The sequence below is a fragment of the Phodopus roborovskii genome, unplaced genomic scaffold (assembly GCF_943737965.1).
Source record: "Phodopus roborovskii unplaced genomic scaffold, PHOROB, whole genome shotgun sequence".
Lineage (NCBI taxonomy): Eukaryota > Metazoa > Chordata > Mammalia > Rodentia > Cricetidae > Phodopus > Phodopus roborovskii.
The window spans coordinates 11,528,306-11,670,649 of NW_026125506.1; the positions used below are offsets into that span (position 1 = coordinate 11,528,306).

A 142,344-nucleotide genomic window follows, 5' to 3' on the forward strand; every position below is an offset into this window, starting at 1 on the left:
AACTGCCTTTTATCTTTTGGGGTACAGTGCTTTAGCCTGAACTTTGGGGTGACAAGCAACTGTATCTCCTGGTATCACTGAACGCTTGGGGAGTCCAGAGGCTCTTTGGAGCCTTTGCTGACATGGACTACAGGGGTTGTAGACACTATGGGCTGTCATCTTGAGTCATTCTCAGCTTCTCCCTAAGTTTCAGAGTCCCTAGCTTTTAAGGCAGGGAGCCCTGAAATCTACCAGGTCCCAGGTACCCCTGTGTGGTACTGGGGACACTAAGGAACATCCTGGCTGTACCATTCATATCCCTGCAGCCTGCTTCTGTAATAGTTTCTCACTTATCCTTTATAGACTTGCCCCTTTACCGGCTCTGTCCGATGGGTCACATGGAGTAGAACCAGCCTATGGAAATCCCTGTGACTGGATCAAAAGATGATGGAGGAGGATCTGCCCTGCTCTTGAGGCAGCCCATTGCTGTCTGAATTCTGGGTCTGCTGTGCATATCAAATGGTGCTCTGTTGGCCAAATCCAAGCCGGGAAACCCACACATGCAAAGCAGAGCTTCAAGGAGGAGCTCACACAATTCCGGGATCTTAGGATCTTGTTCCTTGAGCCCAGTGTCCTTCCATTGGTTTAAGTTTGAGCTGGGTTTCTAGCATTCACAACACAGCCCTGACAAACACAAGGAGAGCAGCAGCAACATGAAGTGTTTCTTCACCTTCCTAGAGCAGGGAAGGGGTCTGATTTAGCAAGGACAACTGCCTTTTTGCCCTTTAGATTTATTTGTTTAAATTTTGTTTTGTTTTGAAGACCGGTTTCTCTGCGTAACAGCTTTGGCTGTCCTGGAACTCACAGAGATCCATCAGCCTCTGCCTCCTAAGGGCTGAAATTAAAGCCCTGTGCCACCGCATCCAGCCCCTGAATCTGGCTATTTGTGGGTTTTAGAGATCTGAATTCTGACTCCTATGCTTGTTTAGCAAGTGCTTTACATAGTCACCTCCCTGCCTTCACCCCATTTAAGAACGTTTTACTGTGTGTGTGTGTGTGTGTGTGTGTGTGTGTGTGTGTGTGTGCGCGCACATGTGCTTGCATGGGCTACAGTGTGTGCATGAAGGTCAGAGGACAACTTTTGGGGGTTGTCCTTTTGTAATAGGTTCTGGGGAACAAACTTAAATTTCCAGGCGTCTAGGTTTTTTTTTTTTTTCCTTTCACCCAAGGTATCACTATGTAGCACAAGCTAGCCTCAAAAGCCCACAGTCTTTCTGCCTCAATAGGGGTCCAGGGTCGCAGTTGTGAACCTCCTGGCCCAATATGAGAGTGTTTAGTTTTTGGTTTTTTTGAGACAGGGTTTCTCTGTGTAACAGCTCTGGCTGGCCTCGAACTCACAGAGATCTGCCTGTTTCTGCCTCACACGTGCTGAGATTAAAGGTATGTGCCACCACCACCCAGCTTGTTTTGTTTTTGAGAGAGGGTTTTATAGATCCCAGGCTGCCCTTGAACTTGTTGTATCGTGGTAGATGGCCTTGAATTTCCCATCCACCTGTCACTCAACTCGAGTGCCCAGATTGCAGGTATTTATCACCAGGCCAGGCTTCTCATTTATTAGTATTCTAAAAGTGCTGCAGATGGCACACCTTGGGATAGACAATGTTCTCAGTCTTCCTCAGGAAAAGGTTTCCTGCCCCCTGTGTAGAGATGAGCCGGTTCTCAGCCATCAGGTCTCCCTCGCCTATAAATGCTCCTGGCCCCTGTCTTCCCAGAGCAGCTCACATGTGACTTACTGAGCAGCAGGGCAATCAAGTTGGGCCATGTCACCCAGTACAGTAGGTAAGTCTGTCCCCAGAGCTGGGTAAGAAATGTCCAAGTCCCCTGAATCTCTACTATTGACTTCTCTATCTAGCCCTCCCCCTAAAACTAACTTGCCCCTCAAGCTGTGTCTCTGCCTCTGTCATGGAAGGCCCAGCTCACTAGCGCCCCCTTCCTGCCTACAACAGGCATGCACAACCTCCTAGCTCTCCTTGCTTGAAGTGTGCCCACCACTGCAAAACACAGTGCCCAGTGTGTCCTCTAGGACAGCAGATCATGCTCAAATGGCCTGTCCATGGCCACTAGAAAATGCTGAGTCAGGGCATAGGTAGCAGTGTGTACCTGTAACCCCAGCTACTCAGGAAGCTGGCTTAAGGAGGATGGATACAGGGGAATCTGGACAGCCTAGTCAGATCCCATTCCAAATAGACAAAACACCTCTGAGGGCCAGCAACATAACTCAGCAGGGAGAGGTGCCTGTTGCCAAGCCTGAAGACCTGCAAGTTGTTCTCTAATCTCCATTTACATGCCAAGGTGTTTCCATGCACACACACACACACACACACACACACACACACACACACACACGCACGCACGCACGCACGCACGCACGCACGCGCGCGCACACACACACATACCACACACACACACCATAGTTTTTTTTTAAGTTAAAAAAAAAAAAAAGGGCCAGGGAGATGGCTCAGCAGTTAAGAGCATTGACTGCTCTTCCAGAGGTCCTGAATTCAATTTCCAACACCCACATGGCAGCTCACAACCATCTGTAATGAGATCTGGTGCCCTCTTCTGGCCTGCAAGGACACATGCAGACAGAACACTGTATATACAAAATAAATAAATAAATCTTAAAAAAAAAAAATCTGTTGGATGGTGTTGGCCCATGCAGAGGCAGGTGGATCTCTGTGAGTTCGAGGACAGCCTGGTCTACACAGCGAGTGCCAGGACAGGCTCCAAAGCTACACAGAGAAACCCTGTCACAAAACAAAACCAAAAACAACAACAACAAAAACAACAGACAAAACCAAGAAATAACAAAGAGACAAAGACATACAGACAATGCCAAAACACATAAGATAAAATAGAAATGATGGTGATAATAAGAAATGTAAAACATTTTTTAAAAAGTTAAAAACAAAACAAAATAAGACCTCTGAGCTGAGACTTGGATCCACACCACATTCCAGTCATCTAAACAAAACTAGTTCCCATCTTCAAATGTCAAGGCACTGAGCCAAAGGCGTCACAAATTCAAGACCAGCCTGGACTTGGAAGCAAGATCTGGATTCAAAGAGAAAAACAAAACAAAACAAAAAACACATGAATCCAAAATTTAAAATTCAACAGTGGCCCATCTGGATTTGAACCACGGACATCACTTGCTAACTCTCCTGCTTAAGTGATGAAGACAGCAATCCAACCTCTGTTTGTGACACCGATTTCTGTGTTGTGAGCACTCCCTGTGGCCCATTTCAAACTGCTAGTGGAAGGTCACTGAACTTGGGTGGAGGGGAAGAAGGACATATTTGAGGACACACAGGTACAGAGGGCATAATGGGAAAATGATCAGGGAGGGACAAGATGTGAACATTGAATACCTCTACTCTTTACCCTGTGTGTGTCACAGTGTACACATGGAGGTCGGAAGACAGCCTGCAGGACTGGCTTCCTTCCTTCCACCCCGTGGGCTCTGGGAATTAAACTTAGCTTATCAGGCTTGTCCACAGTGCCTCAACCCATTGAGCCACCTTGCTGGCCTCTATTGTCCTTGCTATCCCGTGTCCCCAGGTTTATAAAACTCTCCCGTGGTTTCATTTGAAAACTTTCAATTTTGTCAAGGTGGGATCCACTGTTGGCATCTGCTTCGCTGGGTCATCTTTACTGTGTCATTAACCTCCCTGTATTTGACTAGTGGGGACTCGCTGCTTTGAAACTTGGTTTTAAATGTAGTTTAAGTGATAGTACCTGAAAAAACGATCCACAGACCTTCTTAGGAGTCGACAGTGAACTCTGAGGGAGGAGACAATAGCAGTTGTCCCGTTTGGTTTCAGGGGTGGGAAGCCCCATGACTCGGGAGAGGTGTAGGAAAACCGGCTGGGAAGCCAATCCAGCCTGGGGCACATCAAAGGAATTTTCTCTCTGCTCTAACTAAACTCCTTTGACATCAGAGGCTCCATTGCTTGCATCAGCTGTGGGTGAAGTTACTCAAGAGCAACCATTGATCCCCTCCAGGCTAAACCTGTGTCCTTGCCATCCAGTGTCCCCAGGTTTGCAAAAACTCTATGGCTCCATTTGGAATGCTGACTTTGAGTTTTTTTCTGTCAAGGGCAATGGGGGAATTCACCATTGGCCTTTGATTTGCTGAATTGACTTTTAATACATCTCGTACCTTCTTTAACCTTCTTATTGTTCAAATATTTAGAGAGAGCTCTTAGTGGAAAATGTGTCTAGTGCTTTCTATAGAGTCTCATTGCCTTGCATTATTATTTTGAGACAGGAGCAGGTGTAACCCAGGCAGGCCTCAGACTGTATAGCTGATATTAGCCTGGAATTTCTTATATTTTTGGTCGTGAGCCTAGCCTTTAACGGCTGAGCCATCTCTCCATCCCTAGCCTGGAATTTCTGATATTCCTCTTTACACCTGTCAAGTTTCAGAGTTTACAGGTTGTGCCAGCTATACCCAGTTTATTCAGTGCTGGCATCACCCACCATGACTAGGACCTTCCCCATCAATCACTAATTAAGAAAATACCCTACATTTGGATCTTATGGAGGCATTTTCTCTATTGAGGCTCCTTCCTCTCTGATGCTCTCTAGCTTGTGTCAAGTTGACATCAAGCCAGTAGACCCTCTATATTTCTGGTGGTCTTGTTGCCTTAGGCTTTTTACACCGAGAGGGGTATGAAGGCCAGTAAACCTGCACTTGAATTCAAATGCCGTAAGAGCTAAGAGGGTGACAGAGAGGGCAGAGCCATTCGGGGCTGTGAGAGTTAGTTGTTTCTCATATGCTGCCAACAAAAGCAATAGCAGATCTCGACTGTGGGGACGTGGGCCAAGAGGGGCTCCAGAGATTTAAGAGAAGTTAGGAATCTGAATGCTCCTGTAAAAATCTGTTGATTAAACAGTTATATTGTATCCAGGCATAGTAACAGTTGCCTGTAATCCCAGAATTTGGGAAGCTGGTGGAAGCAGTATCTTGGGTTCAAGGCCACCCTGGGCTGCTGCATAAACTCTTGTTTCAAGTAAAACAAGTTGCATTGTTGGCAAAAAGCCATGGATAGTTAATACTGATGTCAGGGTCTACAGTAACCTAGGAGGTAAGCCTCCCTCATGCCTGTGAGGCATTGTCTAGATTATGCTGGCTTCTGGTGTATCTGAGAGGGATTACTTCGATTTGGGTGGCTGCGGTGAGGAGACCCACCCTGGATGTGGGCAGCACCATTCCATGGGCTGAGAAAACAAGTTGGACAGCAGGATTCATTGCCCTCTGCTTCTTGACAGCAGACAACAGTGTGAATTGCAGCTTTGTGGCTTCTGTTAGGAATTCTGTCACATCAAACAACAGGAGTAGCTAATGCACTCCTTTAAGAAAATTATCTGGGATAGACAAATCCACTGACTCGGTTTGCCAAAGCCTAACAGACAAGGAGAGGAGCTTACCCAGTGAGTGCAGTGTTTCCTTCAGGGATGTTGGGAAGAAGTGTTCTGGAGTTAGAGAGAGGTGGTGGCTGCACTACATTGCAAGTGTACTGGATGCCACGGAAGCTCTTACTTAAGTTATCTATTACTTAGAGACAGAGTCTCACTATGTAGCCCTGGCTGTCCTGAAACTCACTATGTAGACCAGGCTGGCCTCAAACTCACAGAGATCTGCCTGCCTCTGACTCCTGGGTGCTGGTGTTAATGGTACCATGCCTGGCCTGTACATTTTTAACTACTGGGAAATAAAACTATTTTTTACTGAAATTGACTAGACATGGAAAAGCACATATCAGCATGTGGCCCTGAAATGTACCAAACTGCACACACCCGCTTAATTCTCTCTTCGTCCTTCACACTCACTGGGTGTATGTGCATGTGTACACGTGTGTGTTTTAGACAAGCGGTCAATGTATAGAGAACTTGATTTTCTTCTTTTGAGAAATGAAGTTTGTTTAGAATAGAAATAATAAAAGTTAGTTTAGGAGATGAAAGAAAAAATATATAATTAAGAATAAAAAAGGAAAAACAACATTTAAAAATTGGTAACTTTTTTTGTGTGTTTGTTTTTGTTTTGTTTTCCTGAGACAGGGTTTCTCTGTGTAGACCTAGCTGTCTTGGAACTAGCTCTTGTAGAGCAGACTGGCCTTGAACTCACAGAGATCTATCTGCCTCTGCCTCCTGAGTGCTGGGTTGAAAGGCATGCACCACAACCACCTGGCAAAAACTGGTAATCTTTTATCATTCTTCATCCATAAACAACCAAAGACATTTTGGTCTTACCTACAGTTTTCTAAAAATGAGGGATATGTTATGTTGGGAAATTTAAGTACTTGTCCCTTACAGCTCTCTTCCTCTCCACCCAGCTGTAGAACTCCAGCTCTACAAGGTTGATCAAACAAGGTTGTTCTGGTGTGCAGTGCCCATGCCTTGACCCGGGTGTGGGTGGTGCATGATTTCCTCCTATGCTTAGCCCATCTTCTGGCTTGGGTATATAAGTCCATTACTCAGTAATAAAAGGCAGCAGCTTCCTCTTCAGTTCTCGTGGTGGTCTGTTAAGTGTTTCAATCCCAACACCCTCCGCCAAGCTCAGTGCTCTGGCCATACGTTATGCTTTTCTTTATATAATTTTTTTTATGTTTTTTTTTTGTTTTAAGATTTATTATTTATTTATTTATTATGTATACAGTGTTCTGCCTGCATGTATCCCCTGCAGGCCAGAAGAGGGCACCAGATCTCACTATAGATGGTTGTGAGCCACCATGTGGTTGCTGGGGATTGAACTCAGGACCTCAGGAAGAACAGTCAGTGCTCTTAACCTCTGAGCCATCTCCCCAGCCCTCTTTATATAATTTTTAGATATACTCTTTTTGCTTTTTGAGGTAGATACTCATGTAGCCCAGGCAGGTCCCAAACTCACTGCACAGTAAAGGATTGATTACCTTAAGCACCGGGCCCTCCTGCCTCCAATATCAGGAGATTATGGGACTCCTAGCGCTACCATTCCTATCTCTTTTTATATCTTTTCTCTCCATTGTTGTATCCATGTGTCTGTCAGTGTGTGTGTCTGTGTGCCTCTGTGTATATATGTTTTCATGTGTGGGCACACGTGTGAGAATTCACATGTGTGTGCATGTGGAAGCCTCAGGTTGGCATCAGGAAATCAGTCTGGATTTTCCATTTTATTCTTTGCAGCAAGGTCTCTCAATCAAACACCGAGTTTACCATACAGCTAGCCTTATGAGCCAGTTTGCTCTGGGGATCACCTGCCCTTCTCCCAGGGCTGGAATTATAGCTGTGTCACCTGCCTCATGGTTGCCTGACAAGTGTCTTAATTGTTGTGCCATCTCCCCAGCCCTGTTCACATTTCCTGATGCTTCACAACGGGAATTAAACTTCAATATAGTTTTTTTTTTTTTCCTTGGTGGTGGTGTGTTTTGAGACAGGGTTTCTCTGTGTGGCTCTGGCTGTTCTAGAACTCGTTCTGTTCTGTAGATGAGGATGGCCTCAAACTCAGAGAGATCTGCCTGGCTCTACCTCTGAGTGCTGGGATTAAAAGTGTGCACCACTGCTGTCCAGCTTCAAGGTAGTTTTTGATGGGGACATTTAAAATGATGGCACCTCCTTTAGTCCTTTAGGTTTAGGGTGGGGACAGCTCTCCAAGCTTGCTAACCCAGTGAGATTCCATCCTACCATGCTAACATGCTAACATTGAGAAAGCTCTGTGCAGTCAACTCCCTACTCCTTTTGTGTGAGTTCTGGGGACTGACCTCAGGTTGTCTGGCATTATGCAGCAAGCATTTTTATCTGCTGAGACATCTTGATGTTGCCTTCTCTTTGGAGACAGAAGCTGTCACCGAACCTGGGCTCTCCAGTTCAGCTAGGCTAGCTGGACAGAGAACATCTGTCTATCCCCCACCCACCCTTCTAGCTCTGGGATTACTGGTCAGCACCACCATGCTTTCGTGTGGCAAATGCTGTACTGACTGAGCCATTGCCTTAGCCTCCTTCCTTCCTTCCTCCCTTCCTTCCTCCCTTCCTCCCTTCCCCCTCCCTCACTCCCTCCCTCCCTTCATTTCTTCCTTTCTCTCTCTCTTTTCTTTTTTTCAAGACAGGGTTTCTCTGTGTAGTTCTGGCTGTCCTGGAACTTGCTCTGTAGACCAGCTTGACCTCAGCTCACAGAGATCCATTGGCTTCTGTCTCCTGAATTCAGGGAGTAAGGTGGACGGCACCAAGCTTGGCCATCTTGCTTTGTTCTTAGTCATCTCACTGCCCATCTTGTCCACTCTTGCTGCTCTCTCCTCACAAGCAATCCTCCATTATGCTTCTATGTCACAGGAATCCCATTGCCCCATCTTTACAATTTGTGTGTGTGTGTGTGTGTGTGTGTGTGTGTGTGTGTGTGTGTGTGTGTGTGTAGGCCAAGGGCTGAGGTCCAGTGTCTTTCTCCATCTTTCTCCATCATTGTCCACCTTATTTGGTGGTGGTGGGGAATCCTAGCTTCTTTATGGGCAGCAGGGGCCACAGGACTGAGCCAAGTGGCCAGGTCACCAGTACAGGTAACCAACCTGGATGCTGGCAGAGATCTCAGTCTCACATCCCACCATATTTTTTTTTTGAGACAGGGTCTCTTCACTGAGCCTGGATATCGATTTTGTCAGACTGGCTGGCTATCAAGTTCAGGGGATCCAATGGGCACTGTCTTCCCAGAACTGAGGCTATGAATACATGTTCCACAGCTGGCTTATCATGTGCACTGTGGTCCCTCCACCTCTCCTACACTGCTATCCCAACAGGCACTCAAATACCTAAAGGTAAATAAGGCTCTGTCCACAGTTTCTGAGAATCCAGGCCAAACACGTACATTCTGGGCAAACATTTACACACCACACCAAGTGGAAAGGGCAGAGAACAGCCCAGCTTTGGATCTGGGCACAAAGATTCTGGAAGGAGCTGATCAGCCAGGCCTGAGATGCTGTTCTGAGAAAGAGATGAGCAGGCACTAAGACCCTGGGTGCTAGACTGCTAGATGCTCAGTAGCTCTAGAATCCAATAGTATGAGGAGGAAAGAGGGAGGCTGAGGGCCTAAAAGTAAACAAGAAACCAGGAAGGCTGTAAAAGCCAAGAGTGCCAGAAAGTCACTGAAAGCTTTTAAGCAACATGGTAATAACGGTGCCCTTTAGAAATGTTATTCAGGCTGCTGGGGAGTGGGTTAATAGAAGTCAGCTGTTAGGCTGCAATTAGGGAAAATGCCCGACAGGAGTGGAGATGAAGGCGATGATGGATTTGAGAGCCACCCAGGCAGCAGAAAGGATGGGGCATTCATAGGATTCTTGATCACAGATACACTGATGTAACAGCGTAACAGTCATTTAGCCAATAGCCTTGGTTTTAGGAGGCCCTGATGGGACTCTTCTCCTTGACCCTGTTACTTGGAAACATTTCAAAGAAGAGTTGCCAGTTTCCATAGACATCCACATACCTTTCTCCCAATTTACATATTGTTATATCTGCTTCTTCACACCACCCTGTGGCTTTTCAACCTCAGCACCACTTGCAGGGTAGTAAGGAAATTCTCTTATGTAATTACAACATCATACTTTCCACCACCACACCTGGCTCCAAATAGCATTTTTTTTTTTTTTTGAGGCAAGCTTTCTCTCGCTCTCTCCCTCTTTCTCTTCCTTTCTCTTCTCTTCTTTCTTTCTTTCTTCCTTCCTTCCTTTCTTTCTTTCTTTCTTTTTTTTTTTTTTTTTTTTTTTTGAGATAGGGTTTCTCTGTGTAGCAGTCCAAGCTGTCCTGGAACTCCATCTGCCTCCAAGTTCTGGGACTAAAGATGTGTGCCACCACCCCCAGGCTGAAATGGTTTTCTTAGCTGTCAAATAAGGGCAACAATACACTTGGTTTCATTGGGTTGTCCAACTATCACATGTAAGGCATGTAGAACACTATTTGAGATCTCTTTGTTTTTCTCTCTTTCTCATCAGGGCCCTACCACGAAGTTAAACTCCCATCCCTTATAACTATTTAAAAATTTTTATTATATGTGTGTAGGCTGGTTTTTATGTTAACTTGACACAAGCTAGAGTTATCTGAAAGGAGGTTGGAACTTCAATTGAGAAAATGTCTCCTTAAGATCTAGCTGTAGGAGGGCTGAGAGATGGCTCAGTGGTTAAGAGCACTCAATAATAATATTATTATTATAAATATAAGAAATAATAATAAATAAATCTTTAAAAAATCCAAACTGAAGCCAGGCATTGGTGGCACATGTCTTTAAATCCCAGCACTCAGTAGGCAGAGGCAGGCAGATCTCTGTGAGTTCAGGGCCAGCCTGGTCTACAGAGTCAGTTCCAGGACAGGCTCCAAAGCCACAGAGAAACCCTGTCTTGAAAAACCAAAAAAAAAAAAAAAAAATCTGAAAGTGGTTGGTAGAGTGCTCTCTAGCATCCATGAAACCCTGGGTTTACATAACCCCTGCCTGGTGGTATCTGTCTGCAGTCCCTGCCCATGGAGGGAGAAGGGGGAAGATCAGATGTATAAGGCCATTGTTGCAGAATATCTAACTATGTAAAGATGTGTTGCTGTTTTACTTGCCTGCCTAAGGCACCTGATTGGTCTAATAAAAAGCTGAATTGCCAATAGCAAGGGAGGAGGTATAGGCAGGACTTTCGGGCAGGGAGATTAAGTAAGTGGACAAATTTAGGCTCAGGAGAATAAAGAAAAAGAGATGACAGGGAGATGCCAGGGGGCCGGCCAGACAGACGTAGAGGAAACAGGAAAGTAGGACATACAGAATGAAAGAAAGGTAAAAAGTTCAAGGCAAAAGGTCGATGAATAGAAGCAGGTTCTGTTAAAAGAGCTAGTGGGACACGCCTAAGCAAAACCCAAGCATTCATAACCCTAGCATTCATAATTAAGGATAACTCTCCATGTCTTTATGTGGGGGCTGGTTGGGAACCCAAAGAAAATCCCAACTCCAGGCCATTGAACTCAGCAGGTTATTAAAAAAAGAAAATATGAGGACTTGAAGGTGTGAAGAGGAAGTGTTGTGGGAGGTGGACCCAGGCAGAATGGGAGGGGGTGTTGATGGTGGGTGCGACAAGAGTCAGTGTTGTATACATGTATGAAATTGCAGAATATTCTAAAAAACTCATCTACATAATGAGTTTGAGGTTAGCCTGAGATACAGATGATCGTGTCTGAAAAGCCCAAAATGCTTAAAACCATTTTTTAAATGCTCAAGGGCTTTGTAGATAGGAAGAGCTGAATTGGACGGCAGGACAAAATCCTCTCACATGCATACAGCTGACGCACAGTATGGGTTGAGTGAACGAAAAATGGAAGTGTGAACTACACATGGTGGCTCCTAGCACTCACAAGGCAGAAGTAGGGGGAATCTCTGAGTTTGAGGCCAATCTGGTCTACATAGTGAGTTCCAGGACAGCCAGGGGTACACAGAGAAGCCATGTCTCAAAAAAAAAAAAAAAAAAAAGGGAGGGAGGGAGGAAAGGGAGAAGGAAGGAGGAAAAGAAAAAGGTAGAAAGGAAGAAAAGCAAGAAAGAAAAAAAGGAGAGAAAGGAAGGAAAAGGAAAGGATGGAAAACGAAAGAAAAAAAGGAAGGAAGAGAAAGAAGAAAATGAGTCGGCTGCGAAGTTATAGTAAGAGAAGCCTAGGTTATCCCTGCCTCAGTTTGTCTGCCGGGTCATTGGGAAACCACGTGGTCTCTCTAGTCGGGGCTTCCGGTGACCTAGTCCCACTTTCAAGCTCCACCCTGTACGTTTCCCCGTGCTCCAGCGTCGGCTGAGTGTTCTGGCCCTCGGAGGGACCCGTACGGGCGTCTCTGCTGGCGTCCGTAGCCGGGAAACCCGGCGTCCAGCGCGGCAGGTTGTGGTCCGCGATGTCAGGTGAGGAAGCCCGCCACAGGGCAGAGTCCTCCGAGGCCCGTGCGGCCGCGGTCAGCGACATCCAGGAGCTGATGCGACGCAAGGAGGAGATCGAGGCGCAGATTAAAGCTAATTACGACGTCCTGGAGAGCGTGAGTGTGGCCAGGGCTCCGGGCGGGGAGGACCGGGAGGCCTGCGGATGCGCGGCCCGGAGTTCCTGCCAAGCTCTAAGCTCCCCTCAATAACAGCTTGACGTGGGATTTATTTTCATTTTCTGAAGCATTAACTTCGTGGTTTTTAGTTTTTTGTTTTTTTGTTTTTTTGTTTTTTTTTGTTTTTTTTTTTTTTAACGCAGCCCTAGCTGGCCTCGAACTCTTCATCATCTTGCTTCAGCATTCCACGTGCGGGAATTACGGGCCCGTGCCATCATGACAGGCCTGAAGCATTAGCTAAACTGCCTTGGTCACAAAGATAGAATATTTGCTGAGGCATAGTGATAATCACCACTGTCACCGTCCTGTCCATAGGTAACGTTACAAGATTGGGCGTGCCTTGCCACCCGCTTTCAATTGGGACTTAATGAACGTCATCAGTGAGAATTAACTGGGCCTCTTGGTAAAATGCAGGTTGCAGCCAGGAGAGGCATCCTCACATGTAAACGCTGCTCTTGGAAGGTTGAGCCAGGAGGACTTGAAGTTCAGATAATTCTTAGTTCTGGGCCAGCCTGGGCCATATTGAACTCTATCCCAAAATATATAAATAAATAAAATGCATATTCTAACTGGGGTGGGGTGCAGATTGCATTTCAAGAAAACTCTCAGCTAAGGACTGCTTTAAGTGACGGTAAAGCACTTACCTAGTGGGCCATGGTGGCACACATCTTTAATCCCGGCACTGGGAAGGCAGAGGCAGGCAGATCACTGAGTTGGAGGACAGCCACATGGTAACATAAAAGCACCTGTAACTCCACTTCCACATCTGACCGTTGTGGGAACTGCATGCGCATGGTTCCCATACATACATGGAGGAGAAACACTCACACACAAAATAAATCCTAAAAGCAAAACATGAAGGACAGTCATAGCTGTTAGGGAAGCGTAGTTAAAATCACAGGGAGATACTACTCACGTTCACTTGGATGGGTGCAATGAAAATGTAGGTAGCATCTTAGGGAGAATACGGAAAAACTGGAAGCCAGACAGCTGTAAGATGGTGTAGCTGCTTTTTAAAACTGTTTAGCAGTTTCTCAAAAATTTAACAGTCACATAACCCAGAAAATCCATTCCTCACATGTGATAATTATATATTGAAAATATATATTCATCCCAAAATTTGTATACATTGTTTAAAATATCTAAGATGTGGAAAATGGCACACATGTCCTTCAAGTAACAGATAAATAAAATAGTCTACCCATACAATGGGATATTTGGAACAATAAAGGGAATAGTGAATTTTATTGTATAATAAAAGGAATAATGAAATAATCATACTAATTTATGTATTTTATGTGTTCCCTCTCTTTCTTTCACCTTGCTATGTACTTCTAGCTAGCTCCCTCTACTTACTCTGTAGCCCAGACTAGCCTTGAGCTCTTGGCAATCCTCCTGCTTCAGCTTCCTGTATGCTGGTGGGCTCTCTTTGATGCACATCTGGGTAAAACTCCAACTCTCTCTAGTTCAAGCTGGCCTCAAACTTGTAATTTTACTGTCTTGGCCTATCATATGTTGGGATTATTAAGTGTGTGTTAGTGCCTGGTGTTTCGTGGTTTCCTGTATATGAAATGTCCTGTTTTATTTTGAGTCTCTGAAGTCTTCTCTGAATACCCGAATGTTTAAAGTTTGGTGCCTAGGGTAATGCTCTTGAGACATGGTGGGACCTTTAGGAGGTAGAGCTCTGTCAGTCAGTGGAGTTGTGCCCTGGCTGGGGTCGTTACTATAGGTCAGTGGAAGTGTGTCCTGGCTGGGTAGTTACTGTTGGTCACTGGAGACATGCCCTGGCTGGGGAAGTTACTAAAGGTCATTGGATGTGCGCCCTGGCTGGGTCGTTACTGTTACAGGGTCGTTGGAGTGCAGAGCTAGTGGAGCCTCAGGCCTTTGTTTCTTTCTGTTTTTTTCCCCCTTGTTCCCAGGGTCATGACAGAAGTGGCCTCCTCCACCGTCTGCTTCCAAGAGGATGTTCTACCTCTCCACAAAGCTAAAACTAAGAGTCTCCCAAAATACATACATACATACACACAGTGTGTCTGTCCAGTTCTGTGCTGGAACTTCAAAACCAAATAAACCTTTTCTCTCTGTGATTATAATGCTCAGACATTGTCTAGAGTTTCAGAACAGCTCCAGGATAGGATGCTCTGTATAAAGTCTTTCAATGGTTGCCAAAGGTTTGGGGAAGGGAAGGATGCAAGTGTCTTCTTACCGTTCAGGGTAGGCTGGTCAAACCTTCTCTGGTAACCCTCTGTGTCTTTAAGAAAAAAACCTTTTGTTTTTTGAGACAAGATACACAGTCAGGATGATTTTGATTTTTATGTCCTTTTGCCTTGGCCTCCTGAAAGCTTGGATTGTAGGAGTGGGCTGTCCAAGGTTTGTTTTTTGTAGGGGGTGTTGATGCAAACATACTACAACTGTGGTGGTGGGTGATTAACTCTTGAACACATTACAAACCACTGAATTGTATACTTTCAGTGGCTCAGTTATCTGTATGTGAATTTTGTTGACTCAGAACTGTTTTAAATGGAAGATTTCAGAGTTAGCTTGGAATCTGGGTTTGTAGCAGCTACCCCCAAACGGACTATTCTTGACCAATGGAGGACTGAAGAGACCTGGCCTAATCCTCCTGTCTCACCTTAACCATAGGATCCTGGCCTGGACCCCATCCTTCCTCACAAAGTCACAGAAGTTCTGGGGAGTAGGACGTGGCCATATTTGGGAGCCTCTACTCAGTCCACCATACTGAATGTGCCTGGCTCCTTATTAAGCATTCAAATTCAAGTTTGTGTATTAGTCTTCTAGCAAGTGCCTGTTGTATTTCCATGGTGCAGCCGAGGAAAGTGAGGTTTGGAATGTGTCTTAGACAGAGATGCCCAGCTTGTATGTGGCAGAATTGGGATTGAGATAAAAGTCTAGGCAACTGGGCAGTTCCTGCCCCCTCAGTGGAACACATTCTGTTGCTTTTGTCCTTTGTCCCCTGATTTATGTAGGGAAACTTCAGAAAAAAACTTCAGGAGTGGTGGCTCAGACCTGAAATCCCAGTACTTGGGAGGCTGAAGCAGGAGGATTGCCATGAGTATGAGGTCAACATGAGCTACAATGTGAGAACCTGCTTCAAATAAACGCTTGCTAAAACAGGCCCTAAAACAGAGGTACCTCTGGTTCCAGTGACTCAGGAGACTGAGGCTAGAGAATTGGTTAATCCCAGGGAATTGAGAACAGCCTGGGTAAACACAGTGAGGCTGAATATAAAGTGTTAAAGTGAATGTATTGTTTTGAATAGGGAATATATTCCCAATGTTCAGATTCAGACCCCCGCTAATGGATATCACCTGCAGAAGCTCTGCCTTCCCTAATTCCCAGCCGCTTAGTTTCTTTCCCTGGAGGCAGCCAGTGCCATCAGTGATGAAAGGAATCTTGGTGGGCCTCTTACATCTTTTTATTTGTTTGAAGAGTCAAAACCTGGCCTCAGCTGGATTTCTTTGGAGTTTATACCCTCCAGCTTCAAGGCTTCAGCCAGGTGTCAGCTGTTAGAAGGAGGAGTTGGAGGGTTCAGGTCAGGGATGGGGCTGAGGGAACCTCTGAAGGCTTTTTGAGTGTTTTGTTGTTGCTTTAATTGGAGAGATCTCATGTGTCCCAGGCTGATACTGAACTTACTGTGTAGCTAAGGATGACCTTGAACTTCTGATCCTCCTGCCTCCACATCATTCCCCACCACACCTGGCTTATGCAGTGCTGGGGATGGAGTCCATGGTTTCATGCATGCTAGGCGAGCACTAGAGCAACTGATGTACATCCCAGATTCCTAGCCCTGTTTATTAATTTTTTTATGCTGCAGAGAACCAAACCCAAGGTCTTTCATATACTAATCAAGTGATCTGCCACTGAGCTACATACAGTCCAACCCTGGGGTCTTTGGCTTTGCACTGTGCTCATGCATTACTTACATTAAAAATTTTTTAAAGATTTCATTTTATTAATGTGTGTACAGTGTGGGGGGGGGCGGATATTGGTGCACAGAGTGTGTATGGAGGTCAGAGGGCACCTTTGTGAAATTTGTGTTCCTCCTCTACCTTTATGTGGGTCCCAGGAATTGAACTCAGGTTGTTAATCTTTTTGTTTGTTTTGTTTTTTGAGATATTGTTTCTTTCTTTGAGTAGCCCTGACTGGTCTGGAACTTGCACTGTAGACCAGGCTAGGCTTGAACTCATAGAGATCCACCTACCTGCCTCTGCCTCCTGAGAGCTGGGAATAAAGGTCTGCACCACCACTACCATCACCACCACCACCCGGCTCAGGTTGTTAATCTTGACGGCAGGCATCTTTATCCAGTAATTCATCTTTTTGGCCTCGTTGCTTTCATTATTAAGAATTACTTTAAGAAATAGTACCCACTGCAATTGTAAGGACACAGTCAAAGAGCCTGCTGTGTACTAAAGAGATCACTGTATGGCGTTACTATCACTTTTGTCATGAGTTAGAAGGGCAAGGGTCTAGAGAATTGCATCATGATACTCTTATCTGTGAGATCTTTTTAACCACATGTCTTTCCTCCAGCAAAAAGGAATTGGGATGAGTGAGCCACTGGTGGACTGTGAGGGCTATCCCCGGGCAGATGTGGACTTGTACCAGGTCCGAACGGCAAGGCACAACATCATCTGTAAGTGACCCTCCCTGGGACTCTGTCTTAGCCTGTGGTGGGGGTTACAAAGCTTTTCTGCTCTGACAGAATATCTTGTCATCCTTGTGGGACTGCGAACCAAGGGAATAGGGCAGACTGAAGAGGTCCATGTTGATGGTTTTATTTTTCCCTTTTAAGCTCGGTGTGGTGGTGCACGTCTTTAATCTCAGCACTCGGGAGGCAGAGGCTGGTAGATCTCTCTGAGGTTAAGACCAGCTTGGTCAACAGAGCGAGTTCCAAGACAGCCACCTGTACAGAGAGACCCTGTCTGTTTAAAAACAAACAAATCCAAACTCAAAAATACAAAGACAAACTAAAAACTTAGTTTCAAGCTGGGCATGGTGGTGCAAACCAATAGTGATCAGGGGTTTGAGGTCAGTCTGGGCTGTGTAAGAAGGAAAAAGCAGGGGACGAAAACGTGACTTCGTTATGGGAGCTTTATTGAATTAGCAGTAAAAGCCTGTACCAGGATTGCTTGCCAGCCCCATCAAATCCATGAAGTAGATTCAGCGCCTAGAGTAGTCACCTGACTGTCACCATTCAAACAGAAAGGACCTCAGTAGGGACCCTTGAAGTATGCAGTACAAGGGTCAGCAAAAGCCAGGCTCTGCCTCAGTCTTCAGGGCCCACAGGTTGTGTTCCAGTCAGTAGGCAGGTGACAGGAGGAAATGTCTTGGCCCTGTACCCTCAACTCACTGTGTCAGTTACCATTTCCTCTCACAGCCTCTACTACCTGCCAGGAAAGCTGGGCAAACCTATCCCTCTGCAGGCCCATTGCTATCCTAAGAGAATCTTCTATGTGTTCCTTTGTTTTCATGAAGTAACTAGCAGGGCATGTCTGGCACCTGGAGAGGATATTAGGTTTGTGTCTCTGCCATGACAAGCTACAGACATGTCTTATCTCTGACTGTTCTGGAGGTGAGAAGTCCAGATGGTCTCAGTGACAAAATCAAGGTGTCAGTAGGGCTGGCTCCCGCTAGGCTGGGGGAGGTGTATTCTTTGTCTTTTCTGAAGCCACCTGTGTCCCTTGGCTCTTGGCCATTCTCAGTCTTAGAAGTAGCGATTACATCTTTCTAGCCTTTGGTTTTGTTATTGCATCGTTTTCTCTGGCCCTCCTGCCTCCCTCTTCAACTTGTTAAGAGCCTGTGGTGATATGAGGCCCTCCCAGGAAATCCAGGCTCATCCTTCCTCTCAAGATCCTTAATTATACCTGACCTACACAGTCAATTTTGTTTCATGAGGTCATGTGTGCATCAGCTTCAGGGTTGAGGATGTGAGCATGTTTTACTTGACATGGATAGATAACCAGCCCTCCATCCCAGTTACACTAGCCGATTAATCATCCATGGTTTACACTTAATGATTTCCGATGAATGTACCCCAACTCTGGCTTCATCTGCAGAGTGTTTTGGTAATGAAGCCTGCTTCTCAAAAATAGGATGCAGAGTAAGAGGCAAGGTTAAAGCCAGTGTGATGACAGAGCCCTGCAGAACATCCTTCTTACCCTGGGTCCTCTGGTGTTTAAAACGTCTCAGTTTTGCATTAAAGCAGCCAGGGAGACCCAGAGAACAGGAAAATCATGCAGAGACAGCCAGATGTGGGGGAGTTGTGGGTTTTACTCTAAGCCTCTAAACCCCCAGGGCTGTGGCCACTCACTTCTGCGTTATTAGCAGGACCTTGGGGAAGTTTGAGGAATGCTGATTTTTATTCAAATGATTACCTTCATGTTTCAGCATCATTTTCTTCCCATTAATTTGAAATGTAGTGTGCGTGCGTGTGGGTGCACTTGTGTGCTCGCGCTATCTCTCTCTCTCTCTCTCTCTCTCTCTCTCTCTCTCTTTCTCTCTCTCTCTCTCGGCGTGCTTGTGCCTCTGTGTTGCTGGGGATGGAACTTAGTGCTGAGTTCATACTCAGTACTCAGTTACTACTGAACTACACCCCAATTCCAGCATAGATTTTCAGTTATGCTTAGCCTATTGCTGGCCATTTTACACTGTTCTACTCTGTATGTTAGTTTTATATCATCTTAATGACTTTATTATGTGTGAAGAATATGGTTGAAGCCAGGCATTAGTGGCGACTGCCTTTAATCCCAGCAGTCGGGAGGCAGGATCTCTGTGAATTTGAGCCCAGCCTGGTCTACAGAGCGAGTTCCAGAACAGGCTCCAAAACAATACAGAGAAACCTTGTCTAGAAAAAAAACAAAAAGAATATGGTTGAAGAACTCCCCCTTGTTAATATTCTTCTGAAAAACTGTTTCTACAAGTTTATTGTGTTCTTAATCAGGGACTTTTCTTAAGGAATAGTCCCAGGCTTACATAGAAATTGGAAAAATAATGCAGAGAGGTCTCATATGCTTTGTCCCCAGTCTCCTCTAGTCACCAGCAAGTGTTAGCATGGTACATTTATGACTTAAGCTTGGTTTTGAAATAATTGCTGCAGAAGTGTTTACCCAGGCGATGAAAGCCTTTTGAATTCTGATGTGGAATTGTAATGTATTAGCTACCAAGTCATTTCTCTTCTCACCACAGCTGTGTGGTGAATGTGAATTGTGCAGGCATTTCTGGAGGTTCTGGGGCTCCTCGGGGGTTTACCACTGGGAGGCTTTTCTAGTCATAGTAACCGTATATGACTTTGTGTTTTAAGCCTTCCTGATCTCGTGTCTAGTTTTTGTTTTTTGTTTTTTTCTCACTTGTGCTACTGTGGGCCCAGTACCTGAGTCCTGTAATGCCTGAGGGCCTTGTCTTTGCTGCACAGTCACAGGATTGTCAAACCAGGGTAGATGGCCAAACAGCCCACAGTCAAAAGCTCCTGCAGAATTGGAGAGTCTGTGACCCATGGGTGCCAGTGTGGGCTAGAGTACCAGGCTATCTTTGAGACTACAGACTAATTATATGAGTGGCCTGGATTGAAGTAAGGAGTGGAATCCAGAGAGGTAGAGGAAATCATTTTTAGGTTTAAAAAGTACATTAAATGCCAGCTGCATTCAGGACTGGCCTCCAGACAGGACATGTTGGACTGGCATGATGGTTCGTCATTTAATTTTAATTTTTATGTATGTGCATAGGTGTTTTGCCTGCATACAGTATGTGTTTGAGGTTCCTGCAAAGGCAGGAAGAGGGCCTTAGCTTCCCTGGAACTAGAGTTGCAGAAGGTTGTGAACATTTGTGTGGGTGCTGGGATTGGACCTGGGTCCTTTGGAAGCGCAGTCAGTGCTCTGAATTGCTGATTTACCTCTCCAGTCCCTGGTTCAACATTATGAATTAGCTTTTAGTACAAAAAATTAGAGGCTATTCCCCCTCAAAGCCCTCATTTTTAGCTTTTTCTAGAAAAATCGAAGGTTTGGCAGCACTGGATTTGCCTGTCAAGCCCTATCAATTGGCAGGGGTCCAGCAGCAGTTGCCTGCCTGACACTGAGTATCAGGACACATGCATTACTAGGGTCTTACGTCTGTACAAGAATTTTAAGAGAATGGGCTGGAGAGATGGCTCAGTGGTCACGAGCACTGGCTGCTCTTCCAGAGGTTCTGAGTTCAATTCCCAGCAACCACATGGTGGCTCACAACCATCTATAACTGAAGTTCCATGGGATCCAATGCCTTCTGGTGTGCAAATGTACATACAGGTACATAAATACATCTTTACAAAAAAAGAATTTAAGAGAAAACAGAAGTTGTTTTGTTTGTTTGGCACAGGCTTGGATGTACCCCAGGCTAGCCCTCAATATTTAGCTGAGCATGGCCTTGAACTTTTGGTCCTTCTGCTTCCACCTCCTGAGTTCCTGAGGCTGGGGCTCGAACCCCAGGGTCTCGGGTGCTCACAAACACTCTGTTAACAGAGTACCACCTCCACCCTCGGTGAAATCCTTCCAGCAGCCACTCTGCTTCACTCTTTTCCTGGGGACAGGGTGTCACACGCCCTGCACTGGCCTTCTGACCCTCCTGCCTCTGTCTCCAGGCATTGGGATTGCACGTGCTGCATCCTGCCCAGCCACCTCACTTCTGCATGACTTCAGCCATTGTCCCTGTTCATGCATGAGGTGGCAGCATGGTTGCTGCTGGAAGTCCCTGATTTCTGCTTACACGTCAGGGCTCAGCAGGGCCTGTGCTGCTTTTGAGGGCTGTCTTGATGCCCTCACTTAGGCGGTCATCACCTGTCTATAGCTGCCTTCCTCACTAGGTACTTGCTAGTGAGGCTGGGTCGACCCTGTATCTGGTTTATGGGTTTGTCTTCCCCTTGGACTCTGACTTTGTGTCTAGTGTCAAATGAGCACTCTAAACATTCTGTGTGTTGTTACTTTTTTGGTTGCTGTGACAAAAATACCTGGTAAAAGAAAGTTAAGAAAGAAGAGTTTGTTCTGGCTCAAGTCTGAGGGCACAGGAGCCTTGGGCACCCAGGTACAGTGTGCCTCCTCAGGAGGCAGGGCACTGAATGCTGGCCTCATGGGATGGACTGTCTTCCTTCCTCAGTTAAACCTCCTCTGGAAATGCCCTGAAAGATGCTTCCAGAGCCTTTTCTTGAGTGATTCTTGGTCTCAACGAAGTTGACAAGATGCAGCATTGCAGTGAGCAGATTCAGGAGTCTTGTTTCATCTGTCCTGTGTCCTGGGCTGTTGTCCCTCACCTCTGACATGCTGCTCTCTTCCCAGGTCTACAGAATGATCACAAGGCAGTGATGAAGCAGGTGGAAGAGGCCTTGCACCAGCTGCATGCTCGGGACAAGGAGAAGCAGGCCCGGGACATGGCTGAAGCCCAAGAAGAGGCCATGAGCCGCAGGCTGGGCTCCAACAGCCCCATCCTACCCCAGGCTTTCGCCAAAGTGAACAGTATCAGCCCTGGTTCCCCGGCCAGTATTGCGGTAATCCTGCCTGCTTCCCTGCATCCACTCCCAGGGGTGCTGTGAGTTAGGTCACCCTGGGCTGCAGAGGCTTGTTGGAGGCCAAACCTGTTCTCTCATTCTGTGGCTCGGAATTCCTCTGCTCCTTTAACACATGCTGGCCAGAGTTTGGTGTACATGGGCCAGCCCACTGGACTCAGGGAGAGAGACCTGTTGTGGGACAGCATGTGTCAAGGAAGAAAGGAGGCATTCTTCTTGGAACAATTTTCCCTGGACGTTAAGCAAAACAGAATGAGAAGAGCTTGAAATTAATTCTTTTCTTGATGGATTCTGAGCAGACATCTCAGCGTCATCACTGAGATGGCTGGCTTACTAAAGGATACAGAGTAGTCTTAGAGCTGTGTGTCTAGCACTGCACTCAGTTTCCCGGTATCTCCACAGATACTCTGGTCCCAGACAAGCCTCTAGGGACTTGGCAACCCCCAGTCTTTTTGTCCAGACAGATGTGCCTATTCTGTACATTTCATGAGAATGAAGACCTATGATAGGTGGTCTTTTACTCAGTCCTCTTTCCTGTTTTCAGGGTTTATTCAGGGCTTAGTCAGATATCTAGGCGTCACAGCATTATATGGCCAAATAATATCCCACTATATAATAGGCGTGTTTTGTTTGTCCGTTTGTCAGCTCATGTATGTTTGGATCGCTTCTACTTTGGGGCTATTATAAATAATGCCGCTGTGAATATTCATGTAGAAGTTTTTTGTAGGCATGCATTTAAGCTGAACTCTGCAGCCATCCTCTGGGGTAGGATTGCTTGTCTCCCTCTTTGACCCTGAGGAAGAGCAGCCCGTGCCAGGATATGCAGCTCCTGGGAAGCAGAACTAGATTCTGAATCCAGATCCTACCAGTTTTCTTGTGACCATTAAACTCTCAGGACTGGAGGGATGGCTCAGTGGTTAAGATCACTGGCTGTTCTTTAAGAGGACCCAGGTTCAATTCCCAGCACCCATATGGAGGTTCAAAATCATCTGTAAGTCTAGTTCTAGGGGATCCAATGCCCTCTCCTCGCCTCCATGGGCATCTGGCACACGAGTGGTACACAGACAAACAAGCAGGCAAAACACCAATTCACATTAAATAATAATAAAAAAAAGAATTAAAAAAAAAAAAAGGTCACAAGAGTTCATAATCCCAATTACTCAGGCAGCTGAGGAAGGACCATTACAAGTTTAGGCCAATTTAGCAAAATCCTATTTTAAAATTAAAAGTGAAGAAGGACTAAGGATGTAGCTCTTTGGTAGAGCTCTTGCCTAGGTTGGATTCCTAGTGCTATAAACAATTTAAAAAGCAAAATAAAATCAAGTCAGAAGGCTGCAGACTGCAGTCTGCTCTGTTTTAGTCCCAGCTGGGTCTGCAGTATTGAGCGCCTAGCTACAGTCAGCCAGTGGCAGGTGTTTAAGACATGAGTAAGTGGACATCTATCATCTTGGGGTCTGAAATGAAAGGGCTAAGACATGAGTAAGTGGACATCTATCATCTTGGGGTCTGAAATGAAAGGGCCGGGCTGGTTCTGTCTGGCCTTGTGCCTGTGGCTGCTGTTTAGGGACTTCTAGGGGCAAATGTTTGTCTTGTCCGAAAAAATAAGCCTGCTTTAGCATGCCTCTTCTTGCCCTGGAGCCTGGCTCAGAAACTCCAGAAGGCATTTTGAGTTTTTTGTGTGGCCCTCAAGGCCTCCATTGGACATGCCATTTGCTAGATCTGCCCTAGAAGGGACCTCCAGGATGAGGTGGCCTATTCACCCACTCACCTTCCTGTATGCGGAGCCCAAATCTTTGCCTCTTTGCTTCCCATTCTTCCCCTTTAAGAAGTGAGCACTTGACCTTGCCACTGAGTTGCATATTGAGCAGTAAAAATGACCAGAAATGCATTTAATCTCTTGGTTGGTTTTTAACTTTCTCCTGTCTTTAGGGCCTGCAAGTGGATGATGAGATTGTGGAGTTCGGCTCTGTGAACACCCAAAACTTTCAGTCGCTGCAGAATGTCGGCAGTGTGGTGCAGCATAGCGAGGGGGTGAGTTAGGTGTGCCCCAGCATCTGGGTGCCTCTCAAGCCTCAGACGCATGCTGCTTCCATTTAGGGAGCTGGGATGGAAGTCCAAGAGTCGGGTCTGGTAGATGGCACAGCTTGCTCAAGTGACTCCCTAAATGACACCTTTCTACAGCCCAGTCTCCTACTCTATCACACCAGGGTTAGGCTTCCAGCATCAGAATTTCCTGGAGGGAGCCAGGCAGTGGTGGTGCATGCTTTTCATCCCAGCACTCTGGAGGCTGGGGCTTGAGGATCTCTGTGAATGGGAGGCCAGCCTGGTCTGTCTACAGAGTGAGTTCTGGGATAGCCAGTAATATTTTACAGAGAAACTCTGTCTCGAAAAACAAAACAAACAAAATTTTCTGGAGGGAAGCAAACCCTCAGTGCTGGGCATCTGTCTGTCTGGGATTTGATCTTTAACACTGCTTTGGATTATGTTTTGTTCTTCTGAGTGGGTGTTGTTGTTTTGAGACAAGGTTTCTCTGTGTAGCCCTGGCTGTCCTGGAGCTCACTAATGTACTCTAGGCTGTCCTCGAACTCAGAGAGATCTTCCTGCCTCTGCCTCCCTAGTGCTGGGAGGTGTGTGCCACCACAATGTACACACTGGTTTTTGTTTGTTTGTTTTATTACAAAACAGTGCATATTTAGTTCAGCCATAGGAGTGTAGTAAGTTCTTTGTTACAACATGGATATTGAAAACAGGATTCAAAGTGAAAGAGACCTAGCACAAGGCCATATGATCCCACTCCATGAAACTGTCTAAAAAGCAGATGGACAAAGCAGAGAGATAGGAGATTGGTGATTGCTGGAGGAACAGGAGCTGACTGACTGCTAATGGTCTTTTGGATGATGCAAACATTCCAGTTAGACGTTTCTGGCTCATAACTCTTTGAGTGTAGGAAATCCACTGAGCCATATACTTTATTACATGCAAATTGTGTCTCAGTAACAAATAATAATACCTATTTATCTTACGAACAAAATCACCTAGTGCAAAAATGTTTTAAGTAAAAATCAAAGCCCTGTGTCTTTCCCTCGGTACCTTCTCCTGTGTGTGCTCACTTTCAGACTGGGGGTTGGGGTCCAGCAGGGAACAAAAGGAGAAAGCCCTTGTACTGAGAGCACATTGTGGGGGCAGGCATTCATTTAATAATGCCAGGCATGCAATTTCACACCCTGACAAGTGTTACAAAAGGAAGCACAGGAGTGTTGGAGGAAAGCAGTGGGGTTCTGATTTAGTTAGGGGTTGAAGGAGAGTGTTCCTAAGGACTGAGCCTTGGTGTGTATAGAAGTTGATTAAGTGTGGCAGCCACCACGGGAGAGCCTTCAGGCTGTCGAAGGCTGTGGGAGCAGGAAGAGCAAAGCAGCCAAAGGGTGTTGGTTGGAGGTTAGAACCAGGAGAAAGGAGAGAAGGACAGGATGTGGAGCTGGGGGATGGCCAGGTGTCAGGCCACTCAAGGCCAACCTTGGAGTGCCTCATGGTGGTAATTGGTTGCTGCCTTTACCTGGGGAGCAGCAGGGAGCTGCTGTACCTTCCAAGCTGGGGAGAGTTTGTTTTAGAGATTCCACTGCTGCTAGTTAGAGAGCAGGTGTGGAGGTCAGTTCCCAGGGTCCCAAATAGGGACCCAAGTGCTTTAATACACTACCCTGTGGGGGACATTCTTCTCAGATCACTACTTCCTACCACTGTGTTTTGCCTCCCACAACTTTGAAGTTGTAAACAGCCCCTTAACGCCAGCTTCAGGGACCTATAATTTCACAGTCAGGAAGGAAGTGGTATCTCAGCATTCTGCCTGCGTCCATTTGGAGTGTGAAGGAAGCTGAGTTGAGAGTGACCGTCTTTGCCTTTCAGAAGCCCCTGAATGTGACAGTGATCCGCAGAGGGGAGAAACACCAGCTCAGACTGACTCCGACACGCTGGGCAGGAAAAGGACTGCTGGGGTAATGCATTCACTCTCTCACACCACAGTGTTGTTGCAGTGTCCTTAGGTGAGGCTGCAGGCAGGAGGCAGAGACCCTCAGGTCACCTAGGAGTCTCTGGCTCTTTCATTACCTGAGCATCAGCTTTAAGAGGAGGAAAAGGGCTGCTGGGATGGCTCAGCCAGTAAAAGTATTCCTAAAAACCCTGTGATCTGATTTTGATCCCCAGTACCCACATGTTGGAGAGAGAACTGATTCCTGCAGGTTGTGTATGGCACACACACACACACACACACACACACACACACGGACTCTCACATACACAATGAATAAATTGAAAACTACAGCTTTGGACTGGAGAGATGGCTTAGCAGTTAAGAGCACTGGCTGCTCTTCCAGAGGACCCAGGTTCCATTCCCAGCACCCACATGACAGCTCACAACTGTCTGTAACTCCAGTTCCTGGGGATCTGACTTCTTCACACAGACATCCTTGCGGGCAAAACACTAATGCACATAAATAAATCATTTAAAAAAAAATACTTCTTTTTTAGAGATAGGGTTTCTTTGTAGCTTTGGAGGCTGTCCTGGAATTTGCTTTGTAGACCAGGCTGGCCTCAAACTCATAGAGATCCACCTGCTTCTGCCTCCTAGTGCTGGGATTAAAGGCATGCACCACCAATGTCTGATGACAAATACAATTTTTATGTTTTTGGTTGTGAGCCCAGCCTTTAACGGATGAGCCATCTCTCCAGCCCGACAAATACAATTTTTAAAGAAGAGAAAAAAAGTGTTGAGAAGCCCACGAGGCTTGTCGCCTGGAGGTCTCACCAGATGGAACCATCAAGCTTGAGCTGTGTCGCTGTTTCTTTTCACAGCTGCAACATTATTCCTCTCCAGAGATGACTGTCCCCTGGACCTCCAAGAAAACTGCTTCAGGCAGGCCTGCACTTGGGCCTGGGGGATTTCCTCATTCTCTTCCATCCCTCAAGTATAAGGATCTGGAAGAGCGCGGGTGAAGCCCAAACATCACTGTGGAGGACATGCTCTGGCCGCAGGTGTAATCTGTCTGGATTGAGGCATTATTAAAAACGTGATTTGTGCCTAGCTAAGTCTGTGCGAATTAGGCCATAGACCTATCTGGGGATTCTCTCCATTGAGCCAGTGAGTTGGAATGATTCTGGCAGGTAATGATTTGACTTCATTTTCTTTTTTTGAGACAAGAGTCCCAGTGTAGCTCTGGCTCTCCTGGAACTCACTGTGTAGACCAGTCTGGCCTTGACCTGACAGAGATCCTCCTTCCTGCCTCTGCCTCCTGAGTGTTGGGGCTAAGGGCATGCGCCAACATGTCTGGCTAGACCCTGAGGGATATTTATTATACATACATAATTTTTACGTAATTTTTTGAGAATTTCATACATGCATACCATGTATTTCTCTCCTGCTTAATTCCACCTTCAGTTCTGCACAGATCTCCCCTCAAATCCACTTCCCAGCTTCTTGTCCTTTTTTTTTTTTTTTTTTTTTTTTTTAAGAAAAAAAAAGAAAAAAGAAAAAGAAATAACCTACAGAGTGCAATTTGTGTTGCCAGTAATGGATGTAGGGCCTTCTACTGGAGGAGTGTGGTCTGGTCTACCTACCAGGGACCTCACCAATAACATCACAGGCACTTGAGTGCCCTTCCCTTTTTTTTTTTTTTTTGAAGCAGGGTCTCATGTAGCCCTGTCCAACCTCAGATTTGCCATGTAGCTGAGGATGATCTCAAACTTCTGGTCCTGGTCCTTCAGCCTCCAACTTCCAAGTGCATATCACCTGCCTAGGCGTTTCCTCTTGTGGAGGGGGTGGGGTCGGAGACAGGGTCTCTTTGAGTTCAGTCTGGCAGTAAACTTAGGGTCTTCCTGCCTCAGTTTCCAAAGTGCTGGTATTACAGTGTATGCCACCAAACCTGGCTCCGAATATAATGTAGGTTCTCTCTTCAGATAAACCTGGCTTTGTAGTGGTAATTGTGGCCATTGTACTATCCTACCTGATTTCCTACGATCCTCAAACCAAGCTAGGAAAGAGTTGGGAAGAAAGCAAACTGGTTCCTAGGCTGAAGTCAAGCAGGTTCTTGTGCTGGAAACTGAAGCCTGGAGCTCATGCTCTGGGCAAGTGTTCCACCTCGGGGCTGACGTCGGCAACTGGCCATCGACTCTGCTTGGAGCAGTACAGCTCTGGAGAGAGAAAGCAATAGAGTTCCATGCTTCCTCCAAAGTTGGCTCTGTATCCACCATAGTTCCATGAAGAGATTAGCACAGGTCAGGAGATCTCAAGGGTTATGTGAATGACGTTGGCTTCCTCTCCAGTAACCTGCTGGAGAGCAGCAAGCTCCCTTTCCTTCTGTAATAAAAGACCCTGCAGACGTTTCCTGATTTTGCTTCTATAGTTGACTTTGGCTATGCCCTGGGATCTGCAGCTTGGGAAGTTAGGGTGAACATGCTTACGGATGCTGCTTCCTTTTATTTTCTGTCTTTTGAGGCTGTAAAATTGGCGTGTGTGATTCCTTAGGACCATTTCCTTCCTTTCTCCATGTGCCTCACTTCCCCAGTTAACCACCAGTTTCTGTTTTGAATGTCTGGCACGTTGAGAGAGGAAACTCGTGTCCTTGGATTGGATTGCTCAGGACAGAGGCTGACAACTCTTTCTGTCATGCAGTCTGCATTGGTGTGTACTTCATGCCTTGAGTCCTCACAGTCAACTTGAATGCCTGCCCCAAAGTGCTTCAGCCAGACAGCCTCATGCATTCCTCTCGTAGCCAGACGAGCTGTTTACTCGTGTTTGCTGTTTAAATTGTAGGTTAAGTCCAAATATTTCCCAGCCTCTTTATAAGTCTCACACTGTAATAAACACAGCTTGCACCATTCAGTTCATCCCTTTCGAGATCTGCATATGATCACAAGCGCCTGGGCATGGTTTTACACTTGTTGGGGGAGTCATTCATATTCTCCTAAAATGCTAGCTGCGGAGTGTTCTGAACCAGTTCCATTGGCCAGTTTCCTGCAGGCCTCTCCTTGAACAGATCAGGACAGCCACCTTTGGCTCTACTGTGAGTCACTTTGACATGAATGACCCTAATGGATGTGAGCAAGGTAGGTTTGCAGAAATTCTGTGATAACAGCAAGGACCTACACTACACAGCTAATTTTCTCTGCATGTATGCCTTGGGGGGGGGGAGGTGGGCAGGAAAACAAACAACATACACACACTATATCTATCTATCTATACATACATACATACATACATACATATATATATATATATATATATATATATATATATATGCACCAGGGAATTGGGTTTAGTGCTGAGAGAATTTTATTAAAAGTTTCATACCACTTCTTGTATGGCCTTCTGGAGAGTCATGAACACATCTGTCCACCTTGTGCTGACAGCAAACTGCAAGGAGCAGTCCACTCAGATCAACCTGCTGAACCAGTGGGCCTTCTGGGGTTACTTACAGGAGCGTCCCACTCCAACAGTGAGAGCTTCATTGCACCATGGATGTATGGCTTGCAGGCAGTTCTACTCGAGTCACCTTCCCCCAGTAAAATCTCATGGAGCCCAGGCTGAGTTTGATCTGTCTCCATCTCCCTAGTTCTGGGTTCACAGGTGTGCTACACTACACCTGGCCCGGAGACTGCTCTAGCCTTTTTTTTTTTTTTTTTTTTTAAACTATTTTTATGCCCTAGGGAAGAAACTTCCTGAGGTTTCAGGGTTTTTAGGATTTTTGTTTGTCTTTGTTTTTCTGAGTTTCCTGAGCATGCCCGGTTTCTTCTATCAGCCCAAATACATTGCTTCATTTCCTTTTGTGCAACTTTGGGAAAAGTCAGAACTGCTCTTGTTGGGAGCTCTTTTTTCAAAGAGTCGCTAAGCAGAGCAAGAGTGAGCCGGTCGCCCGCCCGGCAGCCGGCAGGGGGCAGGCTAGTCCCGCTGGGCCTGTAATCACCATCATCATGCTACTTCCCTTTCCGGCCTGGGGCTTGTAGATATTGCCATGGAGACAGAGCTTGGGTGGCAACCGTCACTAGGGAGCGCGGACAGAAGACGCCGGGCTGCTTGGGAATCACGGAGGCAGGACGACCCAAGAGGACCAAAGTGGGCGCCCTCCTGTAAGTGCAAAGTGCCCGGGTGAGGATCCTGCCCAGACAGGCCAGGGTTGTGGGACCTGGGGCACCCCAGAAAGAGGAAGTGGCGGCGCTAGGACCTGGTGGAAGGGACACACCTCTTGCTACCTTTGCACTGCCTGGTTGTAGAAGTATTCCAGCCTAGCGTGCCGACACAGTTCTGACATTGGAAATCATAGCTGCGCTTTTTCAAACAAATTCCAGCTCTGTCTAGCCCATGCCTCTCAGAGGCATTTCTCCTCCTCCTCCTCCTCCTCCTCCTTTTCCTTTTCCTCCTCCTCCTCCTCCTCCTTCTTAAAGAAAGATTGGGCTGGTGTAGAACTCAACAGTTTTTCTCCTGCCTCTACCTCCTGAAGGGATTACAGGTATCGGGCCCAGCCCTGCTGCTCCCAAACTCTTGTTTGTTGTAGGGGAAATGAGAGAACTGTATCAGAGGAATTAAATTTTTAGAAAAATCATTTTTATGTGTCTGAGTGTCTGGTCTGCATGCATGTCTGCATACCACATGTGAAGTGCTTGCAGAATCCAGAAGAGGGTGTAAGATACTCTGGAACTCAAGTTACAAATGGTCGTGAGCCTGTTTTGGAGCTGAGAATCAAACCTGCAACCAGTGTTTTCAACCACTGAGACATCTCTCCACCCCAGAATTAAAATTTTAATTTTGTGTATCTATTGATTGATTGATTGCAGGTGGGTACATACCATGTTGTATGTGTTGAGGTCACATGACAACCTTTGGGAGTTGGTTTTCTCCTTCACCATGTGAGTCCTGAGGGTTTACCTTAGGTTGTAAGGCTTGGGGTTTCACCTCCATCCCAAGAACTTTTAAACTTTCAAGTACTTTACAAAAGCAGAGTTGCTTTTATCCCCATAATATCCCCCCCTCCTTTGCAAGCTCTGAGCTGTATCTGCACTGAGCATTTGATGTGTTGTCCTAGTCTTCAAATCATGCTGGAATTTAGGATAACCATTCTTATTTTTGCATGTGAGCAAATTTGACCTCAAAAGGAAAAAGGTACATGTTTCAGGTCAGAGAATCAGGGTGGTGGGCATGGGCGTGGAGGGGACCTTTGACTGTAAAACCCATGCTTCCACACTCAATCACCAACCCACACTGTTCTCTTCTTCCTTCCTATCACGGAGGTTGTTGCTAATGTCTTATGCCTTATGCATTTTTCTACCTGTGGAAATATGAATTATTTAAAGTGAGTCAGAAGATGCTAAGATCCTCCCTAGAAAGATGAGAAGGCTGAGGGTTGATATTTTAAAGATTTTTAAGATTCAAGCCCAGCTTTCCCTAGAAGATGGCATCCTTTTCATTCCCACAGGAAGGAAGCAGAGCTGCCACTGTGCATTTCAATGTTAATACCTCAGGAAGCAGGAAGCTGAAGCAGGAAACAAGAGGGGCCTGCTGAGTCTGTGTCAAACATTTTCTAGAGGAAACTACAGAAGAATGTCAGATGCAGAAGAAAGTGTAGAAACAGAAAAAGAAGAGGAAGAAGAAAATCTACAACACAGCCTAACTGAAGATAAATTATCATGGGAGGAGTCCCAGGAGGAGGAGGAGGAGGGATTGGAAGGGAAATGGATGAAGGAGGAGGAACATATAGAAGAAGGAGAAGCAGCAAGAGGAAAGGAAGAGAAAGGGGAGGAACAGATAGAAGAAGGAGAAGCAGGAAGAGGAAAGGAAGAGAAAGGGGAGGAACAGATAGAAGAAGGAGAAGCAGGAAGAGGAAAGGAAGAGAAAGGGGAGGAACAGATAGAAGAAGGAGAAGCAGGAAGAGGAAAGGAAGAGAAAGGGGAGGAAGAGAAAGTAAGAGGAGAGGAAGAGGAAATAGACAATGAGAAAGAGGAAATGAGAGAGAAGGAGGAAGGCATGAGAGAGGAGGGAGAGAGATGGGAGGGAAAGGAAAGCGGTGAAGAGGAAAACGGTGAGGGAAGAAAGGAAGAGGAGAAGGAAGAGGAAGAGCATGAGGTAGAAAGACAGGAGGGAACAGAAGAGGAGAAGAGAGATATTGTCATAAAAGAACCCGAGGAAAAAGTTGGAAAAGACCATGAAATGACAAAGAAGTCTAAAACCACATTCAGCTTAGATGATATTGTCATCAGCTCTGAGTCATCCACATCGGCTTCTTCATTGGTGAGTCCTAACTAACTCACCTTCCCTTTGATTCACACCGAAACTCACCTACCCAGTCATTCAGAAACATTAGTTGTGTGCTTAGTGTATATCAGGCTACAAGGCGCAAAACCAAAGTGAGACACATGGAGACATGACTAGGCACTTCCCGGTTTTCCTGAAGGTTTGTCTTGGGTTCCCAGCACCCACGAGGAAGTGTTTTGTAACTCCAGTTCCAGGGAATCTGATGCCTTCTGGACTCCTTGAGCACCTGTATACAACACACACACACACAAACACACACACACACACACACACACACACACACACACCATAAACACACTAAAAGAAAAAAGAAAAAACCACATGCTATGTATGTACAGTAATTGTGAGATGCCAAAGAAGGTGGGTTTATCCTGTTTGGAGGATGGTAAATGTAAGCTTCCGTAAGGTGTGGACTTGCCTTGGAAAAGGCCAGTGCACTACCTGAAGGTTAAACACTGGTTTTGGGACTGAGTTCCTGTGGTGTAACAGTGGTATGGGTTTCCCACAGTCTGCTCCCCAAGAAAGAACTCAGTGCTGGTCCAAGGGCTGGTTCTTTTTTATTTATTTATTATGTATACAGTGTTCTGTCTATATATATATGCTGTTACAGATGGTTGTGAGCCACCACATGGTTGCTGGGAATTGAACTCAGGACCTTTGGCAGAGCAGCCAATGCTCTTAACCTCTGAGCCATCTCTCCAGCCTACTCATAGTGGTTCTTACAAGGGCCCACTCTGAGGTTTTTGCTGTGTGGGCCAAGAAGATCAAGAATTAACCTGAACACAGCCATGATTCATATCTTTAGTACAAAATACCCCAGGCACAGGGGTGGAGAGATGGCTCAGAGGTTAAGAACACTAGTTGCTTTTCTAGAGGTCCTGAGTTCAATTCCTAGCAACCACATGGTGGCTCATAATCTATAATGAGATCTGGCGCCCTCTTCTGGAAGTGTAGGCATATGTGCAGAAAGAATACTGTATATTTAATAAATAAAATAAAACATCCCAGGCTTTCTTTTGAACCACCTGTTATGAGACTGGCTGACTGGGAATGGGAATGGGAAAAGACAGTAAACGGGACAATTGTGGCCTTGGGTTCTACACAAAGGCTCAGAATCTTTTGTTTCTATTTAAAGAATGGAATCTCAGGAAGTAGCAAGTCGTCCTCCCGCTCCCAAAGTCCTCAAGTAAGCGAGATTTTCAGAGATAATGATACAAAAATTGAAATTACTAAGGCGGCTGACTTCAGGTCTGAGGAGGAAGAGATCGATTCTCTCAGGAGGAAGTCATCGAAGGAAGATGAGGAAACAGCCCAAGAATGGAGAGACTCAGAACCAAAACAGGAAAGAAGGGCTAAAGCAGAATCCAGAAAACTGTCCTTCCTCCTCACAGGGGAGGAAAGGCAGAAGTCATCCCTGTCCCACACTGGGAGTTCCAAGGAGTCACTGGTGTCCACCTCCACAGAGGACACCTTGTTCCAGAAGGAGGAGGGCTCCAAGGTGTATCCTTTGGTAAGTGTCATCATGTGTCTTTCCTGGGCTTGGACAGTAAGTAGTGTGAGATAGGGCATCTGTGTATGTTGGGGAAGTTCCAGAGTGTATGTGTCTGTGTTATGTGTGGGCACATATGAAGGTCAGAGCAAAACTGGGGGGTCTTCGTCTTCTTTAGCTTCTGTTCACTGTTAGTAGTAGTATTATTACTTTTGTTTTTATTTTTGTTTGTTTGTTTCTTTTCTTTTCTTTTCTTTTCTTTTTTTTTTTTTTGAGACAGGGTTCCTCTGTGTAGTGCTGACTGTCCTGGAACTTACTATACCAGGCTGTCCTCGAACTCAGAGACTGGTGCACATATATATATATATTTGGAATTTGTGTTGTAAAGCAGCATGAGCTGCCCGGCCAGTGATACCCACCCTCATATACACACCCCCAATCTACCTGTCTCTGCCTCACCAGCAACTCACTTCCGTCATGCCTAGCTAGCCATTTCGTTATTTACAGGGTCCTAAGGAGTAAACTCAGCCCACTCAGTTGGCATCTCTCCAAACAGAAAAACTTTTAAAATTAATACTTTTTTAGGTAAACTATGCCTTTCTTTTAAAGTTCTGTCAAGAGCTGGGGGTTGAGGGGGGGCACCCATGTGTTAGACATGGAACTTGATGGCAACATCTGGGTTCAATAGCACTACTCAGCGGGCCGGAAATTCCTGGCATAGTTGGACTGTTACGTTGACTATTTCATGAGGGAGACTCCATCGTTTGTCTCCCCTCTATCTCTTCCTTTCCTACCCCGTTTCTCTCCTTTATCCCTTTGCTCTCTCTTATCTTCCTCTTCCTCTTGTTAAGTACTACAGATGTCCCTCCTTCCCTCCCCCTCCTTTTCTGCCTCCACTGGGTGGAGAACTTGAGAGCTCCCCAGACCCTCATCAGAAAGTGACAAATCTCTGGCCTTCCCTAGGAATCTGTCCTTGCTGTTGCTGACATGTATCCCAGGGAGGTGCCATCTGTGAGGCACAAAAACATTGTCATTTGCCCAGCCAAGGAAAAGGAAGAAGACGCCCCTCCCCCACTTCTTTCCCATCTGCTGCTTTCTGGAAATGGTTTGCTAGGATTCTTTCTCGCTTTTTGCTTTTTTTTCCCCCTGCCCCCTTTCTTTTCCTGAGGATTGGTGCTTTCAGAAGATTGATTCTATGTAAAGAACTTAGTCCTAACACAGAGTGAGCCTTTGTATCCAGCGCACATTAGAGTGTGGCTGTTTTGTTTTGCTTTGAGACAAGGTTTTGCTATGTAGCCCAGGCTGGCCTTGAGTTTACAACTCTCTTACCCTAGCCACCTGAGTTCCTGGATTATAGGCATGTATAATTGCTAATATTCAGTGATTTCTTCCACTACTCTCCACCTTGTTTTATTTAAGGAAGAATTTACAGTGCATTTATTTGTTAGGGAACATGCACAGGCTCCAGTGAGCATGTGAAAGTCAGAGGGCAACTTGCAGAGGTCACTGTCCCTTTCTGTCATGTGAGAACTCATGTCCTCAGGTTACTGTCTGAGCCACCTTGCCCATGTCCCGCTTCATTTATTTGGGACAGTACCTCTCACTTAGCCTGAAACTCGTGATTTCACTTAGACTGGCTGGCCAGCAAGCCTCTGGGATCCTCCTGTCTCCGCAGCCCTTTGCTGAGGTGTCTTAGTCTTGGTTCTTTTGCTGTGAAGAGACACCATGATCACACAATTTTTAGAAAATAAAGCCTTTCATGACCATCATCATGGTGGGCAGTGTGGCAGGCAGGCAGGCAGGCAGGCAGGCAGGCAGGCAGGCAGGCAGGCAGGGGGACCTGCATGGTCCTGGAGCTGAGAGCTTGCAGTCTGATCCACCTGCAGGTAGCAGGCGGAGAGAGACCTGGAGTGAGCTTTTGAAACCTCAAAGCCCACCCTCAGTGGCACACCTCCTCCAGTGAGGCCATGACTACTACTCCTTCCTAAACAGTCTGTCAACTGGGGACTTAGCTCAGAAATATATAAACCTATGGGGACCATTCTTTTTCTGTTGTTGTTTTGTTTTTCAAGACAGGGTTTCCCTGTGTAGCTCTGGCTGTCTTGGAACTTGCTCTGTAGACCAGGCTGACCTTGAACTCACAGAGAGCCACCTGCCTCTGCCTCCCAAGTGCTGCCTGACCCAATGAGATTTCTTCATGGCCCTTTTTTTTTTTTTATTTGTATATCCCAGGCTGGTTTTACATGCACTGTGTAGCTAAGGCTAACCCACTTCCCTCCATCTCTGAAGTGCTGACATTACAGGCATGGGCCACCACACCTGGCTGGAATCTTAACTTTTCTCATGACTAATTTTAAAATGACAAAATAAAATTTCAAGATGCACATGATGACCCTTTTAGGATTAGCAAGTCTCCAAAAGAACAGTTTCATTTGCATAAATTGGCTTTTTAGAACCAAGGCAAATATTAAGTAATTCTGTCCCTAGAAAGTGTAGTTTGAGACAGTAAAATTCTGCAGTTCTATCACTCATGCCCACACAATCCCAGATCTAAGCAGAAACACAAGTTCCAAGGAGCTGGCAGATGGAAACAAGAAGTAAGGGAATGAACCCTGTGTGAGCAAGAAGTCACTGAGCATATACCTGCCGCGCATGGCTTGGGAAGGAACGCACGGTCCCTCCATTCAACTTCCTAAGCATTGTTCCAAGAAAAGAAAGACAGCTGTTTGCTGTATTCCAGTATAACTCATCGATTTTCAGCCATTTCTCTTGACCACCACCACTTTCAAGGCTGCTTTTAATTGACTGGATTTTGTGTATGAGAGAGAACAGCTTCAGGCTTGGGGGAAATTTGGGCGGACAGTACATAGACTTTTCCACATAACCCTTGGTGCCGCCTTCTCCAGGTTCCGGTTTCATTATCAGCGTGTTTCAGCGTGGCATGCTTGCCAGCAGCAATGAGCCAATGTTAACATTCCTATTAGCCGATTGCATTAGCAGCCAGGTGGGCTGTGTTTTCTGTGGCTTTGACAGGGGTGTAACTCTGCCTGGCCACCATTCCGGTTTCATTCCCTGCACACCTCCTGCCCACTCTGCCCCCTCCTCCAAAACCCAGGCGCCACTGATCGTTTCCAATGTCTCGGTTGTTTTGCTCTTTCCAGAATGCCTTGGTTTCTCATTTCATAAAATTCTTATTTTGGCATTGTTCCCAAATACATAGTATAGTGTCTGTACTGGGTGCTGGTGTTGAACTCAGGGCCTTGCCCATGCCAGGCAAGTGGTTTACTACTGAGCTATGGAAAGCAGCAGCAGCAGCAACAACAACAAAAATACAAAATAAGGCAGAAGAACCAGCTATTCCAGCTGAATGCTTGCCTTTCTTATAAACCTGCTGAGTGGGTTTATTACTCGTTTTCCATCCTACGTTTTCAGGAACTAATGGAATTCATTATATTAAATACTCTGCTTTGGTACCAAGTGGGGCTTCAGGCCCGGGGAGTAGAGACCAGAAAAAGTAGTTTCTGTTGTTTGGTTTTTAAATTTATTTTCTTTATTTTTTAAAGAGTTCTTTTTAGACAAAAGACTTATTTTTATTTTGTGTGCATTGGACTCTTGCCTGCATGCTTGTCTGTGTGAGGGTGTTGCGTCTCCTGGAGTTAGAGTTATATACAGTTGTGAGCTGCCATGTGGGCGCTGGAAATTGAACCCGGGTGCTCTTAACCACTGAGCCATCATCTCTCCAGCCCAGAAAAAGTGTTTTATATGTTAAAGACCCTGCTTTCCTGCCCTCTCCCTCCATTCTTCCTTTTTTTTTGGAAAAAGTAGGACCATCAGGAGGGTGGGGAGTAAAAGGCCACCCTTTAACTATGTAGTGAGTTTAAGGCCAGCCTGGGTTACATGTGACCCTGTTTCAAACAAATAAAACAGTTTCTTTTTGTCCTTGGATTGTCAGCGACATTGTCCTCCAGGGGCAGACAGGGCAAGGCGAGCAGGAGCCTCAGCTCTGGGCTCGGCTTGCTCACGGCTCCCTGTATTTGTCTTTGTCCTCCAGACCATGACCTGGTCCTTTGGATGGAACAGTTTCCTCCCTGTCTACTACCTCCGGGAGGACCAGAGAATCCTTCTCTATGTCTGTGCTCACACCGCTGTCATCTACAATGTCTTCAGAAATACACAGTACCACCTTCAGGTATGCCTTGTCTCCCGTGAACAAAAAGATGCCTTTGGTTTTTCTGAGATAAGGACTCAGATATGGAGCCAGACTGTCCCTGGGATCTCAAACTTCCTGCTTGAGCCTCTGAAGTGCTCAGGGTGACCGGCATGTGCCACCAGGCCAGGCTGGAAGAAGACACCTGTAACCTGCATATAGAACTTGTCCTTGGGTCCCAGGGTGACTCCAGTGCCTCATCATCATACCTGCTGGCCTCTCCTTTTTCCAGAAAATTCTCCCTTTTAGAGCAGTGGTTCTCAACCTTCCTAATGCTGTGACCCTTTAATACAGTTCATGTTTTTGTGATTGCCCCCACCATAGATTTATTCTTGTTACAAACCCATAACTGTAACTTTACTCTTGTTATGAATCATAGTGTAAATATTTTTGGAGACAGAGGTTTGCCAAGGGGTCACCACCCACAGGTTGAGAACCACTGCTTTAGAGACACACATTGTGACAGGTAAGATGGCTCAGCCTGCAAGATGAAGCCTGATGCCCTGAGTTTGGCTCCCAAGCCCCACGTGGTGGAAGGAGAGAAACTATTCTCATATGGTGCCCTCTGACCTCCACGTGTGTACTGGGGCAGGTGTGCGTGGGAACACCCACACCCTCTACACACTCTCTGTCACACACACACACGCACACATACACACACACACACACACACACGCATATGAGGGTAACAAATGAATGTAATGAATAAAAAGAAAAATGAAGCATGTGTTGCTACCCACTGTCTATGAGTCTAGTCAGTACCCAGTGGCAAATTGCTTACTGATAGTAATTGTAACATATCCAGAATTGGAAATATCTGTATTTTGTACATTTCTGCAAATAAAACAAACAAACAAACAAACAAACAAAACAGCATGGCAGCATAGATTATGTCCCCACTGAAGGGTGTGATGAATTACATAGGGCAGCAGCTCACTGGGGATGAAAACCCACACCACTTAGACTCAGGCTCTCCATGCAGAAAAGACCCAGGTCACCACGCTGGAAAGCAGGTGTTAGGATGCCCACTTGACAGAAGAGGTAACAGGCTCAGAGTGTTGCAGTGATTAGTCTAGGGTCTCAGGACTTGGAAGTGCTCGGGAGGCCAGGGGTCCCCCTAACCTTCCCTCACTCCCGCAGGGTTTATTTCACCCCCTCCCTGGGCGTCCTCTATGCCTGCCTTCCTCACACTACTCGCTTCCTCCATCCCTGATAGTTTGACCCCTTCCATTGTCATCATTTCCCTACCTAAATGTCCTGTTTCTAAGTGTCTACTATTCTATTGTTGAGCTGGCTTAGTTATATGTTGCCTTTTCATGAATGTGTGATGTTATAGGACCTTCCAGTCAATGCCAAGATCAAAAGGATCTCAAAGTATTTCCCAAGCACCTAGGTAGTGCTCAATGTGATGCCAGGATGCAATCTAAGGACTCTTCCTTTCTGATAAAAACATCAAGCAAGTTCCATTGAAGCTGGATTAAGCATTTATCACCCAGTACAGGAACCACAGAGAGAAAGTGGCTAGGGCAGGCAGGCAGCTTAGATGGATGTGGCATGACAGACAGGAGCCTAGCCATGCCAACTAGGACTGACCTTGACCATTTGTTCACAACATAACTGCAACTTAACTGCTGCTGAGTTTCAGGTGTTGTCTGTGGTCATGAACAAAAAGGACCTAGTCCCGTCCTCATGGATTTCCCAGTCTGTGATATAAACAGGCCCAGGAGCAGGGAGCATAAATAGATGAGCACAGAGTGAACATTCAGAGGGGACAGAAAGGTACACTAAGAAGTTGTGAAGTAAGAGACCTTAGATTGGCCAGCAGGGCCCGAGAAAGTCCTGTTTCTGCTGAGGCCTGAAAAATGAGGAAGATGAGCCAACAGGACAGTGAGGGTAAGGATCTCCCAGACAGAAGTGGGTTCAAGGGCCAAGCTTGTATGCAAGGGCCAAAGAATGGTCAATGTGACGGGTACAGACTAGGTGGTGGGGAATCAGGAGGCAGGGGAGGAAAACGGGGACCAGGTCTTGCAAGAACATTGCCATTAAGCTGGGCAGTGGTGGCACACATCTTTATTCCCAACACTTGGAGGCAGAAAGCTGGCAGATCTCTGTGAGTTCGAGGCCAGCCTGGTCTACAGAGTGAGTTTCCAGACAGCCAGGGCTACACAAAGAAACCCTGTTTTGTTTTGGTTTTTGTTTGTTTGTTTTTGTTTTTTGGAGGGGGGGCAGGGACAATGCTATCATCTTCAAGAATGTTTCTGGAAAATTCCTCTGTTGTGTGGGGAAATGACTCCCAGGGTAGTGAGACTGGATCAGAGACCAGTGACCTGCAGAACTGTTGCGTGATCTGAGGTGAGCACTGCTGTGGGGAACAAAGCCAGCAGGGATTTCAGAGGTCCTGGTTGGGTTGACCACTTACCTCCATCCCTAGGGAGCACCTTTTCCTTTGGAGATTACAGTTCCTTCTGGTTCATGGAGGAAGAGAAAGCTTGGGAACCCAACCCCAGCCCCAACCCCAACCCCAATCCCAACAAGACATGGAGAAAACTCCTTGAGGTTCAAGCTAAGCCCCATACTTGTTTCTAAGCATGTCTTCTTCATTCCCACAGGGCCACCCTAACATCATCTCCTGCCTCTGTGTCAGTGAAGACAGGCGATGGATCGCCACAGCAGACAAAGGACCAGACTGCCTCATAATTATATGGGATTCCTTCACAGGGTAGGCTCTGTGTGGGCAAATCTTTCTTGCTCTAATCTCTGTAGAGGACTGGCCACTGTGGCTGAGAAAGGGCGAAATAATGTTGCTACCAAGAAACTTGGTTTCTTTGGTGCTCCAGAGTGGACTGGATCAAGGGAAGGTCATATCAGGGGGAGCATACACTGGGAGTTAAATCTGTCACAATGAGGAACCTTAACTTCTATATCAGACTTTCACTGAAGTTTTCTTTCAAGACAGGCTCCCCTGCAGCCTTTAACTGTAACTAATCCCCATTCACAGTCTACCATTCTCTGTCTCTCTGTGTGTGCGTAGTTTTATATTTAATTAACTCCTTAATTTGTGTGTGTGTGTGTGTGTGTGTGTGTGTGTGTGTGTGTGTGTGTACACCCCATGGCCTTCATGTGAAGGTTAGAGGAGAACTTACAGAGCATGTTCTCTTCTAATCCCCTGTGAGCCTGGGGGATCAACTCAAGTATTCAGACTTGCTGGCAAGCACCCTTACTCTTCTGCCCCTACATGCTAGACTGCTACAACTAGCTGACCCTCAGGTTCATTCTTTCACTAACCATTTGTTGGAATGGTTTTATTTTTAAATTCTATTTTGAAGGTCTCATTGTGTAGACCAACTCTCAGAGATCTACCTGCTTCTGCCTCCCAAATGCTGAGATTACATGCCCTGCCTGACTTTATTTTTTTATGGTAGTAAAATACAAACAACTTACAAGTCACCATGCTGTTTTATTTATTTTTATAATTACTATTTGTGTGTGTGCATGTGTTCTCACACATGCCACAGCACATGTGTGGGGTTCATAGATACTAGTTGGAAATGTTCTTTCTGTGTGGGTTCTAGGGTATCAATCTTGCCAGCAGATGCTTGTTCCCACTGACCAATCTATTTTATTTTCATTATTTATTTTTGGACTGTTTTGAGACAGGGTTTTGCTATAGAATCCAGCCTGTCCTTGAACTCACAATCCTCCTGAGTCCTGCAGTTCTAAGTGTGTACCACCATACCTGGCAGCCATTTTTAAATATATAATCCAGTGGCGTAAGTTACACCACAATGAGCTGCTTCCAGATATTGCCATCACTGTAAATAGCAACTGTGTTCTGAATAGCTGCCATCCTCTCTTCCCCAGCTCTTCTGACACACCTTCTGCCTCCATAGATGTTCCTTCTGCAGACATTTCCTGGGAATGGGGTTGTGCAACATGTGTGGGGATGGAGTCGTGCAGACATGTGTACTTCGGGCTTTTCTCATGGAGGGAAAGGCCTTTAGAGCTCATCCCTGTTATAGCTGCCTGTCTTGTTTTGGTTTTAAAAAATATTTATTGCCAGGCAGTGGTGGCACACATGTAGAGAATCTGGTCAACCCATCCACATGATAGCTCACAACCATCTGTAATTCCAGTCCCAGAGAATCTTATGTCCTTTTCTGGCCTCTGGGGGGCACTGCATGTATATAGTGCACAAATACATATGCAGGTAAAACACCCATACACAAACACACAAATAAATAGTTAAATATTTAATCTTATTCGCGTGTGTGTGGAGTTACAAGAAGGCATCAGGTCCCCAGGAAATGGAGTTAAGATGATTGTGAGCTGCCTCGTGGGTGCTGGGAACCGAACCTAGTTCTTCCGAAAGAGCAGCAAGCGCTTTTAACTGCTGAGTCGTCTTGACAGCCCTACACTATTTTTCAAATTCCATTGGCCATCAATGCAACAGGAATGAGGCATGACAAGTCACTGAAGGCATTTGTCACAGTTTTAATGAAAAACTAAATGAATTATTTTAGCTGAAAATTGAAGTCTGCACTGGCCACCATCGCCAGTTAGAGTGCTTTTCCAGTGATAGTCAGTCTGGTGTGCTTCCTTCTAGAACATCTGTTGCTGATTTAAACAGACACAGAGGGCCTTCATCGTGTGGTTTTTTTCTCTACAATATTTTGTACAGTCATTCCCCAAGAATAAATCTGATTGTGTAGCTCTCCTCTGGAAGCTACTACTGACCCATCAACCCAGCTTACAGGGAACATACACCCTGCATTAGAGCCATGAAGGCTCTGTCCTCAGATAGGGAACTGTCCCCACCTGCATGCCTGAGGTCCCTGTGGGCTGTGCGGCACCCCACGTTTCCCTGCTACAGAGCCCCTGCCACAGCCACTATGAACATTCCCCTGTGTGTCACAGCAGTGTCAGTTGGCTGGGACAAAGTCTGTGCTCCCGCTGAAGGACACTGGCTCTCTGTCATTTGAGAAGCGTCAGCTAGCTAAAATGCAGCTCCCGACTATCACATGGCAGCCCTCACAGCCTTGGGAAGGGCAGCCTGGACTTCACAGTGGGAGGGTGGATCTCAGGCCTGGAGAAGTTTCACCTGAAACACAGAGAAGACCAATCACTCAGATTTATAGTATTAACGTGTGTAGGACCCAAAAAGTTTGCTCACAACTGGAGGGCTATATAAAGTTTAAGAGAATTTGATGTAGCAGGGTCTTTAGATTTGCAATTCTAATTGAGAATATGTGACTGATTTTGGCTTCCAATTTTAAATAGAAACATTTTAGCTTTATAAACAGTGTTATAAATACTTAGGAAAGCTTAAGATTTACCATATTTATGGATAAATTTATTTGATTTATAGCAATTACTTCAGTATTGGTAAGAAGAATTTTGTTCTCCCCCCTCCTTGGTTTTTCAAGACAGGGTTTCCTCTGTATTGTTTTGGAGCCTTTCCTGGAACTAGCTATGTAGACTAGGCTGGCTGCAAACTCACAGAGATCTGCCTGCCTCTGCCTTCCAAGTGCTGGGATTAAAGGCGTGTACCACGAACACCTGGCTGAGAAATTTGTTTCTTAATTAGACCACAAAAAACTTACACCATAAAACTGAATATATTACATTTCCACACCCAGCTTAAATTTTTTAAAGGTTAATGGCCAAATTTGGGTAGCCATACATTAATCCAAGCCACATAAAAGTGACTGCAAAAATAGGCTACGTTTATAAAGTGAGTAGGATCTGTTTTGAGACAGTGGCCTTCTAGATAGTCTAGGGTGACCTGGAATTCATTGTGTAGCCCAGATTGGCCTGACACTCAGGATCCTCCTGCCTCAGCCTCCAGCTGCTGGGCTCATGGGTGTTTGTCCCCACTCAGCTAATCTTTTGCTGTGGTCGTGGCTGCAGTAGTGAGCCTGGGGTCACACACTTGCTCTGTGTCACTGAACTACATCCCTAGGCCTGAGTAAGACTTTTAAGTTGAACAAAAACCTTAAGGGAAAATGATGTTTTCCTTTAATTTGTCACTTTAATAAAGAGAATATTAATTCTAAGACCCAAAACAGCTTCTGAATAATTTTTTGTTTTTAATGGGCCATTTTATCAGGTCAGATATAAAACTCAAACCAGGCACCAAGCTATGGGTGGATTTTCTCTGTCCTGCCAGCCAACTCCCAGATAACCACATAGAGACTTATTAATTACAAATGCTCAGGGCTGGAGAGATAGCTCAGTGGTTAAGAGCACTGGCTGCTCTTCCAGAGGTCCTGAGTTCAGTTCCAATTAGAAATGCTCAGCTGACAGCTTAGGCTTGTTACTCTTACATCCTAACCCATATTTCTTATCTATGCTCTCCCACGCGGCAGTACCTTCATGTTCATCTCCTGTTTCCTCTCTGACTGGCTGGCCACTCTACCCTTCTTCCTTATGTCCTCTCTGCTCCACAAATCCTGTCTAGCTATTGGCGATTAAGCTTTTTATTAAACCGATCTGAGTGACAAATCTTCAGCTTACAAAGGGATTATTCCACAGCACCAAGCTGGGCTACATGGTGAGACTCAGAGTCTAGCTGGGACCCCGTGTCTTAAACAAGCAAGCATCGGTCCACACTGTTCTTATTGAGTCTCGAGTGAAGGCGACAGTCCACAGAGGCTTCTGAGAAGAGACAGTGTTGATGGTGCCCCTTCTGTTGGTAGATTGTTTGGGCATCCCCTTGCATGGGCCAGTTTTCCCTCAGGGTCAGGTTGGATGTTCCCTTACTTGCAAGGCCTGAGATCCACCCTCCCACTGTGAAGTCCAGGCTGCCCTTCTTCCCAAGGCTGTGAGGGCTGCCATGTGACAGTCGGGGGCTGCATTTTAGCTAGCTGACGCTTCTCAAATGACAGAGAGCCAGTGTCCTTCAGCGGGAGCACAGACTTTGTCCCAGCCAACTGACACTGCTGTGACACACAGGGGAATGTTCATAGTGGCTGTGGCAGGGGCTCTGTAGCAGGGAAACGCGGGGCGCCGCGCGAAACCCCCTCCCAGCTTAAGTCAGTGGCTTCGCGCCCACATACTTACTCCTGCTATCTCTTGCGATCATTGGCTCCCATTGGAGTTTACACGTCACCTAGTTGAATTCTGTATGTGTCAAGGCTTTGAATGAACTGTGAAGTCTCAGCAGGGACACAGAGTAGGAGCGTGTGAGTGAAAACAGGAAAACGTCTCCTCACTCAAATCTGGTCTCCAACCCAGAACCACGAAGTATAGTTGGGAATCTGTTCTGGGTTTTATGTGTCTGAAGGGGTGGACAGGCTGTGTTTGCCTATTTGCACTTGGATTTTTTTCTTTTTCTTTTTCCTTTTCTTTTTCTTTTTCTTTTTTCTTTTCTTTCTTTTTTTTTTTTTTTTTTCATGTGTTTTGGTCACTTATTTAGCTCAAACCTCATTTAAACAATGTTTCAATTGTGGTCTGGAGAGAAGGTTCAGTGGGTTATAGCCCTGGTTCCTGGCACCTTCGTGGTGGCTCACAACTGTCTGTGACTACAGTTCCTGGGGATCCAATGCCCTCCTCTGGCCTCCATGGGTGTAATGTAAGGCTCTTGTGTGAAAGTGTGAAAGTGAAACAGCCATACAGATAAGAACAAGATAAAATAATTAAAGAAGAATGTTTTAATCCCCTCTCTACCGGCAATTGCTTTTTAAAACATTGTTTATTTTTATCACATCCATTTATCATGGAGGCACCTGTGTGCCATGACTCAAGCGTGGAGGTCAGAGGACAACTTGTTGGAGTTGGTTCTCTCCTTCTACCATACCAGCCCCTGGGGTCCAACTGGGGTCATCAGAATCCTTTTCCGAGTCTGTTGGGAGGCAGAGCATGGCGGCCAGAAGTCACAGTACTGCCCTGGAGCGAAGCAGCTCATCTCTCCCTAGCCAGGAAGCACACAGGAAGGGGCTGGGGCAAGCTGTCTCTCTGGGACATGACTCATGACTAGTTCCTAAAACAAGGCCTGTGTGTGAGTGGGTGGTGTGTGAGTTTATATGCACGTTCTGGGGACCCAGACTCTGGTCCTCCTGCTCGCATGGCAAGTGCTGTAACCACTGAGCCATCTCCCAGCCCCACATTCTAGTTTCTACCGTCATTGAGTAATGCCACACTATGAATCACTTCAGGGAATTAATCAACTGAGAAGCCTTCAGTATTCAGTCACTTCCCCCAAGTCTATCAGCTGATAGCCAGGCCCTTGTGGACATTGCAGGTTCAAACCTTACCATATCCATCATGTCTGGCAAAAGTGCCTGCTTAGAGTCAGCACCAGGAACAAGTGGCTGAGGGATCAGGGTGCCGTGAAGACAGCGCGTAGTGCACTCACCTACGGCTCCTGCTCCGAGTTAGGCCAGCTCTTCTCATGGAGGTAAAGTGAAATAACGTAAAACCGGACACATGGGAGTACACAGTGAGGGTTGGCATTTAGTCACAGCCTTACACAAGCATCACTGGCTCTCCACGTCCCCTCCCTGAGGCAGTCACCAGGCTGGCTTTGCTCAGAGTTGGTACATTTCCTATCTGGGGGGTGTGTGGATGTGAGCTCTGTGCCTGGCTTCTTGTACTAGTGTCACGCTCTCAGGGTGTGTCTGTGTTGTGGCATGTGTCAGTGCGTCTTTTCTCTTTGTGGAAGAATGAAGAATAATGACGGTTTGCTCGTGTATTATTAATGAATAAAAATGAACTAATTCAGCTTGCTTACTAGCTCATAGCTGCAACCCCAGCACTCAGGAGGATCATAATTTTGGAGCCAGTTTGGACTACAGAGCAAGATCCTGTCTAAAAAGGGGGCTGGGGTGGGGCTGGCAGCTGGCAAGATGGCTTAGCCATTAAGAGTCTGGCTACGCTTGCTGGCTTCAGTTCTTAGCATCCATACCTGGCAGTTCACCTGCTTGTAACTCCAGCTTCACTGCATCCAATGCCCTCTTCTGGCCTCCACAGGCCAATCATTCATGTGCACATATCTGTGCACACATACACGCAATTTTAAAATAAAACAAATATTAAAAAGATTAATTGCTGGACAGTGGTGGCACTTGAGTCTACAGAGGAGTTCTAGGTCAGGCAGGGCTACACAGAGAAACTCTGTATCAAAGAACAAAACAAGGGCTGGCTCAGAGGTTAAGGTCATTGACTTCTTCCAGAGGCCCTGAGTTCAATTCCCAGCAACCACATGGTGACTCACACCATCTCTGATGGGATCTGTTGCCCTCTTCTGGTGTGCAGGCATACATGCAGACAGAACACTGTATACATAATAAATAAAATAAATCTAAAATATATAATAAACATAAATAGAAAGAATAAATTATTTGGACACAAATGTTAATTAGACATAAACATTCTTTGCATAGACAGATCATACTTTGTTATGTTTTTGGAAGGTGTTCAGCCCTGTCACAGCCTCACTGGGAAGCCAGGCATCCCTCCGCAAGGCCCGTCCCTGTTTGTCCTGTTTTTCAGAATCCCCGTGCACACCATATTTGACAGCTGTCCAGAAGGTAATGGCATAAGGTCCATAGCCATCACTCGTGATGCCAAGCTTCTGGCTACCATCTCAGATGCTGAAATCCAGGTAAAGTGTCCTTTGCGTAGACCTCTCTGAGCTGGCTAACATTGCCGGATGTCTTTGCGGTCACCTCCACACAGGCCACCTGGGATGTGTATGATGTTCTAGAATGAACAGATTTCACAGTGCAGTCCTTCTAGCAGTTACCTGAGGCCTCACCCTCAGGGGCCTCTCACGCTGTAGCCACCCCCCCACTCTCTCTCTTGCAGAAAGTGTGCATCTGGAAGTGGACTTTGGCAGTGGAGACGCCTTCATGCACTCTCAACCTGCCCAAAGAGTATGGTTTCCAGGTGCGTTATGAACTCGTGAACGGTAGCCTATGCTGACACCGGGGCTGCCCCCTGGGAGCTCTTTGTGTTGGTGTGGTTTTGTCACAGTGCAGACGGGCGGGCCTTTGAACAACACTTTCCTAGCCCAGGTCTCACTTTATGCTTTCTAATAAGAGCTAATGTGTTTGACACACTAGCTATGGCATCCTAGATTCTGCCCAGTTCTTTACTTACGCTATCTCCCATAAGCTACACAAATGTGCAGGTGCAGAGTTATTAATGTCTGTGGACTACCACTATTAATTTTTAAATAATCCATCTAAAGACAGCCTGCCAGTAGCCTTCCTTATTCCAGAAGCAGGTGCTCAGCTGCTTCTGACCTTGCGGTGAGTTGGTGAGGTATATGGATACGTGGTCAGCTTGCCTAAGAATAAGAAGCCTTGTGTAGCACACCCTGAGTGCGCACATCAGGTCTCTGTGTCCCACGTCATTGCTCTGCTTCTCATGTTCTCACTCTTCCTTCAGGAAGTATAGAGGACTGGGCTACACCTGGCTCTGTGACACGTGGGTCACCTGAAACCGAGTGTTGAGTGACTAACTCGGCAAGGCCCAGATCCTGATGCAGTCACATGTCCAGCTGCCCTGCCTCCACAATCCTGTCGGTCACTCAGAAAAATAAATGCCTCTATTATTAAAGTTTGCACTGATCCAACAGCCCCCTATATGTGGCTATTTAGGGGGGCGCACGTGTGTGTGTGTGTGTGTGTGTGTGTGTGTATGCATATGTGGAGGTCACAAGGGTTTATGTCTGGAATTAACTTCCCACCTTACTCACTGGGGCAAGGTCCCTCAATCAAACCCAGAGCCAACTGATAGCTGGCTAGAAAGACTAACCCTATCTGGGGATTCCCCCACCTCTGCCTTCTGAGGCTGGAATTACATACAGGCAGGCCACCAGGATCACTCAACATTTACATAGGTTCTGGAGATCCCAACTTCTGTCCTCAGGCTTGTATGGCAAGCACCGTTAACGGCAGAGCCATCTCTGTGTGCTCTTTAGTTTTTGTTAACTTGACTCCAGCCTAGACATATTTGGGAACAGGGACTCCAAACTGAGGAACTGCCTCCATCACATTGGCCTGTGGGAAAGAGAGGTGTTTTCTTAAATGCTAATTAATGTGGGAGGGCCCAGCCCACTGTGGGCAGTGCCATCCAATGGGCAGATGTGCCTAGACTGTATAAGAACACAAATTGTGCAAGCCTTGAAGAATGAGCCAAGGACTGCCCTTCCCCTGCAGTCTCTGGTTCCTGCCTGTGTCCCTGCCTCAGCCTCCCTCAATCAAACCCTCTCTTCTTCCCATTGCTTTTGATCAGGGTTATTTTGCAGCAACGGGAAGCAAACTAGGACACCAGTCCCAGGCTTGGCATTTTTGAGACAGGTCCTGGTTTCGGGTCTTGGCCTCCCAAATGCAGGGATTACAGGTGTGTGCCGACACGGTTGGCTTCAGGTTTTTTGTTGTTTGTTTTTGTACAAAATGCCTTTAGGACCTTACCCCCCCCCCCAGCCTATAGATCACTTTGTGAAGTATTGTCATCGTAATTACGTTGTTTTCCAATCGCAGAGCACCAGGTAACCCACTGTTTGTTTATGCTGTCCCTGGTTCTGTCTTGGGCAGTGCTTTGTAATTTCGAGTGTACAAATCTCTTCGCCTCCTGAGTTAAATTTATTCCTGCATATTTTTTTCCCTCTTTGTGGTGCTTTTGAAAGTGGAATCGCTTCCCTAATTCCTGCTTTCAGGTTGTTCATGGCTGCTGTGTAGAAACACAGCTGGATTCTGCTGCTTAGTTTTGTGTCCCGCAACTTTGCCAAATGCACTATTTAAATTTAAATTGATTACAATGAAATCAAATGACACGTTTGGTTCTGTGGCTTTACTAGCCACATTTTAAATTCTCTGCAGCCACATGTGGCCTGTTGGCTGCAGTATTTGATACACTCCACAACTCAGGTTAGTCCAGTGGGCTGTTGTCATGTCTACCTTCCCCACAGCCATTCCCAGGCTGAGGGCTGACAACATTCCTCGAGTGTCATTGAGAGGATGGGGCCCTGAGGGGCTAACACTAGCCTGTCCTCACTCCAAAGCCTCCAGTCTGCCTCCAACCCCACAGCGTTTCCCCTCCGACTGCCCCAAGGAGGGCTAGCTCACTAACCCTCTCAGTCCCCTCCAGGTATTTTCTCCTGGGGCCTTCCACACTGCCTCTCCTTAACCCTAAACCAGCTCAGAGCAGATCACATCGATAGTCTCCAGCAAGCGCCTGTGGACCCTGCACCCTCTTCTAGCTTTTGCCCTTGTCTTTTTCTTAGTTAGGTTTTGTTTTGTTTTAAACTGCTTTGAAGGGACACCATGACCACGACAACTCTTGCAAAGAAAACATTTAATTGCGGTGGCTCACTTACAGTTTCAGAGGTTCAGTCCATCATCATCATCATGGTGGGGGACATGGCAGCATGCAGGCAGATGTGGTCCTGGCTACATCTTGACCAGAAGACAGCAGGAAGTTGACTATCAGTCACACTGAGGGAAGCTTGAGCCAAAGAGACCTCAAAGCCTGCCCCTGCAGTGACACACTTCCTCCAACAAGGCCACACCTATTATTGCCACACCCTTTGGGGGCAATTCCTTTCAAACCACCACACTCCTCTTCCTATAAAACTTCTAGAAGGGAGCTGGTAAGATGGCTCAGTAGGTAAACGCAGTTACTACACAAACTGATGGCCTGAGTTGGACCCTGGAACTCATGGCAGAGAGCGATATGACTCCTGAGCATAGTCCTCTGGCCTCCATGGGAGGGCCGCCACTCACACATAATCCATAATACAAAAAAAGTTTTAAACCTAGAAGAGGTCTCTCCACCCCTTCCCTCTATTTTGGATCTCACCTTCTCTCTCTTTCATGATACCTCCCATCCTGGAAAGTTCTTGCTTACTAACTTTTAATTTCATACTAATTACTGTTGTGTGTGCATGAGTTTGGGGGGGATGTTGTATGTGTAGATGTCAGAAGACAACTCTGTGGAGTCAGTATGCCCATTCCACCTTTACACAGGTTTGGCTGGTCAAACTCAGAGTGTCAGGCTTGCATGGTGAGTACCAGATATCTTTACCGGCTGAGCCAGCTGACTTCGTGACACTGGTCACAGATACATATTTTTTAAATTTATTTCTCAGTTTTGGCTGGTGGTGCCTTGTGTCAACTTCTTGTTTATCCTCTGTTAATGGGCATTTACGTTATTTTCTCCTCATGACTAATAAGAGCAGATGCTTCTGTGAAACAAACCTTCATTTCTCATTTTTAAATTTTATTTGATTTGTTTTTGAAGGTTATTTTCCCTAAATGGTGGCTGATCTTAAAACCTTCAATCCTGGCACATGGGAGGCAGAGGCAGGTGGATCTCTGTGAGTTCCAGACCAGCCTGGTCTGCTGAGTGAACCCCTATCTCAGGGGGAAAGAAAAAGAAAAAAGAAAAGTATAGAAGTTATTTGCAGTTCAGTAGATAACTTCCTTGGCATAAAAGACACTGTAACCAGAAAGTACCCTGGTTGAAGGTTTGTCTTCAGCTGTGGGGAGATCTGCATACCCCACCCCCACCCCACCCCCACCCCAGCCCCACCCCAGCCTGTGTGCTGACCTGTGAGACTAACATCAGCATTGGAGGTTCACATTTACATTGCAGTGACAGAGCAGGCGGCTGCCAAGGATTGGCCTGGAGTAGTGGGAGAGCTGCAGAAACAGCTTGCTTCACCTCAGCTTGTACAAAGTCTCTCTGCCTCCAGCATCTTAGGCAGCAGGCCCCAGGCAACTCCCCTCCAGTCCCTAGGGGTTTGTGTGTAGGTAGCTGTGGTTATTGTTTGGTTTCTGCATTTAACGTTTCCCTCACTGCAGTTTCTGCAGAGTTGATTTTTGGGAAGGGCGCCAACAACTCACACCATACTGTCTTGGCAGGAATCAGAATTCCCTCCCAAAGCCACACATTCATTCCAAGATCTCTTGTGGCCCTGTCAGTCTCAGAGGCATGCATTCATTGGCCTTTGTCTAAAAGAACAGAGAATAAAGATTATTAGTGATGCGGTAGAGTCTGTTGTTCAAGGCTGGAGTACATGCTTAGCTGTGTGACACCCTGGGTTCACTGTGGAACGTGGGATAGGGGGAGAATAAATGAATAACTAAATGGCAAATATAGTTTATTCTTTGCTTGCTACAGATGATGACTTGAAATAACTAAAACTTGTAAAGGAACACATCTTACACTTCTCTCTTCACAGCCAGTATTTAAATGCCCTTCTTTGTGTTTCCCAGGTTCCAAGTCTTTTACATGTTTGTATGTATATATCCCTACTCAGTTATTTATTTTAATTAGAGTTATTACTTAAGTGTAACACTCAGCCGAAGCTGCGAGAGACAGGTTTGTTTTTATGTAACACATTTTTGTGCCTTATGCTTCAGAACTGCCTCACCTTCAACCCAGCAAACAATAAAGAGCTGGTGAGCAACAGCAAGACACAGACCGTCTATTACTCCTGGGTAAGTAGAGGCAGGGTTGTTTCAAACTGTGGACGGAAACACATGTTTACTTTTTGAACGTAGATGTTCCATAGTATAACAATAGTGCATCCTTTTAGGAGAGAATGAGCATATATTTAAACATTTTGATTTAATTGTGATATTTATCTTTTCTTCATTGGAAATTAGCATATTAAATTAGAAGCAGATAATTAAACTTCATTTAATTTTTTTTAAAGTAATGAGGCAAATATTTTTGGATTATATTTAATAGGCCTAAAAGATGGGGGTTTCTTTGGCTTGTTTGTTTGATTGTTTGTTTGACACCTTTGACTCTATTCCAAATTTCAGAAAGGATTTTTTTTGTAGCCCTGGCTGTTCTAGAACTCACTCTAGACCAGGTTGGCCTTGAACTAAGAGATCTGCCTGCCAAGTGCTGGAATTAAAGGCATGACTCAGAAAGTTTTTAAAGTAAAAAATAATTTATTTTTTGACAATTTCATACATGTAAACAATGCATCTTGACCATGTGCACCCCAGTTCTCTCTCCAGCTGCCCTCAGGGATCCCCAACTCTTCCCTCCCATTCCCTTCAGGATCCCCAACTTCTCCACCCACTCCCCTAGGCACCACAACAGGTCCCCCTCCCCATTTTATGTCATTTGTTTATTTAATGAGACTAAAGGAGCACCCAAACAGCCCCATGGGAACACAGATGTACAGTGACTCAGAGTCCCTAGATGCTCACCTTACAGAACCGCAAACAGGGGCTCACACAAATAGTTCTACACAAATAGTCATTGTGGCAGCACTACTAACAATGACCAGAATGCTTGGTGTGCACATCTCTAATCCCAGTGCTAAGGTAACAGAGGCAAGAGGATCCCTGTGAGTACGAGTCCAGCATGGTCTCCAGCATGGCAAGCTCTAGAAAAGCCAGTCCCTCATAGAGAGACCCTATCTCAAAAACCAAACAAATAGCAAGAAAAGACATGACCAAAAGCTAGAACTCAGTGTGTATCAGCTGATAAGCAGGCGGACAAAATGTGGTCCAGCCACACAATGGAGTAGTGCTGAATGAAGTGCTCACACTCTCTGTGATGTGGATAAGCAAAAAAGAAGCTGAATGGACAAGATGGCTCAGTGGGTTAAAGGTACCAGCAGCCACATCTGATGACCGGAGTGAGTTCCTTTCCCAGAGCCCATATATATTTGGAAGAAGAGACCAGTTCCACAAAGTGGTCCTCTGACTCCTGTACACACACACACACACACACACACACACACACACACACACACACACACGCATGCACGCACAATAATAATAAATAAATACATAAATAAAATGATACTTTTAAAGATGGCATGCTGGATGTAGTAGCCTAAGCCATTAACCTAGTAATTGAGAGGCGAAGACAGGGGCATCTCTATGAGTTTGAGACCAGTGTGGTCTAAAATCACAAAGGAAATAAAAAATAAAGACAAAGAAGAAGCCACACTGTGGCCTTTAATCCCAGCACTCGAGGCAGAGACTGGCGGGTATCTGTGAGTTCGAGGGCAGCCAGGTTTATAGAGTTCCAGAAGAACCAGCCAAGGCTACACAGAGCAACCCTGCCTTGAATAACCAAACCAAACCAAAACAAAAAACAAACAAACAAACAAAAAAAACCCAACCAACCAACCAACCAAACGAACAAACAGAAACCACACAATTTGGTTATTACATGTATGATTGTATTTGTATGGAATGTTGGACTAGGTAAGTCCACAGAGACAGGCTGAGTACTACAGGGAGGGAGTGACTGCAGGTCTCCCCAGGATGACAGGAATGGTCTTTATGCAGCATTGTGAATGTCATACATGCCACTGACATGGAAACCTAAATAATGCACTTGCCAAAAAAAAAAAAAAAGAAGCAAGAAACAGCAAAGCATAAGCAAAGACTTGCTGAGAAGCTGCCTGTCAGTGTGCTCGCTGCTTCGGATGTCTATTTCCTTTTAAAGCCTCATTAGTGTAGAGCCCAGCTTTGCATTAACCACCATGCAGAGGCACAATCACACCTGGCTCTTAGATAGATTTGCGTGTTTCTTTTAAAATGTTTTTAGATATTCCCCAGGCGCCAGGCTCTCTTCCTATAGGAACTTCACCCCTCCTACCCATTTGGTCACATTTGCTCTGGTTTAGCTAGCACATAGTGCCTGTTTTGGCAGCTAAGTCTTTAAATAGTAATGTCCTTTTCTGTGCTTTTCAGTTTGAAGAGAAGGGTATCCTTGCTCACAGTGCCCCGGTTTTAACAGAGAAAGTGAGTATTCCTGTTGTATTTTCATTTCAGACACTGAAGGGTAAACACACTGTGCAGACCTTGTGGTTGTGGGCTGGGCCTTCATGTGAAGCCATTGGGAGATAATTTGAACTTTTTCTTTGCTTGGATCCTTTATCCATAATGGATCAGCTTATGAAAAATAATACAAGTGTCATAAAAATAAAATGAAATGTTGTGGGAAAAGATGTTATTGGTATGAGTGGAATGATATAGTGTAAAGGGGGACTTTGGAAGGATCCCATATTAAGTGGGAGATAGAGACTTTCAGACATGACTTACGTATAAAGCTTATTAGGGGAAGGGAAGGGAGTAAGGGAAGGAAAGAGAGGAGAGAGAGAGAGAGACAGCTGCCTCCACAGAGAAGGGACAGAAAGAGATGGGGGAAGTGGGTGGAGCTGGCCTCTTAAAGGGACCTCTGCACCTGTATACAGAGCCAGGGTACTGCTTGCCTTGCGCAGAGGCGGTACACTTTGCCAGGTCCCCAAGGGGTGGGGCCAGCTTTGCCTGGATTACAATAATGAGAAAATATCCAGAGGATGGATAGATTTTGTAATGTGTATATGACAAAGAATAAGAGTCAAAAGTATGACAGTGGACATGCCAAAGCGAAAAAAATAAAGATGAGATGAATGGGCACAAGGAAAGATGGTTTTTCCTGGGTTCAATCCCCAGGACTACAAACCAACCAACCAGCCAAACAAAAACACTCCTCTGTCTGTAGACTTTGTTCTTGTGAATGAAAATGTAAGAAATATGGTCAACGATCACGACTCCTGGTGGTCATGTCTTAAAATCCCTGTGAATAATGAATTAGAAAGTAGTGGACCATTGCTCCTGAGGGAATACAGAAGTTGGTTTCTGTAAGCTGGTACCATGTTTCAGGTGATGAGTGCATAATCATGTTTTATGTAGGCTCCTGCTTCAGAGATATTTTTTAGATGTAACATTGAGGACCAGGAGTGATGGCACATACTTTGGGAGGCAGAGGCAGGCAGATCTCTGTGAGTTCGAGCCCAGCCTGCTCTACAGAGCAAGTCACAGCCAGGACTGCACAGTATCTCAAACAAAAAAAAAAAAAAAAAAAAAAAAAAAAAAAAAAATCCCAGCACCATTGAGGGCTGAGGATGAGGATGTAGTTCAGTTATTACAGTGCTTATCTGCCATTTGTCTAAAAGGAGGGAACCTCAGTTTCAAACAATGCCTCCATAAATCCAGCTGTAAGGCATTTTCTTTTTCTTTCTTTCTTTCCTTTTTTTTTTTTTTTTTTAGAGACAGGGTTTCTCTGTGTAACAGCCCTAGGTGTCCAGGCACTAGCTCTGTAGAGTAGGTTGTCTTCAAACTCACAGAGATCCACCTGCCTCTGCTTTCCAAGTGCTGAGATTAAAGACATGAACCTCCATCACTGAGAGCGTTTTTTAAATTAGTGGTGTGTAGCGCCACCCCTGGGCTTGGTGGTCCTGGGTTCTATAAGAAAGCAGGCGAAGAAAACCATGAGGAGCACGCCAGTGAGCAGCAGCCCTCTGTGGCTTCTGCATCAGCCCTGCCTCCGGCTTCCTGCCCTGCTTGACTTCCTGTCCTGACTGCCTTTAGTGATGGACTATGATTTGGAAGTGTACGCCAAATAAACCATTTCCTCCCCCAAGTAGCTTTAGTAGAAACCCTAAGACACAAACCTAGGATCTTCTTGTGGAGGGCAATGGGCAGCAGAGTTACTGTTTTATGTAATAGATAACTGAGTTTCCTCCTTTCTCTCCTTCCTTCCTCCCTTTCCTTCCTTTCTTCCTTCCTTCCATCCATCCATCCATAAGTTCACTGAAGGGCTTTATCACAGCTCATGTTTTTCTCTCTCTATATTTTAAAAGTTTTAAAGTTAAGTGTATGTGGTTGTGGGGTTTTGTGACTGTGAGTGTTGGTGTCCTTGGAGACCTGGGTATCAGATTTCTGGGAGCTGAACTCACAGGCAGTTGTGAGCAGTGTAACATGGGTGCTGGGAACCAGTCCTTTGGAAGAGCAGTGCATGCTTTCTCACTGAGCCGTCTCTCCAGCCCTTTCAGTATTTCCTCTCTGAAACCATGTTTTAAGAAAGATGGCAAACACCTTATTTATTTCCCAAAGCAAGAGAGGTCTTACCGAAGTATTCTCATGTTAAGGGCTGAAAGCATCCATGAGGGAAGTTGGGCAGGTGTCAGCAGTAATTAGCCACTCATTGGTTGAGTTAATCCATGTCACTGAGCACAGCTCATAACCTTCAGCAAACCTGCGGAGGGTCAACAGTCCACTGTGGGTTTCCAGTCATTTTTTTCTTCTTTTTTGCTCCCTTTAGCTAATGCTAATGTCATAAAATGTTACACTGAAACATGTTTTGGTCATCCCCCCCACCCCCACCCCGCAGCTGTAACTTATAACCTGTCTTTGAAACACAGACATTCAACAAACTTGTGGGAAAATTTAGCCAGTCCACCTTTCACTTGAAGTTATCACAAATACTTTCAGCCACAAAGGAAGGGAAGCTTGTTGTCTGGGATATCCACTACCCGCCATCCTCCTCCTCCACGTTGGCCTTTCCCTTCATCAAGCCTTGTAAACTGGTCCATTTACAGAAGGAAGGCATCACTGTCCTCACCACAGTGGACAGGTAAGGTGGCCGAATAGAGGGGATCCCATGTGTATTGTGGGCCTCTGTTTTATAGACACATATATTTGTAATTAAAATATAATGACATCATTTTCCTCTCTAACTTGTCCCCTGTACCCTCTTGCCCTTTCCCCAATTAATGACATCTTTTAAAAATTGTTGTTACATATGACAGATATAAATATATATAGTCCTAAATAAGTAGATGCAACCTACACAGTCTGTATAGTGTTGCTTGTGTGTGTTACAATTTCAGGGCTGAATACTTGGTATTGGATAGCATTTGAGAGGTTCTTTCCTGGGGAAGACAACTCTTCCAGTTCTCAGCATTTCTTAGTGCTTGGGTTCTCTGTTAAACCCTTTTTTGTAAACAGTTACAGATACACAGAGTGTTTCTGCGGACAGTCAGAGCTAACAAGGAACATTAGTTGCCTCTCAGCAAGAGAACTGAGCACTTTGAGGTTCAGGATAGGAATGCATTCTTTAGGTTTTATTTTGTTCTTGAGTCAGGGTTTCTCTGTGTAGCCCTGACTGTCCTGGGACTAGCCCTGTAGACCAGGCTGGCCTGGAACTCACAGAGCTCTGCCTGCCTCTGCCTCCTGAGTGCTGGGATTAAAGGTGTGCACCACCACCACCCATCAGGAACAGGTTCTTGCTACACAAATTAACAAATTAACAGGATTTTAATATGTTTTATTTTTTACATTTTTTTGGGGGGGGGTGGGCAGGTTCTCATTGAGTAGCCCTGGCTAGCTTGGAATTCACAGAGATCTGCTGCCTTTTGCCTATTCCCCCTGAAACGCTGGAATTAAAGGCATGCACCATTAAAGGCATGCACCACCATGCCTGACCCCTTACAAGACTTTGAAAAAACTCTTGGACACTCGTTGTGTTTAAAAATATTTCTGTGTTATGAAACAAAAATGGACTCCTTCTATGCTAATAAACCTGTTTGGTTCCCCAAAATTTCAAGGGGCTGGAGAGGTGGTACAGCTGTTAAAAGCATTTGCTACTCTGGCAGAAGACTTGAGTTTGGGCCTCAGAGCCCACATGCTGACTCACAACCCTCCATAATTCCACTTCCAGGGGATCCAACACCCTCTTCTGACCTCTGAGGGCACCAAGCATGCATGTGGCACACACCCATCCATGTAGGCAAAACACTTGTGCACATAAAAAAAAATTAAAAACTAAAATATTTTTTTTTTAAGAAGAGGACCCAGATAGCTTTATCATTTTGGTTGCAGAATAACATTTACACATTATGTAAAGATCAACTACAGCTGAACGTTTTGTCTGTTTGACTGTTTGAAACAGGGTCTCACAATACAGCCCAGCCTGGCTGTACACTTGTGATCTTCCTGCGGCGGCCCCCCAAGTGCTAGAATCCTGACTGTTCAGGTTCTGCCACCCCCAGCTTTCCTATCATCGTAAAATCTGTGCAATTCTTGGGTTTTGAGTGCAATTCCTGAAGCCCACGGAGAGGGGGGAGGTGAGAACTGACTTCCGAAGTTGTCCTTTGCCCAGCATGCCTGTGCTCATCTCCTAGTCATTTTGTGAGGATTTCATGTGCGCTACCTGGCACAGGGGGATCCCTACATAAAAGGCTGACCTCATCAGTGCGTTAGAAAAGTTTCCAGAAGTGTGAGCAAACGTCTTATGCCAAGAACCTGCCCTGTGGCTGGTGCCACCTGTGCAATCCGTCTTCACTGTGTCCATTTGACCTGCACTGCTTGGCTCTGGGCGCTGGGCGCTGGGCAGTCCTGGCATCCTGGTGTACCTTTACAGAGAGGTATGCAAGCACCCTTCAGAGGTGTGAGAAGATGCATTAGCTGAGGGTTAGAGCCTCTGATGGCCAGGCCTGGGTTCCGCTCTCCCCAGATGAAGGCACCCCAGCCAAGGGGAGGAAAAGGGCTCCACAAACACTGGGAGAGTTTTGCAGCTTCTCCCCAGCAGAGGGCAGTAGAAGTAGTCCTGGCCAATTACTCTGCCCACCTGCCTTGATTATTAATCAGAAGCCTCATTTAATCACTCTGCGTAACATACTGAGAAAAAAAAATCACTCTTACTCCCACTGTGATTAGAATCTTTTAAAAGCCTTAAAAAAACAAAAAAAAGCTCTCTTGGGCTGGATTGGAGGGCTGGAAATAAAAGCCATTTTGTCACCCGGCACTGGCTTTGCTTGTGATGACAGAGTACGACTTTATGATGATTCTCATACGTCCCACTGCTCAGCCTGTGAGATGAGGGAGGACTATATGATTGTCCTCCATTGTCATCTGTAGTCATATGGCAGTGACTGTAAATCACTGTCACCCACTGTAGTAAGGGACTGACCTTGGTGCCAGAGAACATGCCATTTACTAGAGGCACACCGGGCTCCTGTTTGTTATATACTTACAAGCAAATGATTATTCATTATTTGTCTGAGATTCAGATTACTAGGCCCTGCTGTGCATTTCATCCACTGTACCTGGCAACCTTGGGCTTTGAGCAAGTCTCTTAACTTCTCTTTAGCCTTGGAGATGTAGATGTAGGGTAGGGTGCCAGGAAAAGCAGCCTCACTGGCCATTGTTGGATGGAGCGTGGTAACAGCTGAGGGTCCAGAGCCTGACATGAGCAGATGCTCGATGGGCTCTTGACATTAGTGCTATTTTATAGCCTGTTGTTTTCCTCTATTCCAGCTACATTGTTACAGGTGACATTAAGGGTAACATTAAGTTCTACGATCATACCCTGTCTGTTGTCAACTGGTACAGTAACTTCAAACTAGGTGCCATAAGGACTCTGTCCTTTTCAAAGACCTTAGCAAGTACACCTACAGAGAAGTCCATCCTCCCCACAGACTGCACTTTAAAGGGGGACCTTTTCGTCATCAGGTGAGTCATTAATGAATCTAGTCCCTTGGATGGCCAGAAATGTCCCCTTTCAGTTTTCATGCAGGGCAATGAATATTCCTCTCGTTCCTAGGATACAGAATTGAGAGAGCTGCCTTCCTAGTTTTACAGGTGGCTCTCCTTGGCTGATTGCAATCAGTATTGGAATTTGTGTTTTATTTTGTTTTGTTGAGACAGCATTTCTGTGTAGCCCTGACTATTCTGGAATGAACTCTGTAGACCAGGCTGGCCTCGAACTCACAGAGACCTGGCTGCCTCTGCCTCTCAAGTGCTGGCATTAAAGGTATGTGCCACCACCACTCAGCTTGGTTTTATTTATTTATTTATTTATTTATTTATCTATCTATTTATCTATTTATTTTCCCGGACAGGGTTTCTCTGTGTTGCCCTGGAGATTTTTTTTAATTAGTTAAAGAATTTACTGTTTAGAAGCCTGAGTAACTAGAAGCTGAATGGCTTTTATCCCTGAGTTCTCCTCTCCACTGTGCCCGCAGTCCTTGGCCATAGGGTATCCCTATTTCTGGAGCTTAGCTTGTCCTAGCCACTGAGGTTAAAGGCATTGGGTAATTAATAGCCATAACATTTTAAGACTGAATTATCTGTGAGTCTGCTTAATTACTCTTTCAGTCTTTATAGGCTCATCTGTATGTGTGCACCCAACTCTGTATTTGCATACACAAATGAATATTTGCATGTGTAGATTAGCTAATTGTACAACTGACTGTCCATCTGCATACTTAATGACTCAATTTACATGTGGAAAAGTGGGCTTTTTCACTTGCAAATGGAGGCTGCTGGATGTTGGTGGTATATTTTTGGAGATGTTGGGTTAATAATGTCACCAAATTATAGACGACAAAGGCGGTTCTTGTGCAATCAGGAGCAGAATGACTGGTGTGGCCATTCCCTGCTAACACTGATCCTGTCGGCTCTCTCCTTGACAAACAGGAATTTTATTATCGGAACATTTGATGCCACTGTGTACCACATGACGGCAGATGGTACCAGACTTGAGAAGCTCTTTGTGGAACCCAGGGATGCTGTTTATGCCATCTCCTGCCACCCGTACCAACCCCTCATCGCAGTTGGGAGTGTCTGTGGGATGATCAAGGTGTGGAACTACGAAAAGAAGGTGTATCTGTTCAGCAGGGCTTTTGAGAAGGGGCTTGGCGTCCAGAGTCTGACCTACAACCCCGAAGGTACTTGCGCTCTCACAGGTTCTAGGACACCTACAGAGGCTGTGCCCTGGGCTGTCACCAGCGAGTTGTCCCTCTCCCCAGCCTTGCACACAGCTAAGCCTTAGAGCCCTTCCTAAGGTGTCTCACTTCCTGTTTCCCCTTTTGCTCGTTGCTGCAGAGCAAAGCCTGCCACAGACTCACTCCTGGAATGATGGAAGTCCTTCTTCCATCACCATCCTCAGACTTGTCTTTCCAGGAGCCCTGCTTGGAGCTGGATTCACCGAGGGGACAGTTTATATTCTCGATGCAATGTCGTTAGAAAATGAAAGTCCAGAGCCCTTCAAATATTCCAGAACTAGCATATCTCACGTCAGCTTCTCGCACGATTCCAATTACATGGCGACTGCTGTGAGTTCTCTCTGCTCAGGCCTCTTCCTTACCAACAGAGGGGTGAGGGGTCTGAGGAAAGTGGTGATGATGGTGGTGTGATGGTGGTGGTGATGGTGATGATGATGGTAGTGGTGGTGGTGGTGGTGATGGTGGTGGTGGTGATGATGGTGGTGGTGGTGGTGGTGGTGATGGTGATGGTGGTGGTGATGGTGGTAATGATGGTGATGATGGTGGTGGTGGTGATGGTGGTGGTGATGGTGATGGTGGTGGTGATGGTGGTGGTGGTGGTGATGGTGGTGGTGGTGGTGATGGTGGTGGTGGTGGTGGTGAGTGATGGTATGGTGAGGAGGAGGAAGGTCCTCATGGGGCCACCTCCCTGTGGCATTCCACCCACACACAGCCTGGCCTCTGGCTTGTACACACAGCACTGGTAAGGACCAGAACTGTCCCGGTGACCAGCATGGACGTCAGCTACCCGCTGGTTGCTTTCTGCTACCCTGGCCTGTATCAGAGGTTTTATTTTTTTTAAAGCTAGACAAAGAGTGGGGGGACAAAGGCAAAAAGACCCAGGCTCTGGGCTTTCCCTGGGAGCTGTGTAAGACATGAAGGAAGGGTGGACTGGTGTCACACATGCTTCCTCCCCTGCTACCTTTCCTCACACACCAGTAGCCTCAGTCTCCTGGTCTGTAGAATGGGCACTGCTCTTCCTACTTGTTCTGCTGTGCTAAGATTTACTTGGATAAGATATTCTGCAGGCCAGCAAGTCTGGAAACCACGACGAGGAGTCTCAGATCCTAAAGCCGTGGGACAGCTTCTGCTCTTGCTCCTTTAGGATGTCAGTTTCACCGTGGCCGTGTATATGGTGGTGGTCAAAAATGGACAGAGGGTCTGGGAATACCTGGCGAGACTCCGCTCTCATCATAACACCATTCGAAGCCTCCTGTTTGGGGTTCACCTGGATAGCAACGAGCCCAGGCTGCTGAGCCTCGGGAAAGACAGGTTCCTGGTGAGCTGTCCAGTTGGGTCTGCTGATCACCAGCGCCATGCCTCCCACCCCCACCTCTACCCCACCCCACCCCCACCCTGCCCAATCCACCCCTGGCATCTTATGCAGACCCTGCAGAAAAATGACTACATGGTCAAGTATCACAGACCTCTCCATATTGGCGTCTCTGAGGTGATGGCTTATATGGGAGACCAGCAGGAAGGGGTCAGGGTAGACACAGCTGGGCATCCCTGTTTGCTTTGCATTTGCTGTGATAAAGACACTGAGCAAAACCATCTTGGGGAAGAAAAGGGTTTCCTGGGCTCGTAGCTCACAATCCCTCATTCAGGGAAGCTGAGGCAGGAACTCAAATCAAGTTAGTAACCTAGAGGCAGGAACTGAAGCAGAGACCAGGAGGAGGCTGTTTACTGGCTGGCTCTCCATGGCTCTCTCAGCTGCTTTTTCATACATACCAGGCCTCCCGGCCCACGGTCGCGGCCTCAGGCCATTCTGATGGAGGCAGTTCCTCAAGTGAGGAGGGTCCCTCTGCCCAGGAGAACTCTTTCCTATCAAGTTGACAGAAACTAAAGAGAGCAGTAGAGAAAGTGGTGACCTTATCAGGTCCACTCTGCCACCTGCTTCTGCCCTCCCTCCCTCCCTCCCTCCCTCCCACCTCCCTCCCACCTCCCTCCCACCTCCCTCCCTCCCACCTCCCTCCCTCCCTCCCCTTCTTCAGGCCTGCCTTCCCTTTATTTCATCTGTACTACCGGGAACTTTGAGCAGGCTGCTGCAATCTGGGACCTTCGAGTGCTGAGATTTAGGCTTGAATTAGTTCTTGGCATAATGGAAAAGGGCGTGGCAGGAGTTAATCCATCGTCAGAGTTCAGGTTTGGGGTTCCTTGGCTTACACTCAAGTTTTCACTCCACCATTTCTTGGCTTGTGTCCCTGGGCAGGCCACTCTGAATGCCTCTGGTGCCTGCTCATGAGCCTGTGTGCACTGCAGGGACTTGGGGATCCATAGGCATGATGGTTTACGGCGCTGAGCCCACCATCTTGCTCACTGTGGGTGCAGAGTCAGGGAACTCCCCTTAGAGACCCAGCAGGTTACCATACACCCAAGGCTTGCAGCTTCTCAGTGAAGTTTGTCTTCCAGCTGGGTCAGTGGTTCTCAACCTGTGGGTCTCAACCCTTTTGGGGGCTTAAATGGCCCTTTCAAGGGGTCATCTAAGACCACTGGAAAACACAGATTTACGTTATGATTCATAACAGTAGCAACATTATAGCAATGAAGTAGCAACAAAAACAGTTTTATGGTTGGGGTCACCACAACATGAGGAACTGTGTTAAAGGGTCACAGCATCAGGAAGGTTGAGGACCACTGAGATGGATCATCATGCATCCCCCTTGGTCCTCTGCAGATAGAGTATAATCTTATCAAGAGCTACAAAGACCACCTGGAAGTCTTGGACATTCACCGAACAGACCAGGGGAGCTACCCCACCTGCATGATCTGGTACCCGCCGCTCACCAAGGAGCTCTTCCTGCTCATCTGCAACAGCTGCTACAAGGTGAAGCTCTTCAATTCCACCACGAAGATGTGCAGGTGAGTGCCAGGGCACTCCATGAATGTGCTGGTTACCCCTGTTTCTCAGCCCAGGGTGGTGACAGCTTGTTGGTAACATCACCCCTTTCCCTTCTCAGAGGGAGAAACTGAGTCACAGGTAACACAAGTCAGGTTCACCCAAAGGCACACAGTGGCGCCATGCCTGAAGAAGGTTGCCAGCCTGGGGCTCTTGCTTTAAGCCAGGTACCAGGGAGGTAAGGGACCTGGAGCTTGGTGCCCATGTATTTCTGAAGGACACAGCCCTGGAATCTGGAAGTCACTGGTGTCTTAAAACCAACCATCCTTTTCCACAGAGGAGAAAAACAAAACTCAAGCCATTCACTTAATAGAACATGCCAATTTGATTTTCGTTGTTTTTTATTTTGAGAGAGGGTCTCACTCTGTAGTCCTGGCCTCTGCCTCCTGAGTCCTGGGACCTCAGGTGTGAGTACCACGCCCAACATGCTCAATTCTTCTCATGTGGCTTCTCAAAGGAGATTGGAGTCCAGCTGATCGAATTCATTTGTTCATTCCTTACATGGGCTGGGTAGTGTGGGGTGGTGAAGGTGTCTACAGACCACCAGGGGGTGACACTTCAGTGATGGGGACAACACACTAGTGAGTAGGCGGGGGTGGGGGTGGGGGTGTGGGGTGGCAGTGCTGTAAGGACTGGGAAGACTGATCGAGAGGGAATTCCTGGGGCTGCTGTCTTCAGAGTACGGGGTGGGGGGGGGTTGTCATAGGGAGAGAGGAGGAAATCGGAATACGGGACATTTGGGGGAAAACCCACAGACAGGAGCTGCAAGAACAAGGTGTTTGATGTCTGAAAAGTTCTTAGAAAGTCGTTTGGTTGGAGTGGAATTGGGGAAGGTGAGTGGAGAGGATGGGGAGGACAGCCCACAGGGTGACTGACTCCGGCGTGGAGATGAGAGTGGCCTGAAGGCGGCAGGGAAGGGTCAGGTGCTGGGTGCATCTGGACAAGGCAAGTTTGAGACCACATGTGACATCACAGAGTTAGACTCCTGATTCTGGGTGGAGGCTGAACCGGAGTCCAGAGCAGAGGGCGTTAAAGCCGTGAGGCAGTAGACCCTGGAGGGGAAAGGTAGATGGAGGTTGCAGACCATACCCAGGGCCACCATGACTGCATTTGAGAAGCATATCTTCCTCCTTGCAGAGGTGTCCTTCTGTTGGGTGTGGCCATAGGTTCTGCAAGACCTGTGGGTCCCAGGTTTCCTTCCCCTTGGATACTGACCTTGTGTGCTGTCCCTGTAACAGGACCACTGCCTTCGGCCTCCCAGAGCCTTGAAAATTACTGTCCCTCTGAGGTTTGGGGAGGCTTCATAATTTCTGGACAACCATTAGGCAGGCAGGCCAAGACTCAACCCTCGGCTCTTGCTCTGACTCGGCCCTATACTAGGGACTGCTCAGAGGATTAGACCCTATGGGGGGAGAGCCTCTGCCAGGGATTGGCTGCCAGTGGATATGGCTGGAAGATGGAGGCAGAAGGAATGTTTGATGGGGGAGCCAGCAGCAGCATGCCCAAGCTGCTGGAGGAAGAGCAGAGTTTTAATGGGTTGGTGGTTTTATTTTGTTTCAGAGACAGGGTCTTGCTGTGTAACCCAGTCTCCCAGGTACTGCACCAGGATTGCAGGCATGCACCAGGATTGCAGGCATGAGCCACCATTTCTGGCATGTTCAAACCTCGAAGTGCATCTCAGATGGGATTTTCAAAGCCTTAGGACACACTCCCACCCCAAGATTATCTTCCTCTTTGGTTTGGTTTTGTTTGTTTTTGTTTTGTCTCTCTTTTTGAGGTGATGTCTCATTCTGTGGTTCAGGTTGGCTTTAAACTTACAGTGAACCTCCTGCCTCACCCTCTCAGGTGCTGGGGTTCCCCCTCCCCACTGCACCCAGACCAAGAACAGTTCTTTTCCAGAAGGCATGAGGAAAAATGGCAGAGCCCTTACATCGTAGGGCAGGAAACAGACTCTGTCCCGATGTTTAGAACCCTGGAGAGAACGGGTAACGAGCTTCAGCATGCTCTTCATGCTTCCTCTTCAATGGACACATGCTTCTGGGCATGGAACATCCCTGGAAAGGCCTAGTCAGTCCTAGAAACTGAATCCAGGGTAGGAGACAGCATGCCTCAGGCTTGCGGCTCTCCTCAGCAGTTGATCACCAGTGAAGAGAGACTGAGGTACTGTGTGGTATGTGTGTGTATGTGTGTGTGTGATGTGTGTGTGTGGTGTATGGTGTATGTGTGTTTGGTGTGTATGTGTATATGTTTAGTGTGTGTGTGTGTTCATGTTTTTGCCCTTGGTCACCCATCGGAAGTTAGTTCAAAGCATCTTTTAAGAAAATAGTGTACAGGGCTGGAGTGATGGCTCAGTGGTTAAGAACCCTGGGTATCAATTCCCAGCATTCACATGGTAGCTTTCTACTGTTTATAACTTCAGTTCCAGGGGATCTGACACAGATAAACATGTAGGCAAAACACCAATGCACATAAAATAAAAATAAATAAATCATTTAAATAAAATATGATAATCTATTTTTTTTTAAAGAAGAAAATAGTGTATAAGGCTGGAGAAAATGGCTCCTCAGGTAAAGAAGTGCTTGCCACATGAGCCCAAGCATGGAGAACTGACCCCTGGAAGATGCCTACATGGCATGTGGGCATTGCCCAACCCCATCAAGAACACACAATAACAAAAAATGAACTTAAAAACAAAACAAAACAAAAATTCCCATCACTTCTCAGTCTCTTGGCTAAACTCAAGTGTAGGAAATAACTTAGCAAGGTTGGAAGTCAAATTCACACAGCATTTATAAATGAAGGGCATATATATTGCCTTCTAACTGCTTCCTTCTCCCGTATTTCCAGAACAGTCCTATCCTTTCAAACTAAGAGCCCTTGTATAAGGCATTTCTTGAGTTAGAGAAATAGTAAGCCTGGTAAACCACAGTTCAGTTGGGGAAGCATTGCCTTCTCACGGTGAGTCTAAAAAGAATTGTAAAATGCATTTTAAAACGTCTGAGAGGACACAAAGAGGCGGCTTACAGAAGGCGGCCAGTAACCATAGGGGCAAGGGCTCAGCAGCCTCTCTCAATGAGGCAGATGCAAGCAAGACATCACTTTTTACAAATGGGATTAGTAAAGATAAAAGTGATTGATGGTGCCAAGCCTTGGCAAGGGTGTGGGGAAGCAGGCTTGCTCGTCCAACCACTGGTGGGGGTGTAAATTGGCGTAACCTTTGGGGAAAGCGATTTGTCATCCTCTGTTAAATTTTATACCCTCTGACTTCTAGGAATAGAGCCTGCAGAAGTGCCCACACACTTATGCCAAGACATAAGTAAAAGGATCTCTTGTATGGAAATGCGGTTTGATAAGGTGTTAGTTAAATGATGTCTGTACACCAGAATACAATGATGTTTCTAGCAAACAGGGAAAAAGATTAAGATAGCTGTCTATGTATGTGGTAACATGGCAATGTCACCAAGATGTAGTAAGAGATAAAGCAAATCTCCAAATAAGCATGGATAGTATATTCTCTCTTCCTATGAAATCATGTGTATATAATCTTGGTGAGTAATATGTACCAGACAATCACCTGTGCCTTTCTTGGAGCAGGATTCAGCATTGTAGAATGTCGATATTTTATTTTAAAAATGTCTAAAGGTTTGAACTTTTTTTTTTTTTTTACAATGAATATGAAATGTCTTAATCAGAATGAAGAGATAATACTTTTTTCAAATTGGCAGACAGGGTGACTGTCACTGGCTAATAATTATGTACTCTGTGCCAGAAACTGTTCTGAGCATTTTTTTTTTTTTACTGTAGTCAGTAAATTATGCAGTTCAAGGAAGCATCTGTCATGCCCAAAGGGGACCTGGTTCCTGGGCTGGCGATTTGTACAATGCTTGCCTGCCATGTACAAAGTCCTGGGTTCAATACCTAGGACCTAACACAAGGCATGGCAGCACTTGGGAGTGAAGACAGGAGGACCAGAAATTCAAAGCTATTTCCTCAGCTATGTAGTGAGTCTGAGGTCAGCCTGGACCACATGAAAAAAGAGGAAAGGAAAAAAAGCAAAATAAAACAAAAAACTGAACTCTGGTTCCCATCAGTAGACACTTCCCAGCCCTGCATCCTTGTGTGACTGCTTCTGTATTATGAACTCATCTACTCTGCACATGTGAGTATAAGTTCATCTTCCTATAGATGGAATCACACACCACATGACCTCTGTGTCTGGCTTCTTTCACTTAACATGTTCTCGAGACTCACCCACTTTGTGATGTGAGCTAGTGCTTTGTTGTTATGGCTGAGGGTTGGCCCTATCCTGCCGGTCCGTGCGTCCTCTGATGTCCATAGACATTTGCATTGTTTCCATTTTGCCGTGGTCGTGAGCACTTGGGTGTAGACAGATGTGTATAATTTGTTGAATGGCCCTAGGATTGGCGTTTCCACAGCCCCCACTCACCACCAAGGACAAAGGTCCCGTCTTTTCATAGCTTGTCCCTGGACTCTTGCCCATGTCTCCCTGCCTCTGCCCATTTGCCAGCATGTGGAAGGACCTCAGAAAAGGCATTAGCTGATACGTTGTCTACCTGGTGGGCAATGTAGTGTTCCAAAGTGCTGAGCCTCCCGTGGAAAAAGCTCACCTGGAAAACTGTCCCTGCCTTTGTGTCCCCTTGCTCTGCCTGCTGTCCCTTTCCCATGCTGCCTGTCTTCACCTTTTTCATCCTGATGCCCATTCTCCTGCTATCCAAGCTGGTCCTGCTGACTCTGATCCATCATTCTAATCACGGCTGGCTCTCCTCCCCCCCCCCCCCAATGCCCCACGACTCCGGGAATACTTCACTCCAGACCCTGGGACTCAGTGTCATCTCCTCACTTCTTACCTCACAACTGCTCTTTGTCTCCTGTCCCTGCCAGTCCGTAGCCTCAGTGGCAGGGGCTAGACTTTGCACATTCCTGCATCATGACTACGAACCTCATGCCTGGCATGAGGAGGAACTCTTACAAGGCTGATGTGATAGGGTCAGCTGACTTTTGTCCAGCACTGACACCCAGCAAAGGGACCTCTCCTTAGAGAAGGCCTCTGTCCAGGGAAGCAGCTGAGATTAGAGGAATCCAAGCTGGGTACAGTGGTGTGTGCCTGCAGTTCCTGTTAGGCAGGAGGCTGAGGCAGGAGGCACTCTTGAAGCTAGCCTGAGCAAAATACCAAGATCTTAAAAAAAGAAAGTGGAGCCAGTGAGCTGCATCAGTGGGTAAACATGGCTGCTGCCAAGCCTGAGGACCTGAGTCCAATCCCTGGGATGGAAGGAGAGGACCACCTCCTGTAAGTTGCACACACCACCACACATGAACACAAAGGTGTAATAAATTTTAAAGTTGAATTAAAGAGGCCTGGCCAGTGCCACTGCAGCTTGATTCGCGGATGGATTTGGCGACCTGTGTGACACATAGACCTGTATTTAGGGACGTCTGAGGACTCAGATGTTTGCCTGCACCCTGCCAAGGCATGCCGTGTCCTCACAGGCTTTGTTCTTGTCAGTTATTCACATACTGTTCCTTAGGGCATAATGTCTAGGGGGCATGGCACCACAGCCACTGGAAGCGCTCTTCACAGTCGGTTCCCCTCAAGTTCCCTAGAGCATTTATTGTTGGGAGGCAATGCCCGTGTTTACAGCAGCCGTTAGCAGCCCTCGAACGACAGGTTCTTATGTAGGGATTAGCTGAGTGACAAGACGGGAAATTCAGAATCATTACTACATAAGGAGTCCAGTGTGAGGGTGCGTGCCTGTAATCCCAGCACCAGGAGGCTAAGGCAAGGAGGAGTGTAAGTTCTAAGACTGTGTCTCAAAAGCAAACCAAACAAAACCCCAAACCACATGGCACAAGTACAGTACTGCCAATTCCAGCCTTTTTTATTTTTATTTTTTGTTTTCGAGGCAGGGTTTCTTTGTGTAGCCTTGGCTGTCCTGGAACTCACTCTTGACCAGGCTGGCCTCAAACTCACAGAGATCCACCTGCCTGTGCCTCCCAAGTGCTGGGATTAAAGATGTGCACCAGCACCTCCCAGCACCAATTCCAGTCTTAAAACATACATTAAAGCTTATGGCGTTTACACTTTTTCTTCCTGTCCTGTCCAGAAAGACGCTCCTGGGACCGGCTTATGGGTCTCCTATAGAGCACACACAGGTGCTCCCCGTGAGATCCACACTAGAGCTGCAGAAGCGGTACTTGGTGTTCATCAATAAAGACAAGGTAGGCTTCCCCTCTCTGCCCCTGCAAGATGACTGGGCCAAGTCCAAAGCCTGGGAGACCCCGGGCTGGGGAGACGGCTAGCCAGGGTGGGTGCTCGCTGTCTCATCTGGTGACTTGAGTTTGAGCTTTGGAACTGGGTGAGAGGAGAGACTGACTGCCTTGGGAAAGTTGTCCTCTGGCTTCCAAATGGGCACTGTGGCATGAATGTCCTTTCCCAAATAAATACACTTAGTAATAAGAGAGATGATAAGACCCGTGGGTCCTTAGTTCTGCTGCACAGAATTACAGCCGTGTGGTCATTGGCCAAACTGAAAATTGCCACATATTAGTGAAAATGGCTTCTGGGAAGCATTTCTTTTTGTTTTCATGTGTGTATGTGTGTCTGTTAATGCACACACGTACACGCACGCCCTTGTAAATATGTACCACAGTGTGCATACAGCGGTCAAAGGACAACTTTTAAGAGTCAGTTCCCTCCTTCCACCATGTGGCTCCTGGAGGTAGAACCCAGGCAGGCCTGGCAATAAGTGCTTTCACTCACTGAGCCATCTCACAGGCCCCTAGGAGACATTTTTTAATGGAGTTCTCGGAGTTTCCCAGTGAAAACTTATAGCCTTCCAAATTATGCTTTTTTTTCTTCTTATTGGCCTGGAAAAATCTAATTTACATGGAAGACACACAGATCCATTGTACCTAGCCATGTTAAAATTGACTCTGACAGATGGTTCCAGATGTGTGTGTGGCTTGGGTATGTCAGGTTATTGAGAGACTCCCCAAGTCTGAATAGCTAATTACACTGCCTCTCTAGGTTGGACTCCAGATCTTACCCGTTGATGGCAACCCACACAAAACTTGTGCTATCATTTGCCACCCAAATGGAGTGGCTGGAATGGCTCTTTCCTATGATGGCTGCTATGCCTTCACAGCAGGAGGCCAAGATTGCTCAGTGGTACAGTGGGAAATCAACTTAAGGTATGTGAGGGGACGTAACCTGGCTCGATAAGGAAGTATAGCCATCTTTTTAAAAAGTGTATGTGTGTGTGTGTGTTCACGTTAGTATGCACACTCATGCATGTGGGTGCCTCAGAAGGCCAGAAGAGGGCATTGGATCTCCTGGAGCCGGAGTTGTGCAATTGTGAGCCACCTACATGAGTACAAGCACTTATAACCACTGAGCGATTGCTCCAGCCCTTAGACCCCTTCTTTTCATTCAGTTGCAATAGACAGTTAGAGCCCTGCTACATGCCCCATGCTAATCATACCTGGCTCTCAGGATGCTTTCTGGTGATATTACGTGCACCACATGGACCTCATGGACCATGCACCACATTTCCAGCTTGGAAGGTGGGAGTGTCCCTGGCTCCACCTGCTCCCTGAAGTATTCCTCAGTATCTGTACAAACTCATGGTGGCCAGAGAGACCAAGGCCAAGCCTCCAAAGTGGGCAATACAGAAACAGTAAGGGTGAATTCAGAATCTGCTGTCAGTTGGCTCCTCTGCCCCTCCCTGCCCTAAGAGGAGACCTGCTCTGCCTGTAGAGAGGCAGGAAAATGCTTGGCTTGTACATCAGAGTAAGACTATAGGTACTTTGAGGTCAAAGAGCTAAGGGTTTCAGTATAGTTTGGAGTTTCTGCTTTCGTATCTGGGTGGTTTTCTTGACATCGCTAATCCTTATAGTCTGTCTGGGAAGTGGGAGGCAACTACTTTTAAAGGGTCCTATGTGGATCAGATGGGTTGACAGAGGTGAATGCAGTAACCAATCGATAAGTTAGGGCATCCTTCCTTTCTTTTCTTCCTAAGAAGGGCATTTGTGTATGAGATGGTACAAGGTGACCCTCTCATCCATGCACACGCAGTGATCTGAACCAGGGTAGAGTCAGGAGTAGGCAGCAAGATCACATTCCCATGACCCTGCAAGCTTCAGGAGCAGGCGGCAGAGGCGACTTCCTCCCTCAAAAAGCATCCTGATTCATGGATCCCAGTAACATCTGCCCCTGCCATCTGCCAAGTGCTCATCTTTCTCTTTATGGCAGATGTTAACGCTTTCCTTCTTACCCTGAACTTGAGTGAAAACAACTGGCAAAATCTGTTTTGGTGCCATGATGGCTTCAAATTGCAGGTGCAACTCTGCCTTTTGCCTCTGCCTTCTGAGTGAGCTGATCCAGGGGACTTGGGGACTTGGAAACTGGAGGTGAGCTAGTTCTCCATCCAGAAGCTCTTCCCCAACAAGTCCAATGTGTCACCCACTTGCCACCTGCAATCCTTGGGCCAGTGGCATGCTGGAGGGGGGATGAAGTCTCCCCCTTTTGATTTTTGTCCTCAGTGGTTGTGGGATCTAGTAGGGATTTCTAGTAGCTTCCCTATGCTTGGCCAGAATCCAGGCTTCTGAGAATTTCAATTTAATCTGTTGTGGGGACAAAGGATCATTATAAACTAATTAGCACTTTATTGCTGTTTCTGGTGACTTAATATGTTCAGCATTTCACTAATGGAAAGAAGTGTAAAAACCCCAAACAAGTAAACAATACAATTCTCTCCCAGGGCCCAGGCTGTAGCTTAATTGGTAGAGTGCTTGCCTAGCATGCAATAAGCTTTGGGTTCCATTCCCAATGCATAAACGTGTGTGCTGACTAGTTTCATGTCAGCTTGACATGGGCTAAAGGCATCTGAGAGGAGGGGCCTCAATTGAGAAAATGCATCTGAGAGGAGGGGCCTCAATTGAGAAAATGCCTCCATAAGGTCCGGCTGTACACAAGTCTGTAGAGCATTTTCTTTATTAGTGATTGATGTGGGAGGGTCCAGCCCATTGTGGGTGGGGCCACCCCTGGGCTGATCCTGTATTTTTTTTTTTAAGATAAGTTTTCAATCCAGGCATTGGTGGCGTATGCCTTTAATCCCAGCACTCAGGAGGCAGAGGCAGAGGCAGGCAGATCTCTGTGAGTTTGAGGCCAGCCTGGTTTACAGAGTGAGTTTCAAGACAGGCTCCAAAGCAATACAGAGGAATCCTTCCTGGTGGTAGGGTGGTGGTGGTGGTGGTGGTGGACAGAAACAAAACAAAACAAAAGATAAGGTTTCTTTGTGTAGAACAGGCTGGGTTCAAACTCACAGGGATCCACCTGCCTCTGCCTCCCAAATGCTGGGACTAAAGGCATGGACTACCACTGCCCAGCTGTCTTGGGTTCTATAAGAAAGCAGGCTGAGCAAGGCATTAAGCATCCATGGCCTCTGCATGAGCTCCTGCCTCCAGGGTCCTGTCCTGTTTGAGTTCCTGTCCTAATTTGCTTTAATAAGGAACGGAAGTGTTAAGCCACATAAATTGTTCTTCCCTGTGTTTCATCATAGCAATATCTGCCCTAAGACAACCCGTCATGGTGGCACTTGCCGATAACCCCAGAACTTGGGAGGTGGAGGCAGGAGGATCAGAATATCAAGGTCATCCTTGACTTTATATTGAGTTGAAGGCTGCATAAGACCTTCTCTAAAGAAAAAGAAGTTTTGTACTAAATTTACTGATGACAGCACTATAGAGTAAAGTGAAACTGAAAAACCTCCCACCTCCATCCTGCTCAAATAAAAGCAGAGACCAGAGTCAAGTCCCAGCTTGGTCAGACCGAGTAGCACATGACAGTAATCCTAGTCCTTGGGAAGTAGTGGCAGTTCAAGATCATTCTCGGCTACATAATGAAGTCAAGGCTAACCTAGGGGGTTTCAAAAACATAAAAGACAACAACAAAGATAATGCTAGGCTATAACTCCTCCGAACCCCAGCTTTTTCATGCAACAGATAGGACACCATCCCGTGCCTCCTTTGGGGACCATCTCCCAGGCGCTTGCCTGATGCCACTCATGATGTGCCTGGTGTCTCTAGCTTCAGCCCCTTGCCTAGAAGTACCATGCTATCCCTGAGCACACACATGTTCAATAAATGCCACTTTCCAGGGCTGCAGAGTTGGCCTAGCAGTTAAGGGCACTTGTTGTTCTTGCAAAGAGCCGGGCTTTGATTCTCAGCACCCACTCACCACTTCCTCAGGCACTGGGCATGCATGTGGTGCATGTACACACACATGCAGACAAAGCACACATACACACAAAATAAAATAAACCTGAAAAATAAAGAAGCCGGGCCGTGGTGGTGCACACCTTTAATCCCAGCACTTGGGAGGCAGAAGCAGGTGGATCTCTGTGAGTTTGAGGCCAGCCTGGTCTACAGAGCTAGTTCCAGGACAGGCTCCAAAACAATACAGAGAAACCCTGTCTCGAAAAAACAAACAAATAAGTAAATAATAAATGTCATTGCCCTTCTATGCCCCAGTGGCCTCTCTCTCTTTTTCTCTCTCCCCTCCCTCTCTCTCCCTTCCTCCCTCTCTATGTGTGAGTATTGAGACCCCAGTTTAGGCACACGGAGGCTTTTGGGAAGGTGGCTGGAGTGTCCCGTGTCTGCTTGGCTGGCAGGACCTGCAGCAGAGCCACTGGCTCACTCATGGCCCTCACTCAGCCTTCTTCCTGCCTAGTTCTGCCCCAGTGGCCTCCTCTGCAGCTTCATCAGATTGCAGCTCTTGCCACAGACAGAATGAGTCTCTTTCTTTGCTCTGGTTAGAGAAATTCGGCTCCTCTAGGATCAGTGGACAGTTTCAGGAGTGGGGCGCATGCAGCACAATGCTGACCTAGAAAGTTGGGCCGCCCTTGAAAGCCACTTACATTTCCAGCCTTGCTCTTAGGGGTTCCTGTTGGTGACAGGCTCCCATGTCACCTCTGGTCCTGATGCCCTTGCTCTAGGCAGCAAAGCTCTGTCACCCTTTGGGTCAGGAGCAGGCCAGGTTTGGCCTGGGGACCACAGAGAAGGAACAGCCTAGCAAATCACCTGCCTTCTTAGCTTCCTGTCAGAGCTGAGAAGCAGGGTGAAGATTGGGTGCTGACAGAGAGGATCTCAGGCTCGTGTGGAGAACAAATGCATCAGGCCCTCCCCTGGACCCCGCAACAGGGCACAGACATTTTGTGGCTCTTATGAGAAGAGTACAGACATGTCAGTCCTTGGCACGCACGGAGCTGCTCCTCTGAGCTTGGCCCCTTCCTGGGTGTTTTACAGTCTTCTTGACTTCATCCTCACAGCCATCCTGGGAGAAAAGTGCTATTCTTACCCCCACATGCAGGTCACTAAACTTCCAAAGGGCCTATTGATAGCTCAAGTGACGATACCCGAGAAAAATGAAGGGTCTGCAGCAAATCCTTCATGTGTGTTTCCTTATTTAATTTTTATGGCAGCCCTGTATGACCCCACCCATTTCACAGATGAGCAAACTGAGCAGAGCTGGGTATTTCTCATGGTATCACAGCTTGCAAGTGGCATAGTCAGGGCTCACAAGCATGGCCCTGTGACTCCAGTTCTGGGTCCTTCATCTCTCCACCAAAGGTCTTCACTGCAGTGGGTTCTAATTCACTGAAATAGCAGAAATCCAGTGACAGTGAGAGGCTTTTTTTTTTTTTTTTTTTTTTTTTAAATACAGTAACTTTAGATTGTTTGCCTTTTGTATGAGGAAAAGTCAGTTGATCTCATGCAAAAGTAGGTTTCCTTCCCATTCAAAGGAACTATTTTTGGAGACTCTGACCCTGTGCTGGAGAAGAGAGGGGTATTTTTATCCTCTTGGCATCCTCGAGCTTTTCTGGAAGCAATTAGCGCTGGCGAAACACCTCCACAGCACCCATCCTTTTGGCCCTGGTCGGCCATGCTCAGCTCAAGAGGATTGAGGTCTGGGACTAGAGCCTCCCCCTACCCTGGGAGAGCTGTGGTCCCCAAAGATTACAGACAGATTACCAGGCACTTGCCCTGTCATCAGAATGAATCTAGCACCATAATTAAGGTGGGTGCTCTGTATGGCTGTGTTCCACACTGGAGACTGAATTTTCTGTCTATGGCTTCATCACTGAGGGACAGAGACCCTGCAGAGGCCACCATCTGTGTGACGACTCCATGCCTTCATGCAAGAGTGCTTCCTAATGGTGATGTCTCTCATTGTTCCAGTGCCCTGGATGCAGCTGTTTCTCTTGGGGGTGAAGACTTGACCCCATTCTACGGTCTGGTGTCTGGTGGCAGAGAAGGAAAATTCTACAGGGTAATTGTCATCAGACATCTCCCAGGGCCAACATTAGAGACTAGCCCACTGTGCCTTCCACAAAGCCCCTCCCCCTACTGAACTTAGAATACACTTTCTAGAAAATGTCCCCTCCTCGGATGTGTCTGACTGGAATGCATCGTGTCTGTCTGGTCCCACACAGGAACTGGAGGATTACTTCTACTATTCTCAGATCCGCAGTCAAGGCATCGATACGATGGAGACCAGGCAGGTGTCGGAGCACATCTGCCTGTCGGAGCTCCCTTTTGTCATGAGAGCAATTGGCTTTTACCCATCAGAGGAGATGGTAGGTAGACGCACTGGGTATTTATATCAAGTGTATCCGGGAATAGTCACTGCAGGCCAGCCTGGAAGCATGCCATTTTTTTTTTTCTGAAGTAAATAGATTAGCAGGAAGAATTTGAGGACTTCAGATGAACTGAGTAACTGACTAGAGGTAAAGATGTGCCCGTTCCCCAGAGATTCCTTGTGGATGTGTGTGTTACACATGGGCCTTTATAGCAGTTGCTGCCTGTACCCTTCCCACCCCACCCCACTTTTGTTTTCTTTGAGCCAGGTCTCTGTGTAACCCTGGCTGTCCTGGAACTTACTCTGTAGACCAGGCTGGCCTCGATCTCACAGAGATTGACCGGCCTCTGCCTTCTGAGTGCTGGGACTAAAGGCATATGCCATTAAACGTTTTGGGTTGAGGATCTAGCTCAACAACAGAGCTCTTGTCTGGCATGCCTGAGGCCCTAGGTTCAATCCCCAGGTCCAGGGGCAAACCAATGAAACTTCTCACGGAGTACGTTCCAAATATATTCTAATACTCTCATGCTGAGTAGCCATGATAGGGAAGTATGGAAAGTCTTTGTTGTCCATAGTCACGTGATCAGACTTCCGCAGTAACGACACTGCAGTCCACAGTGAATGGCCTTGGATCCCAGCAGAAGTTTTCATGAGCACTCACTCAGTGGTGCTTTGTAGCATGGTAGCATTCGTGGCAAGACCCAGGAATGTGTGTTCAGAACCAAGGCTGATGAGTGCTGCTGCCATGAGCGCCTTAGATTGATTGCAAGTTTGACTTTGAACATATTTTCAGTTGTTATGTCTTCAGAAAAAAAACATTTGCAGTTGCAAGCTTGTTGCGGTCCCCCCCCAATTCATCGTGTGACCCCATATGGTGGCTGCACCCCATATCTCTAAAAAGATTATTTATTTCCATTTAATATGTCTGGGTGTTTTGCCTGCATGTATGTTTGTGTGTACCATGTATGTACCTGGTGCCCATGGAGGCCAAAGAGGGTGCTGGGTCCCCTGGAACTGGAGTTACAGACAGCTGTGAGCCACCATGTGGGTGCTGAGAACTGAACCTGGGTCCTATGGAAAGGCAGCCAGTGCTCTAACCACTGAGCAGCCCCTCCAGCACTAAACTTACAATTTAAGAAGCAGAGAGTCAGGGAATGAACTGATGAGCAGAACTTGGCATGTGACTGGTCGAGGACTAGAACCCTGGGCATCAGGGCGATGATGTGTGCAAGGCAGGGAGCACATTACCGGGTCTGTAGAGAGAGCTTGTTGGTTGTGTTGTCCTTCTGTATAGTTGCTGTTAACCTATCGTGTGTTCTTGGGGCAGCTCTGGGAGTGGGGCGGATGCTGGTCCTGACTCTGTAGCTCAGCTATCAGTCTGACCACATGGCAGGAATCCCCAAACCCTAACAGCTCTGGACAGGGACAGGAGCCCACGTGTGTACCTCGCAGGATCTGCTCTAAATATAACTTACAGGGTTTTCTTTCCAAGTTGAAATGTGAGACATTCTCATTGCAGAAGATCTGGGAAAGATAGCAGGTAGAATGAAGGAAGAGTTACTTATAATTCTACCACCCCGCCTTGACAGTTACTACTGTTTTGCTGGTGTTCACACATTTATACAGTGAGTACTCAGCACACTGAATATATATGACTGTCTTGTCTCATAGTGGATGATGTGTCATGAGCACTTTCCATTTGGCTAGAAATTCTCTAGAAAAAAATTTGTTCTTCAGATACTTGTTGTGTTTGTGTGTGGTGTATGCATGTAGGGGTGTGGAGGTGTTGTCGATCACCTTTTAAAAAAATATTTATTTATTTTTGTTTTTTTCGAGATGGGATTCTCTGTGTAGCAGCTCTGGCTGTCCCGGAACTTGCTCTGTAGACCAGACTGTCCTCAAACTCAGAGAGATCCCCCTGCCTCTGCTTCCCCAGTGCTGGGAGTAAAGGTGTGTGCTACCTCTGCTGGCTTAAAAATGTATTTATTGGGTGTGTGTGCATACCGTGATATGCCAGAGGACGACCATGTGTTGCTGGTTCTCTCACGTTCTCTGGGGACTGAACTCAAGTTGCCAGGCTTGCTTTGTTGAGTGGCCGTTACTTTTACCTTTTTGAGTCCTCTCATTAGTCCCCAGTCTTATTTATTTGTTTACCTTTTAAGTGTTATTTATTTTGGTAACAGGCCTCTCACTGAGGCTGGAGCTCACACTCTCCTGGGTACATTCACTGGCCAGTGAGCCCCCAATGTGTGCCTGTTTCTGTGCTCGCCCAGCACTGGAGTTTCAGCTGCACCCCGCTCTTTACATGGGTCCTTACGCTTGTTTATCTGGAAAGCTCTTTACCCACCAAGTCATCTCGGTAAGAGATATATTTTTTGTTGAGGTGTAGATCAATGGTAGTGCACTTGCCTAGTGTGTGTGAGGCCTTGAGCTCGACAGCTAATACAACACACACATAAAAAAAAAAAAATTAATTTCGGAGCTGGAGAGATGGCTCATGGTTAAGAACACTGACTCTTTTCCAAAGGACCCAGGTTCAATTCCCAGCACCCACGTGGTAGCTCAGAGCCATCTGTAATGCCAGTTCCAAGGGACCTGTCACCTTCTTCTGGCCCCTGTGGACACTGCACACACACACAGTGCATAGACATACATTCAGATAAGCCTTCATACACCTAAATAAAGTCACAAAAATATTTGTATAACTTTTTTAAATATAGAAAATAGGACTATAGGCTAAGGATATACTGCATGGTCGAATCCTTAACTACCATGCACCAATCCTTGGCTTCAATCCCCAGCACCATAGAACCTGGCTATGCTGGCTTGTACTTGTAATCTCAGTACTTGGGATGTGGAGGTAGGAGCTTCAGAAATTCAGGGTTATCCTCGGCTACATAGCAAATTTGAGACTAGCCTGCCTTAAAAACCAAAACAACAACAAAATCAATCACTTAAAATTTTGGTGAATTTTCTTTCTACTGTTTATTTTTAAACAAAGAATTGACATTCTGTGGTATAAATATGTACCTATATGTCTGCCAGCATTAAACTGTGCTTATACATATGCAGGGCATATGCACATGGGGGCATGTTTACGCATATAGCGTCAGTATTCTAAGTTTCCACTGTTGTGTGAGCTTGGTGGTAAAAATTCCTCAGTGATGTGCCTTTAAGAGGAAGGGACCCAACTGGCTCCTCCCCCAGCATCTCTTACACAGCTGCCCTGAGCATCTCTGTATGTCTTGTATACTTTTCTATTTCCATGGTTCAGAGTCCATGTTGAGTGACTGTTAGCTGAGAACATGAGGTTTTAGGCTCTGTTGCCAGCCAGATACAGGAAGGAGCTCCCTGTCCAGAACCCTGGCCACGACCTGGTAATGTGGGCCTGTCATCACTGTCCATGAGTGCATATTGCCCAGGCTGCCAGGCCTAGACACTCACCCTTCCTAGAGTCTGAGAGAGGTTCGGATCACCTTCACCATGGGGACTTGAGCAGGGAGGAGTGGTTCCCAAATGAGACTCTGCCTAGGTCCTGGGATGTAGCTCAGTGGAAGAAGTCTTGCCTGCCTCTGTATGGGACAATGGTCGCACCCACATCCAGGGATTACTCAGGAGGCAGAGGTAGGCAGAGCTCTGTGAGTTCGAGGCCAGCCTGGTTTACAGAGCGAGCTCCAGGACAGGCTCCAGAGCTACAGAGAAACTCTGCCTCAACCCCCCCCCCCAAGTTCAAGGATATCCTCAGCTATGTAGCTAGTTCTAGGCTATCCTGGGCTATATAAGACTGCCTGAAGAAACCCCAAATATCAACAACAACAACAACAAAAAACCCATCTACTTGGGCTGGAGGCATAGCTCAGTGGTGTGGGTCTTGCCTGGCAGATGTCTAGGTTCCCCCGAAGCACCACCCCACTGTGTGTACAAACACATTTACTCTTTGGAGATGCGTCTGAAGCTCCTGTGATCCAGATGTTCCCCACACCAGCATGCTGGCTTTGTTAGCTGATGCATTCAACGCACAAACCTTTTCTGATCTGTTGTTCTCATGTCATATTTATAGTGATTTTAAATATTTTTTAAAAGATTAAAAAAATATTTTCATGGCTTTTAAGTTTCTAAACCTGGCTCTGCTGAAGCCCATGGAATACTTCCTGTGAAAACATAACTGTCCCTCTACTCCCCCATCCCCCAACCTGCTTCCCTAAGATGCATTGTATGGAAAAGTTGGCCTAGCCAGCTTGGGCACACACAAATCTCAGGTGCAGAGACAGAACAGCCCCAACCCCTAGACTACGCAGTATTCATGGGTTTCTTACGCCATTATAGCCACCTCTGGATTTAAAGCCAATGCGGTAAGCCGAGGTCAAATTTCACAGGAATAGTTTTTCCCCAGAGTGTCTAGTCCCCCCCCCCCCTTCCTTCTACAGAAAGGTCCTTGTACACAGAGCAAACCTCGAGTGGCTGGATGACGAGGGGGATCTAAGTCTTCATTTTGTTTGTTTTGAATCTCTATGTAGCCTAGGTTGGCAATCCCCCAGCCCCAGTCTCTGGAGTGATAAAAAATAATAGGGTGTGTGCCACGCCCTATTTTAAATGAGCAGTGAGAAAAATATACAGTGTTATAGAAGGAACCATAACTAAGTGTCCAGTTTCTATTGCTGGTGTCAAGAAAATTGCATCTAACGTCCTGACCAGGGGTGGGGGGTGGGGGTGGGGGGTGGAGAGTGGGAAGATGGGGGGTGGACAGCCTGTGTGTGATGCTCGCTCCCTGCTCTCTGGCAGCCCTCTTTCCATTTTGCTTACACAGCACTGTTTAATCGGGGCTGGGTTTTATAGCGAATTAACATTAGTGCAACCTCTTTGTTCCATAAATTTAAGGCTAATCCTGGTAGAAACATATGTGCCCCCAGCAAGCGCCCCTGTAGCAGGCACTCAGCAAATGTTAATTGAATGAATGAGTAAATGAGCAAATGGCGCCCAGTGGCCTCATTCAGCTGCAAGGATGGAGAGAAAAAGTAGAATCCCTGACATTACTGTTTGGTCTCAGAATAATTACCAAGTTCCCTAATGTGCTGGGAAAAGTCAGGAGCTGTAGTGTTATACAGGAGTGTTTAGAGAGGAAATAAGTGATTGCTAGACTTTTCAATTCTCTCTCTCTCTCTCTCTCTCTCTCTCTCTCTCTCTCTGTGTGTGTGTGTGTGTGTGTGAGAGAGAGAGAGAGAGAGTGAGAGAGAGATGGTATGTATATGTGGAGGTCAAAGGACAACTTGCTGGAGTTGGTTCTCTCCTTCTACCTTGTGAGTCCCAGGAATTGAACCCAGGTTGTCAGTCTTGGTGGCAAGCACCATGAGCTACTAGACCATCTCATCAGCCCCAACAATTTTGCTTTAAGAATGTACCCTGGCAGCCGGGCATTGGTGGCACACGCCTTTAGTCCCAGCATTTGGGAGATACAGGCAGGTGCATGTCTGTGTGTTCGAGGCCAGCCTGGCCTACAGAGCAAGTTCCAGGACAGGCTCCAGAGCTACAGAGAAACCCCCCCAAATCATTTTAATAAATCAGAATAATTATAATGCCCAACGATGGGAGATAGGATCAATAAAATAAGGCAGGCCTCTACCCAGGAGCCATTGAAAAGTGAAATTGATGGGCTGGGCTCAGTGAAGTCTCATGTGGCTTGCACAAAACTCTGGTTTCTCAGTGCCCAGCACTGCATAAAATCAGGGGCATTCCTGTAGCCCTAGCACTCAGGAGGTAGAGGCAGGAGGGTGAGAAAGGAATTTGGTGAGGCCAGTCTGGGATACACGATACACCTTGAAACTCTGTCTTGAGGGAGAGTGGTGGGGGATGTCCTTCTGTATGCTATAAATACATGTTTATCTTATTGGTTGATGAATAAAGCTATTTTGGCCAATGGACAGGCAGGATGTAGCCAGGCAGGAAATATAGGCTGGACTACCAGACTAGGGGCATGCTTGGAAGAGGAATGCAGACAGGAGCCACCAGAGAGATGCCATATAGCTACAAGGGGAATATAGGATGCCCAGGCATTCTCCAATAAGATAAAGCGATGTGGAAATACATAGATTAATAGTTACGGGTTAATAATTGAGAGAGCTAGCCAGTAAGAAGCCTAAGCCATTGGCCAAACAGTTTATAATTCGTATAAGCCTCTGTGTGTTTATTTGGGACTGAATGGCTGCTGAATTGGGCGAAACAGAAACTTCCATCTTCAGGGGAGCAAGAATAAGGGTAGGGACTTTAGATTCTTTGATAATTGCTTGTATGGCCAGACTGGTAGTGCAGGCCCTGTCATCCTAACTACTCAGGAGGCTGTGGCAGGGGAATGATAAATTCAAGGCCTGTCTGGGCAATTCAGTTAGACTCTGTCTCAAATGAACTTACTGGTGTCTCAGTGGTAGAGCAATTTCCTAGCATGTGTGAGGGTCCTGGGTTTAATCCCCAGTGCCACCACACAATCATAGTTACCATTATTTATTACTTGTATATTCATGTGCCTAACCTGAAGGAACAGGTTGCAAGCCTGTAATGACACTCATTTCTTGGGGGCTTACTCTTTCTACTTTCTACAAAGTACAGTCAGAGGCCAGCTGGGGCCTCTGGGATCAACTGAAACCAGACCATGGTCTCATCCAGCCGGCTCAGGCCCTCCCGGTCTCTGCACTAACCCCAGGCCCGATGCTCATCTTTCCTTGCTTTGCACGCAAACATGAAGCCCATGCTCTCAAGAGAGCTTTCTTGAAGTTGCCAAAAAGGGTCACACATAACCTTGTTTCATAGCAATTTACCTCACACTGCATGTGACCACCCACCGTGGGGCTCCGTGGCTGTCTCCATCTCACTGGGCTGTCACCTTCTACTACCCCTAGCTCTTCCTCTTGCCATGGGGGCCCTAGGCACAGCCGCTTTCTTCTTGAGCATGCACCGTGAGCCCATCAAGGTTCTAGCCACAAAAAGCCTGCTTGCTAACAGCTGTCCCCTCCCCTCACAGGCAGTGTGGTTGTGAAGAGGGGAGGGGCTAGTACATACATTTTTTTATGTTATTGGGTTTTCTTAAAATGCCAGCATATAGTTTTTATTGCTTTTGTATTCAGGACAGAAACCCAGGAGACGAACACGTAGGATCCCTGAAAGCCTTATGTGCTACTTTGTTAGAACTGGTCCCTGCTGGGGTAGAAATCTCAACCAGTTGGAGGGGAGAAACTTGAGGGAGAATGAGATCATGTTCACAGTGTTTCCTCCTCTGATTAAAGCCCCCAGGGCCCTTAGAATATTGGGTCCTGCTCTGAGAAGTAAATATCAGGTTATTTCCATCCTAAAAATAAGAGAGATGGCCCAGCCCACTGTTCTAGGGCTAGGCTACCGGGACAGACCTGGGTGGGACATCACCCAGCGAGCTTCTTGCAGAAAAATGTTAGGCAAAAGCAGTTATATGTGAGCATTTAAATAAGTAAATCCCACAACACCCAAGAGCCAGTGGATAAAGCAAGCAAGTGATGACACTGTAACTCCAAGTGCAAAGCAGATGGGGGTCTTCTCTATTGCCCTCCCAGTGTGAGCCCAGCACCTTGAAGGATGCCCTGTGGGGTCTGGTCCTCTCACTGGCCTCAGGAAACATACAGGCCCTTGCTTTAATTGGCCTACCCATTTTACAGGTGGTAAAAGTGAGGCTTGGAGCAAGAAGGAAGCTTGCACTGCCACTCTGCTTCTGAGGGCAGAGCCAGGGTTTGAACCACACAGGCTGAGCCCGAACCTAGTGTTCTTTTTAAGCATGTGCTTTGCTACAGAGAGGGAAGACAATCACAGAAGTGGAGACTTTGATCCCTGTGTGTCTGGAATTCTGGGGATGTTTGTGTGTTTGCTTCTACGCTAGGCAAGCGCTTGCCTAGTGAAATTCACCCTGCCCAGGGCATGTAGTTTTTCTTCTGTCCCCATTGTTGGAAGCTTTCACAACAAGCACACATTGATTTCTACCAGCTTTGTGATTAGGAGAGACTGGATGGAGCCCCGTGATGGTAGGGAAAAATACATTTTCTAAGGCACCGATGTTCTAAAATTGAACAGTTGTGTTCAGTTGTGTTGCTCGCTTTTGCTATGGCTCCTCCTACTTTTTTAAAAGTTTACTGTAACATAACACACACCATATAATGCAGCTGCTTTCTGTGTGCAGTTCAGTGGCTTTTGGGTTCTTCACAGAGTTGTGCAGTCATCAACCCTGTGCAACCCCAGGATGTTATCATGCGCTAAAGAAACCCTATACCCATTATTAGCCGCTTTCCGCCCCTCCTCCCCCAGCCCTGCCAACTGCCAATCTGTCTTTCGGTCTGTGCAGTCTTGTCTATTCTTGATTGCATAAAAATAGATCATACAGTATGTGATATGCCTGGCTTAGTTCAAGATTCATTCAGAATATAGCATGCATCAGACCTTCATTCTTATTTTTTTTAGGATTTAATTTTTTTTTGTTTTTTTGAGACAGGATCTCTCTATGTAGCCCTGCCTGTCCTGGAACTCACTATGTAGACCAAGCTGGCCTTGAACTCACAGAGATCCACCTGCTTCTACCTCCAGAATGCTGACATTAAAGGTGTGGATCACCATGCCTGACTAACATTTTTATTTTTGACTTATGTGTATGAGTATTTTTTCCTATATGCCATTAGAGATAAGAAGAGGGGGCTGCGACCCCTGGAACTGGAGCTTTGGATGGTTGTGAGCCATCATGTGGGTGCTGGGAACTGAACCTGGATCTTCTGCAAGAACAACAAATGTTCTAAGTGCTGAACAATCTTCCAACCACTTATCATCATCATCAGTAGTAGTAGTTTATTATTTTTAGTTTGTTTGCTTTTTTAAAAAACAGGTTTTCTCTATAGTTCTGGCTGTCCTGTAACTTATTCTGTAGACTAGCCTCCAACTCAGAGATTCACCTGCTTCTGCCTCTGGAGTGCTGGGATTAAAGGTGTGTGCCACTACTGCCTGGCTTCTTCTTATTTTTTAATTACCTGTGTGCTTTTGTGTCTCTATATGGTTTTGTGCACATGAGTGCAGTTGCTTATAGAGGCCAGAAGAAAGCATTATGTCCTCTGAAAGAGTAGCAGGTACTTTTAACTGACTGTTGAGCCTTCTCTTCATCCCCCTGGGTGATGGTGGTGGTAGTGGTGATGGTGGTGGTGGTGATGATTCTCCTTTTTTAAATTTTTTGGATTTATTTGTTTTATTTACCCAAATGAGTAATTTGTCTACATGTATGTATGTGCACCCTGTGCATGTCTGGTGCCTATGGGGGTCAGAAAAGGAGATTAAATCAACTGAAACTAGGGTTATGGATGATTATAAACTATCATATGGGTGCTAGAATCCAGGTTCTCTACAAGAACAGTCAGCATTTCTAAAAGCTGAGCCATCTTTCCAATTCCCCTACATTCCTTTCATTGCTGAATAATATTCTATTCAGTCCTGTGAATTTGCCACATTTTATTTGTTTACTCATGATTTGATGAGCATTTGTGTTGTTCCTACCATTGCACTGTTATGAGTTGAGTGATGCTATCATGTGTGCAGTTCTAGCACACTCTTGTGTGGCTAGCTTTCTGTTCCTCTTGTGCATGTACTCTTGTGGAACTGCCTTGTAGGGTAGGAGTTTTGTATCTGTCTGTCAGGGGACTTTCTATCCCTGTTATTTGTTGAGTGGAACCAGCATGCATCTGGGTGCCTCAGAGTGCCTGATCAGAATTTCTGGGAGTGGTGGACACCTAATCAACTCACCCTTTGTGACTTTGGGGAAAGCTACAGGACTTGGCATTCAGGCAAGAGTATCTCTTTAAAACTTTGACAAGCATCCATGCTATCAAGACTGCCCCCACCATTAGTTACCTAGTAGCGGTGTCTGTTGTCTTATACACTGTTGCAATACCACAAGGGAGTTTGTCACTCGCAACAATCCTGAAAGTCCCCATAGTGTAGGCATAGTGGTACTGATAAGTGGCTATGCCACAGAAGCCATAAAGCATGGCTTCAATGGGAAAGGTAAACATATTCTGCTTGATAGGGATGAAAGGGCCAGGCAGAGTGCTTACCGAGGATGTGCAATACCATAGGATTGATACCTCTGCCCACAGAATCAACAAAGACAAAAAGACATGCTCTGATATCTATGGTAAGAACAGATCTTGTGCCTGTGGGTTTTGAAGAGAACATTTGTGCTCATGCTGTTGATGTCAAGTGCATAAACTACACAGGCATTCTGCATGAAAGGTGCCTCATTAATATTAAAAAGGTATGGCCATGGGAACTAAGTGTGGTGGCACGTGTCCTCCCAGCTTGAAGGTGGAGGCAGAAGGATCAGAAGTTCAAGGTCATCCCCAGCTACATACAGAGTTTGAGGCTAGCCTGGGCAATGGATGGAAGAGACCTTTTCTGTAGAAGGAAAGCAGTGATTAGAGGGTTAGCACTCAGTGGCTTCTATCCCAGCATCCGTTGAGGTCTTGGGTGCCGTGTCCCCAGGATGCGAGGATTGCAGAGTGGAGCATAAGTAGCAGAGGGGCTCAGAAGAGTCTCCCGGCACAGCCGTGTAGAGAATCTGCCTGGCTGTGGTTCGCCCTCTTGAGCCCACTCCTTCCCTGCCCCAGATCACCGTGAAATGGCTGGAGTGGACAACTAGGAGAGCATGAGAGGTGTGAGTGATGAGCTGTGGCGAAGGGCTGACTCCCGTTTGTCAAAGATGTTCTAGAGAGTTTTGTGCAGCAGGAAGAGGGTGTGGGAGTATGGAGAGTCCTCCAGCCCTGTGAGCCTGTGACATTCTGACAGAAGGAAACATGCTCACTGCCCAGAGCCTTCCTCTGAAAACGGGACAGGCCTGAGTTCAAGTGTATCATATTCCTCTCCATTTATAAGGAACTTATAAAACTTAATTATAAAACATGATTCAAAAGCCCCCAGTGGCTTCCTGTGGCCGACCATGGGGACTGCAAACCAAAAGGCCTTTGGGGTTCAGCAATGGGCTGAAGGGAAATGGTTCTGCGGGAGGGACTCAGCCACCCCTGTGTTGCAGGATCTGTGTGGTAGCAACACCAACAAGAGCCAACACGTTGCACGTCCAAATGTTTAAAACTGTTCAGCGGGAGGTGGTGGTGCACACCTTTAATCCCAGCACACAGGAGGCAAAGGCGGGCGCATCTCTGTGAGCTTAAGGCCAGCCTGGTCTACAGAGTGAGTTCCAGGACAGTTAGGGGTGTTACACAGAGAAACCCTGTCTCAAAAAACAAAAACAAATTGTCAGGTGAGAAATCATTCAATAAATGGTCTACCTCAAACTAGTGCTGAATCAGTACTAGATGCTGTGCCTCATGAGCTAGGGCAGGAGGTGGTTACTCGAAATGACTTTTTTTTTTTTTTTTTTTGAGATGGTCTCTTACCAAATATCTCTAGCTATCAGGAACTCATTGTGGAGACCAGGCTGGCCAAAACCTCAGAGATCCTCCTGTCTTTGCCTTCCCCAGTGCTGGAATTAGAGGTATGCACCACCAGGTCCAACCCATTTTTATTTTTAAGTGTGTGTGTGTGTGTGTGTGTGTGTGTGTGTGTGTGTGTGTGTGTGTGTGTGTGTGTGAATGCAGGTGTCCTCAGAAGCCAAAGGCGGGTGTCAGGACCTTTGAAACTGGAGTCACAGGCAGTTGTGAGCTTGCAGACACGAGTTCTCAAAACTGAAGTTGGGTCCTCAAAACGTCACAAGCACTCTTAACTGAGGCATCTCTCCAGCCTGCTTTTGTGAATTCCAAGAGACATTCCTCCATAGCACATCACCACTTACTTCATCCATTCACTCATGTTCATCCATGCGAAGCTGGGCTCTGTCAACACAAAGCAGCAGAGGAAGTAGAGTTGAAAGTCACTTGCTGCACAGATGTAAACCCAAACGACCAGCTCAGGGGGTGCAGCTGCCACCTGTCCTTGCCCTGCTGAAAGCCACTGGCTTGGCACTGACTCTTTTCCGCATGACTGTCACCTTTGTGGAACCCCTCCCCCACAGTGGAGAACAATGGTTCTTAGCATAGATCCTCATGAGGATGTGTAAACAGTGTCTTCTCATCCCCAACCCCTGACTCACTTGTTAACAAGGCCTTTCTGCCTGAGCAGTTGGAGAACCCTCCCCTTAAAGTCAGTCTTCACAACCTCAGTCATACTTCAAGTAGTGTGACTTTTAAATAGTATGACCGGCTCTGTGCCCCAAACTAAGGAAATCGGGATCTCTGGGCACAGGAGCTGCCCTCAGAACTAGGAAAGCTCTCCAGGCTGATGGACTGGACCACTGCCTCAGTGGATGATGGACTACGGGAGAATACCATAGAAGGCTGGCTGACGTCAGAAAAGTATTCTCTGTGGTCATCTGGGCCACCTGAATCTCCAGAGGCGCCTTCACTCCAGAGCCTACAGAAGATACTGGGTGGGTCACATCCATCGCCACAGTTCTTCTCCTAAGCAGACAGGCCCAGGAGAGAATTGTGGGAATGCCAAGCTGCTAACTTATTATGTGTGAATGGTGTGTACATGTGCAAGTCAGGAGACAAGTTTCTAGATTCAGTCTCTCACCAGGGATTGAACTCAAGTAGTCAGGCTTGTGCAGCAAACCCTTTCACACTCTGAGCCATGTTGCCAGCCCAAGCAGTGATTGTTAGAGAGGAAGAAACAGATCACCTACTGAGTGGTTTGTGCTGCAAACTCTATGGGTGTGACTAATGCAGACATTTCAATTCCCTTTGTCATCATAGTCCCATACTTAGGAATTGAGCTAAATCATATATTCCATCAGCATTGTATATGTATTATGATTTATATACATATTACTTATAAATATGATCATATGTCATTAACATAGGATTATAATTTATATTGTAATTACACAAATTCTAATTAGTAAGCACATAGAAAATATAATAATCACAGTATAATTACTGTCTGTTCAGCCCCTACCCTATGCAGACACTTTACTTGTATGCTTCAAAACAACCCAGTGTAAGCTAGAGATGCAGCTGAGATGGCAGAGTGCTCGCCCAGCATGCAGGAAGGCCTGGGTGCGACCCCAGCACCACATAAAATAGGCCTGCTGGCACATGCTTCTGAGATCAGAAGTTCAAGGTCATGCTCAGCTGCACAGCAAGATTGAGGTCAACTTGGGCTACATGAAGCCCTGTCTCCAAAAGTTCACAGAAATAAAACCAAGACTAAACAAAGCACAAAGCACCCCAGTGCATATGTGTTATGCTTTGCTCTACTCTCCCGAGATAAGAAAGTTGGACAAAAGTGGTATTAAATAACTGAAGAAGGCATACACAGAAAATGGCAGTGTTGGAATTTGAAAGTAGATTATTCTCTGAAATTATCACTTAATTTTGCTCTCTACTAAGTAAGTAGTAGTGTGTATATCTTTTTTTTTTTTTTTTTTTTTTTCCGAGACAGGATTTTTCTGTATTATTTTGGAGCCTGTCCTGGAACTAGATCTGTAGACCATGCTGGCCTCAAACTCACAGAGATCCACCTGCCTCTGCTTCCCAAGTGTTGGGACTAAAGGCATGTGCCACCAATGCCTGGTTGCATGTGTATATCTTAACAATATTAAAATTATTAAATTTTTTACATTTTATCTTTTAAAAATGTTTGTGCATATGGGTGTTTCACATGCATGTATATTTGTACATCTCTTATTGTCTGGTGCCCACAGAGGCTGGAAAAGGGCATTAGATCCCCTGGAACTAGTGTTACAGTTAGTTGTGAGCCACCTCACAACTGTTTGTGGTAGGAATCAAACCTGGGTCCTCTGTAAGAGAAGCCAGTGCTCTTAGCTACTGAGCTGTCTCTCCAGCCCTGGTATTATTAAAATTATTACAATTGGAACTAGAGAGATGGCTCAGTGGCTAAGAGATTACAGTTAAAGAGTTATTACTCTTGGGGCTGGAGAGAAGAAGAAGACCAGGGTTCGATTCCCAGTACCCACACAGTGGTTTACAACTTCCTGTAACTCCAGGATCTGACACCCTCACAGACATGCATGCAGACAAAACACCAATGCACATAAAATAAAAATAAATTATTCTTCTTTTAAAAAAAGTTGCCACTCTTGCAGAGGACCCAGGCTCAATTTCCAGCACCCACGTAACAGCTCACAAGCATCAGTAACTGCAGATCAGGGGGTCTGACATACCCTTCTGGTCCTCTCAGTCACCAGTCACATATATGGCGCATAAGCATAATGCAAGCAAACATTTGAATATATACATAAACTAAAAATAAATAATTTTTAAGTTATTAAAATTAAAAGTTTCACTTCAGATAGTATATATCTTTTTGCCTTGTACTATTCATATAGCATAACGTGCTAATATCATAACAGGGTTTTTTTTTTTTTGACATAGGGTTTCTCTATGTAGTCCTGGATGTCCTGGAATTCACTCTATACACCAGGCTGACCTCAAACTTGCAGAGATCCACCTGCCTCTGCCTCCCCAATGCTGGGATTAAAGGCATGTGCTACCACTGCCTGGCTGTTAACAGTTTTTAATATGCGTGAAAGATTGATGTATAATCTAAGGTACAGTTGTGTGACATGCAAACCCAGTGTCCTCACACACAGTGCATACAGTTTCAGCTCAGCTCCTCGCAACCAATAATGCTATTTCCCAAGAACTCGGGCTGCCAGCATCTAGCAGCTCTACTTCACACATAGGGGAAAATGGTCACACCTTTCTCCCTCCAACACCACACACATATCTAAGCACAAACCCTGCAAGGGAAAGAATGAAAAGGGAGGCCCCAGCAGTCTGTCATTGTGCAGAGGACAGCTTTTAAATGATCTTTTCTTTTAAAGTATCCTTAAAGTGAAAGTAAGTAACCTCCGGTTTAGCGACAGACAGTGCTCAAGTAACAAAACTGTATAAGCCAGTGAGGCAGTGAGAATGGAAAGTCGAGGTAGTGTTTCCACAAAATGTAAGGTCCGTGATGTCTCGGGAAAGCCATGCATGGAGGAGTAGAGAGGTGCTGATGATTTCCTTCTTTAGTTAGTTGGTGGCTCTAAAAATCATGATTTAAAAAAAGAAAAATGAGTAACTGGCAGGAAGCAGTTGGATCTCAAGCTAGGTCTGCAAAAAATAAGAAGTCAGACATGGTGGCCCATGTCTTTAATCTTAGCACTCTGGAGGCAGAAGCAGGCACATCTCTGAGAGTTTCAGATCAATCTGGTCTACAGAGTGAATCCTTGGCAAGTCAGGGTGACTTAGTGAGGCCCTGTCTCAAATAGAATAATAAAAACACAAAATTAAGATTAAAAACAGCAAACTGTGTATGGCGGGCAAGATGGCTCAGTGGGTAGAGGTGCTAACTTGTGAGCCTGATGACCTAAGTTCAGTGTCCAGGATCTGTGTGGTAGAAGCAGGGTTTAATGGCAGCAAATTGACCCTGGGCCCTCCATATGTGCACCATGGTGCGTGTGTGTGTGTGTATGTGTGTGTGTGTTCACAGAGGCCAGAAAAGGGCATTGGGTCAGGAATGACAGGGTGTGAGAGCCACCAAACGTGGATGCTGGAACTGAACTCAGGCCCTCTGCAAGAGCAGCAACTTTTTTTTTTTTAATAATAATTTCTTCTTATTTTATGTGCATTGGTGTTTTGCCTTCCCACCAGTCCTTTTCCCGTGCACTCAATTCCATGTCAGTGTGGTGGTGCCTGTCTGCCGTTATGCCAGAGCCACACCGTGCTGATGGCTGCAGGATGGTAGTGAGCTCTGAAACTGAGAAGCAGGGAGTGTGTGTCCTTAAGATTCAGTCCATCTTATACCTACAATTCTGTCTATTCTACTTTTTTCTACTATTTTGTCAGTTCTTTGCAGTGTTAATGTCAGAATCAGCTTGTCACTTTCCACAATAACAAAAAAGCTAGCTGGGTCTCTGGTGGTTCTGAGGGTGGACCCCAGGTCTGGGACCTGATAGGTGAGTGACCTTCGTCAGCCTGTAGTGCAGTCACCTTAACACTAATCTTCCATGCACCGAATAAGGAAATCTTCCCATTAATTCAAGTTTCTCTTAATGTCAACATCATTTAGTTCTTAGAACTTAAGTCCTTTAAAAAATTATTCCTAAGTATTTATTGAATTTGGGACTACTAGAAATACAATTATTAGGCTGGTGATATGGTTCTGCAAATAAATGTCAAACCCACATAGTGTCCTTTGTTTTCCACCTGTGCAGTGGGCACACTTGTACCCATACACTACACACACACACACACACACACACACACACACACACACACACACACACTCAAACTCAGGTATGCTTTTAAAAAAGAAATGTTTTTGTTTTCTTAATCTTCGTGGCATTAATTTATAAAAATACAATTGATTTTCACATTCTGAAGTTTTTATGTGTGTGTATTTTACCTTCATATATGTATGTGTACCATGTGTGTGCAGTGCCTGCTGAGGTCAGGAGAGGGCGTCAGAACTGGAGTTATGTATGGTTACAAGCTGTCATGTGGGTGCTGGAAACCAAACCCCAGTCTTCTGTGAGAGCTTACCTGCTGAGCTGTCTTTTCAACTCTGGTTTTCACAGGTTGATATCATGCCTTGAAATATCACTAGTTTTATTTACCAGTTCTAGTAGGTTGGTTTTAGTGAATTTCTTAGAATTATTTTCTTTTTTTTATGAGACAAGGCCTCACTGTGCATGTCTAGCTGGCTTGAAACTCACTGTGCAGACCAGTCTGGCCTGAAACTTAGAGAGGTCCACCTGCCCCTATTTCTGCTCCTGAGTGCTGTAATTAAAGACATGCATCACCACAGCTGGCTGTATACTAGCTTTAAAAATTAATTTAGAAAGAAATTTACTAGTGTATGAGTTACATATTTGGGTTTCTGCACTGAAATATTTATTCATCCAATCTTACTTTTAAATTCTTATAGGTTCTATCTTCATAGTTTTGGAAGTACTCTTTTTTGCTTGTTTCTTGAAATAGCATCTCGCTATCTAGCCCTAGTTAACTTAGAACTTGCAATGTGGCCACAGATTGGTGTTGCACTCATGATGACCTTGCTGCCTCTGTCTCCTGACTACAAGGGAACAGGTGTGTACCACCAAGCCTGGCTAGATTCTACTCTTAAAACAAACTGAAACGTATGTCTCAGGGTGAGGAAGGGGCTGATCGTCAGGGTGAAAAGTGACATAGTAGAATAGTATTTGTGACAGTCCACAAGGCATGGACAGTGTGACATCTTCAGGGCAGGACAAAGTGCCACGGACTGGGTGGGAGATGTCTCATGGGTAAAGAGTGCTTGCAGAGGACCAGGCTTTGGTTCCTGTACCCACATATCAGGCGGCCTCACAGCCACCCGTGACTCCAGCTCCAAAGGGTTCCACGTCCTCTTCTGGCATACACAGGTACCTGTACTCACACACGTGTATACAGAGAGACATACATGTATAGACATAATTTTAGAAAGTAAGTCTTCAAAAAGGTTATTTATTTATTAGTTTATTTTATTTTGATGCTAAGGACTGAGTCCAGGGCACTAGAATGTGCAAAAACAACAAAATTTTATCCTCTGATAGAATCTAAAATCAGTGTCATCAGTGCCATATGCTCCCTGTGACAGCTCAGGTTGGGGCTCCTCCTCCATTCTGACACTTGCACTCTGTTTCCTGACCACGAGGAAACAGGTGTGCATGGAATCACACTGCTGGGGCTCCGAGCTGTAATGGCATAATGATGGACATATTGGATTGAAAGCCACCCTACTCCAGCATGGCCTCATTTTATAATTACATCTGTGGCCGCCCCATTTCTTACAAGGTCCCCAAGTCTAGGATCAGCATCCTTCCTGGGAGGACATAACAGCATGCTCCTCTCCAGTTTCCATGAGCAGCATAGCCAAGTATCTTTTGCGTGGACCACAGCCTTTGTTCTGTTTTCTGCTCTCTTCTCTAGATTGATGACATGTTTAATGAGATCAAGTTTAGCGAATACGTGGACACTGGGAATCTGATCGACAAAATCAACTTACCGGACTTCCTCAAAGTTTATCTTAATCACAGGCCACCTTTTGGGAACACCTTGGCTGGCATCCAGGAGAGCTTTAACGTGCTGGGTTTCACCAATTCCCAAGGGAAAAAGGCTATTCGGAGAGAGGATTTCCTGAACTTACTCCTCACTAAAGGTAACACGCAATCAAGGACATCTGGTGGCATCCTTGAGCCATTCCCAGCAGAGAAGGCCTCGTTAGGGCAGGCAGACACGTGGGGGTCTCCATCTGTCGTGATGAACAGCCACGTGAAAGGGCACCAACCTCCAGGGTCATCTTGTACTGTCTCGAATATCTGACAAGTGTGGGCTAATGAGAAGGTCTCTGACCTAGAAATGAGAAACTTGTGACTCATGGGCCAGCAAGATGACACAGTAGGTAAAGGTGTTCGCCACAAAGCCTGATGGCCTGGGTTCAACCCCCAGAACTCACATGGCAGAAAAAGTTGTACTCTGACCTCCAAGCACATGGCACATGCTCCCTCCCTCCATTCACAAAATAAATAAAAGTGCAAAAAAATATGTAAAGAAAAGTTTGCTTCTCACTCAGCTTCCCAAACGTCCAGTCTCAGCATGCGTACATGCTGTTTTGTAGGTCAAGCTAGCCTGGAGTTGTTGTTTTGTAGCTGAGGCTAGCCTCTTCATCCTCTTGCCTCAACCTCCCCTGTCTGGGATTGGAGGCATACACCACCAACCCCAGCTTGACTTGTAAAATGGGGAGGTATTTGCCAGTTTCTATAATAAGGTCGGGATGGGTTTATGATATCAGAGCACACCTACTGTGTGAGGGCCTTGAACTGCCTTGCATATCTGACAAGTATGAGGCTTTTTTATCGCAGTCCACCTGGGATGGCTCTGAGAAGAGGGAACTTGGAAGAAAGCAGAGCCCACCCTTCGTGACCGCATTGCCTTGCCCCTTTCTACAAGCTCCAACACCTCCCAGCTTTGTAACACCGTATAAGGAAGTGTCGTGACAGAATAGGACTCTGTGGGTCATCCTTCTATCTAAAGAATGGCAGAGTACATCTTTTTAAGCTCCCTGGGCCAGTGAGATGGCTCAGCGGGTAATGTGCTCACTGCTAAGGCTGGGGACCCAAGTTCAGTCTCTAAGACCCACATAGTGGCAGGAGGGAACAGAAGCTGTCCTCTGACCTCTGAACACGCTCTATGTCAGGTACACACACACACACACACACACACACACACACACACACACACACACACACACACACAAAGAAACAAATGTAAAATTTGAAAAGAGCTCTCTAGCCAAGGAGTGGCACACAACTGTAATCCCAGAACTCTGGAAGTCCAGGCAGGAAGATGGAAAGATCCCAGCAGGGCTGGAGGTGTAGTTCAGTTGAACAGTGCTTGCCTAGCTTGCTCCAAGCCCTACATTGGATCCCCAGGACTGCATAAGCCAGGTCTGCTGCCCCAAGTCTGTAATCCCAGCACTTGGGAGGTGGAGGCAAGATTAGGAGTTCAAGGGTCCTCCTAGCTTTATAGAGAGCTCGAGGCCAGGCTGTGATACAGAAGACCCAGCTTCAAAACAAACAGACAAAAGACCTTCTTATAGTTCTCAACCCCAATGTTAGACAGAGTCCCATAGTTAACCAGACTCCTTTTACCCTCCATGCCCAGGCGAGCACATGACAAAGGAGGAGATGTATGACTGCTTTGCGACGCTGTTTGGTCTGAATCCTGAGGGGTGGAAATCGGAGCCTGCAGCCACCTCCATCAGAGGTACTTGGCCTTTGTCTGGGCTTGTAGCCGCCGCTCACTAATTTGTTATAGACTTAAGTGCATTTGTTCCTCCCAACTGGTACAGGCCTCTCTTCTTAAGACCCTGTACACAACAGAGTTGATCTGCTGGGAATCCTGTGAATAGGTGATGACAGAGCCGGTAAGCCATGGCTCTGTTTGCCAGATGAGAGCGTTCATTCCTGCTCTGCTTGTCCTGGGATGTCTTCTGCCCTTGTTCCTCCCTCTCTCTCCCCCCTTCCCCCTCCCCCTCTCTTTCAAGCAGGGTTTCCCTTTGAAGCTCTGGCTGTCCTTGAACTCACCAAGTAGTCTGGGCTGGCCTTGAACTCAAAGATCTGTCTGCTTCCCAAGCACTGGGATTAAAGGTATGCACCACCACCACCTGGCTGTTTTTCTTTATTAAACTGGGTTCATCTTTCTGGCTTGCGTGGATGAATATAAGCCACTCCTGGAGGGTAGCTGTGGAGAGAGGAGACAACAGAGTAGGAGAATGAACTCAGCTCCAAACTTCCAGGACTTTAAAACTCTCTCATTTCTCTTTCTTTCTTTTTAAAAAATGTATTATTTTTATTTTATGTACATTGGTGTTTTGCCTGCATGTATGTCTGTGTGAAGGTAACTGTCATGTGGGTGCTGGGAATTGAACCTGGGTCCTTTGGAAGAGCAGTCAGTGCTCCTAACCACTGAGCCATCTCTCTAGCCCCCTCTATTTCTCTTTCTCTCCCCTTTTCTCTCTTCCTCTAGTGTTTGGTTTTCTTTCTTTTTCTTTTCTTTTTTTCCTGAGACAGAGTCTCACTATATAGCCTTGGCTGGCCTGGAATGCACTATGTAGTCAAGGCTAGCTTCAAAGTCACAGAGATCCTCCTACTGCCTCCTGAGTGCCGAGGTTAAAGGCATGTGCAGTCGTGCTTAGCTTTTTATTTGTTTTTTTTTTTTTAATTGTGATTGGTCTCTTTATGTAGCCTCAGATAGCCTTGGGATAGCCTTGGGCTCCTGATCCTCCTGCCTCCAGCTCCCAAGTGCCAGGATTACAAATGTGTACTGTTTCTAAATTCTTTTTCTTAAAAGTTTGCTTTTGCATCTTTTTATATCCCCTCCCCCACTCTCTCCCTTTCTCTGTCTCTGTCTCTGTCTCTGTCTCTCTCTCTCTCTCTGTGTTTTCTCTCCTTCCACCATGTAGGTCCTGATGATAGAACCCATGTCTTCAGACTTGGGGACAAGTGATTTCGACCACTGAGCCATCTTACCCACCCTTCTAGTTCTTGTCTTTTTCTTTCACATGTACATGTGTATGATGTGCAGGTGTGAGTTCCTGTTTGTATGTATGTAAATGGTTATGCATGCATATGTGTCTGGGTAAGCATCATGTGTCTTCCTCCATCATTTTCTCCTATATTCATTAAACAGGGCCTCTCACCAAATCTGGAGCTCTTCGGTTATGAAGAGTCCACTCAGTTATCACCTCATCCTCCATGACATCTCCCATGGCTTCAGTTTCTCCGAGGTCATCCTAGCCACAGGGTGTGCTTGATGGGAGGGGCTTTCCTCCCGTGCCCGGAGACCTGGATTCTATCCCCAACACCAAATGAATAAAAAATCCTCTTCGTCTTCTTGCTCTACCCCAAGGATGTCCCACCTCTGCCTCTGCTCTGCCTCTGCTCAGCCAGTTGTCACTAACAGGTGTCACTGTTGTGAGCATAAGCTCAGGAGGAACCAATTCTAACAGCTCTTCCAGGCCTTCTTGGGCTGGAAAATCTCTACCCACAAGCCTGGGGTGGTTGGTGCTCAGGCCTACAGCTTCTAAGACTATGGAAGCAAAGATTCCTGGCCTGTCTCCCTGCTACCTCTTCCTTTTAATGTCTCACCAGGTTTTCCAGGACCTTGGTTAACGGGGCTCTACTCCATAATGACCTAGCTTGAAGAGTCAAAGGTGGCCCTTAGCACAATATACTGCGTGCTTTTTCTTTTCTGTCAAGGCTTTCGTGGTATATGTAGGATGTTTTGCCTGTGTGTATGTCTGTGTGCCATATGCACGCCCAGGGAGGCCAGAAGCGAGTGCGGCTCCCCTGGAACTGGAGTACAGATGGTTTTGAGCCACTGTGTGGATGCTGAGCCACATCTCCAGCCCACCCTTCCACTTTTTGCCTTGTGTGGTTCCCTTGGATTTTTGAGAACCCCTCTTCTTAGGAGCTTCATCACCACAAAGGCATTTGGTTTTCTTTTCTTGCCTATCCAGATCCAGAAATCTGCCTGGAAGAAGAACTTCCAGACGAAATCACTGCAGAAATATTCACGACTGAAATTCTTGGCTTAGCCATTTCCGACAGTTCCGAACAGTTGGATGAGTGAAGTCACGGAGAATGTTGGCAGCATAAAGGACTTTGTGTGTGCTTGCACACGCATGTGTGCATTCCCCAAGAGCCTTTTTCTGTATGTGCCTACCCCCACCCTGATTTTTAGAGCGTTTAGACATTAAAAGCCAATTTCTCTCAGGCAATGGAATTTACAAAGGTGAGCATTGGACTGTCTGATAGAGAAGAGCGGGTGAAGGTGGGAACAGTCACGGCAACTGGATCCCAGTCCTGATGGGGGGTGGCTCGGCCAGTGGCAGGCCTTCCTCGTGGTATATATGCTTCATGGAGGTCATCGCCAGCCGCTCAGGCCCTCCCTTTGGAGTGCTGTCTGTCTGCACTGCTGGCTTCTGTGACTGGGAGGAGCTGTTCTGGGCTCCTGGGAGTGCCAGACTATTTTCTTTCTCAGCAGAACACCCAAGCAGTTGTGTGTGGCCATTCCAACGAGCACCACTGGCCATGCTTAACTCTGGTGGCAACTGTCACAGAAAATGCAGAAGCAATCTGAGTCTCACGGACTGCACCTGGGCCAGAAGCCACAGAGCCCTGCTCCTTCATGAGACAACTGATAAGTGTCGCTCCCCCACCTCACCCTCTGCTGGGCTGCAGTGCACTCAATGAGCAAAACCGGGGACATTAAGGGACATCTTCACAGTGATGTTTTGTTCCTGCACTGAGGCATAAGGGAGAGCTATGGCCTGCTTTTAGAGTTTGCCCTCAGTTCTAAGGTCTCGTTCCAGCAAGTGTCCCAGTGTTAACCCTCCATGAAACTCAGTCCAGTGCTTTCTCCATACACAGAAACATTAAGGGGGGGGGTGAACACTTTTAAAACTTATTTTTCCTATTTTATGTTTTGCCTGCATGTATGTCTGTGTGAGGGCATCATATCCCCTGCAACTGGAGCTACAGACAGATGTGAGCTGCGGGAGGCGGGAATAGAACCCAGGTCCTCTGGAAAAGCAGAGGTTGCACTTAACCTCTGAGCCATCTCTCCAGCCCTGAGGAAACATTTCTGATCCTTTAAAGAACATTTTTCCTGTGGTGCATGAGAGAAACAGAACTGTATCTGCATCTGTACACGTGCACCAAGCCCTCCTCATGCATGTGCAGTTGCAAGTTTGTCACACTGAGAGTCTTCAGAATAGTCTGGAATGAAGAACAGAACCATCTACCCCAAACCATATTGACCTTGGGGCAAGTGGCAGGAGCCAAGGTTCTGGAGCATGTCACCAGGGATTTGCAACCTGGTCTACGTTCTGTGTAAAAAAAAAAAAAAAAAAACAAAAACAAAAACAAAAACAAAAAAACAAAAACAAAAGCTTTATAGATCTATTCTGTAGCTGCTGAGGGCCTAGGAGATATATTACCAAGCTAGTTAAAAAGTTCCTGGGAACATTTTAGGGAACAGGAAACTCGCAAGTAACTTGTTCTCGTAAGAACAAAAAGACTGGAATTTGGGCATAGGCCTGGACATCAGGCAGGACCTTCCTTTATCAAATCTGACACCTTTTAACTTCACAATTCCTGACTACATATATTGAAATGGTTGTGAACAAAACTGTCAGTGCCACTTGAACACACCAGGGCTGGTGTCACCATCAGTGGCAAGTTGGGACGATCTCTCTGTGCTCATCCAGCCATGGAGAAGAAAGGCCAAGGTCATGGCTATGGACATTGCTCCAGGAAGACCAAAGGAGCCAGGGATGGCATAATTGACTGTGGTGTCCCATTCTTCCAATCCCACATGGCCAGGGGCCCTTCTACCTGGGACACATTAAGCAGGTGGCTTGATTATCTTGTCTCTTGGTATATTTGACCAAGGTAGAGTCCGTCAGCAGCTTCAGGACACTCCAGTAAAAGAGAGGATAGGCTAGCACCATCATCCGGGCCCACTGGTCCTGGGGATGGAGACAGTATGGAGAGGCTCAGAAGTCACAGAGCTTGTTGGTTCAGATCAAAGAACAGAAACCTGACCACCTAAAACCTTACCGAATGTTCCTTCGGAAAATGAGCCTTCTGGCTAGGAGGCTGTGTGTTCCTGTGAGACTGTGATTTCACAGACCTGTGGTGAGTGGCCTCCCAGAGTCACCTCTCCTCCCCAGTGCCCACCCATCCTCTCCATCCAGCCACCTACCCCCAGCCTGCTCTGAGCACTGCACGTGCCTAACTTAGTTAGCATTTGCACTGGAAACACAGAGACTGGGTCTCTGGTCTACTTTTCTTACTTTGTAGCTATCTGTGAGCCCTTGGATGTGGCTAAGCCCTTAGACCTCAGTTTTGTCCTGGGGAGATTGTAAGGATTGAAATGGACAAAGCGGTCCTGGCACAGGGTACCACTCTCAATATGACAGAAGCTATTATTCTCACAGGTAGAGACTATACCAGAGAACTGAGAAGTTGCCTGACAGGAATTAACTTCTCCCGGGGTTACAGTTTGAGCATACCCACTCAGCAGGGTGTCTCTCCTAGGTTAGAGCCTGGATCCACAGTATTTGTATAGTGACTGGGTGCCCCAGAAACTTTAGTGTCCTTAACTGTTTATTTATTGATGGCTTTTCTGTAGGTGTTGATGCAGATGAGGATGGCTTCTAACTTGTCATGTAGCTGAGAATGACTTTGAACTCCTGATCTGCTGTCTGTGTGTCATGTGACACTATGTCTGGGAGGGTATAAACGGACGTCTGCTCAGCCCAAACGGGACCACAGTCAGGAAAGCAGCAAAGTCCAATGTGGTGAGCCAATTAGTTTTATTGGGGGGGGACAGAAATGACTCAAAGCTGTATCACAAAAGGCCAACCCAGCACAAGTGACAGCTCACAAAGCTGGGAACCTGGAGCCCACTGCACAGCCTGAAGGCAGCTGGAGAGTGTCCATTCCTGGTGCCTCGGTTGGTCTAAACCTTGTCCAGGCATCTCCACTTGTCTTGGAGTTTCTTTCAGCAGGCCTTACTGTTCATATATGCTCAGGAAGGGAGGGGCCTAGAGACTTTGATCAGTTTCAGGGACTTCATAAAGCCTTTGACTTGTCTCCTTCCTGAGTCTACAGAGCTTCCCTGCAGGACTGATGGAGAGTCTCACCTCCCTTTCAAACAGTCTGTGTCTAGTGAACTTCCCTCCAAAATGGAAGGTTTTATGCTGGAGGAAGTTGCTGCGCAACACTCCCAACGGCTAGGGTTATAGTCATGTGCCACCATCCACACCCAGTTCTTCCGTCCCTCTTGAAGTGACTGCCAGGTCCTCCCAAGCCTCCACCTCAGTGCTGGCAAATTCTTCAGTGGGATCCAAGGTCAATCAATATTGAGCCCTTCAAGGCCTGTGGTCTCTGTCTCCGTTCCCCAGGCCTTAGCTTGTAAGGCAAACATAAATGAATGTGCACATTGTAGAAAAGAGTAGCCATGCCAGTGAGCCAACCCAGCCTAAGTGACAGTCACCAGAATTTGGACTCTGTGACTCCCACACATGACATCATTCCTCTCAATGTCTTTCAGCCCTTTTACAAATGGAAAGACATGTTTCTCAGCTTGCAGACTGGACAAAAGCAGACAGTAGCTCTGGTTTGCGCACAGGCTGTAATCGCCCCACTTCTCTGCTTCAGAGGCCAAGTCACTCACCCTAACATGTCACAACTATACTGAATCCTGCACTCAGCCTATAGCCATAGCACTCAGGAGGTGGAGGCAGGGGGATCAGGAGTCCAAGGTCATCCTTGGCTACACAGTGAGTTTGAGGCCAGCCTGGGCTACATAAGACCCCATCCATCTTTGAAATAATAATAACAAGAAAAATAAAAGCAATGCTTGCCTCTTTCCTTCCAAAGATGTTAAGGTTCTGACAGACAAGGAAAGATGCAGCATGGGCACCTGGCTCTGTCCACTGACAGATGATTAACTCTTTAGTTAATGGTGCCACACCAGGAGTCACTCCGTGGCTTTCACTAACCTATGGCGGTCCTCTCTGTAAGACACTCACATTAGAGAAGCTGGTGAAGGGTCTGTGCTGTCTCCCAATGCCTCTACAGAGAGAGAGTTCCAGAAAAGGCTCCGAAGCTACACAGAGCACCCTGTCTCAAAAAAAAAAAAAAAAAGGGTGGGGTGGGGAAAGGGTATTTTGTTTTTGGTGTGTTACAAACTAAACTCAGGGTCCTGTCCATACTAAGCAAATGCTTTGCCACTGAGCCGTATCCCCAGCCTCTACGAAAGCTGCCGTTTAGAAGGTGGGTCTCCACCACCACCCGCCTAGGCTGCTTTGTCTGTGTCTTTCTTCAGTGAATACCCCTGAGAGCGCTGGCACCCACCACCCCAGACACCCCGGCTTTCTGACAATCTTAACCCATCCTAAGCGGGTTTAAGGTGGTACAAACCAAACGGGTTTTCTTTGAGACATCTGCATCCTGGAACTGTAGCTCCTGGGGCCACAGGTGCTTTTGTCGCGAGCATGTTCTCTAAGGGTTTGGCCAGCCGGTCCCCATGGGCAGCTGTTTCACAACTGACTGTAATAAACAGAAGGCCTGGGAACCAGGATCAAGTTGCCCTTATGTTCATGCCATTTACCTCCCTCTGCTGTCTCTGCTTTGAGGAAGACGAAGAAGAAAGGAGTCGGGAAACTGGCATTCAGATACTCACCTGTAATCCCAGCAGTAGAAAGGCAGAGGCCACATTGGCACAAGTACACCATATATACAAAGCAGTCTTCGTGGTGAGAAGAGGCCATCAGATTTGCTTAGAACTGGAGTTACAGATGGTAATGAGCCACCATGTGGGTGCTGGGAACTGAACCCCGGTCTTCTGGATGACCAGCAGCCAGCGCTCTCTTTCAACCACTGAGCCCAAACCTAGGGCTTTTGTGCATGCTAGGTAAACTCCTTAAAGCTTAACTGCACCACCAACCCCTCATGTCTTCGTCCGTAAACCAAGAACAAAGAACTTCATTATTTACCCAGTCCCGGGTTCCATGTATTTACTACACAGCAGCGACTACTCCAGAGTTAGCTGTCCCCTGTGAAGTGCCCGTCCTCTGTGAATAAGACAGGTGTGGCTCTTACCTCCTAGGGGCATTGCTAAACAAATAGTCCCACTGTGCCGAGAAACTGGAGAGAAGTCTTGGGCCCCAGGAGACTGACATCAGAGAGGACTGTATTCTGGAGAAGTGTCAGGGTGAACCCTGCAAGAAAGGATAACATTCCAGACAGTGTGTCCCAAAGCTGGGAGCTAGGGACGCGTGCACACCCTGGGATGCTGTGGGCATGGCCATCTCTGAGTCCCTTCCTTGGTGCCTTACCATTTCACATGTGCCCCTTCCTCCTGTGTCTGAACAAGAATGTTGTTTTCTTATACAGAAGGGGCCAGGAGGACAGACGCCACCGAACGTTGCAAGTGGAAGGTCACTCTGTGTTCCCTTTCTCTCAATTTTATTGCATTTATTTTCTTATTTTGTGAGAGGAGAGTCATGTACATACTAAGATCAGAGAGCAGCATGCAGGTGTCAGCTCTGACCTTCTGCCATGTGGGTTTTGGGGTTCAAAATGGGATCATCAGGTTTGACAGCCAACACTTTTACCTGCTGAGCCGTGTAAGCTGCAAGTAGTGCCCACCCTGGAGGAGCTGATGTGTTCTTTTGTGAAACTAAACCGAGGTCAAAACTCGAAAGAGTATTTCAGTTCCACGGGTCTTGAGTCCTTGACCGGTACTTATTCATTCTTTCAAGGTTTCCTTGGATATCAACATCCAAGGTGATGCTGGGGAGTGACCCTAGGGCCTTGAACATACTAGACCACTGGACATACCCCCAGCTGAAAACTTTGTTTGTTTGTTTGTTCTGTGTTGTTTACTCTGCTGGGGATAGAACCAGGGCAGAGCTTGCCACCCTCAGATGCCCAAGTTAACAATGGCCCAGTGTCAGCCATATGTGCTACTCTGTGTTACATTGTGACACCTAGCCTGGCCCTTGCCTTAAGAAGGTTACATTACAGAGAAATAGGCCTCTTGAGAGACCCAGGGTCAGGGCAGGGGCAGTGCAGAGGAGGAAGGGATCAGAGGGGAAGGACAAATTACATAAATGAAGCAAGATGTCCCAGGGGGTGACAGCCTAGTGGGAATAGCGAGAGACAAGGATCCCGAGGGTGTCAGGGATGGGGTGGGAGCAGATCAGTCCAGGAGAGGCAGTGGGAATCAAGAAGGCTGAGCTGGGGGTGGGGAGCAGGAGATGGCTCATGACTGATCCCAGCACTTGGAAGACAGAGGCAGGCAGATCTCTGAGTTTGAAGCCAGCCTGGTCTACAGAGTGATTTTCAGGACAGCCAGAGCTACACAGAGAAACCTTGTCTCAAAAAACAAACAAAAAGGCTAGGTTGAATTAAAATGGAGGGCAGAGAAGGATCAGATTTGCATCTTGGAGGCAGAGGAATACATGGGAAAAGGAACATGCAAGTTCTGTAATTCAGAAAAGCAAAGGATTGCGTTGGAGGTAGTACTCAGATAAATAGGCTTAATAAGATGAAGGAGCAGCTGAGTGTGTATCGATCATGACCTCTGGTTTGCAGTAATGAAAGGTGGCTCTGGGCAGCTGGAGTGGGAAGCAGTTTTATTGGAAGACCATCAGGTAATTGAGAGAAGCTGTGGGGAGGCAAGCTCCGAAGATGGGCAGGACCACCACGATGCATGTCACCTTCCAGTCCCCACAGGCTCTCCAAAAACCACGTCTCTCACACACCTTTCTCTTCTGTCTCTATGTATCTTCTGAAGTGAAAATTAGAAGCTGAGCATGGGCCAGCAAGATGGTTCAGCCAGTAAGGGGCTTGCTGACAAGGCTGACAAGCTGAGCTGGAGCCCTGTGACCCATGTAGTGGAGAAGAACTGCTCCCTGAACAGTCTTCTGAGCTCCACACACACCAAGACACACACAAACACACAAACACACATACACAGTGTGTTTTAAAAAACAATAAGAATGAAAAGACCTGGGTATGATGGTGCACACCTATGATTCCCAGCACTCAGAAGACAGAGGCAGCAGAATGGCCTCAAGCTTGAGGCCAGCTAGGGCTATATAGCATGACCCTGTCTCAAAAATAAGTAAATAAATCCAGACAAATCAAAACCACCCTGTAATACCACTTCCTTAGCCGAGCTGGCTAAATAAAAAAGACTGCCAGTATCAACGGTCGATAAGGCGTCAGCGAAGTTGGACTCTTCTTGCACATTGCCAACGGACATAAAAAGGTCCCGCTTTGGAAAATGGATAGGAAGCTCCTGAAAATATTTAGTATAGCCGTTCCTTTCTTAGGCATACTGCCAAACAAAAGGGAATTATCCACACAAAACGCACACACTAACACAGCAGCATCATTCATAATAAACAAAGGTAGAGGCAAGCCAGTGCAAGCAGATGCGAGGACAGACCCTGGCAGAGTTACATAATCAAATATTGCTTAGCCATATTTTTATAATTTTCATTTGAGCTCCAAGAAGAAATATTAGTACATGCTACAACATGGATGAGCCTTGAGCACATAGTAACTGAAGTCAAGCACTCATACACACACACATACACACAGGCACACACTGTAGTAGTCTGTTTTTGTGAAACATACATGCTGCAGTTTGAATCTGGATGGTGCCCCATAGGCCAAGTGTTAAAAGTTTGCTCTCCAGCCTTTAGGAGCCAGACTAAGTGGAAGTTAGGTCACTGGGGTATGCTCTCCTCTCTTCCCCCCCCCCTTCCCTGCCCTCCCTTCTGCCCTCTCATCTCCCTTCCTCCTCTGTATCCTGGCTGTCATGAGATGAGCAGCTCTGCTCCCTACCTGTTCCCCACATCTACCTTGCCACGGACCCACACTAATGGGGCCAAATCAACCACACAGTGCAGCTTCCGAACCTGTGAGACAGAATAACATCCTGCCTTTGAGTTCAAGGCCAGTCTAGTCTACAGAGTGAGATCCAGCCCAGATAGAGCTACACAGAGAAACTCTGTCTCAAAAATAGATAGGTAGGTAGGTAGGCAGGCAGGCAGACAGACAGACAGACAGACAGACAGACAGACAGACAAAGTAAAATGAAGTATCTTTTGTTTGAGGCCAGCCTTGGCTACAGAGTGAGTTCCAGGACAGCCAGGACTGTTATAGAGAAAAACTTGTCTTGAAAAACCACACAAAAATAAATAGAATGAATTATCTTTTCAAATATTTTGTTAGAGTAGTGGGAAACCTAAAAAAAAGGAAAAAAAAAAACTATTTCTTGAGGTAGTGTCTCATCCTAGCCCAGGATGGCCTCAAACTCGCAGAGATCTGACTACCTCTATGTCCTGAGTACTGGAATTGAGGTCTGGCTAGAGTACCAGAAAACTTACTAATACAAGCTAGATGTGGTGGCTCGCACCGTAATTCCAGCATGGAATCACAAAGGACCAGGCCAGCCTGGGCTACAGAAGGAGACCCTGTGTCTTTGAGGGGTGGGGAATCAATTTGTGAACAAGGCAGGGTACCTTGCTCAGGACTAAAGTTCCCAGCTTCAGGGAGATGGGTCCCTTTCATAGGTCCTGTCTCCAAACCCAAGGGCTCCCACTCAGAATGAAGGAGGATGTTCAGATGCAGGAAAGCCACACTTGAGAGGCTTAAGGAGAAGGAATTTGAGCAGTTTTCTAGACCTGTGACTTTAGAATTTACTAATCCTAGCATAGCTGAGTAGGAGAGCACTGGCCTAGCGTGTGAGAGGCCCTGGGTTCAGTCCATAATCAACTGTCCATAATCAGCCCATAATCAAACAATACAAAAACTGAAACTGTTCTGTTCTGAGACAGGGTCTCACCAGGTAGGTCAGGCTGGTCTCACACTCACAGACATCCACTTTCAAGGTATGTACCACCATGCCTAGCAACTCGGAGTCTATTTGTGGAAGGGTTCGAAACTCACTCCAAGTCACTAGGTCATGACCAAACTGCCTGATTTTAATACTTCAGTCTTAGAGGAGAATTTGGATATTATCTCACCCTGAACATACAAATCTTCCTTTATTCCCACCCCCCACCTTTGATAGGATGTCATGTAGCTCAGGCTAGCCTCTAACTCATTATACAGTCTGATCCTTCTACCTCCATCCCAAGTGCTAGGATTACAGGCCTAAACAAGCAGTTCCAGCGTTGCTGTGGGATATTACTTAACTAGGCAAAGATGTGTTGTTACATTTGTTTATACTGCATTTGTTTAACAATGTAAAGATGTGTTGCTTTTCCTGCCTAAGGCATCTGACTGGTCTAATAAAAAACTGAACAGCCAATATCGAGGCAGTAGAAGGATAGGCGGGGCTGGTGGGCAGAGAGAATAAGTAAGAGGAAGACTCAGGACCAGAGAGGAAAGAACAAGGAAGAGAGGAAGATGCCCAGGGACAGCCAGACATGGAGTAGGACATAAGGAATGAAAAAAAGGTTAAAAAAAACCCTGAGGCAAGATGTAGATGATGAGAAACGAGTTAAGAATGTATGCGTTAGTGGGACAAGCATAAGTTAAGGCCAAGCATTCATAACTAATAAGAAGTCTCTGTGTCATGCTTTGGGAGCTGTCTGGTGGCCCCAAAGAAAGCTTGCTGCACAGCTTGGGTGTTTGCTTTCTGTGTAAGGAGGGAGACGGCCTCAACTGGGTCGGCTTCATCATCAGCATGTCCTTTCTGTTCCTGTTTCAGAGGAAGGGACAATATTGCATTGGTGGCTGGAACTTTCTCCTTATCCCCACCCCCCTGCCCTTTGCTGGATCTGGTTGGTTGATGTCCTCCTCCCCAAACCACAGACCACTTCTGTCTGTGAACACCGCACTGGTGAGATGCTAGGCTGTAGAGAGCACAGAAGCCTGCAGTTGCCTTCCAATTACACATCTCCATTCCCAAGACGGAAACCTCCTCCAGCCAGCAGTGGTGGACCAGCCTCCACCCTGGAGGTATGCCGAGCAGTAGACATGGAGGGCTGAATTTAGCAACCCAGGAAAGAGAAGAGTTTGACTTCAGGCTCCCGGGTGGGGCTTCACGATGCCAGCAATCTCATGGGTCCCGTGTTTAGCAAATACTTTCTGGCATACACAAGCACTTAAACAAAACTGTCTCATTCTCAGAAGACCCTGTGAGGTGACAAGTGTTAGTGTATCTTCATTTTAAAGCAAAGCACAGAGTCAGGAAGATATTTGACACAGCAGGACCACAAGTTTGAGGCCAGCCTGAACTCTATAGTGAGTCCTTGTTTCTAAAAGATAAAAACAAAGACTAAGCAAGTATTTGAGTCAGCAACAGGGCTCAGCAAGTAAAGACACCTGTCACCAAGCCCAACAACCTGAGTCTGATCCCCAGAGCCCATGTATTGCCAGGAGAAAACCAACATGGTTCTATGTATATCCCCTCTAAATAAAATAATTAATGTTTAAAAAGAAAGTATTTGGAAATATCTTAAGGCCAAGACAAGGTAGACTGAAATTGAAAAGATGCTAGATAGCACTCTGGCAGGGAAGCCTTCTTACACTGTGGTACCTATTAGCTTTGGCATGATTCTTTGTTTGTTTGTTTGTTTCTTTAGAAACTATTAATTTCTATAATCAAGCCCACAAAGATAAGACCTTACAGTTTTAATACTGTGTTATCCCTATACAAATGGGGGGAAAATAAGTTTAATGTTTCTATACCAATATGGCTATTCATTTTTATAATGCCAACTCACAGGTAAATTGGGATACTTTTTTTCCAAAGTTGACAGCTAAGTTTCTAAGAATTTGGGGCTGAAGAGATGGTTCAGTGGCTAAGAACACTAGCTAGTCTTCCAGAGAACCTGAGTTCAATTCTCAGCAACCACATGACAGCTCACAACCATCTGTTAATGATATCTGGTGCCCTCTTCCGGCCTGTAATCCTTTGGAAAATGTGTGTGTGTTTGTGTGTATAAGCATATAATTTTTGTTTGTATAAAATGATCACTCATAGCAGTATGTTAGGCAACAATATCAGTAAAAGCTTTTCCAGGATCTACAGTCATATGAACAAAATTGTAGAGATACCCAGCCTGTTCTATTAAAAAAAAAAAAAAAAAAAAAAAAAAAAAAAGCAAAAAGCGAATTCCCAGGAAACGACAGTTTTGTCACTATTGTGGTAGCTTTGGCACATTTGAACTTGACTATGGATGATTTTGTGGGACAAGAGACCAGAAAATTAATTCTAAGCCCTGCTGGGTGTGGTGGCTCATGCATTGATTCCAGTGCTTGGGAGGTAAAGGCACACGCGTCAGGAATTCAAGGCTACTTAGTAAGTTCAAGGCTATCTGGGGCTATCTGAGACCCAGATCTGTAGGGAGAAGGATGAGGATTACCAGGGGGGAAAAGAAGGAGAAGAAACAAGACAGTGTCTGGCCTCTTCAAATTGAGCTAGGTACATAATAGGAAATGCAACACCAGGAGCAAGACCTAGCAGAAACATCAGACTCATCAGACACATACTACTGAGTTTTGTTGAGAGAGAGAAGCTTAAAAATATCTGCAGGGACAGGAAACTATAAAGAAATGACATACTGGATTTAAAGAGCACATTTGTAGAAAGCTTTAGGGATCAAAACCCACAAATGCCTTCAGGGACTAGACAGCAAACAGAAACGAGTCAGGTGTCTGGGTGCACACACTGGTCACCCGTAGAGTTTGGAGGGCAAGGGCTGCTCAGCCCCAGCTGCTGCTGTACGCGAATGGGGGCCCAGTTTGCAGAGCCTGGGCTCGACCCAATGGTTTAGATTTCTTTATATGATAGTCGACACTGACCATTATAACCACTTTCCTCCTTTTTCCATTTTTTTCTTTTTTTTTTGAGTGTATGTGTGTGTGGACAGCATTGTGTTGTGTATACATGTTTACAGGCATGATATGGTGTACGTGTACATGCATGCGGAGGCCAGAACTGAAGTTGGAATCATCCTCTATCTACCTTGTTTATTGAGGCAGGCTCTCTCAGTCAAACCCAGAGCTTGCTGGTGTGGCTAGTCTCACTAGCCAGCTTTTTCTGGGGCGCTCCTGTTTCTACCTTTCAAGGCTGGAATTACAGGCCAGTTGCCATGTCTACCAGCACTTATGTATGAGTTCCGGGGATCTGAACTCCAGTAGTTGTGCTTTTATAGCCAGCATTTAACCACTGGGCCATCTGTCCAGCACATTATAACCATGTAAAAGTACAATTCAGTGACACTTCTATACAGTCTAGAAATCTTTCTTTCCTTTTCTTTTTTTCTTCTTTTTCTTTCTTTCTTTCTTTCTTTCTTTTTTTTTTTTTTTTTTTTTTTTTTTTTTGTGGCTTTTGAGACAAGGTTTCTCTGTGGCTTTGGAAATTTTTTTTCCTGGAACTAGCTCTGTAAACCAGGCTAGCCTCGAACTCACAGAGATCCGCCTGCCTCTACCTCCTGAGTGCTGGGATCAAAGACGTGTGTTTCATTATGAAGGAAAGCCTATGCCCATTAGCCATCATTCCCTCCTCCCCTCAGCCCCTGCCTAGGCTGGATAGCTCATGTAAGTGAGGTCATACAGTCTTCTTCCTTGTGTGCCCATATCTTTCCACTTAGCACACTTTCAAGCAGGGTTAGCAGTATGGGTATTCCTTTTATTATTCATGGGTAATAATCCCAGTGTGTAAAGACATCCACTCATCAACTGATATTTGGATATAATTTTTTTCATATTTGGATATTTGGATATAATTTTCGTGTGTGTGTGTGTGTGTGTGTGTGTGTGTGTGTATATATATATATATATATATATATATATATAGAGAGAGAGAGAGAGAGAGATTTGCTTTTTGAGACAGGATTTCTCTGTGTAACATGCTTTGGAGCATGTCCTGGAATTCCCTCAGTAGACCAGGCTGGCCTCGAAATCACAGACATCTGCCTCTGTCTGCCTCCCAAGTGCTGGGATTAAAGGCATGTGCCACCACCACCACCCAGCTACAAGTGCATTTACTAAGCACTTGCTGACCTGATATGTATATTTTTATATATCTTGTTTTTAAAGTATATACATATATACATACATGTAAACATATTCTGTGAGGGGTGGTACAACACTTGTCTAGCACAATGCCTAGTACTAAACAAAAATTAACTCCCCCAGGCCCAAGCAGGGAATGGTCTGATGGGAAGGCACTGAGGGCTAAAAGTATGAGACTTTTGATTTATGGCATATTTTCCAATTCAGCACTCAGAATGGTTCTCTGATGACATAATTTTTCTAATTTTTTGTTTGTTTTGCTTTTCTTTTTTTAAATTTACTTTTAATTCATGTGCTTTCATGTTTTGCCTTCATGTATATAAGTTTGAAAGTGTCAGGTTGCCTGAAACTAGAGTTACAGACAGCTGTTAGCTGCCACGTGGATGCTGGGAATTGAACCTGGGTCCTCTGGAAGTGCAGCCAGTGCTCTTAACTGCTGAACCATTTCTCCAACCCTTGTTTTGCTTTTCAAGACAGAGTTTCTCTATTCTAGAACTCACTCTATAGATCAGGCTGGCGTCAAACTCACAGAGGCCCACCTGCCTCTGCCTTGGGTGCTGGGATCAAAGGGGTACACCACCACAACCAGGTGTCTGGTTTTTGTTTTTGAGACAGGGACTCACTATGTAATACTGGCTGGCCTGGAACCCCTTACATAAACTAGGCTGGCCCTGGAACTCACAGAGATCCCCCCCTTCAGCCTCCCAAGTGCTGGGATTAAAGGAGTAGGCCACCATGCTCGACTATTGTTTTTATATTTTTATTTTTCACATTAGGACCTTGTGTTTAAAATGGTAAAATGATAATGCCTGGGGAAAAGCCCACAAAATTTTCACACTCATTCTCCACTAGCTCTGTCCCAAACCCCTGCACCGCCCCCGAACTTCAGGGGGTGCTTGATAACACAGTCAACAGTAGTCACAGATGAAGTTCATGGCTGCAAGCTGGAATAACTCCTTGACTCAGTTTTCCCACCTGTGAAACGACTTGTGTTGGGCTAGTTCTTCTCCAGACACTGGTATGCCCACATTAGGTCATCCCTTTTCCCAGCATCCACTTGGGCAAGCATTCGCTCTGGTCCAGTCGATTTAGCCGCAGCTACACAGCTACCTGTCCCTATCCTTATTGCCTGTGGTGGATTCTGCCACCTAGCTCTGTCCTGGGATTGGGGGACAGCCTCTCAAAAGTCTTTCAGGGTTGGATCAGTCCAGTTTACCTGCTGCTCTGGGTCAGTAAACTGCGCTTTCACCAGGAGCCCGTTTCAGATTAATTTGTGGTTCTCTGACCTGCGCCAGGGAGGTTTATCCCTGACTGGGGCAACTTATCTCAAAGGGAAAGGAAGCCTTACGACAATGCCAGTTGTCACCAGGCTAGGACCTTAAACTAGGACCCCAGTTTGATCACGGTGAGGCAGACGTCCTAGCTCGCACATTTCAACAAGGCAACTAGCTGGTCAGAAACCGGCGCCTCAACTCTTTCCAAGATCACGAGTCCGGAACCACCGCCTCCAACTCTGAGAAGTCAAGCGCCCGACAAGTAACTTGCACGGTCGCGCCAGCGGCCACCAACCCAAGGCCAGGGCACCCACGGCCTCCTGTCTGCCATCCCCAGGGTGTGTGTCTTGGGGGAGGGGTCCCCACCACTCCTGCGGCCTCCGGGGCAGTCCGCGGGCCCGCCAGTCCCATGTGCTGGGAGGTCGGGGTCACCCCTGATCGTTTCCCGGGGTGAGGTCCCCGAGGCTCCCCGGGGAGGGCGGCGGCGCCCGGAGGCCACACTAGTGGCGGCCGCGCCGCTCCCCCTCGCTCTGTGCAGCTGCCGCCCGGCGCTTGCGCACTGGGCCCCGGGCGCGCGGCGGCACCAGGCTTTGTGTGTGCGCGTATGTGTGTGAGTGTGTGTCTGTGCGCGAGTGAGAGAGCGGGCGAGTGTGGCGAGCAGGACCCGGCGGGCGCGCTCCCCCAGCCTCTCTCTCTCTCCTCTCTCTCTCCCTCCCCGCCAGAACCATGTCGGGCAGGTCGGTTCGAGCCGAGACCAGGAGCCGGGCCAAAGATGATATCAAGAGGGTCATGGCGGCTATCGAGAAAGTGCGCAAATGGTAAGCCGAGGCGCCTGCTCGCTCTCTCGCTCTCGCCGGCTCGCCGCACCGCGCCGCGGCCGCCAGCAAGCCCGGACCTAGCGCACGGAGCCGCGGGGCGCAGCGGCCACGGGCCCGGAGTTGGCGAGGACGCGCGGCCCGGGTCACCTGCGCCCCGCGGGGGCTGCGTCCGCTGCCCAGGTGTGCTTGGCGCGGGTCGCCCACCTGGCGCGGCGGCGGCGGCAACAGCGGCAGCGGCGGCGGCGGCGGCGGCGGCGGCGGCGGCGGCTGCAACCCGGAGCTCGGAGCTCGGGAGAGGGGGGTTCGCAGCCGGCCCCAGAAGCCATTTCGTTTTTTTGTGCAAGTCACATGAAAGCGGCTTCCCGCGCGCCGGGGCCGTGATGCCGGCGGCGGCGGGCAGAGCGCGAGCTCCATTGTGCAGCGCGGAGCGGGCCGCCGTCTCCTCCCGGGGCGGCGCGGCGCCGGTGTCCCCCCAACACACACCCCACGCCCCGACCCGCCCGCCGCTCCCCGCCTCCCAGGCCTCGGCGCCCTCGAGTCTGCGGAGTTTGCAGAGCGCGAGCCGTTTAAATTTAGCGCTTTGGGCAGCCTGGAGCGAGGGCTCCGGGCGAGGAAGGAAGATGGGGGCGAGCGCCGGGAAGGCGGTGGCGCGGCCGGGGAGCGGGGCACCCACGGCTCCCACCCGCTCCGCGCGGCACCGGGAGCTCGGGGGACGCGATGTTTGCTGCCAGAAGCCAAGTCCTGGGCCGCGTCTGCCTTCTCCGAGCTGGAGCTGGTGTTTGTTTTGCGAAGAGAGCGAGCGACCGTTGTTTTTGTTCTCTGCACTGGGGGAGGAGGAGGGGACCGCGAGATTCGGTGTGGGCCGTGCGAGTTTTTCAAGCTCAGATTAGATCGTGCCCGGCGTGGCCTCGTTATAATTAGCAGGATGGAACATTTCCACGGGCCTCGTCGGGATCTAACTCCCAGGCGGCCCCAGAGGCCAGGCCTGAGGCGCCAGTAGTCCACCACCAGGTTGGGTCGGACTTGTTGAAAACTCCTTGCTCCCTGATTTCAACTTTATTATGTTTTTTTTTTTCTCTCACGGCTTCATCGGGGTCCGAGAGGGAGACGAGCAGCCGCGAGGGTGTCCCTAAGTGTCAGCGCCCGTGGGCTGGTCCTGTCCTTTATAGGAACTGGCCAGGCCCCACTGCAGGCTGTTTCTTTTGGGGGTGTCATTTCTTGAGTTGTTATTGTCTCCTTTTTTTTTTTTTTTTAAACATTACTCGGGGGCCTGGCTCAGGTCTGGTGGTGTCACAAGTTAGCTGTCCTTTCAGAGTGAAACCCAACAAAAAAAGGCAAGGAGAAAAATCAATAAAGTCCACGTGCTCCCGGGCCTCCTATGGAAAGGGCTGTCTGCGGATGGCCGGATGCCCGCCGTGGGCTGGGTTTGGCTCCAATGGGACAAAGAATTTTCACAACCGTGAGAAGGGGAGGCTTTCCAAAGTTGAGATCCAAGTCCTGGGTGCCGGGAGCTCCCCTGCTGAGCAAGGCGCCCAGTGCCTAACTGGAGCCATTTAAAAATGGCAGAAAACAGCTGCAGGCCAAAACACAGAGGAAAACAACACAGTGCCCCCTCTCCCGTGGGACTCTCAAGGGAAGGCTGAGGTCCCGTGTCGTCCCCCCCCCCGCCCCCCGCCTCAGTCCCGGAGTAAAGAAAGAACCGGTATCAGGGCGTGAGTCCCTTCTGTCTGTCACCCGCCTGGAGGGTAGAAGGGGCCGGTGTAAAGCTGCCTTTCTGATCCTGGAGCGGTGACAGCTGCGGCTGGGTCTGCCAGCTGCTCTGCGGGGCGGGCAGATGGAGGGATGGGGCTTTCCACCCTGCGGGCCCCAGAGCAGCAGGCCTGGAGGCTTCCATCCTGGCCGCTTCACAGCCTGCCAAGCCTGGGATTGGAGTGGGGGATGTGGCTGCCTTCTTCCCTATGTTTTGGGGGAAGTAAGCACAGCATGACCTCCAAGGATCTCAGGCTTTAGGATCTCCTGCTTAAGTTTCTACTTCACTTCCTTGCTGTGACCTTGGGCAGAATATGAAACTCACTTCTCCAACCCCAATAAGCCCGGGGATTCGGAGCCCCCTCGCCTTCTTGAACTGTTGAGGACTGACAGACTAGTCGGGTGAAGTCACCAGAGTACACAGGAGTCGTTGTAAATGTCCTTATGTAAGGCAGACTTTGTAGAAATTTTGGTTTATCTTCCATTCCCGTTTTAAACAAAAATGTAGGGGACTTCCCTGAGGCGCAGAATCTGGTCTTTCCCTGTCTTTACAACAGTCTTTCCATCCACCCTGAAGGCTTCGGGCTGTTTATTAACTGTGGCCACCGACCATGAATTTCACCACTGACTGAACAGGGGTTGCCAGAATTAGCAAATGAAAATACAGAACACCCAACTAAATTTGAATTTCAGATAAATAGCAACACGGTTTTTTAAAAAGCCTTTCTCTCCTTGTATGGTGGTGCATGCCTATAATCTCAGCACTTGTGAGGTAGCCTGGGCTACATTCAAGCTTCTCTTAAAAAAGCAAATGTAAATGAAATTTTCTGCTGAGATTAGTGCTTTAGTGGTAGAATTTGAGCTTAATATGCACAGGGCTCTGGGTTTTGTCTTCAGCCTGTATACACACACACACACACACACACACACACACACACACTGTATCCCGCGAACTACACATACTGACACATGCCAAAAAGTTATCCATTTATCTGAAAAACTCAAAATCAGCGAGTCATTCTGTATTTTAACCAGAGGAGAGCTGAGGTGCCTGACATCTCTTCATTCTCAAAGCCTAGGGTAGTATTTCTTCTACCACCCTGCAGGAGAAGCCAGTGTGTGCTGTGGCCTCCCTACCACGCTGGCAGCTGTTTCTCCTTTTCGTCTGGTGCCCCCACAGAGCAGGTTGGTGGGATGTGAGGTAGCCAGAAAGTGGCTGAAGGAGGACAAAATGTTTGGTGCCTTTCTGGGAAACTGGGCCAGGCTTAGGAGGCCCAGTGTGAGTGGAAAGACAAAGCGAGGTCAGAGCCGCTTAGTAGGTGTTGGTCCAGGACCTTTCAGCCCTAGGCCCAAGGGGTCCTTTAGGAACTGTCCACAGAGACAGATGGGGGCTTTCCACCCATCTCCGAGAGAGCCCATCTGAGGCACACCCGGACCTACCTGAGCTGGGGAAGAACCTTGGGGCTATACATTCACATCTGGGACTTCCTTTCATCTTGGGGACACAATCCCGGGAGACAGGATTTCAGGGACCATGGAGGCAGGAGGACTTGGGCTCGGTGCAGAGTAGTTTTGTGGCTAGGTTGAGCTACAGCCTGGTGGTCCATGTAAATGTCTCCAGGTGGTAAGGGGGGGCTGGGAGGGTGCAAGCTGTAGCTTCCAGGGGCACGTGGGCCCCAGGGCATGTTATGAGAGTAGCCAAAAATCTGGATTTTTATGGTTCCCCCTTTCTTACACTCTTTCGTCTACTTTGGCAATTGAGTCAACTTTTGAAAAGTACCATGAAGGTCATTGAGTGCTGCCCTTGCTGTAAGGTAATGGGAATGTCTAGCTCCCTCATTGTGGGAGCAGCCAGCTGTGTGTTCCCCCATTGATGGGCGTGGGGCACTTGTAGGAGCTGGGAGCCAGCACCTTTGTGAGAGCTCTGTCTGGCTTCCTGGGAGGCCAAGGGCCAGGCCAGAGGTCAAAGGTCAGTCCCAAGGTCAGTCACCCCCCACCCTGTTTCTCTGTAGCTCTGGAACTCAATCTGTAGGCCAGAGATCAGCCTGCCTCAGCCTCCCAAGTGCTGGAGTGTGTTTTATTTTTTTTTAATTCTTTTGTATTTATTTTGTGTCTGTGCTTGAACAACAAGAGAGATGAAGGGGGAGGGAATGTACTCACATGTCCCATGATGTGGGTCAAGGGCAACTTGTGGAAGTAGGTCATCTTCCACCATGCCATTTCTGAAGACCTAAGGTCACCAAGCACCCTTACCTATGAGCCATCTATTATTATTATTATTATTGATCCCATCATGTAGCCTAGAACCACCTGGGACCTAGAGTTAGCAATCATCTTGCCTCAGCCTCCCAAGTGCTGTGATCCCAAGTTGCTAGAATTGTATACCATCACGCCCACAACCCGAGGTCAAGTTCATAACTCTTGCCTCTGTCTCCTCAGTGTGCACACCTAGTGATGGTGCCACAGACTGTTTTCCGCCTCTGAGGTGGCCTGGGTACTCCAGTGAGGAGGTGGCCAGCTGGGGACCAAGGAGCCAGTGTGTGGCTGGTGGCCCACAGTGCCTGGTAACTTCAGGCATTCATCCTGGTTCCTGTTGTCTTGGGAGGCCCAGAACTCTGTCGAGCTCTCCAACCTGAACCATGGCCTTTGTGTTTCAAGTTAGTTGCTTACATAGTAAAAAAGTAAAATTAACACACTCCAGCTTTGAATTGGTTGATTTACTAAGGCTCAGACCAAGGAAGTCCGTCAAGGGCTTGTGAGTACTGATTGGGTAACTTTGGCCTTTAGATTCTAGAAACTTCTGTCCCCAGGTGGTCTTTAGAATGAACTTTTCTGTCTAGGGGCAGCAGAGTAGCAGAAGGAGGACTCTGGCTGGCATCAAAACCTATATTCACTCTTTGTTTTACCACCCATTGTCTATGTGACCATGACCGTGGTAACAGTTGCTGGACTGTTTGTTCTCTCATCGGTAAGATGTGCTCCTACCTTTTAGTAATCTCAGAGAAAGGAGAGAGAGGGGAGGGGTTGTATAGCTCGGCATCTACTGCACAGTGGCCATCGGGATTATGTCTTTACTTGTCACTGACATTGTTCCTGGGAATGACCCTATTCCTCCAGGTCCCTTCTGGGGTTTCCATGTGGAGATTGGAAAATGGGCTCGTGGCTTGTGGCTTGTGCACTCTGCCTCCAGGAGGCAGGAGAGGGATGGAAGACAGACATGTGTCTTCACTTCGTGCTCTCCCAGCTCACAGGCGCATGGGCGGGGCCTGACGGATGCTCTCCCAAGGGTTTGGATCCTCAATAGTGGTTATGAGTTCACCTTCTCACTTCCTTGATCTGTCAGGTGGGAAGGTGACACCTGCTGCCACACACGGCCATGTAAACATCAGAGTGTGGGTGTAGTGCTTAGCACATGGAAGCAATTAGAAATGGTCTCCTTTAACAATAAAAGCCAGGCCATATCTGACAGGAACTTGGAGACCTGAGTGGGTGGAGTTTGTGAATGGAGGTGTATGGTTTGGTTAACACACACACACACACACACACACACACACACACACACACACACACACACACACTGCTGCCCAAAGCCTCAGTAGTGACATGGCAGAGACTCTCTGTGACAGTCACGTGTGAGGGGAAGGCCACAGCTAAAGTTTGGGTGGAGAGGCCAAGGTCCTCATATCACCTAGGTAACTGTGGGTTACTGTGGCTGTTGCCATTGAAATTGCAGCCATGCCTCTTCTTCTGACCTTGACCTTTCATCTCATGTGGGTTGCTTGAGTCACCTGGGTTCTTTCTTAACTCAGTGCAACTTCAGGCTGCTTACCCCTGAGATGGCCAAGCCAGAGCCCAGATTGTTGGGGTTCAAACCCCACCACTGCCCCTGGTGACTCTCTCCAAGTTGTACCTACCCCATGCAGGGACATGGCCCCTGAATACGTAGAGAGGAGGGACACTGTCTCACAGCAGTAGTCTAGCAAATAGCAGTGACTTAGAGAGGGTACAATTACTATTCTTGATGAAACAGTCACCTTTCCCCTTCTCATGGCCTGTAATTTTCTCCTCATCCATATACCCATCTCTCAGCTGGGCACTTGGACTCTGTCCTGTGGAAGTTTAGAACCTAGGTGATCAGGGATCCATGCAGGGCCTCCACTGAAGGATAGGTGCAAGGATCCTCCCCCAAGGCCAGGCTCAGCCTGCCTCTTAATGTTCCCCTCCCCACCCCTACCCCCTCATCCCTGTAATGTTGTGAAGGGAAGCTGCCAGGAGGGCAGGGCCATCGCTTGCTTTCTTGGTTCCAAGAGGGTAGGCAGTGCGAGGCTTCCATAAGCCAAGGGCTTTCCCAGGGGCCCTGGCCATCAAGGACCAAGCTGGGATTCCAGCCATATCTATGTGATCAATCAAAGCTTGTTGTCTTAGCCCCTGGGCTACACAGACATCTCTTTGTAGCTGTGATCTCTGCCACCCTCCCCACAAGCAGAGTCCTTGTGCAAAGACCCCTGGTTATGGGCTCTTCCTCCTTCCCTGCAGGGAGAAGAAATGGGTGACTGTTGGCGACACATCCCTACGGATCTACAAGTGGGTTCCTGTGACAGAGCCAAAAGTTGATGACGTGAGTACATGGAGCTGTCATGTCTTCATTCCCTACCCAGGGTGACCTCCACACTGCAGGGAGGAGAGGCTGTTGGTCACTATAGGGCTTACTCCCCCTGGAACCCTGTGTACTCTGTAGGAACAGGCAGTGTGATACCCAGTTATACCAAGCCTCTGCCTTCACTGTGGCCCCGTTCCTAAACACCCATCCATCTGCCAGGCTTCATACCATCATCTTCCTTACTTCCTGTCTTTGTAAATCTCTTTTTCAAGGGGAAGGCATGAGCCCTAAGAGGGTAGGTACATCCACACCTCTCAGAGTCATACAGTTATGTCAAAGTGGGGACTTGATTTCAAGTCCCTCTGATTTTGAGATGTGTGTGTTCTCTGTTCCTGGAGCGCCTTCTGACGGGCTGTTGGTGGACCAGGGAGGAGAGAGCCTGGCGTAGGGGTGCCTGCACCACTCCCTAGAGGGGCTAGAGGAAGATGAAGGGAGACAGGCGATCATGCTGTGTCCTGGAAGAGGGTGCTTACAAGCAGGCAACCCACTTCCCACCAAAAGGCCTTTGCACTACAGTCCTCTCATGCCGGCCCCTGCCCGGGTTACCCACACTTAGTGCCCTCCTCTGAGAAGATGAAGGCTTGGCCCAGGCCGCCTCAGGGAACAACGTGGCTGTGGTTGATATGTTTCATTATGGGGCAGCAGCTTCCTTGATAAAGACAGAGGTTAAGCTCCCTTTCAGGGGCTTGCCTCTCTGACACATCTTCAATAGCCTGCCCCTTGAGTGTAGGGACTCTAGTCAGGACTGCTCACATGCTCACCAGCAGGAGGGGTTTTGGTGGGGGGAGGCTGATACTGGGCTGGGAACTTAGGTGATTGGCAACCCTTCTCATTTGACCTGGGTTTCTGAAGTCGCCAAGGTCCCTCTTTCCACAAAGGGACCAAGGCTTGACCCATCCACATGTAAGTAGACAAAGAGCAGCCCTAGTCCTTGGAGGCAGTTCCTGGCTCCAGCCCCTGCCTGGGCCATTAGGTGGTGTAGAAATGCTGGCTGTATCTGAGGAGACGTGGTCCCTGCTCTCAAGGAATTTCTAATCTCGTTGGGGGAAGATAATTATAGAATAGCATGAAACAGACATCAGGGAAGTGCCAAGTGGAATACGATCAAGGGGAACGTGTACTATATGGGCGTGAGAAGGACGGGACAGCTCCCAGCTGGGCAAAGAACACTGGATATAGTCAGGCAGACGAACCCTGGCTAACCTATGAGGCTGGGCGCATCACCTCTCTGTGGTTCCCCCCCCCCCCCACCTTGTGTAGAGGAGCCATGCCTAGCTTGTGGTTTCTGTACCCAGAGTGTACACTGTGTCTCCTGGAGAATATTTAACATAGCATAGTGTTCCAGAAATGCTGAGTCCCTTTCACTTCTGAGCCACGACAGGAGTGTGCTGCCAGCTGAGCATCTGGGTAAGATGCAGATTCCTGGGCCCAACCCCAGACAGCTACTTTAGAATCTATGAAGGTCAGACCAGGAATCTGCATGGCATAGGGGAGGGGTCATCTTTATGGTTTTAGAAAATACCCAATTAGGAGCTGGGCAGTGGTGGCGCACACTTTTAATCCCAGCACTTGAGAGGCAGAGGCAGGCGGGTCTCTGTGAGGTTGAAATTTTCATTCTTTCTAATAAGCAAAACAGGTGTCAAAATTCAAATGCCTATTTCCTTGTTTTTATCTGGTGTGAGTGTGTGTGTGTGTGTGTGTGTGTGTGTGTGTGCGTGCGTGCGTGCATGCATGCATGCATGCATGTACCATAGCACATGAGTGGAACTCAGGAGACAACTTGTGGGAATCAGTTCTCTGCCATGTGGGTTCCACGGATACAGCTTAGATATTCAGACTTGGCAGCAAGTGCCATCTGACCAGCTCCTGTTATAGAATTATAGCTGGGAAATTTGAATGACTATAGCACTACTAACTCTGAAATATACATTTTGGCTTCCATTGTTTCATTTTATTTTATATTTTTTGAGACAGGGTCTTGCTATACTGGCCAAGCTGGTCTTGAATTTCTCTGTCTTCCTGTCTCTGTCATGCTAGGATTACAGGCTGAAGTATATTCTTTGAAAGAGTGAATTTTGCTTTGAGGGTGTAGCTCCATGGTAGAAAGTTTCCTCCGACTCCACATGCATAGTGCATCTCCCTCCCCCCCAAGCCCCACACACAAGTAAAATATAATGTAAAAAGTAGTGATTCTATACCATTCTCATCAATACCTGTTAGCAGTTACTCCCCAAGCCACTGGCAGTTGTACATATGTTCTGCCTCTATTCATTTGTACCTTCCTTTAAATATTATTTTAAAGGAAAATTACTTAGTTCTTACATGCATAAATATTTTGTCTGCATGTATATATGTGTATGTCATGCATGCAGTTCTCTCTGAGACCAGAAGAGGGCATTGCATAGATGTCTGTGAGCCACTGTATGGATGCCGGGAACTGAACCTGGGTCCTCTGCAGGAACAGTCAGTGTCCTTAACAGCTGGGCCATCTCTCCAGTCCAGTTTAAATATAAATTTTACAGCATACCTCTCCCTAACTCTGCCTTTTGCCCTGCATGCACACACTCCCTCTTGAGTTTACCTCCCTGTCTGTACCAGGGCACCCACTTTGTGTTTATCCTTCCAGAGTGCACATGCCCCAACAGTGCTGGCAACTACATTCTCTGCCCCCCTCTGTCTTGGAGATATTGAGATATTTTAACATGTTCATGCCTCACAGATCTTTCTGATTAAAATCCAAAGAGAGCTGCCTTAGTCTCTGTAATTGTTACACTGAACAATCAGACCATCCATGGTTTATTTTAGGAGTGTTTTACCATCACTCACGGAAACCAAGATGATTCTTTTCCCTTGAGAGCTATGGGGCTGTGGGTGTGGCTGACTCTCAGTGCACTCATCTAGTGATGCCTTGGGTTTGAGCCCCAGCACCCCAAAAAGCATCCCCTCCACACACCCCTACTGCCTTTTTGGGTTTTCCATCTTTCCCAACACTTTGAAAGAGGCAGCCCCGAGGGACTCCAGAGTGGCCTGTGTCTTTGCCCTGACCATCTCTGCCATCACCAGCGTGATGGCGACCATGGCCTTTCTCCCTCTACAAGAAGTTCCTACTAGCCGGGGAGTTTGCCTGTCTGCAGGTGACAGCCCCACAGACAGGTGAGATTAAGTCTCAGAATCCCCCCCCTTGGTGAGATGCTTTGATTCCAAGGTGGGCACAGAACACCTGTGGGCCACACTCAAATGCAGGCAAAGTCAGCTGCCAAGGCTTGGTGGCTCTGACTGTTTGATGGAATTAAATATTCATGCCACTCCCCGGGGCCTCCCATGTGCACACACATGTACATGATTGACTGCCTGCGTTTCTGTTGCATTTTTCTCCTCTAGAAAAACAAGAATAAGAAGAAAGGCAAGGACGAGAAGTGCGGCTCAGAGGTTACCACTCCGGAGAACAGCTCGTCCCCGGGAATGATGGACGTGCACGGTGAGCCCCACCACAGCCGCTCTCCCTGCCTGGGCCTCAGGAAGCCCTAAGTTGTGTTTTTGTTCCTCTAGCAGGTTTGTTCACATTCCAGGCAGAGGGTAGGAGGGCTGGGCGAGACTACCAGGCCTCTGTGCCAAGGAGGAGCTCTTTGGAGGAGACATTTCTTCCCCTGGCGTAGCTAGCATAGAGATCACACCTTCTGCTCAGCCAGAGGCACAGACTCACAGATGATCCCAGCAGCCCTGCCCTGCCCACCCAGGAAGATCTGGGGTGTGACATGCCAGACCCATGACTGTATTTCTCATTCTCCATTTTTGCTTCCTCTAGAATGAATTTCTGAGTGGCTCATGGTCACCATAGGAACCTGGACACTGCCCTCTCTTGACAGCCCAATTTCCTGGGCTGTCTGATTTTAGAAGTTATAACATGTGTCTGTCCCATCCATCAGGGTGAGGCAGGGGTCATAATATAGCCAGTCTCCTGTTTTCACCTTGTCCACCTGTCTGTCTCTCTGTCTCTTTCGCCTTATTGAGAGGAAAGGCTCAAATCAGAGTCCTTTGGCTCCATGAAATGTCCATAAAACGCACATGCCTTATAACCAGCCCGTTCCAAAGCACAAGATGTGCTCAGCCTGCCTCTCTTATCCCCTCCTGGTGGCCCCATCCCTACAAGGAGAGCCACTGTAGACATTCAAACCTGTAGATTTTGTGAAAAAATGATTAGCTTTCTGCCACTGTAACAAAATGCTTGATTTGATGCAGTTTGAAAGAGGAGGGGTTTGTTGATTTGGGCTTCTGGCGGCAGATGGCTCAGTCCATTCAGTTGATGGCATTGTTTTGGGGCGCCTGGTGGTCTAGCCCATCATGGTGGGAGCAACAAGGTAAAGAAAGCTGCTGGCAAAAGAGGAAGAGGAACAGGAATAGTCTTCCTTGGAGGCATATGCCTGTAATCCCAGTCCTGGGGTAGGAGGGTAGGGACAGGAAGGTCACTACAAGTCTGGAGACAACCTGGGCGACATAGTGAATACTAGACCAGCCTGGACTATGGAGTGAAACGGTGTCTCAAAATCCAGGGGGCCAAGGGGACCCCTTCAGTGGCCAGAAGATCTCTCCCAAGGCCAAGGCCCCGCCTCTTAAAGTCTCTTCTGCCTCCAACTGTGCCAAGCTGAGGATTTGGCCTTTAACGCATAGACCTTTGGGGACATTTAAGATTCAAACTATAGCAGCTTTTGATATTTATAAATCAGAAACCCTGCTTTACTGCTGTTGTCTAGAAGTTGGGTGTTAATGTGGTAGAAGCAGCTGGCTAAGGCAGGAACAGCTTTCATCCCTTAGGGGAGACAAGGATGCTCTAGTCCCCCTGGTCACCCCGTGCTGTCTCTAGGTTGGCCCCACCCTACCAGAGTTTACTGTGCTTATGTTTTCTTCTCTCCTCCTCTCTCCCTAGTTGATTTATTGTTTGTTTGTGTTTGGTTCTGGAGAACAGTGTCTCACTGTTTAGCCCTGGCTGGCGTAGAACTCATTGTGTGGAGTAGGCCGGCTCGAAATTCAGACATCTAAACTATCTCTGCCTCCTGAGTATTGGGACTAAAACTATGTACTGCCACACCCCATACATTTATGTATGATATGTGCACACGCTATTGCATACATGTGGAAGTAAGTCATATCTCTCCCCCCACCCATGTGGGTCCTGAGGGTTGAACTCAGGTAACCAGGCTTGGTAGCAAGTACCTTTAAGATCTACTGAGCCATTTTGCCAGCCCTGTATTGGGGAATTTTGGGAATTTTTTGTTGCTTGGTGGTTTTTTTGTTGTTGTTCTTGGTGGTGGTGGTTTTGTTTTGTTTTTTGTTTTTGTTTTTTTGTTTTGTTTGGTTTTTTTTTTGAGACAGTATTTCACTCTCCAGCTCAGGCTGGTCTAAAATTTATTATGTAACTCAGGCTGTCTCAGACTTGAAGTGATTTCTTGTCTCTGCCTCCCAGGTACTGGATATGAGTCCAGACTTTGATCTTAATTTTAATGTTTTTACTTTTTGAAGTTTTTTATTACATCTCTTTGTATGTGAGTCAGGGAGACATTCATACTACAGTGTCAGAGGACAACTTGTGGGGAGGTGGTTTTCTCCTTCCAGCAAGTGGGTTCAGGTCATCAAGCTTAGTAACCTGCCCCTTCCCCCATTGAGCCGTCTCGATGGTCCATGTGTGTATGTGGGCTTTTGGCCATTCTAAACCTTTTGTGCAACAAGTTGGTATCCAGTAGATGAGTTAAAGTCTAACAGGAATAGTGGCCCTCTGACACAGCCTGCCTCATCCTGGCAAGGCAGAGGCAGTAAGTACGCTCGTATCTTAGTCAGGGTTACTATTGCTCTGATAAACACATGGTCAAAAAGCATTCACCTTACACTTCCATATTCTGTTTATCATCGAAGGAAGTCAGGACAGGAACTCAAGCAGGGCAGGATCCTGGATGCAGGAGCTGATGCAGAGGCCATGGAAGGTGCTGCCTACTGGCTTGCTCCTCATGGCTTGCTCAGCCTGCTTTCTTATAGAACCCAGGACCACCAGCCCAGGGGTGGCCCCACTCACAGTGGGCTGGGCCCTCCCTCATCAGTCACTAATTAAGAAAATGCCCCAGGCTTACCTGCAGTCAGATCTTACGGAGATATTTCCTTAATTGTGGTTCCCTCCTCTCTAATGACTCTAGCTTGTGTCATAACATTATCCAGCCCACCTCATTTACCCAGACTAACCTTTCTGGATCCTCAGTCCCTGGCACTTAGTCAAGGAGCCTTATTTCTTAGTGACTTGGCTTCATAAAAACACAACGGGGTTTTGCTGCTGCTTAGTGAACAAAGACCCAAGATCCCACTGAGAGTAGTGGCACAGGCCTGTAATTCTAGCTCTCCAGAGACAGAGGCAGAGGGACCAGGGGTTTGAGGAGAACCTGGGCTACAAGAGACCCAGCCTCAAAAAAAAAAAAAAAAAAAACCAGAAAACTAAGGTTGAGGATGTGGTTCCACAGACAGAGTGTTCACCCGGCTTGCACAAAAAGCTGTGGGTCCTATCCCTGGTCTGTGTAAAGTGGGTATGCAGGTACAGGTCTGTAAACCCAGACATGGAGAGAGAGGAGCAGGAGAATCAGAAGGTCAGGGTCATCCGATAAGTATCAACCTGGCATCTAGAATTCATTTTCTTTTCAGGATGAGGCATGGAATATGGCCTGTTTCCGTGGTATTCAGAAGCAGCCCCTCTCTGACTTTGCCAGGACCTCCCTTACTGCCATCTTGAGTTAGTGATGTAACCTCTAGCCTTCTGGCTGGTTTTAACCTGTAGAATGCGGTGGCAGTGCCTGCTTCATGAAGTCCTTGTGATGATTGGATGAGCCTTGGCATGTGGTTTGTTTGTTTGTTTTGCATTGGTGTTTGGCCTGCATGTATGTGTATGTCTGTGTGAGGGCGTCAGATCTTAGAGTTACAGACAGTTGTTAGCTACCATGTGGGTCCTGGGAATTGAACCTAGGTCCTCTGGAAGAACTGTCAGCGTTCTTAACCACTGAGCTATCTGTCTAGCCCCAAGCCTTGGCATGTTAACAGTTACCATGTATGAAGTCTTCACAATGTGGCAAGTGTCTAGTAACAAGGCAACTCTCAGGATGAAGTAAAGCAGAGAGGTAAAGTCAACTCGCTCCACTAGGAAGCGGATAACTAGAGCTAGAGTTAACATGTGAGAGTCCTTGTGGACAGGATCTAGAAACCTGCACTAATGTGGAAAGAGCCAGCTCCTGGACATAAGCAACGTGTCCACCTTCTCCATCATTTTCATTTTAGCTCATGAACAACCAGGACCAAGGCAGGGATGACCAAGCATGTGGGCCTGGGAACAAATGTGGGCCTGACAAGAGTGTTCCAGAAGGCTGGGGAAGGAGCACAGCACACGCTGTGGAGGTCACCCACACTGGTGTCTGTAGTTTACAGATTCAGCTGTGTCAGCTGTGTGGATCACCTTTCCCAGGCCTGGCCCCACATCTGCCTGGTTGGATGTTAATGTTCACTGTCATTTATTAACAGAATTTTCATCACACGTGCATTGGAGTCTTGACCTAGGAAAGTTTAGACTTTCTTGAAGGTAAATGAGGAGAGCACACATTTTTTCAAGTCAAGAATTCACAAGAGGATGCTGTTATGTAACCAGCACTCGGGAATGTAGTTCAATGAGATCAGCTGGGCTGTGTGACCGCCTGGCGCTCCCTCCAAGTAGCGGTAAAGAGAAGCCAGGGGTTGAGAGTTGGTCCAGATCAGATGGGAAACACACTGGGAAGATAGAGAGAGGATGGCAATGAGTTTAAGGTTGGCAATGCCAGCATAGTGAATTTGAGGCCAGCATGAGCTTCATGAGACTCTATCTTAAAAACAAGCAAACAAACAAAAATACCAAAGGGACAACAGGTAGATCTGAGGGATGAATTCTCCCATCTGTAAAATTTTTGGTAGCATTACCAGGTATGTACATGCCCCTCAGTATGTTGTTGATTAAATGCAGTGTCTGGGCATGGTGGTGCACCTGTAGTCCCCAGCTTTGTGGAAGTTGAAGCCAGAGGACTGCTCAAGGCTATGAGTTTTGGGCTAGCCTGGACCACATGGAAAGGCCTTGTTTTTAGATCATAACAGGGTATGTGTAAATGCTCTTTCTCGGTTCGTGACACACAGTAGGTCTGGAGCTCTTGGAGTGCCTCTGGCTCCTCCTTTTCTCAAGGCCCCACATAAAGCATTGCCTACAAAGAGCCTCAGATCACAGTGCTATTTATTTCGTTTGCATGTCAGTTTGAAGTCCTGACTAGCCTGAACTCACGATGTAGAGCAGGGTGCCCTGAAATTATCAGTAGTCCTCCTGGTTGTACTCCTGAGTGCTAGGATCATGAGCATGAGCTGCCATGTAGAGTGTTTTGTAAGACCAACACTTGGATATCTTTGGTCTAAAATGACTGTGTCCTACTTAGTTACCTGGCAGAGGAGAGATCCTGATCCAGAAGGTGGTTCCCAAGGATTCCTCCATTACCCTTGAGGTTTGCTGATTCACACATCACCCCTGTGATTCTCCCCAGTGTGGGAAACTCAGCTGTGTCATTTGTGGGTTTTAGGGATGTGATTATGCTTTCCCCTATAAAAAGAAAAGAAGGAAACAAAATGTACCCATGAAGGGGTTCAGGACAAGGGGAAGTGTACCCTGGGCTCTGGACCTGTCTCCAACTTAACCGGGAATGCCACTCTCTGTCCCATTTCCTCCCATGTCTTCATCAGTGTCCTTGTAGAGAAAACAGGGTGTAATGAGCCCTGCTTCAGTTTTTTTATGAACACTGGGCCATATTTGCCACATGCTTTTTAATGTATTGTTTTCCATTGACTTAGTTTACATAAAAACCACTTGTCTGTGGAGCCTGGCAGTTGCCTACAGTTTGAGCTGAAGTCTATCTCCCTACCTTTTAATCCGTAATCCCTATGTTTAATCCGTAATACCCATCTCAGCATATGTTGTCAAAGGGTGACATTTCCCCAGACCCACTGTGCCATTATCTCTTCTAGCGAAGTTAACAACAACCCCTAATAACTTTAATAACAGTCCAGACCATATGCTAATTTCCCAATTGTTCCTAAATGTGTTTTAGTTGGTGTGTTCCAAATTAGATCCCAATAATTGGTTAGGTCTCATATTTCTTCATTTCTTCAATATTTAGTATTCTTGCTCATTTTTCCTTCCTTATAGTTGTTGGGTTTTTGTTGTTTTTTTTTGTTTGTTTTGTTTTGTTTTTGGCTTTTTTTCCCAGGATAGGATGGAAGCCAGGACATTATGAAGGGAGAGAACTTGTTTTCCTGTGAGCCATATGCCAGTCCTCTTTTGATGGCCAGGCAGGGGAAATGGCTTAGTGTGTAAAAGCACTTTCATAGAAAGCCTGAAGACCCAAGGTCAGATTCCTGGAAAATCTGAAATGCCAGACTGGTCTCTGACCTTTGCACAGGTGTGTGTCCTTGCACACAAAATGTGTACACACCAAAATAAATAAGTACATAAACCCTTTGTTTGCTTTTAGGACAGGATCTTCCAAGGCAGGCGGAACTCAAGAGATCCATCTGCCTCTGCCTTGTGTACCAGGATTAAAGGTGTGTGCCACCATGTCTGGCCCTAAAGCAATGTTTTTTAAAAGTTGTTTGTGGGGTTAGTGTGGGAACTGGGGAGATGATGGCTCAGTGGTTAAGAGCATTGGTTGCTCCTCTGGATAACCTGAGTTCAATTCTCAGCACCTAAATGGAGGTTCACAACCATTTGTAACTCCAGACCCAAGAGACCCAGTGCCCTTCTCTGGCACCTGTGGGTGCTGGGCCATGCGTGCTACACAGACTTACATGTGAACAGAACATCATCCACATGAAATAATTTTTAAAAATTTGTGGGCAAGGCTGTAGAGATGGCTCAAGTAGTTAAAAGCTCTTGATGCTTTTTCAGAGGACCTGAGTTCAATTTCCAGCAGTAGTCAGATGGCTCACAACTAACTCCAGCTCCAGGGGATCCAAAGCCTCCAATGGGCACCTCCACTCAAGTGTATATATACCCACATGCACACACACAGACGTATCACACAATTAAAATAAAGGCACTCAGGAGGCAGAGGCAGGTGGATCTCTGAGTTTCAGGCCAGCCGGGTCTACAGAGTGAGTTCCAGGACAGTCAGTGTTGTTACATAGAGAAACCTTGTCTCAAAAAAAGCAAAACAAATTTTAAAATAAATCTTATTTTTTAAAAAAAAAAAAAAATGATTTCAGGATTGGAGAGATGGAGGAGTGGCTAAAGGCATTTCACTTGTAGAGGACCTGGACTTTGTTTCCATGACCACTCTGCAGCTACCTGTAAGCTCTAGTTGCAGGGACTGGTCTCTGCCCTCCATAAGCACCTGTATGTAATGGTGCATGGAACTGCTTGCAGACACACGCATACACATAAGAAAGAAAGTGCTCTTGCCCCGTCTGGCCTGAGACTCCCAGAGGTCCACCTGCCTCTGCCTGCCCAGTGCTGGAATTAAAGGTGTGTGCCACCATGTCTGGCTTTCCTTTTATTTTGCATCCACAGGAATCCAGTCTGGAGCTTCAGGAAATGAGGTGGAATGTCTTAATAATACTATTTCATGGCTAGCTGCACACAATACCTGTTTCTTCACCATCCAGATTAGGTCTCATTACACCAAAGGTTTTTTAATTCAATATTTTTGTCCTTTGAGAATTTGGTGTATGTATACCATGTATTTTGATCATATTCATCCCATATAACCTCCCATATCCACTCCATTCCCTCCCATCTTCCTGTCTTCTGTGTTCCCATATTTTAAAAAAGATTATTTTCTTTTTCTTTTATTTTTCAAAACAGGGTTTCCCTGTGTAGCCTTGACTGTCCTGGAACTCACTCTGCAGACCAGGCTGGCCCCAAACTCACAGAGATCCACCTGCCTCTGCCTCCAGAGTACTGGGATCAAAGGTGTACACCACCACCACCCAGCAAGATTATTTTCTATCTGGGCAGTGTGGCACACACCTTTAATCCAGCATTTGGGAGGCAGAGTCAGGTGGGTCTCTTGAGTTTGAGGGCAGCCTGGTTCACATAACAAGTTCCAGGTCAGCTAGGGCTACATAGTGAAACCATGTCTAAAGAAAAACATGTTTGGGTCAGCTGCCATGGAAGTGGAATTATGGATGTTTATAAACAGCCGTGTGGGTGCTGGTAGCCAAACCTGAATCCTCTAAGAGCAACCAGTGTTTTTCAATGCTGAGCCCTCCCTCTAGTCCTGTGTATTCTCTCTCTCTCTTTTGAGATAACCCACTGACTCTAATTTGTGCTGCTCATACATTCATAGGTATGGCCAAGTCCACGTGAGCATGGTCAGCCTACCAAGGGCAACACCCTTAAAGAAAACAGACCCTCCCTCCCCCCAGAAGAGTCAAGAGCCCCTCCTTCATGCTGTTAGGCTGCCTGGCTTCATCTTTAAGCAGCTAAGCTACAGTGCCTTCAAGATGTGGCTATGGTCCTGTCAAGGCCAGGACCGTTATCTGTTTTGTCTGGCAAGCCCCAGACCTCCTTAATTAGCGAATGGCCGTGGGGAGGTGTGGAGAGGAGGTCATCAGGAAAGCTCTGAGACTCCCTGGCCTCACAGGCTGTGTGTTGAAGCATGGGAAAGCTGAGCCCCCTCCCACACACATGCACACATGCTCCCCTCTCCTCAGCAGCCATAGGATATCAACCTGTGCTCTGTTCCTGTGCAGATGAAAACAGCAACCAGAGCTCCATAGCAGACGCCTCCCCCATCAAACAGGAGAACAGCAGCAACTCCAGCCCTGCCCCAGAGCCCAACGCATCTGTGCCCAGTGATGGCCCTGAAGCCAAGACTGATGAGGCACAAGCTGATGGAAAAGAGCACCCCAGCCCTGAAGGTATTTGCTGTCCAGGGACAGGGCACAGAGGGGCTGCTGCCTAGCAGCCTGCAGCCAAATAAGCCTGGGGTATTTTAAGGAGGCTTTGCTGTATGCCAAGCCTAGACCATGACTGTAGAAGAAAAGTAAGGCCTGGTTTAGAGCCATTAAAGAAGGAGAAATCAGCAGGGCGGTAGTGGGGCACTCCTTTAATCCCAGCTCTCGGGAGACAGAGGCAGGCGGATCTCTGTGAGTTCGAGTCCAGCCTGGTCTGCATAGTGAGTTCCGGGACAGCCAGGGCTATTATATAGAGAAACCCTGTCTGGGGTGGGGGGGCAATAAAATTAAATAGCAATCACTAGAATTAGAAAAGGTGTTGAATTATGAAGGTGGTTAGGAAAGGCTTTTTGTGGTAAAGTAAAGCAGGTAAAGATGTTGGTTGAGTAAACAATTCAGGAGGCTATCTGAGAGAAGAACACTGGGCAGACAAGCAGGTGGTACAAAGGCCCTGAGGCAGAGGCAAGGTCAGTGTGGCAAGAGAAATGAGGGATTGGAAAGCTAAGACAGAGGGGCTGGGCTCCAAAGTCGATGAGCTCATAAGGCCACTGTTCCCTGGCATTTTTTTTTTTTTTTTTTTTAATGAGCAGTGAGACAAGACCATGGTTGACAAGACCTAAAGAACTGAGAAAAGGTGTATGGTGCTTAGGGTGGAGGTGGCAACGCCTTTGTGAGACTGCAGCCTTTGTCTGTGTGAAAGAGGGTGGTAGCTAGGCCCCAGCGGGAGCAGAAGGAGTGGTGTAAGTACTAATAACTGCTGGTGGGTGGTATAGAGCTATAATCCCAGCCGTGGAGGCTGGTATAAGGTGATCAGTGTGGAGGTCAGCCTGAGCTACAGAGCAAATCTATGACCAACCTAGAACAAAACAAAAAAGTTTGAGAGATGGCTTAGCAGTTAAGAGCGCTGGCTGCTGTTTCAGAGGTCCTGAGTTCAATTCCCAGTACCTGTATGGTAGCTCACAACCATCTCTAGTGGAAACTAATGCCCTTTTGTGCATATAGGAGTACATGCAGATAGAACACTTATACATAAAGTAAATAAATCTTAAAAAATAAAAAAAGAGGACCCAGGTTTTGATTCCCAGCTACTACATGGTAGCTCACAACTCCAGTGCCTTGGTGTACAGTCCAGTGCCCTTTTCTGGTCTCCAAGGGCACTTCATGCATGCAGTGTACTTACATGTAGTGAAACACTCAAACACATGAAATAAAAACAATAGATAAAAGGCTAGAAATGTAAGTTAGTGATAGCGCTCTGACCAAGCATGCAAGGACAGTAGGTTTAACACCGGCCCCCACACCCACATGAATATGGAAGCCCTGTTGGAGTTTCCTCCAGGGAGGAAATGGGTAATATGATTTCTTTCTGCCTCAGCACTGTTAGCTTTGGAGGCTGAGGAATTCTTTGCTGTGGGACTGTCGTATATGTTCAGAATGCTGCATAACACCCTGCTTTCTGCCAGTAGCTCCCTGTCCCCTAGTTACGGCACACACGCGCGCGCGCACACACACACACACACACACACACACACACACACACACACACCAGAAAAGTTTCCTTATGATTGCCCTAGTGGCTTTGCTAAAGCCCTGTGCCATTTACATCTGTGAGCATGACCTCTCATCTCCCCCTTGAGGGCCCTTGTAAGCAGGACAGACCCACTAGGCTTCCCAGCATCTTACTGGTTAAGTAACACTTAAGGCAGAAAGTTCAGGGGCTGGGATGGGCCTTAGCCACAGCCAAACTGCTGTTTACTACAGTGTGGCCTTGGACGGCAGCATCAACTCCTATCCACCTACCTGTTTTCTTGTTTCTAAAATGGGACCGATAAAAGTGGCGTCCCTTGTCAGGGTGTCACAAGGAATAAAGGAGGTGGGGATAGCAGCAAAGTGCCCAGCAAACCTCTGGGGTGGAGGAAGGGGCTGGGGAGCTGGGGTGAGCCCCCATCCCCCCACTATCTGTGTGAGGGGGGTAGTTCTGAGGTTACTAAGGGCAAGTGTGGTCATGTCTGAGCCCCCTTGTCTTCTGGCCTATCCTGCTGTCTGGCTCCAGCCTTATTCCCCATTAGAATCTGGGTCCCCTTCCCCCTAACAGGCCGGTTAAGCTCAGCTGTAAATTACATTTGGGGTGACGCTTCTGTGATCGCTATCTTTTTTATCTCCTCACCCCAGCTCACCGAGTACTTTACAAGCCCAGGTAGAAATCATACCAGGATCCTCTTCCAGTTACCCCAAGCCACTGGACTTGTACCCACCTGCCCCAGCCCTCATGCAAAGGGCATAAGCTCAGGATCATGTGATCTCCCCACCGGCTCATAAACTGGGGCAGGGTGGGTCAGCCACCAGCTGTTGACCTTGCTTTGAACTTGTTTACTGCTGGGTAAGCGCAAGGAATGACATAATGTCCAAGCTCCCCGGACTAAATTTAGGCCCCGGGAAAATAATTTCCCCTGGGTGCGTTCCAGAGGCACCAGGACGCTCAGAGAACAGGCTGCTGTCCTGAGCCCTCCCTGGCACGCTGTGAGCTGCACCATTGGCTCCCTCTGAGCCAGCAGGCCTGGCTCTCAAGGAAGCCTCAAGCCCAGGCATGCCTGTACCAGCAAACAGGCTTTGTGAATCTCCAGATCTCCTGTGACTGACTGCTTGGGGAGCCTTAAACCCTCCTCCCACTCCACTGCAGATCCCAATGCATGCAGAAAACAAACTGTCCAAGGAGGCCAAGCCACCAGTGAGGTGCATTTACAAATGTGTTTCGTTAAAGCAAGCAAATAGATTATGAAATAGAATATAAAATTAATGTGGATTTTCTTCTTCTTCTTCTTCTTCTTCTTCTTCTTCTTCTTCTTCTTCTTCTTCTTCTTCTTCTTCTTTTTTCTTTCTTTCTTCTCTCTAAGCAGAGTGTCATATAGCAGCCAAGGCTGGTCTTGAACTCTTCCTGACTTCTACCTCCCAAGTGCTGAGATTACATATATGTACTGCCATGCCCAACTTTTTTTGTTCACCCCCTTTTTTTTAATTTTTGATTGGGGCCTCACTATGTAGCCTCTGAATTCACCACCTGAAGCCTCTGTGGACTCTGTCACTGAGGGCCATGTACCCCCTCCAAGGATTAAAAATAAAATTTAAGTAAATAAAGTTAGGGAGACCTATCATTGGGGCCATGTGTGAGCAGCCCAGGCTCAGGTGTGTGAGATCTTGCAGTGTCTCCCTTATTCCCCAGAACACAGAGGCGTGCCCACCACCACCACCTGACACTGTTGATTTTAACTTTTTTTTCCTCAATAGTTAGTTCTTGCTGTGGTCACCAGAGAAACACTCTTATTATTAAGAGAAGTTTTGGGCTAGGGATTTGGTTCAGTTGGTAGGGTACTCACTTGGCCAAGCATTTTTGAAGCACTGGATTTGATCCTAGCACCAAATAAACCAGCTAAGGCACTGCACACTTGAAAGCCAGCATTAGGGCAAGGTTATTCAACTACGTAGAGAGTCTGAGGCTGGGTTAGGGGCAGCGACATGGCTCAGCGGGTAAAGGTGCTTGCCACCAAGCCTGCCAACTTGAGTTCAGTCACCAGGACTGGAATGGTAGAAGAAAACTGACCCCATCAGGTTGTCCTCTGACCTCCACACGTTCACTGTGGTCTGCAAGCACAAACCCTGAATGTGCAAATGGGGTAGGGGGGTTGTTTCGTTTTGTTTTTCGAGGCAGGGTTTCTCTAATGCTTTGGAGGCTGTCCTGAAACTCACTATGCAGACCAGGCTGGTCTCGAACTCTCAGAGATCCGCCTGCCTCTGCCTCCCGAGTGCTGGGATTAAAGGCGTGAGCCACCGACGCCCAGTTATTATTATTTTTTTTTTTTTAAAAAAAAGATTAGAGGCTAGGGAGATGGCTCAATGGTTAGAGCATTGCTGCCCTTGCAGTGGACCCCGGTTTGGTTAAAAGCACCCCATTGGTGGTCCAGAGCTGTCTGTAACTCCAATTCCAGGGCGCCAGTCGGTCCTCCCTGGTGTCCGCAGGCAATGGGCACGGGCCATGCACAGGCATACATGCAGGCACAAACCCATCCATGTAAAAGAAAAATAGATAACTCTTGGGAAAACTTGGTTAAAAAGAGAGGTGAGTGTTCAAGAGTCAGCTGTGATGTTAGAAGAATGCTAGTTCTCGCTTTGGCCATGGTTTGTCTCTGGAACCAGGAGACAGCCATGATTGCTATGTTCCCCGGTGCCCAGCAGAGGGCGCCAGACACTGGCAGCATTGCATACGAAGTAATCCCCTTTAGGCAGAGTAGGTATGTATGTATGGAAGGAGGATTGGAGAACCGCAGAGCCTATGGCCTTGCTATTTATAACCGCCTTGCTAGCAGATGAACGGGAAACTTCCCAAACTTCAGCCCATCTAGCTCTAGAAGCCACAAGCCACAAAACTACCCAGATCCGGGTATTTTTAGTACTTGACCCATCTGGTGCTACTTCTCATGTGTCTGAAAACAGCTTCTGTTGTCTTGTTCTTTGCTCAGATGCTTCTGATGAGCAGAATTCACAGTCTTCGATGGAAAACTCAATGAACAGCTCAGAAAAAGTGGAACGGCAGCCATCTGCAGAGTCGGGGTTGGCAGCAGAAACTTCGGCAGTCTCTCAGGTACCTGCAGCCAGGCCTCACTGGGGTGGGGCTAGGGTTCTCCGTGGTCCATGGGAAGTCGTGCCGCTTCACTGTGGAACACTGTCCTGTTAGCCTCTGTCACCTGGAGCCACCATGATGGGAGGGACATGAGGTCGTGCTTCCGGAAGTGTCTGGGGTAGAGCATGCCACTCTGTCATTCTAGTCTCAGCTTGGTAACTGTATTATTTGGGTCCCAGTAACCCCACATCCTTTATTGCTAAACCTGAAGGCCAGATTATTCTTTGGAATTTGGCTTCTGATCCAGCTGTCTGCTCAGACCCTTTTCTTTGTAGTAACAGCATCAGCATCTTTCTTGGATTGTGCAAACACAAGGCCCAGGAGGCAGATACGATGGAGTCTACCCCAGGTTCAAATCCAGCTCCAACCCACTGGGTATGGAGGTGCAGGCCAGTAATCCCAGCTCCTTGGGAAGTTAAGGCAGGAGAATCAAGTTCAAAGCCAGCCTAGGAGACTTAATGAGAGTCCATACATCTCTGTCTGGCCTGCCTTATGACCTTCCTACCTGGCATAGGACCAGATCTTCAGGTCCTAATCATGGTGCTATCGTCGGTGTAAGAAGGGCATTAGACACAGAGAGGTTAGGGAGGGAGCTGGGGCTGTAGCTCACTGACAGAGAACCTGCTGATCGTGTCTGAGGGCTCAGGTGCTGTCCACAGCTTCATCTTTCAGTACCTGGGCATCTGCCATTGCCAAGCTTCAAACTGTCAGCTACCAGTGAAGATGAGACAAGAAAATATGGCTAAGCCGGGTGGTGGTGGCAGACGCCTTTAATCCCGGCAGAGGTAGGCAGCTAGATCTCAGTGAGTTTGAGACCAGCCTGGTCTACAAGAGCTAGTTCCAGGACAGCCTCCAAAGCCACAGAGAAACCCTGTCTCATAAAAAACAAAAAAGTAGTCAAAGTTCATTATAGACCACAGATGTCATCTGTGTTGATATAAGAGGGGCTGGAGAGATGTTACGGGGTTAGGAGCACTTACTGCTTGCAGAGACTCAGGTTTAATTCCTAGCACCCACACAGGAGCTCACAACCATCTGCAGCTCCGGTACTGTGGGATCTGGTGCGCTTCCATACATACATTCATACATATAAAATGAGTAAATACACTTTTAAAGAAAATTTTCAAAGCTGTCAGATTCAAGAGCGTGAGTTGGGTGTAACTCAGTGGCAGAGCGCTTGCCTAGCATGTCCCAGCATGGGACAGGGAAATGAAGAAAAACGTTCATATTGTACTCCCTCTGGGGTCAGGAGGACCCCTTTCTGCTGGCCTGAGTCTCAAATGTCTTTCTCCCTTGTCCTCCCCTCCCATTCCTCCTGAGAGCCCAGGGACCGCCCAGGCTAACTCACCCCTATGAGATCCTCAGTTCAGCGGAGAACTGTTCCTTCAGATAGGAAGCAGCAGCCCCGGGAGCACCTTTGCCCATTGTGTCCTCATACACCTGTGTCTCCCTTTAAAAAGCAAACGGGAAAGCAGGTGTGATGGTGCCCGCCTTCAATCCCAGCACTTGGGAGGCAGAAGCAGGCTGATAGCAGTGAGCTGAAGGCTAGTCTAGTGTAGATATTGAGTTCCCAGCCAATTGGGGCTGCATAGTGATACCCTGTCTCAAAGAGGGGGGAGGGTGGGCAGCAAGATGACTCACTGATAAAGTACTCGCACCAGGCCTGATGACCTGAATTCGAAGTCTAGGACCCACATGTTGGAAAGAGAAAAACGACTCCCTCAAGCTGTCCTCTGACCTCTGTACACGTGTTGTGTTATATACATACATGTCCATGTGCATACACACAATATATATAAAGAATGAATGTTGCAGGGGATGATGTACAATTTAGGAGGCAGAGGCAGGAGGATCTCTGACTTTGAGGCCAGCCAGGGCTACTCAGAGAAAACCTGTCTCCAAAACCGCAAAAAGCAAAAATGAATAAATGTAATAAAACATTAAATTGAATCCCAAAGACTAGTGAGGAAGAGGGTTCCCTGATGCCAAGTCCTGTCCACAGTCCTCGGAGAAAGCTCACTCAGCCTTCTGGTTAGTTCTGATGCCCAAGCTGGTGCTCCCCTCGTCACCGTTAACACAGTTAACACAGCGCATGCTACAGGCCAGGCCCAATTCCAGGACCAGGGCTGCTCAGGCAGAGAAGTTCAATAGACAGACACAGGACACTAAGTCTCTGTCTTGAGATGGCATAGGTTGGGGTGAGGAAGCATGAGGCAGGTGACTTGGACCCTCTTTAGATTGAGAGCGTCTCCTGTGTCTGAAGTTGGAGACCCATGAGCCCAGGAAGAGGACAGGCTTCAAGACAGGAAGGACCAAGTCAAGGAACCAAAGAGCAAAGAACACTGGGTAGCTAGAGCCTGCTGGTCCAGGAGAGGAATGGCCAGGGGGAGGAAGTGGTCGCTGGGGCTGGCCTCCTGCCCCCCCCCCCCCAGCACTGGAAAGAGGTCAGGCTTGTGTTTTACAGTCAAGGGGCAAATGCTGGAAGCCTTTGTCCCCATGAGTGTTTGCAGCTTAAGGAGCAGGCTCAGGTGGTGTTTCATGGCATCTGTAAAGAGGCCACAGAGAAGCAAGCAGTGGCAGCTCAGAGATAGACAGGCTCTAATGGCTTCAGTAGGGTGACTCTGCTAGTGAAGGGGGAGGGGGGGCAGATGGAAAGAGGGGGCTGCAGGGTGCCGTCCAGGCGCAGGCTTTCTTCCATGCCTGTGGTAACCCGACGACACTGCAGAAGCTGGGGAGCTGCAGTTAGCATGGATACTGCCTGGAGTTTGGTCTCGGTGATGGCTGAGGTCTGAGAGACCAGAGGTGACTGCTGGTGAATGAATAACTTCTTGAGTGGTCATAAGACTTCTTGGGAATTCAGTGTCAAGAACAGACCACATCCCCCAGAATAATGTCCATGTGTCCATTCAACAAAGGCTGAGCATTTGCACCAAGCCAGGTACCTTTAGCCCAGGGGACAACAGTCCACACAGCAGAGTAGCTCTGAGTGTTTTGGGAAACCACCTTGGGGTAGAGGTAGGGTTGCCCAACTGAAGCTTATGCAGAGGTGCTTACCTCTACAATTAGTTACAGATCGGAAGACTGGAGTCACAAGGGGAACTTGGTCTAGGCTGTGTGGAATCAAAGGCCAGGGGCTAAAAATATAAAAATACAGAGGGATGGCACATGTCACGGCTCAGAATGACAGTGGTGACAGAGGAGATGGGTTTCACACGCTCTCCAAAGCGTTTGGACTTAAAGTTCGCCGTGTGTCTGGAACCTCTCCTCCTCCCAGGTGGTGCTCATGGGTTCAGTGAGAGCCACCAAGTGTCCTCTCAGTTCCCTCTGGAGCCAGCCTGCCGTCCCTCCTGTGACCTAACCCCCTCCCTGCTTACACAGTCACTTCTCTTCTTCCCCCCGAAGGATATGGAAGGAGCACCACCCTCTAAAAAGATGAAGCTGGAATGTTCTCAACAGAACTCTGAAGAGATGTAGAGGCCCAGTGGAACCCTTCGGTCCATGTTTCATGGCAGGTACATCAGCAGGCTTAATTCTAGAACGCTGCCCAAGCGATTCCTCTTGGGCGCGAGCAGAACTAATGTTTCAAGTTTACTAAGTGCAAATCCAAGAAAAACCTAGAACGGCGGAACTTCTCAGACACTGATGAACTGTGCTGTGAAGACAAACACTCCAACCTTCACGTGACCGTCCTTGGGGAGGTGGGTCGGCCGCTCAGGAGTGTCTGCACACTGTCTCGGAAGCCAAGATTACATTTGTGTTGCTGCTGTATCCCCTGCCCCCACATCTCTATTTAATGATATAAGCTATTTGAGGGTGGTACCAATCAGGAATTTGCTTTTCATCGGGGCTTTTTCACTCTTCAACCAATTCCTTCCTTCCGCTTTCTTTTTTTGTGCCTTGTACCCTAGAGGTTACCTCTGGCATGCTTCCTGGTTTTCGCATCCCTCCTGGCAAAGTGCCCATCGGTTTTGGTTGGCTGCTGCCCCCTTCCTGTCCCTCTCCTCCCTGCCCTGAGACTGCGTCAGAGCAGGTGGGGTAGAGCAGCAGGAGGCCAGGCACCTTTCGGCGGCTCTTGGTTCAGGTGGGCAGTGTTTGGGCACACCCAGGGCCCTGCGTGGAGTCAGTCCCAACTTCCAGGGCCCCTAGGGCTCTACGTGTCAGCCTCATTTCCCAAGGGATGGCCTCCTTGGTTCAGGACATGCCCTGACCTCCTGGAGCCATGGAGGCTAGGGGCTTGCAAGCCACAGCAGCCCAGATTGACATGCAAAGCCTTCGGATTCTTCCGGCACTTCTACCCTGTCTCCCCCGGACTCTAGCCACCCCCGGCACTGCTTTCTCCGGCCCTCCAAGGACCAGATGACTGACTGTGAGCTTGTCTCCTTAGGATAGCACAGGGCTGGGGAGGTTGGGAGCAGGCAGCAGGGTTAGCTGGTGCTGAACTCTCCCACTGGACATTGCTTGGATTTCAAATCCATGGAAACCTGCTGCCCTTTGTCCCTGTCCCCACCCCCACCCCAAATCCCAGGCAAGATGCTCCTGGTATCATGTTCTGACTCTCAGAGGCAACAGGTGGATGGCGTCTCATTCCCAGCGCGTGCTGTCGGCTCCCACTGGGAAGCGGACCTTAATGATTGGGCCTCAAAGGCTGGAAACAAGGCACTGGGAAGATTTGCACACACCCCCAGAAAGGAGCCACGGAGGCTCCCCCTTCCCTTGCCCTCGATTGCACCGAGACAGCTTTCTCTCTCTCAGTGGAGACACCCTTGGACGAACTGCCCAACTGTTGAGTTCTGAGGCCTGGGTAGCCCTTAATTCCTCCACAGACCCCGCAGACCTTGAAGCTTCCCCTAGGCTTTCTTACTGCACTGGAGTTCTCAACTCCCTACGAGTTGTGTGTTGGGGTGGGGGGAGCGGGATGTTTTGGGGGTTTTTTGTTTTGTTTTGTTTTTTTGTTTTTGTTTTGTTTGCTAACTGGTGCATATTCAGGTACCACCTTTTGACGTGTGGATCTTTCTCTTAACCACCATGAGAAGTGTCTGCCAGGCTCCATTTTCTAAGCGTTTCTGAGGGGAGAGCTCCTATTTCTTTTTGTTTTCAAGGGAGCTGTCTATTTCCTATACTTCACGAAGAATCAAAATGTTCCTGAATTTTAAATACCTCATGCAAAAATATCTCCTGAAATAAGGGGGGAAAAAAACTTTGAAAATCTTAATGTTGAAG

The 142,344-nt window shown here is 47.1% G+C and overlaps 3 protein-coding genes across 4 annotated transcripts; all 3 read left to right on the forward strand.

The window, feature by feature from the left end:
• Window positions 1-11,855: 11,855 nt before the first annotated feature.
• Psmd9 (proteasome 26S subunit, non-ATPase 9) lies at window positions 11,856-27,142 on the forward strand. Its single transcript, XM_051176639.1, has 6 exons — window positions 11,856-12,049; window positions 16,664-16,766; window positions 21,436-21,644; window positions 23,592-23,693; window positions 25,563-25,651; window positions 26,508-27,142. Exons 1-6 carry the CDS (start codon window positions 11,912-11,914, stop codon window positions 26,533-26,535), a joined length of 669 nt encoding a protein of 222 aa, XP_051032596.1. The 5' UTR covers window positions 11,856-11,911; the 3' UTR covers window positions 26,536-27,142.
• A 3,984-nt stretch (window positions 27,143-31,126) lies between these two features.
• Cfap251 (cilia and flagella associated protein 251) lies at window positions 31,127-99,117 on the forward strand. The gene is made up of 21 exons (XM_051176640.1): window positions 31,127-31,932; window positions 33,092-33,466; window positions 37,497-37,634; window positions 40,262-40,371; window positions 47,142-47,253; window positions 47,457-47,537; window positions 52,022-52,099; window positions 54,329-54,379; window positions 56,824-57,035; window positions 59,720-59,914; window positions 60,881-61,131; window positions 61,367-61,518; window positions 62,333-62,506; window positions 63,905-64,089; window positions 70,249-70,363; window positions 71,172-71,335; window positions 76,382-76,472; window positions 76,636-76,779; window positions 94,775-95,003; window positions 96,509-96,610; window positions 98,865-99,117. The coding sequence occupies exons 1-21, from the start codon at window positions 31,246-31,248 to the stop codon at window positions 98,975-98,977; spliced, it is 3,759 nt and encodes a 1,252-aa protein (XP_051032597.1). The 5' UTR covers window positions 31,127-31,245; the 3' UTR covers window positions 98,978-99,117.
• A 14,227-nt stretch (window positions 99,118-113,344) lies between these two features.
• On the forward strand, window positions 113,345-140,965 carry Bcl7a (BAF chromatin remodeling complex subunit BCL7A). 2 transcript variants are annotated; one of them, XM_051176642.1, is made up of 7 exons: window positions 113,345-113,575; window positions 113,960-114,055; window positions 120,341-120,422; window positions 123,846-123,942; window positions 132,246-132,413; window positions 136,964-137,085; window positions 140,527-140,965. In XM_051176642.1, the coding sequence occupies exons 2-7, from the start codon at window positions 113,964-113,966 to the stop codon at window positions 140,596-140,598; spliced, it is 633 nt and encodes a 210-aa protein (XP_051032599.1). In that variant the 5' UTR covers window positions 113,345-113,575; window positions 113,960-113,963; the 3' UTR covers window positions 140,599-140,965. The 2 variants fall into 2 exon arrangements, with proteins under 2 accessions (XP_051032599.1, XP_051032600.1); XM_051176643.1 differs by having other exon boundaries at window positions 113,345-113,499.
• The last annotated feature ends 1,379 nt before the right edge of the window (window positions 140,966-142,344 follow it).

Coding starts and splice junctions, on each gene's coding strand:
- Psmd9 (XM_051176639.1), top strand. CDS start 11,912: ATGTCAGGTGAGGAAGCCCGCCACAGGGCAGAGTCCTCCGAGGCCCGT. Junction 16,767..21,435: donor GGCAAGGCACAACATCATCT/GTAAGTGACCCT, acceptor CTCTCTTCCCAG/GTCTACAGAATGATCACAAG. Junction 21,645..23,591: donor GTTCCCCGGCCAGTATTGCG/GTAATCCTGCCT, acceptor TCCTGTCTTTAG/GGCCTGCAAGTGGATGATGA.
- Cfap251 (XM_051176640.1), top strand. CDS start 31,246: ATGTCAGATGCAGAAGAAAGTGTAGAAACAGAAAAAGAAGAGGAAGAA. Junction 54,380..56,823: donor CCCCGGTTTTAACAGAGAAA/GTGAGTATTCCT, acceptor TTTGAAACACAG/ACATTCAACAAACTTGTGGG. Junction 62,507..63,904: donor TCGGGAAAGACAGGTTCCTG/GTGAGCTGTCCA, acceptor GGTCCTCTGCAG/ATAGAGTATAATCTTATCAA.
- Bcl7a (XM_051176642.1), top strand. CDS start 113,964: ATGTCGGGCAGGTCGGTTCGAGCCGAGACCAGGAGCCGGGCCAAAGAT. Junction 114,056..120,340: donor ATCGAGAAAGTGCGCAAATG/GTAAGCCGAGGC, acceptor CCTTCCCTGCAG/GGAGAAGAAATGGGTGACTG. Junction 132,414..136,963: donor AGAGCACCCCAGCCCTGAAG/GTATTTGCTGTC, acceptor TTCTTTGCTCAG/ATGCTTCTGATGAGCAGAAT.